The sequence below is a fragment of the Typopeltis vanoorti genome, chromosome 11 (assembly GCF_054136105.1).
Source record: "Typopeltis vanoorti isolate ZY-2024b chromosome 11, IOZ_Tvanoo_1.0, whole genome shotgun sequence".
In the NCBI taxonomy this organism is placed as follows: domain Eukaryota; kingdom Metazoa; phylum Arthropoda; class Arachnida; order Uropygi; family Thelyphonidae; genus Typopeltis; species Typopeltis vanoorti.
The window spans coordinates 95,204,240-95,348,418 of NC_143559.1; the positions used below are offsets into that span (position 1 = coordinate 95,204,240).

Here is a 144,179-nt window from a genome sequence, read left to right on the forward strand (position 1 = left end):
TTCAGTTCGCCTTCACTCGTCTAAGCACTATCACTCGTCTTGTTACTGGTCTATTTTCGTATTATTGTCTGAACTATTGTTATCACTCGCTTCAAAAACTAAGTCGTCTTCAATACCATCCATTGCATTACTTATGCCGCATTTTTTTAATAATCGGTTCGTCCGTTCAAACCGCATAAGCGCGCCCATTGACTACTATTGACGCCGGTAAAGTTTCACATGTAAATCAGGGATTCCCACATAAGCAGAGAGACACGTGTTTGGCTCGCATCGAAAACGTGAGAATCTAAGACTTATCCGGTATCACCTACTTTCGGACGGTAAAACACACCGCAATTCTAAATCGATTTCTATAAGTAAAAACCTGCGTCTTATGGTACGAAAAATAGGGTAACAAGAAATATCTATTGCAAATGATTTGTACAAGATTTATTTTATTTTGTTGAAAATTGATGCGATATATTTCTGTATTTGTTTTTATGCTTAAGGAGGTTAAGAAAATTCTAGACATTTAGTTTATTTGAACAAAAAAAATTATTATTAATTTAATTATTATTAAATTATTAAACAAAACAAGAGATTTCACCATACAATAATAAGTGTTATAAAACCTCTTGAGAAGAATGGAAAACGCCCAGGCAGAAAGTCATTAGTTAAGAATATGGGAACGAATTCGTAGCCACTCTAATGCTCCAACTTCGACAACATACTTGAGATTATCGCAAAGGAATTATCCTCGGCGGCGTGAGAACACATAAGGTTTTGAATACAATATCCTTCACTTTAAATTTAGCGAGAAGTGAAATTACTAAAAGATGATTCAGTTTGGAAAAGTCTAGGGCTGCCTGATTAGTTCGCTAAAGAAATATATTTGGTTGTTAATGGTGTCCTGAAATTCCTTCAGTGTTACAGGGATCACTTTTATTTCCCCTTTCGCATATCGTTTCAGAAACGCTCGTTAAGAATATGAAGTTAAATTCTCAAGCGCCACTTTTTCATTAGTTTTGTTCTACTGCACGAGAGGACTTGGTGAAGAATTCCTTCATAATTACCTTTGTAGTAAAACTCAAGCCTCTTGTTCACACTGGGAGACTGCAGGCTCCACGATGAAGTTCGGGAATTGTTGCCACGATAATTGTGTGGTTAATGGGGATGGTTGGGCTTATGCATCATTAAATTCGGTCTCGTAGTTTGTTTAGTGACAGAAAACACACACACACACACACACACACACACACACACACACACACACACACACACACACACACACACACACACACACACACACACACACACACACACACACACACAGTTTGTTCTCACTTTGTCGATGTAAAAGACTTTGTGAACTAATGGAATTTTCGCTGGCATCTCTCTCTCTCTCTCTCTCTCTCTCTCTGTTAGCAGTATATCAAAGTCTGAATGCAATGCTCTGAAATTGCGACGCTCTGAAACAATTATGCTATATAATAGGATTAACAAACTTTTTGCAAGACTTCCAATCCGATATATTATTTTTAGAACTTCATGCTCTTCGCTAGATTTTAAGTAGCCATTATTGTGGGTAGTTAAGCAAACAACAGGAATGACAACGCACAACTGTATAGAAAAATTATTGATATTGCTATCATAAAACAATAGAGCATAATTTTGAAAACGTTCAATGTACTGATTCACCAACTAGTATCATCTTTTTATAATCATTCTTTCTTTCTTCTATTGGCTAGGAATCGAAAAAACACCTTAGGATTTATTTTAGTGTCGGGAGCTTGCTCGAAATGTCCTCTTGCCATCCTCACCAAGCGAGTCACTTCTCTCACTTCCCTTTTATACATCTTATGCAACTGATTATTACCACTCATGCTGCTTCCTTAATACCTTCTTCTTCCGGATTGCAAGTCGAACTTCTTGATTCATCCATTTCCTATCTGCTCTATTCAGCCTCATAACCTTTGGCATATTTATGATATTGCTTCCACTAGATAGTTTTTGAGTAGGGTTTAAGCAGCATTAACATTCTTTTCCATCGAGTTCTTTATTCCATAATATTGCTGCTAACTGTCTCCTAAGCTTTTTATAATCACCAACCTTATAACTCCACATGTATCCCTTTCTAACAGAAGTTTAATTTTCATACAATTAGCTACCAGAGAAGTGATCACGTCAAGTTCACTCTCACCAACTAGTGGAAGATTTGACACCCCGTTTATAATAACACATCTGATGAGATGATCAGATCTAAGACCCTTGATCCCCGTTCACCCTCTTTTATATACTGCCTAAGGTCTTCAAATTTTCAAAATTCATTTTCTTTGCTGCACCAAGCTGCTATCTCTTCATCTCATTCTATATTATGATATCAGATATCCATAATGATGATTCTTTTCTTATTTACCAGGCTAATTTGTATAAATATTTTGTTTTCGCTGCTTTCCACGTCTATAGAAACACACATCTAAATATTTCATCCTGATCACTCTACCTCACACCATACTGCATCAAAACTACTATCGCAATTTGCCCCTTGTATCTTCACTTTAAATGTCCATACTCCTCTGCTATCATTTACAATACTCCTCCTCTTTTCCTGTCCGTGTTCATGAAAACTATCATATAATCCTTCATTTCTACTCCTGTCTGGATACCATCCTCATTCAACCAAGTTTCACTTACTACGACGATTTTGAGGGTAATAGTCCGATGGATGCAATAATTTTACTCCCCTTATTTCAAACTGAACTAAGATGAACGCCTTCCCTGCTATATGTGGTTATTCGAATTCCATCTCATTGGTAGACAAAAATAACTGATTATTTCTGGCTTTATAACATTTCCTACGTACACCACTTCGAAGCTCTTATCTCCTCAATACCCTACTCAGTTTCTTCTTCTCTTCTACACTCTTCCAAAACTCAAACGCTTCCCTCCCATCCCAGGCTATCTCTATCCTTTCTTGCCCACTCACCATTTACTTTTGAATCCAGCATCCACATTTTTCATGCACTAACTAGTTCAATCTGACTTTCCCGGTGTTACATTCGCTCAGTGTTACATCTTTGTCTTCTCATCTTCTTTGAACATGCTACTTCACAAGCTCTCCTACCCTTTCCTCTTTCACATCACCTTGAACACTACGCCAGATCTTCTATTCACTAAATTCATTATTCTTATTTCCTGCAACAATCTCTCCAACTGACTGACAACAAAACAATTTAAATGCAATCCGTCTTCCTTATACAGTTCCATTGGTCTCTGAAATTCATCCTATAGATTCACAAAGTGAACGCCTTTTTCCACCCATAGCATTCATGGTCTCAACTCATCACTCTCATATCTGGGAAACACAATGAGTACCTTTCGTGCCGCAGTCGCATTCTTTACTCTCCTCAACAACTTCTTTATATCCAGTCTGACATTCTCTTTCTCCCCTCTCAAATCATTTGTCTCTACTACTACCACCAACTATTTTCCTCTCTTATTCCTCATATCAGGCGCCTCAGTCAGTCTTCACATTCTGCTTTCGGGAAAACAAACCTTATGCGCCTTTTCATTCGCCATACTTCTAACAATGGAATCTTCATATATAGCTTCTCTTCCTTATTACGAACCACTATTATACCTATCTTTACTTCCATTCTTCACCTGTTCTTCGGATCTCTGTAAATTTCTTTATTTCAATACGCCCACGCTTCATCTCTCGCCTCATCTTCACCATTCCCGCTTTTATGTTCAAATTCACAGAAAGAATATTCCTAGAAGACGGCTTAGAAATGTTTGACCTAGTGATAGTAGGAATCTCAGGTGTATCTTCATATATCACAGAAAAAGTAGTATTATCATATTCTACCCTATATGAATCGTATCTTGGGATAAAAGAAGTTATTTCCCAAATCCGATTTCGATATTTTTTTTTGAGCCGACAATTATATTTCCGTTTCGTTTTCTTTCTTGAAACTGAAGTAAATTGAAACTACTTTTGATTAAGTCAATGTAATAACTGCAACGCCTTTCCTGCTATATGTCGGTGTTCAAATTCAGTCTCATTGGATCCCTAAAGACGGCATATATCTTGCATAGACACCACTTTTCAAGATCACGTCAGGAGAAAGGCGCCAACGTAGCCTTTCTCCTGACGTTAATTATTAATAACTTAATAATTAACGACTAAATATTATACCGGATTATTATATATAATACGTTGTTATTAAAATACACTAGTGTGCTGTGAATACTTCCAGAATGATAATAATGTTTTGTGAATGCCTTGAGAATTACTGACATCAAAACGTTTAATATTCATTTGTGGACATTTTGTTAACTTCGGAATTAATTCATTCATTAATTCATTTTTCTTTCTTTCATTTCTGTTTGCCAATAAAATAATTGAAGTTTATTATAAAACACATTTGAAATGTACATATATTCTATTTAGATAAATTGCAGAACCAACTTGGATTAAATATTAAATAGCATTCCCAAAAAGCGGCGTTTAAACATTATCTTTCCAGTGGAGACAAAACAAAAAAAAAAAATCGGTGAAACTTTACTTAGACTATAACAAAAACTTTTCTTCACGTTGAGGGCGAAATGGAATGAGACACTTTGTAGCTAAGGTCTAATTTTTCCCAGTGGTGCACTAGAAGGATTATCTTGCCAAAGGTGTGCAATAATGCAATGTACTTCTAGACGAGATGTCCATTAGGCAATTGCCAAAGTGTGAGGCCAAACTACATTGCTTTCTTGGACTTCCAAAGCATTCACTCAAGATAACAAGCACCAAATAGCACACATACATATGTGAAAAAAAAAAAAAAAAGCAACCAAGTACCTCTTACCATGTTTATTCCCTAGTGGTAAGTTTTTGTTTATCACTCGAGTGCCATCTGGTGTTAGAGATTATAGTTATTCGCAATCAATTAAACTGAATGGTACGTTGTTCCTTCACAAATGTGAAATAATTTTATCGAAAAGTATTGGTCCTTTTTAACTTAAGTAAAAGTCAAGTTAGTCTTTGGTGAATTACACAAAAGAATTTTTCCGCGATTTCTGAAAGTTATCAGACTAAATTTTACACTAGAACCGATTTAGTATTACAGTTCCTCCTGTCTATTGTGATTTCTTTCATCATTACATAAAAAGTTTTGTTTGCTGTTAACTAAGACGAATATGAAGCTTTGCTATGTTATATATCGTAATGATATAATAGGTGAGCCATCTGGTAGATTTAGAACTAACTCTTAAATACGTCACAGCCAATCGCTATTTTAAAATAGGCCTACATTTCAAATCATCATGGACATACTAAATAAATACTTTTTAACCATTAATATTCTTTTCATCTACGACAAATCGCTTAGGAAAATATTCAAAAATACCTCTGAAAGTTTAGTTTAGTCGAATGGAATATTTCAGTCTTTCGCTGACGTGCAGATTCTTATCATTACCCGCATTTGTAAAAGAATCACTCCGTCCTGAATGTACTTAAAACTACTTGTTTTGCTCTCTTGGCATCCAAAAACTATTTTTATTTCAGTTGACAAAGCAGTAAAGCTCTCTTAACAATTTTGAACATTACACAAAAGATCGCAAAACGCAAGTCTAAGTGGAGTGACTAGAAAGAATGATTCTTCCACGAACATTATTGTGAAATATTGAATAAAATGCAACAGAAGGAGAAAATCCATAACAAAACGAATTAAGAGTTAATTTTTTATCCAACGTATGGAAATTTAATAAATAGAGCTATTGTTTAGAACAAAAATTGGCATTATAATCCGAGAGAAAGTTCGCAAACTAATAAGGAAAAAAATGTATAACTATTGTATAATAATTGAACGGAGGAACCTCGAATAAATAAACGTATCGTTTCAGGTTTTCATGTTGCACGAGTGTGCTTTCTCAACTGAAAGTTGGTTTGCGAAGTATGATGAAATGTCTTCTTGTTTCTGACGTGACGTTTATGGCACTGAGTTATTCATCACGAGTAGCGATCACTGTGATGTGAGAGCAACAGTAGGACGTAATAAGTGAAAGGTTGTAAAAAAAAAAGTGCGTTGCTTTATGAAATGAATTGATTTTAATAGCTTCAGCAGCATTTTGTAAATTGCTTGTTGATATTATATCATTCCTTCACACCAGATGTCGCTCTTTGACTTGTTTAGAAAAATAAAATGAATTGAAATGAAAATTAAAATTATTTTTTGCTTTAAATGTTGCAGGCCTTGGACTATAATCGTTTGTTAATTACATGAAAGCGCCGATTAATATTTAGAAATCTGATTATATTTTCAGAAAAATCCGAACTTTAGTGATTTTCATGTCAACTAGAAGAACAGCGTGCATATGAAGGAGTAGGAGAAAAGGATTGCGACTTAGAAACTAACTGTAACAGAACTTGAGCTAGTTTTCAATCACAATGAGCATGTTAAAGAAATTTTGTATGATGTTGATTGATATAGAACGAGGCTTCGAAGTGCGCCGAAATCTTGGTAAAGCGGTCGCCAGCTATCGCAAATTGCATGACAAGATGAAAAAGTCGTGCACTATTCAAACATCTTTACTTTTTTTTTTTTTTTGTAAAAAAGTAGCTTAATCAAATGTTTAGACATTAAATAAAATTTAAGCAAATGATTTCTTTAACGTTGATGATTTTATCCTCCAATATAGCTTATACTGTATTTTTTTTTTTTTTCAAATTTACACTAAATGATAGATGAGTTATAATTTATTGTGCTCACTTAACGCGATTTCGCTTAGTGCGCATTAACTGATGGATTAAATAATCGCGTTAAGAGAAGTTTTCCTGTATATTCTATTAGTTGGCAAATAAAAAAAGAATATTTATAAATTTTAGCAGAATTATTTTTTAAAAAATAATTAATTTTAAAAGAAATTTGTAGCTATACTCTAAATTGTTTTTATACACCTTTTATTTTTTATTATATACTTACATATTAAACAAAGTACAGTATTAAGGAGATCGACCAGGAAGAAGTATCCAATACCCTTGGAGGGTAATGGATGGCAATGCTGTAGCTAATGAAGCTCTAACTGAGGCTCGGCTATTGCTGTTACCCTCCTGCCATGATCAGAGCTTTAATTGCTAAATAACACCTTATCCCCACACTGTCCTCTACAGATAACGGGGAAGATTAAAGGAATTTTTGCTTCGCCCCTTTAAGCCAGTCCTTATAAGGACTTATAAAGGAGATCGACCGTCAGATGCGGTGATTAATACTCTTGGAGGGTAATGGATGGCAATGCTGTACCAATGAAGTTTAACTGAGGTTCGGCTGTTGCTGTTACCCCCCAGGGGCGCTGAGATTCGAGAGTTTTTTAGTACGCTCTCTTAAGGTTTTTGCCTTAAGGGAGCAATTTGAGTCTCCGGGGAAAGTGTTCTCCGCCACGGCCCGCTGAGGGGCTTTGTCGGTGAATGATTTTCTTCGGAATTTGAGCGGATCTGCTCAGTGGTGGCGTGTGGGTGGAAGGCCATCACTGAGCGGAGCCAACGCTGAGATGGACGGTCCTTCGCCCACGATTGAGTGGCCTAAGGATCGTCCGAATTTTTAGAGACGGCTTTACCTTTACATATGGCAATGGTGTAGCCAATGAAGTTCTAACTGAGGCTTTGCTGTTACCTTCCTGCCATGATCAGAGCCTTAATAGCTCAATAACACCTTATCTCTACACTGTCCTCTACAGATAACGGAGAAGATGAAAAGCATTATTGTTTCGCCCCTTTAAGCCAGTCCTTATAAGGATAAGGACGCATATTCGAAAGATTCACTTCGTTGCCATAAATAATTTTCTTATTTCTTTTACATTTGCGCAAAATTCCACATCATTCAGACATAATTTCTACTACACAAATATTAAAAGCTAATATAATTTACATGAAAGAAATATCAACAGGAATAAATAGAATATCTATAAATTATAAAACAAAATAGTAAATTAAAACTAAAAGAGTATGCCTAAGTTTGGAATAACTTCAGAACTAGAAGTTATGCCAAACTAGAGGAAATTTTAAATTACAGTAATGAATTTTATTTAAATATCGTGCGCTACTTAGATGCAAAAACAGCTGAAAAAAATAATAGTTTAAATTCAGAAGCATAGTTTGGAATTGGCAAGAAGGATAGAAAGACTGTTGGAATTTACTGAAAAGAACAGACACTTTATTATGATCTCATTCTTTAGTAAGAAGAAAAATCGTAAATGGACATGGAGAAGTGCAAACAGTCAAATGTTTATTAAAATAAATTTCGTAAAAACAAATGGAAGCCATCCTGTGAATGCGGTAAGAGTGTTAAACAATTTTAATGCAAGTAGTGATCACAGAATGGTAAAATCTAAAATTATAATTAATAAAATAGAGATAAAAATCAACTAATCAAGGAGAAGTTCAATTCAATAAACCTCGAAAATTTAAAACTTGGAAAAAGAAAATATGAAGATGTTTTAAAAGGAAATCTTCAAATAAAATCAGATGCAAAGATTGCGAAGAAGATAACCGAAATGAGATTAATCAAAAACTAAGCAAGACTATAATTAACATCTTCCATGAAAGGTGGAATTATTTCCCTTTCAGAAGAAAATCTAGATTTTTTTAGAAACTGCAGATAATTTAAAGGAAATGCTAGCACAAGAAATTAAATAGAATATTTAGAAATATGCAAAAAAAATCACTGAAAGAATCATACATGATATCCAATCCTTTAATACCAGAGAAATAAATAAAAATAAAAAAAAATTGAAAATTATAAAAATACGAAAGTTTTGAGAAAAGTTTTGGCAATAACTAGGCAAAATTGTCACTCTAGTGGGAAAGGAAGACAAAATAATCAGAGATGGGAATAGAATAATAAATACAATTAAATAATATTATGAAGAACTTTGCGTTGACTACGAGCTGATATCTTCAGACCATGATTCCATCCTTCTAAGTATTTGCATTCCTGGAAACACCGGACAAAGGAGGATCATATTGGATCTTTAATAACAGCCTACTACAAAAGACACAGAATGTCTCAGAACTTCCAAATGCTATATCGCAACTCTCATCAGAGGCATACGTAATTCCCAAGAAATTTCCGAGTGGCGGTCACTCTTTAAGGCCAAAGTCAGGGTATTTACTCAAATGTATAGTCACCAGAGCAATTTGAATAAATATTCAGTCCTAAACAATCTGCAACAACAGCAATTATTACATCATCCAGAATCTGAGGAATACCAGTCCCTAGAAGTAACCGTACGCTCACATCTAGAGCACTCTGCAAGAGGAGCACTAATTGGAGCACGACGCAGACATATTATCTTCACAGATACACCCACAAAGTATTTCGTCTCACTGGAAAAACGCCAACAAGAGTGCACTATTATATCTGCTATAACAACAGATAGTGGAAACATCATAGAAAATCATGACAAAATCCTCTTATATACCTTGCAGTACTACAAATATTTATACCAAGCAAACTCAACATCTATGGATGCCACGAATATAATTCTCTCCGATGGGAAAAGACTTACACCAGCAACTAGGCGTAACAAAGAACTCCCCATCACCCTACACGATTTGACAACTGCATGCACCTCCTTATCTAAAGATAAATCTCCTGGCATAGACGGGCTTACCACTGAATATTACCAGTCCTTCTGGGAACAACTTGAACCTATCCTCTACAGAGTATATGTCGACGCCATTACCAATGGTTTCCCATTCAATATGACAATACCTCTTATTAAGCGTATCCCCCCCAGAAAAGAGACGCGATAAAATTATGAAACTGGCAACCCCTCTCCATCATAAACACCGACTGTAAAATGATATCAAAAGCGATTGCCAACAAACTTAAACCCGCTGTGAACGATTTCGTGGATTGATCGTCCAGAGCTATTCCATCCCTGGACGATTTATCCACGAAACCTACACCTCATAAGGGATCTCATAAGCATAACCAACAACAACAGTGAAACAATGGGTCTTGTAACACTAGACCAAGAAAACACTTTCAAGCACATTGAACACCCTACCTATTCAACTGCTTGAAAGACTTCGGCTTTGGCTCAGGTATCATTCAATCCATTACGATGTTACACATAAAAGCACTCTTTTGCATGAAAACAAACAACAGGCTTACCATATCTCTACCATACAGCATAGGGTATTAAACAAGGCTGTTCACTTTCTGGTCCCTTTTAAACAGTTGCCATAGAACCCATTTTGAGAAAAGTAAGCATGCCACTTAGGGCATGCCGTCCTAAACTTTCTTACCAAGCCATAACCCTGACAGCATATGCTGATGATGATTTAGATATACAGCTTGCAAAGAAGAGGATTTCCATAACATATACAAACAACAAAACCAAGCGACCTCAGGAGCCAAACTAAATGCACATAAACTCCCAGAGCTGGTCTAGCAAATGAAAAAACCGAATAGATTCCCAATGTATAGTTATTGGTCCGCAGAGGGAAACGAATCCCTGGAATGTACCTAGGAAACACGCCATCTTACGTGGATAGAACTGGGAAACACTAATTAAACAGTTCAAGCAAGTATTGGGAAGGTGTACAGCAATACGAGCCTCTGTCTCCACAAGAGAGAGAGAGAGAGAGAGAGAGAGAGAGAGAGAGAGAGAGAGAGAGAGAGAGAGCAATAATTGTTAACCAAATAGTTATCAGTATCCTTTTGCATGCACTAAAGATTTTCACGCCACCAATGCAATTTATAAAACAAATGCAGTCAACATCTATCGATTCATATGGAACAAAAAAAATTGGTTTTCCTACTCCAAGCTAAGTACTTCTCTCAAAGAAGGAGGACAAAACTTGATCTCCATTGACAACAGGATAACAATGTTCCCCACTCTCTTTCTCCTTAATACCTTACAACAAGCAATGACACACAAACGGACCACCGAATATATTTTCCGTTCTGCCACTAGTGGTCTCGTTTTCTCCACAATCTTAAGAATGAAAACAGCGCAAGTGCCAGTGAATGTAACAAATTTCTACAAAGATGCCGTTCGAAGATGAAAGAAGTTAAACCTCCAGCACAGAGTAAAGACAGCATCCCTTCCTGAAATACTCATGGAACCCATCCTCCACAACACGATGGTAAGGCACTCCATTACTCAGAAAGAGATTTTATTTCCTCCATAGAGCTGGCGTGGCGTGAGGTTCTTGGGTTACCTTCTTTCCCCGAGCCTCACCTGGCGCTTTCCAAATTCACTCGCAAACGTGGAATACGGGAATCAGGCTGAGCAGATACAAACTGTGAAATCTGCTTTTCAACTTGCTATGCCTGACAGCATGATGGAAGAGCCGGCTGAGTTTTCCTGGAGCAGAAGATCCGGTGCCTATCTTTTTGACATAAACCAACAATGCATAGGAGGAATTTATACCCTGCAATATAAACAAAATATACAGCACTCTAATACAACATTCGAACCAAAGCACTTCATTGGAAAGTCCTGCATCATCCCACCAAACACCCGCCATATTGCACAAGAGCCACCAAACCCGACGCAGATATTCGGTAGAGAATGTTACACAATGCACTACCCCACTCCAACTATATTAGGGAAATTTAACCCGGATGCTTCAGATAACTGCCTGTTCTGCTATTGATCAGGAACAGTCCGGCATAGCTATTTAGAATGCCCTACAAAATCGATTAATCCGTTTGTCTCAGGAAACGGCAACCATAACCTGCGGTTGTCTCCATACAGAATATCTCAATATCTCAATCTTGTCCATGCAGATTCAAATAATCATTCGATTTGCAACTACCTCTTCATCACTGGGAAAGCGGTAATATACAATTCAATCTCAGACATACAAGCCTAGACAGAACAACAACTTCACAGAGAGAGAGGCAGCTGACCTACTCCTTGCAGCCTTCAAACAGAAGTTGAGAAGTCGGATCCTACATGAGCATCATCACCACAGGCAGAACAACACCTTAGACCTTTTCCATCAAGTACCTTGCATGTGATGCAGTCGTCCTTATGAGAAGGACGACTGAATCACAGTCCAGGTTCTAACATAGAAGTGACATCATTCGTCCCCTCCGAAATAAAAGGGGAAAAAAGATATTTTTTCTGAATAATGATCATCTGTTACTTTCATAATGGAAATATGTAATATTGTCTTGTAGCAACTGCTATATATATATATATATATTTTTTTTTTTTTTTTTTCTAAATTAACTGACTTAAAACCCGAGAATTCTAACACAATGACATTTATTTGTAAAAACGCAACATGTTTCGTCAAGAATGACTTCATCAGGCGATAAGAACATAGAAAGATATTAATACGTGGATGATATATTCCTCATATGGGAGCATGGTACTGAGAATCTTCACAAGTTTCTCGACCACTTAAACAACCGCCATCAAGATATAAAATTGACTATGGAGATTGAAGAAAATAGTTCCATCTGTTTCCTAGATGTTAAACTCACTAAGACGCCTGAATCAATTAAAGTCTCTATATTTAGAAAGCCAACTCATACAGACAGATATTTGCATGCGTCATCCCATCACCATCCAGCGCAAAAGTTGGGTATTATATCAACTCTAGCGAATCGTGCAAGATCTGTACTCTCAGATGAAGAAGAACTGAAAAAGGAACTACAACATCTTAAATGGACCTTTAAAAAACAATGGCTACTCTCTAAAAAATATTAACAATCAATTATCTCACAACCTTCTACAATTCCCAGGTGTATACAAGGTCACTTGTGAATGCGGAAAGCCTTACTATGGGCAGACAGAGAAATCTATCTTACAACGTCTCGAAGAGCACCAGCGTGACTTGCTTATAAGAGAACCAGAGCAACTGCTCTGTCAAGCCATGTCCTGTTTTCAATAAACACGAACAACGAAAGCCACCAACATGAAATAAACTGGCCATCAACTTCAAACCTACACATCTCCCATGATGAAGTAGAGCGCCGCATTGTCGAGTCAAAAGAAATCATCTTGGACCCTTTTCACATGAATAACAATCTTAGCTATAATTTGGCTGACTCTTTCAACTCTACTATTAGATACTGGAGATCGCGTGATTCCACACACGCACAGGTGTACAACAATAGAACTTTAACTCGGACTGTAGTTCAAGCTCATAATAACTGTAATTTACAGTCGAATATTATGGCTTTATAATTGTATAGCTTTAGAGTGTATCAATGTTAATTTCGTGTCTTTTAATATCTTTCTATGTTCTTATCGCCTGATGAAGTCATTCTTGACGAAACATGTTGCGTTTTTACAAATAAATGTCACTGTGTTATAATTCTCGGGTTTTAAGTCAGTTAATTTAGAAAAATGAACATATCCCAACCCCGAGTTAATAGTACTAATCATATATATATATACCCTCGCTCGGTAGTACCACCGAAATAGATCTCACTGTTTGTTTATGACCACCATCTATATTCCAACAGCAGTTTTTCCAAGAATCCAATAAAAAAAAAAAAAAACAGTAACATCGATGATAACCTCGTAAAGCTAAAACCTAACAACGGCATCTATCAATCACTCCAAGAAAGAAAGAAATGTTTGCCAAATAAGCAAAAGTAAAGGAACATATGAATTTCAGATGTATCAGTTGTCTTCGGGATATTACGGAAGTTTAACAAGCTTCATAGAAACACACCCCGCTAACAACAAAGGGGAAGTTCCCCATTTGGCAGGCGTAGGGAACGAATATCAATATCCTTGTCTTGCGTCATGAACGTCAGCTTATACAATAGTCTCTACTCTATGCCTTCTGACAGTTGAAGATAAACGCAAGCTGAATTCTTCTCATAATACGGGGCAATTACAACTTTAATGAGAAAGATTCGAACAGCGAAACACTAATTACAATGCGCCATGAGATCCTTCGGTTTTATCAGCTAAACACGTTTCACTATCTCTGGAGGGCACATTCTACTAAAGTAATTTCTGTTATTTCTCAGAGGAGAATACCTGACTCTTCCTTGTGTGTTCGTCCTTATATCAACGCTTATAAGCCAATAATTGTAAAGCCAAATTAATTGTTGATAACGAAATTCTAAGTGGTAGGAAAAATAATTATTTATATTTACTTCTGGTGAGGGTGACCACTCAGCCAAAATATTTAGTACCAACTTATGCAGGAAAAAGGTACTAGATCTCAAAAAAAAAAAAAAAAAAAAAGTATTACATTTTTATTTGCTTTCGCTTCATTTTCACGGCATTTTACGGTATTACTACACTATTATCATAGCTGAACGCAATGTAAAACAGCTAAATTAACACATGTACGACAAATATGAAAATAAAATAAAATAAAATAAAATAAAATAAAATAAAGCCAAAACTCACCTCACTGTAGTCATCTATGAATCCAACAGCTGCAGTTTACAATCATCATAACAGAAGTCCAAATTATAATTCTAGTATTTAACATGTGCATTAATTTACTATATAATTTTTGTCTCATTTTAGTGTTTAAATAATGTAACATTAAATTTTCAGTTATTTAATATGCTATATATATATATATATACGGGGGTTCCCACTCATTAATTTTACTCTTCAGAAATAGTAAAATCTGTAGCTGATGAAAGTTTCAATTTTGCTTTTGTCAAAAGGAGTCCATTCATCAAGGGAGATTTTAGTTGATTTCTAATTTTATTCTTATTTATTTTCCCTGCTGAAAATATTCTTTCAGCTGCTTCTGATGAATGAGGGAGGCAGTACAGCTTTAACTAATGTTGTTAAATTAGGAAAATTTGTTCTCCTACAATATTTTTCATTTAAAAAATTTTATTCCAAAAAAAAACATGAATTCTTGACCTTTTTTCAATTCTTTTACAGTCTTCAAAGTTGCCATTCTTTATATACATTTTCTATGTCTGAAAACTGACCATTGTCGGCTGGATTTCTCTTTTCAATGGAGTCCAAATTACGCTGTGCATCAATAAAAAGTGGTTATTTATATTAAAATAGAGTAGCCCCCCCCCGTATCGGCGGGGTTTGGTTCCATCGTCTTCCGCGGATACCTGAAACTTCGGATAGTAGCGAACCCTATATATATTATGTTTTTTTCTATACAAGAATACCTATGACAAAGTTTAATTTATAAATTACGCACGGAAAGAGATTAACAACAATAACTAATAATAAAACAAAACAGTTATAACAACCTACTGTAATAAAGTTATCTGAATGTGAATGGAATCTTAGCAACCAGAGATGTGTGTAGCTTTCTGCACCTTTGCAACGAGTTGCCCTGGTGTTGGACAATCTCTGCGATCATCCGAACTGTCTATTACTAAAAGAAAGAGCCATGCGGCTTCATTTCAGTGATGTAAAATACATAACCAAAGTGGATATTAAATCCAGCATTATTTCAAAGCCGAATGTTTGTAGAGATTATGAAAGTTTCGTAAATTGACCTTTCGTATGTTAATATCTTCGGACCGGGGTTAACCGCGTATACCGGGGTCCAACTGTATTTAATTTTTCCACTTTTTTTCATTGTTGTAATGCTATTATAACCGAGAAGTGTTTGAATAGCCAAGAATATATTTTTATTCGCTAATAAGTCGGATTGCGTGAGTATGGGATCGGGGGGGGGTGAAAGAGAGAAGGTTTGCGAACAGTGAGAAAGGGGAGGAAAAAAAAGAGAAATCATATTTGTTTCACTGAATGTGACATATGGGGAGGTGGGAGAAGAGAAAAATATTAAACTCATATGTCTAACTTTCATATTGTTATTTTACTTATTATTATTGTTATTATTCGGAAGGAAGAAAGTACTAAATTTGTTGGTGAACGTACTAGAACGTTCACCAACAAAAAGTACTAGATCTGGTACAAAGTACTAGTTGCTTCTAGTGGTTGAAGCAGCATTTATTGCCTTCCTTCTTCTTTATCAACGAAGTCAATAATTGCAAAACAATTTATGAGCACGCCATGTGGTGGTGTTAAAAAAACAAAGCCTCTTAAACTATTTAATGAATTATGATGCAATTCATTAAATGGTTTAAGAGGAATTCTTATAAAAAATTAATGAATAACTGTCTAATTTAAATTTTCGTTCAAATTTTGAAATTGCATTTTACCTTGCATAATAACAAGTGTTATTACCATCTTCTTACCTCAAGAATTGAGGTCTTCCTACAGTTATCCGTATCATCATCCATATACTTCAAGCATTCTATTGAACTGGTATGTCTAAAAGATAATGTTAAAACAGAAAGACGTTCGATGCTTGCAAATGAATTCCCACATCGTGCAAACGAGGAATATATACAGAAAGTCAATAAAGCAACCGAATACCAGTTACAACCTTATGAACTATTACGAATCCTATCTCACACGGAAAATTCCATTCCAGTCAGGCGTGTGAGTCTACCTGTGCTATTCGTAAATAGTCAAACATGGGTTGTTTTTAAAATATCTTACGATCACTCTGTTTGCTTTTTACCTAACATTAATTTCTTAAAAGTCGACAAAACTGTTATGTTGATATCTCCACAATCGAAGTGTTGATCACATGGAAAGAGCGAATATGAGAAACTCAGATATTTTCGTAGTCGAAATACCGATTATAATTCTGGATTATATCAAAATCATACTAAAGTGGCTTTTATTTATATTTAATATTAATATTTATGAAATTGGTGTATTCATATTATTACAAAATCTGCAAGAAAAATTTAAGAGTTTTCAAAACTATTAAAGTTTTTAAATTACTTTACTCTTTTTTATATTATATTTAGATAAATAAATTATTTTTCCTAAAAAAATTCCCATTTCCCTTGTTCATAACATTTCAATAAAACTACATATACATTATTGTACTGTACTAAGTGTTCTTTTCACGAAAACCGTAAACATCATTTATATTTCATATTTGTGTCACATATTTAGCTAGATTTTGATGAAGTTACAAGTAAAGAAGTAAACATCAGCTGCAATCGAACGTCGATTTAATCGCTCTTGACTTACGATACAATTAATTCGGTGGCTTGAAAACAATCACCAACAACAATTTCAATTCTAGTATTTCTTTCGGATGAGAAATACAATTAAATATCTATCCATGTGGCATGCAATCAAATTCTACTGCAACAGAAAATAATTTCACACTTCTTTAATATTCGCATAGATAAACTTTGTTGTTGCTAAGAAACCATTAGTTTGTTAGAATGGACATTGTTGTCTAAGAAATTGAATATAATTCAATTTGAATTATATTCAAATTGAATATAAAGAATTGAATATAAAGATAATTGGGGTTTATTGACATCGGCTGAAAGAAATACTGTCATTTTTTTTTTTTTAAAAGATAAAATAATATTCGATATAAGAAGAGAGAATGAGTAGAGAGTTCTATTGAAGTAAGCAGCTTAGTAACTATTATAAAATATTACGAGTATAATTTTATGATTCTTATATTGTAAAAAAGCGAAATGTCTAATTATCTGGAACTTTATTATTTTTGCTAGTTATGTAAATTATAAACTGATTACGTTTCAATGTTTTCTGGTATTTTAAAACGTGAGCATATTATAATAATATTTAGAAATGTTTCCAAAAATGTCAGGTCAGAGTTACATTTAACCATTTTAATAATAAATTACAGACAGTGGTGTAGACTGTGGTGATCTGCAGATTACAAATTTTCACCCTCCCTTGGTCACATAGATATGCCACTATTTCATACCCAGAAACTGTATTACCATCGCATATCTAGAAGATGAATTTAATCAGACATTTCGACTGATGCATATATCCTGAGTATAATATCAAACACCTACACTTAATATTGAATGGGGGTTCCTGGAAAGTGCACTATTACTTCGTTGGCACTGGAAATGACAGGACATTTGCCAGAATAACAAGATCAGGACAAATATATTAGAAGTTCTTAACGTAGTTTTCTCTTTGTAAGATCGGATGGAAATATCATTGAATATTAATTGAATTCCCAAATAAGTCTTCTTGTTACTCTGACCCAAGGAGCACTATGAAAGGTTATAAATGTATAAGTATGAAATTTGACGTTTTTTTTTTTTTTTAAATAAAAGAATGTGTCAATTTCAAATTAGAACGTTTCATTTAAAATAAAAATTGCTCATTTTCCTTTTAAAACTGAGCGATTTATCAACAAGTGATGAAGATAGAGAAATTGTTTGATTTTATCCTAAACGTTTCGGGGAACGAACAAATGCTAAAGAATATTTCAATGTAATGGATCAATTTATCCAATCCCTGAAACAGTTCATTTCGGAATGCGTTCCTTGTAACACAGAGATGATTTTATTCCCAAGTAGGGAAAATATGTTTTTTTTTTTGTTTTTTTTTTTGCAACAGAACTCGAACATAGCGATCTATTATGCATGAAATTCATTCTCAAATTTCTTTCGTTATTCGAATTACTTTATTTCGGTACTGAAAAAAATAGTTGTATTTGGGATATTTACTACGAGAGCTGGTAAAAAAATACTTCCCAATTAAGGAGTAGTTAGTAGCTGTAAATTGCAGTTCACTCTAAAACAGTGTTTCTCAACATTTTTTGGATCATGCCCCACCTCAACGTCTCAAAGATTTTGATGTCCCCCACCTCTAGCATAATAGTCAGCCAAGTTCTGAAAAAGTATAATATAAATATGTATATGTACATTTTCTAATTGTTCCCCAAAAATTATTCAAATTGCCCTCCTATGGTGCGTACTCCCTATGACAAATACTGCTCTAAAATTAAAAAAAATATTTTTTTTTTCCAAAAACTCAGGCGATTCTTATGATCTGAGCGTGACCCGAAGTCAAATCCCGACCCGGGATATGTATCAAACTTAAAAGAATGTATATATATATATATAAGGATAACGACTGGCTTAAAGGGGCGAAGCAAGAATGCTTTTCATCTTCCCAGTTATCTGTAGACGACAGTGTAGATGTTATTGAGCTATTAAAGCTCTGATCATGGCAGGAGGGTAACAGCAATAGCCGAGCCTAAGATAGAACTTCATTGGCTACAGCATTGCCATCCATTATCCTCCCAGGGTATTAATCACCGCATCTCACGACCAATTTATTCCCCTCCCGTCATATATATAGTCCTTATAAGGACTGGCTTAAAGGGGCCAAGGAAGAATGCTTTTCATATTCCCCGTTGTCTGTAGAGGACAGTGTAGGGATAAAGTGTTATTGAGCTATTAAAGCTCTGATCATGGCAGGAGGGTAACAGCAATAGCCGAGCCTCAGTTAGAACTTCATTGGCTACAGCATTGCTATCTATTACTCTCCCTGGGTACCCATTTTAGTCGCCTCGTACGACATGCATGAGCTACATTGGTACTATTCTTATCCCGGCAACCACACGGAATCACATATATATATATATATAATAATAATTTGTGAGTTCAACAAAATTCATCATCGGCCTGTAGAGTAAGATAGGCTGAGATTCAGCAGATAGTAGGAGAGGAAATAAAGATAGAGTGCATTAGTAGTACAGTAAGTAAAAGAGGCCTCAGCTGACCTGTTTTAGCTGTTTACCCCCAGGGGTGTTTCTAAAACGGTCGTTGATTTTTCACTTTAGAAAAAAGCAAAAATCCTAAAAAGGAAACATGTAACAAAACCATGAAGTACAGAGAAAACAAAACTATAGATAGGTCTGGAAAACGAATTAAAATGGTGGACTTACACATGGGGGAAGAGTCTGGCCCGAGTGATGCAGCTCTCAAGGAGCTGCACCGACTCGCTGTAAGCCTTCGCCGTTCGGGTTCACAGATCCTCCCCCACCTGTGGGAACTAAAGAACACTGAAGCTATGCACGGAAACCCACGAGATGGTTAGTGTGCCTTTCGTTTGTTATGGACCGTCATTATTCTTTTAGCCACCTCACTTCCCTTGGCCATGTCTAGTTTGGAGAGTGCTAGGTATAACGCCTATGCCGCCTCCTCGTCTATGTCCAGAGCTACCTGTACTTGCTCAGGGGTGATTTTACTGATGTCTTCACCCCATTTTGCACCGACTATGTTAGGACCATATGTCCCTGTGAGTTCAGGTTCCCCTATTTTCACCATCGCTTCTTTAAATTTTTCCGCCACTCCGGGGATACCTTTAATTAGATGCTTTAGAGTCTCCCCTGCTTTTGCATGAGGAGTGGTCTCAATTCTTCTGTTTCTGCTGGTTTTGGTTTTTTCGTCTCCTTTTCCTCTGGACTGATTGGTCTTTTGAAAGGGGTGTTGTTTGTCTCCATATTTTCTGTTTCATTTACTTTCTCTTACTTCTTCTGCAGTGGTTTCATAATTTGTGGCAGCTTGTTTTTTGGCTGTTTCTTTTTCGTGTGTGCCTCGCATTTTCTCTTTCTTTGGTTTAGATGCTGAAGTTTCTGTGGAGGCTGCCTTCTCTTCAACGGCAGTTGTTTCGCCGTATGCCTCTTTTAGAGTTGGAGAGTCTGGGTTTCCTGACTCTTGTTCTGACGTAACTGTTGTCGGCCTTATTATACCTCCCATCCTTTCTGCGTGGGTTCTGGATGGGCAGGTGTCCACTTTATGGTCTAAGGTATCACATTTGAGGGAAGATGCTTTGCATTTATCTAGTGTATGGCCCGTTTTTAGACAATTTTTACATTTTATTCGAGGGCAGTCTGAGTAGCTCATTTCTGGTTCTATGTTCTTGCAAACTACTTGGTATCTTCCACTTCCGTAGGGGGTAAACCCAAATATGTTTTCAGCTCCCTGTACTTAGATATCTCGTGCCTCTATGGGACCCGTATCTGATATCTCATATCAAATAGAAAGAACAGACGCTACACTTTCACTTAGCGCGAAAACTTTATAAGAAGTGATAGGATAACAAGTAGTATTATAAACTTGGTTTTTTTAATTCCTCCTTTTTTAATTTTTTCATATATATATTTATATATTCCTTATAAGGACTGGTTTAAAGGGGCGAAACAAGAATGCTTTTCATCTTCCCCGTTATCTGTAGAGGTCAGTAGTGTAGTGATAAGGTGTTATTCAGCTATTAAAGCTCTGATCATGGCAGGAGGGTAACAGCAATAGCCGAGCCTCAGTTAGAACTTCATTGGCTACAGCATTGCCATCCATTACCCTCCAAGGGTATTGGCTTGAATGAATCAATCACCGCATCTCTCACGGTCGATTGATTTTTTTCCCTTCCCTTCATACAATATATATATATATAGCTAAAAGGTGCTAGAACTTATTAATTAAACTCTCTGAAAAATAGAAAGATGTTGAAAGATTACTACCTTATTTCTATTATACATTAAAAATACCAAGAAATTCTATACCAAGTTTTATACATTTAACCATTTTAATTAAGAAATGATGAACGTTCTAGACATAGCTATGGAAGTCGTCATGAAATCGACTTCCATACATCATTTTACGTTTTTGATTCCAGATCTAATTCTTTTACTTCCTTTTTGCCTACTAACGCATAGCATTTTATGTTTTAGTAGGCATAATTAGGATTTATAATTTTACAGATTGCCATTAAGAATTTTTATTTTTATTTATTATTGTAATTTATTATAGCGCTCGCGTTTACTTCTGTCAGCATTAAACGCCATCTAAATGAATCTAAGGCAGTTTTTCCAAACTTGCCTTCCTTCTTGAAGCAACGTTCTAAATGATTAATTGATCCATCTGCTATTGAGAAAGACATAACTGCCAAACCTACATGTACTATGCAAGGCAATTTAACTTCCCCCTCTTGAAACACACGTGATTTTGTATAATATTTCACTTCCCAATTATTATGACCAAGAGAGCATATTTTAATTCTGGAATGCAAACAGTGATATTGAAGTCACGTCAAACGCAATTACGTATTGAATAACTAATTAACAATTTCTATAATAATATAAATAATAAAATTTCATGTATAAAATTGAACGCCGAACGAGCCTAGAAACTTCATTAAAGAAATATCTGTGTTCTGAATTATACTGTCTGACACCTGTAAGCAGAAAGATTAATGCTATTCAAGGAGATAATTTCGTGCCTTTGTCTTAACGAGTATTCATAATTAATGTCTTGTTTTTACTGCACTCGTTTAGTTGTTAGCTTTATTGGATTTCAAAGGAAACAATGACTCTTTTTTTGACTGAATTAGGTGAAGTTAATTCAGTTACTTTCACAGGAAGTTACTGTCACCATCAAAATAAGTGAACAGCGGATAATAATTTAGAAAAAAATTAACATCCGATCTTTAATGTAGCGACCACATAATTAAAGCTACGGGCTCACCATCTTACGGAGAATCAAAATTAAAAACAAATGAGAAGACAAAATTTAAAGAGTAAGAGGAATAATTAACGTCATAATTAAAGGAATTTTTTGTTTTTTCTTCTGACTAAAGAAAAGAGAACTCTTCAATCGTGACTAAAATCTTCGTATACGTATTACTGTAAAACACAAAAAAAGCATTTTTACTACCTGTATTGTTTTAATCACTTCAGCGTGATCACGAAGTCACTTTTTGAAATATTAATTACAAAAGTGCCGAAGAATTAAATAAGCAAACGTCGAAGTCATGGGTTTTGCAAACGAGCCATTTAATGGTGCCTTTCATTTACTACATGTTTGAACGTGCCGCTTTTATGCGGCAACACCTTATGATAATTTTTAATCAGTGCTATTTTTGTTTCTGATTGATTAGAACTATTTTGGTAAGTAAAATGCGAAATGCGAAGCATATAAATTTGGTGTACCTAGCTAGTAACAGACTAATTAAAACTAAAACTAACTATTCATAGCTTCTTTCAACAGTAAATCTTAACAGAGAGAGAGAGAGAGAAAATACCAAGTACTAAATATCATCCAGTTTTGTCCAGCTGGGCGGTATTGTTAATGTCAATAATAATTTGGATTATTTTGGAGTAGCGTAGAATATTACAGGCAGCTGTTTTGAGGAATCTACAAAAGCCAGGAATTTCTGGTCGAATACGAAGAGTGTTACACACTAATCATTTGTTCACTCTGGCTAGGTCAAATTATCAGACAAGAGATTTATTTATTTATTTATTTATTTATTTAATGGAAGATGGAAGCGAAGATAACCGATAGCTGAGATCACAGTGTTTGTAACATTCTTTAAGAAGGAAGTTGTTGAGTAGTTCTAAAATGTCGGTAACATCTTATAGCTAATTATTTGGGTTAGAAGAGACATGTATTCAAGAATACGAAGGGTATTATGATTAAAAAACAAAAAACAAAAAAAACTTCTAAACTTCATATTATAGTACAGAAGTTTGGATAATGACATGTGTAACTTTAAGAGCAACAGCACGTCCAGTTTACAATATGCATATTGTAAGCTGGACATATAGTTACAGCAACAGACGTATGACGCTGTGTATTAATTGCTAATGCACAGCGATTAATTTAGCAATTAATTGCTAATGCATTAATTGCTGAAAGAGACAATAGTCAGTTCCGTAGAAACGCCACAAAGAATTGCATTGTCCAGAATGTTTAGATGCCTCTCGTAGTTCAGTCTTCATGGCGCCACAAACAGAGATCCGAGGGCAAACAAGAAAAAGCAATACCATACCATCGCACTGCCACCTCCGAATTTCATAGTTTGGGATACACACTCTGTTAAGAGACGTTCGCTGGGGGATCCACCAGACCAACACTCTTCCATTTTCTCGATAGAGGGAAAAGAGTGACTCATTTCTCCATAATAAAACTTTTCAAGCTTCCACGTTCCATTGTGCACTCTCTTTGCACCACTGACACCTTTTGGCAACTGATATATGGAAATATAACTTCTCCATTAGTTCCACCTTATTATCACCACTTCTGGGTCTGGCTTCCACTGATGAGACCTAAATAAAGGTCGAAACCAGTCTGGGTAGTGACCCTTTCCTTAATGCATAGCATTATACATGTCCGCAAGGATATGTGCTTTGCATTATTGGATACTGAGGCAACTGATGAGAAGTTATACCACCTTTGCCACGAGTTGCCCCAGTCCTGAAAGATACTTTAGGCACAAACGTTGTTTGCTTGCACTTGGATAATGTTTTAAACCAACTATATAATTCTTGATATCTTGAATTTATAATAAAACCAAGTGAAAAACTTTCACTAACTATGCCTATTATAAGTACTCATCTTCTTCATGTTATGCTATTATTATTATTGTTGTTAACGTTTATTATTATTATTATTTAAAACAGCTTTTTTCTTTATATATTTTTGCCATTATTTTTAAATCGATCTTCTTCGAACAATCAAAAAAAAATTATCTAACGCCTTTTTATTCCCGTACATAGGGAGTAGGCGAGGCCGTTTAGCCTGTCTAATGTTTGGAGACTGACTGGGCAGTTCAATTTCCACTGGTACCCAATCAGAGATAGCTGGCTCAAGGCTATCAGTAATTAAGCGGCACGCAGCGAAGAGAGACGGCTGGCTCAAGGCTATCAGTAATTAAGCGGCACGCAGCGAAGAGAGACGGCTCAACAAGTATCGCCATCTAGTGGTCCCTAACCCTAACACTCGTATTTAATGTCTGAAATAATGTGGGTTCTAAGGTCGATTTTCTTTAGTTTACGGGACGAAAAACCCGAGTTTCCGGGAGAAAAAACCCGCTTGCGCCAGAGATCGACTAACTCGGGAGCCGGTATAAAAAGGCTTAGAAAAATTTCTTCTAGTCGCCGACTAGATTAGAAACCAAGAAGGCTTCCTTCGTGAGGTCAAGTGCCGTGGTGTGCAAACGCCACATCCACTGAGTTTGAACAATCTCTCAAGTAAAGTACTGATCCAGGTAATTTCAGAGGAGTATGTGCAAATTAATATGTATGAATCTGGCAAATTGTAACTAAGGTTGTTTATTCATGTGAGTAGAATCAAGGGTAATTTCTTTTGATTTTGGATTTCTTTTCACCCTTGATTCTACCCACATGAATAAAAACCTTAGCTACATTTTGCCAGTTTCACATAGCTCTGCTGTTCAATGTTGGTGTTCTCGCGAGATCACACGCACGCGTATAAATGTAGCTAGAACTGAAGCGCCTACTCCAATTTGAACTTAACTGTAGTTTTTGATAGCTATGTTGTTGTTGTTAGTGTGTAATGTTTCTGTTAGTCTTTTTTGTATATATCTTTGTACTTTGACACCTGACGAAGTTAGCTTACCAACGAAACTAGATATGTCCGTATTAAACCTTTATTCGTAATTATCTAGGGTTTTAAATCATTAAAATTATTGAACATGTCCATAAACCGAATCTGGGCACCGTAGGCGCCAAACCTGAGTTCCAGCCTGAGTTCCGGCCTGGTAAGCTGGTTCTCCATTGTTTTGAAACGTCCAACAAATTGTTGTCTCAACAACACATTGTTTTACAACAGTAGTGTAAACAACCTCCGATTGGATATAAGTTGAGTGAGAAACTAGGTTGGTTTGACAAGTCGCGGTCTCCTCTGCACCTTGTGAAAAGACAGCTATGATTATAATGCATACAAAATAAGTCAATGAATTATGGATCTTTCATGCATGGTTCTCACTGTCTAAGCAGAGTTGGTATCCTGATAGTAAGTTTTGTTGGTCGGAATTAAAACACCTGTTGAGTATTTACCAATGAATGACTGTTGTGGCTTACAAGCAATTTGTAGCAGTTGGCCCCGTGTTCGATCTATCGATACGCTCATGACGTATGGAATTGATTCGAGAAAAAATAAAAAAAATGTAAGGACATCCGCTATTTTGAGTGGCCGGAAATTCACAAAATGTATATTTAAGTACCAGTGTAGTATGACCTGGAAGGTGTGTTAAATTTCTAGATATCGCACACTCACTTTCACTGAGGATGTTTGAGATGCATTACAGACGTTCAGGCCACAGATCCATCTACTTTGATATCAGTAGTCATCTAGCCGAATCAGTCCCACAAAGGAGACAATGCAGGTATCATTACTGCGCAAAAAGCTGCTAAGACGATATTAAGCAGATGGGTTTATTCAATATTTTGTATGTAAGAGCTTTCTTGTCAAGTTGAAACTGAATTTAAAAAAAGCTTTACATTTTCGTTTGAAAATGTAGGAAGGAAACTTCAAGTACAATAACTGCTAATATACAAGATGGTAATGTGTCCTATAATCACGTATGCCTCCCCAGCGTGGAGCCACACCTCACCATCTAATATCCTAAAAACTCCAGAGGATCCAAAATAAGTGCCTACGGATGATTTCTGACATGGTATATCAGAAACACCCAGATCCATCGAGAGACCAAAATCTGTTACATCTCCCCCTTACTACATGATCTAGCAGAGAAAAGTTTTACCAGAGCAATCACCCATCCTAATCCACTGATCAAACAAGCCTCAGAGTACGATGAGATAATCCACAACAAACACAAACGACCAAAAGCAATCCAGCTCCCAGCTGAAATCAACTAATCACATTGCCCACAAAGGGAGAGCATAAAGCTCAAAACTGTCCCATACAACAGTTCACCTACCCAGACAAAGGGGAATATAAAAGCATATTTGCTTTGCCCATCCAGTCAGTAACGTTGAACGTTATTAGTCGAATTGATTTCTTAAGTGGTCATGCCATAGAAGCGATGTCGTAATATTGTTTCCAATACATTTGTGTTTTACCGATGGTTTTATAATCAAAATAAAAATACATTAAAACATGAATAAGCAAAAAGACACAGTAGATGATCGAATGAATGGACTTAATGAAGCCAACATATACGTCGGGTTCGTGATGAATTTCGGTATGCACATCGGTTGAATCACAACGGTGATTCATCAGTATAATGTTCATCTCCTTTTTTTTTACCTTTCTTTTTTTTCAGCATTCAGATATCTATCATAGACTGGAGATGCGGGATGCGTTTTACTGTGGTTGCTCATATAGTGTACTTTTCTTCATATATAATTATGGTATATCAATTTTTTCTTAAGATTTCTTCCCAGCTAGGACGAGAAGACCTTTCGTAAGAGCTTTTCAAATGAAGGTTTTCCTCCTGGAAAATTGGTTTTTTCATCCCGCAAAGCAGGCAAATTACTAAAAAATAAACAAACGAGCAGAATGCAGACTTTACTATCTTTATAGCTTTAGCTGCTTCGACCACGATTCAAAATAACCTGGCTATATAAAGCAAACAGATCGGGTGTGTGTGTGTGCGTGCGCTTGCACGAAAACAGAATAAAGCGATTTACTTGCATATATCACGCAGACTGTCACTTTAACAAGATAGTGACATGGAGCAGTGTCTATAATCAAACAACATTGTCAGCGCGGCAACCTGTGACAGATATAGCTTGTTTTTGCGAGAGACTTACAAACACGGTACAATTTAGCAGATGGCAACAGTCGATCCACTGGCAGCATTAATACACTGGTAGAATGCAAACATACTCCACATCCTACACGGATAAATAGCAGCACACGATCACACAAAGTTCCATGCCATTCAGCTAAATATAATCAATTCCAAGTCACGACATTGAGAAACCACATTATTAACACTTGACAAGTTGAAGATGTTCTCCTTTTCCAATTTCAAAGCGAATTTCTGTTTACTTATGTTGAACAGTAATACACGAAGCCATATAGACGGATCACCAAGCGATTTCTGAACTAATGAATTGGACAATGCCATTCTAAATTAAATTTCAAATTCCTCGTAATTTTGGCAAAGAAAAAAATCTCTTTAGGACTTTAGTATTCAGAGCACTTCACAAGTTATGACCAGTTTCTTAATTCAGTCATGAAAAATTTTGATCAAGAATGGGGACTGTGGTATTAGCTGACATTATGTCCTCAGTATCCTAGAGGAAAAATCCCTCTATCTGAGAAGGAAAAGACCCAGAGAAAGACCAAAATGTAAATGTATCGATGAAATTAGCTATGCTTCAAAAAACAGCATATAGATGACGAATCAGGCCTATAGCTGGGTTGTAATTATTCATGGTTGTAAATTTGTGAGTGTTCCCAGGGCCGGTTTGCCTGTTTTGGGGAACTAAAACCCCGAGTTTCCCGTGTGGAAAACCGCCTATCTCCGTATGAGAGGGGCTAACTCACCTTTAGTCGAAAGAGACCAGATAAAAGTTCCGCAAATAATGGTCGGGAATCGAACGTAGGCCTTTCCGACCTTTGTTAATACCTACTGAGCTACGGAGGCCCTTCTTATAACATTTCTCATTACACTTCCAAATTTGTAAATAGTTCATTGTGAGCACGTTACATCTTGGATTAGTAGTCGAATTACAATAAAACAATGAGGTCACAGTTGTATATTGTGTGCTCTGCTAAGTGAGAGAGTGACTGAAATTATGAACGAAGCGAGCGGATACAGTAGGGGTGGAATGTACAAATACCTAAGCTATATACCAAACAAATAAACACTTTTTATTAATATACGTACGTTAATGTTTCTCAAACAATCTCATAACGAAGACATTTGAAAGAATATTTATTTATAAGCAACATCATTCTGGTAATTTTCATAATTTTATTTTCATGTAAGGAAGAAAAACTTAATTAAGACTGAATGAAGTAACGTTTATTGACATCAATGTAAAGGAAAGAAGCAGATTACAATGAATTTTTGCAATTGGAAGTTGCAAAAATTCATTGCTGTCACACAGAAATCTTCTTGTTTATTTATATATTGTCTCACGACTTTAAAAGAAATCAGGCATACAATAAGAACAGCGAGAAAATTAATTGAGACACATCATTATTTTCTACAGCTATGATGTCTGAAAATTACAGTGTTTTTTAATTAAGCTAGAATGACGTGTTAGGGGGGAAAAACAATTAAGCAGATTTAATCTTGACGTGGACAGATTTTTTTCTCTTTCATTTCACTCAATGGAAATGCCTAAATTATCGAATCTTCCGACATTAAATGCATTCAACGTTTTTATCATTTGTTTTCAAAATAATGCTTTTTTTTATTTCTTCAACGTTTTTATAAAAACAGTTCCTCTACACACAAGTTCAGGTGATTAGAATCTGTGTAGACTCTGTTTTCTTTGTTTGCTGTCTGCATATAAAACGTGGAAATATCTCCAATGGTACTCCCATGTGAAGAATGGAATTTTATTTCAGCAGAAAATCCTTGATAGACTCAGGGTTCAACTCTCTTACTTGAGCTTCAAAAAAAAAAAAATGCTGATGTCACTAATTACAAATGTCGGTCTTTTTATTTTCCACACAAAAGTCCTTTATCCCACCTTAGACATCATTCAAATCTCTATAAAAATTGAGATTTCTCTTGTTGAAATAATTCTCTCCATCAGTCTCATTTTGGATAACGTGTATGAGTATTGTCTCCTCAGCATAGACAAAATAGATGTGCTCTTTCGTTCAAAGTGTTGCTTCTTTCTTAAAGAATACTTTTCAGTGCTGTCTCATATTTGGGATGTTAACGCTAAGAGTATCCTAAAATGACTTGATTCACTGATGAAGAAAGCAGTCAGGTTGATTAACGACCCATTTTGCACTACTCGACTGCGCTTTCACAGACGTTTGTCTCAACTGCTGATGTTTTTCACAGATATTTCCAACATATCCTTCAATGTTGGCATCGCTTATTCCTCTATTCTCCTGTACAATTTTTTTAAATGAATTTCTTTATAAAAATGATGTGGCTAGATTTTAACTAAAATAGGATGTGGGATTATGTCATAAGCAAATTTTATCAGTGCAGTGGCCACTGTGATTACAGAAACTACGTTAATTAATAATTATGTAGTATGATATGGTAATAACTGATTAAAACATGCAATATTTTTTATTCTTTTATTTAACAATATTTTTTTTTATTAAAATTGAGATCTAAATTACGGGTTCAGATATTTTCATACAGAAATTCTCAACACTATCTGAAAAATCTCAATTAATTTCTGTGAAAGAAATTATTCTTAGATACTCATTCCATTTACTACAAATGCAACAAAATCTTTGTTATTTTTCTTTTTGTTTTTTCTCTAATTAAATGAAAAACTTATTTTATAGATAATACCTTGAAGGTATCCAGCTACTGAGCGACCATCAGTACGGATTCCGTCGATGCCGATCAACAGGTGATCTGCTCTCATATGTCACCCATTTCTGGACAAATGCCATGAAGAAATTTGGCGAATCCAAAGTTGTCGCACTTGATATCTCTAAAGCCTTTTGACTATCTCAGGACTTTTGCAGATGGATTGCCAGCTTTCTGTCTGGACAAACGCTATATGTGATGGTAGACTGCTCCCTTTCCTCCCACCTAATGCTGGGGTCCCACAAGGGTCACTTCTCTCACAGACCCTCTTCCTTCTGTATATCAATGACCTACTTCAGTTGTGATCCAACCCAATACACAGTTTTGCAGATGACCGCACATTTCACTCCTCCCTTTCATTTAATAAACCTTTCCCTACACAACTTACTTCAACCCATAGAACATCAACCACAACTTCCCTTAATTCTGACCTCAAAGCCATCATCCAATGGGGATTAAATAATCTCGTCAACTTCAATGCTAGTAAAACCCAGTTCTGTCTTATTTCCCACAAAAAAGAACCATTTCCCCAAGTATTATTTTTTAACACTCAAATTCTCAGACAAGATGAAATTTTTCTCCTCGGAATTACTTTGACATCAGGACTCTCCTAGCATAAATACATCACAACCATTGCATCATCAGCTTCCAAAACATTAGCATTTCTCTTTCGCTCAAGACGTTACTTCACCTCTATACAGCTATTAACCATATACAAATCCGCCCAGCTATTGAATACTGTTCTCTGCGGTATCTGCAATTTGTATATTCTATAAATATTTCCATGAAAATGTTCTTTTGAAACAGCATCAATAATTGCCCCACTCTGTACTACGTCCATTGGAACACGTACAGCTGCCACCCAACATCCTTTCAGAGTGCACCTTGAAACCCACAGAACAAGTTTAGTTTCCTCCTCCTTCATCCCTGCTACTGCTGTACTGTGGAACAGTCTTCCCCATGATGTATTTCCCAAGGAATACAATATCCAGACTTTTAAATCAAATGTAAACAAGTTTCTCCTTTCCCAACCCACTACCGATATACGGTACTAAAGTACTATAGGTTGATCATCCAACCTCTCGTATATGGACCCAATATAAAGCCTTTGGTTGGAAAAACCCAGAGTTGAATACTGTAAACGATAAAGAATGTTTATAAGGGTTTTTGAACTGTAGATGATTTAGCTGATCTGATATGATGATGATGAGATGGATATTTTCTTTAATTACCTCTGAATTGCCTCGATTACCTCATGGCAAACAACCAAAAGAAAACACCCAACCTACCTCTACACAATTACCAGGAATCATAGCCTTAGTTGTGTTATCCGAATTTCGTGCAAAAACAGCAAAAAAAAACAAAGTGGAATAGTTAGAATGTTATGCCGGAGATGGAACGCCGCTTCCATCCGAGAATAATTTCTGACGAATAGGCTCATAAAAACATATAGTTGCATCCTTTATTAGTCTCATACTTGGTTACAATGTTTCGCTCAAAAAATAATAAATTTTGAGTTCCAACAATATCTCGATATATATGAACGTTTGTTTTTTACCCATAAATCTCATATTAATGTGGCGTTCTAACTTCTGTTTTTAAATGCAAAATAAACATTGATAATGTCTTCCTTTGACTTGAAAAGAAATGCTATATTTGCATATTGCTTTTCCTATAAAATCAACCTCGCCTGTCCCTCTTCCTGTCAAAGTAGATTAACGACTGAATGTGTGGTGGAAAAACGGCTCTTTAATTTCCTTTTTAAATGCCGGTTTGCCTTTTTTTATCGGAAGTCATTTGCATCACACTCAATCTCAATGTTTCTGAATGCCAATAAGTGGAAACAATTCCAGAGAAAGCATATTACTATTCCGGCATCAATTCACACCGAACCACTGAAACATTCTAAGAAACTTTTCCATCAATAGTGTTATTTTAATTCGAAGAAAACCTATTGGAATGAACGTAAGAATTTAGATGGAGATTTAGAGAAGAATATACGATTCCCATTACGTGAAACAAATTTAGTAGTGTAACCAGATTGAGTTTATTCTATCACTCGTGTTACAGGGCGGTTTTTTTTTTTCCCAACAAAAAGAGCTTCAATTAGTGTTCTGTTTTCCATTTTAGTTTCATGCTCTCGAACAAGTGAAAGAAAACCGTTTGCTTTCTTTGAATCAAATCATTCAACCATATAATACGAGAGTTTGATATGGATAGGCGTATAGATGAAACTGTGAAAAAGTTAATGAGTTTTTAATGTTTTTGTGTTAATTGTGATTAATTCTAAATTGTATTAATTATTGTATTGTATATTATATTGTTAATTTTATTTATTTTATTATTTTTATTAATTACTGTATTGTATATTGTTAATACTATATTTTATTAATGTTAATTAATTGTGCGTGTGTATATATATATATATTAGGGTTACTAAGTAATTTTATAAACTTAGTTATTTTACTCCTAATCCCAAGTAAGCAAACAGTTAAGTTTGTGCCTGAACGTAGTTCAAGTCTAAAGGTGGTGCAACTCACAGTAAAGGTGGAAAAAGCTCTGATCACTATTCTTAGCATTTTCCATAATATATATATATATATATATATATATATATATATATATATATATATATATATATATATATATATATTTATATATATTATATATTATATATTATATATTATATATTATATATTATATATATATATATATATATATATATATATATATATATATATATATATATATATATATATATATATATATATAATATATATATATACAGGGTGTTCGGGATAAATTTGACAGTTTCGTAAGGAAAAAGAAAATCTTCTTTGTATCTATTAAATTTAATGAATTGACAAAAAAACATTACAGGCAGAGTTAATTACAATACTATCAACAAGATTTACTCAAAATAACCACCATTAGCATCGATCACAGCTTCAATTCTGCTTCGGAACCTCGAACAAGCTGATGCTACAGTCTCCCTGGGAAGGGCCGCAAAAACTGTTTTAATTTTATCCATTAACTGGGCTTTTGTATTACTGGAAGTGCGATTGGTGTCTTTTTCAACTGCGCCCCATACAAAATAATCCATGGGGTTAAGGTATGGGGAGTTTGGAGGCCAAACATTTGGACTGGTGAAGTCGTAGAAATTTTCAGACAACCATTTTTGACTTTTCCCAGAGGTGTGGCAAGGGGCCGAATCCTGCTGCCATACATACGGCCTACCATTGGCTACCCTTGTTATCCAGGGCTTGACTACAGTTAGTAACTCCACGAACAAAGCCCGAATTCCAATGCCAGGGTTCTTCAACACCTGTTCCTGCAGATTTGCGAGGAATTCTGCTGTACGAACGCAATCAGATCGTCTGCTAGGGATCTTTCTTCTTGCTACATCCTCGTAGTCACCATTGCAAGTCTCTAGTTCATGCCTGATTGTTTTTACTGTATTCAGGGAGCATTGGGCAGCAGTCGTAATATCCTTATTTTGATGGCGGGCACGAATCATCATGATACAAGTTATTCTCTTCCATGATTCAGGTGGGTTCCAGCTATCCATCCTTTCTGACATCTTGTATATGAATGAAGAAGGGTCCAAACTTTTAAATGAAGAGAAGTGTGTGTTAATACATGTAACTTACGGAAAAATATAATTAATTATAAATATGTCAAATTTATCCCGAACACCCTGTATATACATAAAATATATATATATATATATATATATATATATATATATATATATATAAACTTTTTCTTTTAGAATCTATGCCACTGAACGTTTAATAACCAATTTATTTTCCAATACTACAATAATTTGCAAATGCTCTCGCTTATAACAATAAGGACGGATTTCCAATATTATTATTCTGAATGGTTAAGTGGATACTGTTCGATTAACGTAACAGTATATCTCGTATCCAGTGGAGTGATTAATTAATTAGATTAATCTAATCTCTTACACTGAGATCACCTTTTGTTCACATTTGGAGTGTGGTCATGCTTGTTAATGGCGGAGACTTCATTCAGTGGTCTATATACCTCTAACTGTATTAGATAGCTGATATTAACCTTATGATAAACCATAATTATGAAGCGTAGACAATTTGAGAGTTACAAAACTATTTGTAGATGGAAGCAGAGAACACCTGCGTCGTATTGAAGATGGAGTCAGTAGTGAGAATAACTTATCAATTAATTATGTAGCAATTTTTGGTCATAGCGAATATAACACATCGTGTTTATAATATCAGTAACTTTCACGCATGCGCAACATTAAATTGTTAACCCTGATCTCCCGAGTTTGAAATGCATCTGCATTTGTCAGCTTGCCAACATTAATTCCAATATTTTTATACCATCAGTTAAACATCTCGATTTCCAATAATATTCATTTTAGTAAATTAAAAACACAACGTAAAAAGAGCTTCCGTAGCTCAGTCAGACGAAAGGTGAGTTATCCGGTCTCATACGTAGATGGAGGGTTTTTCTCCGGAACTTTTCGTCCCTCAGTTCAGGAAAATCGGCCCCGAAACATATTTCTACAGACAAAAATACCTTCTCCCCACAAAGTCAGGATCTGTGGCAAATCGGTTGGGATTGACTCGTGAGGTCGCATCATTGAAAAGGCAGACTACAAATAAAATTGGGAAAAGGCACAAGAAGAAGAAAGACACAACATAATATAAATTTTCCTTTTTTCAATTGAATAATACTTTCATTTAACTTGATGCTTTAAAAAAATTAATCGTGAGTGAAATATTAAAGTTCGTTCTTTCTATCCAAGGGTTTTAAATGACCGTAAGATAATTGAAGGGAGCCTTTACTTTTAACAGCTTATTATATTTTGCTATCCGATAATCTTGAAGATAGTCACAAACTTTTCAAGAAATCATGAATAAAAAATTAAATGCTTGATAATTTTAATTTTTTTTATATATTTTTTACAGGTACACGGTTGTATAAGAACTGTTCGGAAAACTGATGAGGATTCAATACGGGGTTTTAAAAGCGATCTTGGTTAACCATGCAATTTATTATGGAAAGAAGAAAATACGTTTTATCTGATCTGAAAGAGCTAGGTAAAACTTTAATTAATTGTGTCGGAAATTATGGTATTCTCTCCTACAACAATGTGGGAGGTCGTGTTGCCTTAATTAAATTAACAGGAGAAAGGGATTTCAGATATTAGGTCTTGCAGTTACATTGATAGAAAAATAATGTCCAAAGCTAACTAGGTCTCATATTTATTTTGAAAAACATTTCATGAAGTAAAGTTGGTTATGATAAAAGTGCAAGAAATCAATTAAAAAAGAAAGAATTATTCAGTTCTTTAAACAATAACGAACGTATGGCGAAATTATTTAGATTCACATATTTCAAAGATAAAGGTGCATACATCAAGAGTTAAAGTTCAGCGATTATATAATTTGGTCTGTGTGTGTGTGTGTGTGTGTGTGTGTGTGTGTGTGTGTGTGTGTGTGTGTGTGTGTTGTAACAAAAATAAAATATTGTACACTAAAATAAATACTAAATAAAAACATACATCAAAACGTAAATAAAATAAAAGAAATATTTTTTCTAACTTATTTGTACATAATATGATTAAAAGAAAACTAAACTATGAATAACCTGCTAATATAAAATATAACACAAATAAGCTAGTAAGATAAAAATATTTAATATTGAAATGGAGGACATTTTGAATTTCATCCGTCGTTTACAATTTACATATAGCCAAAGATAAAAATAACTTAAAAGTTTCTAAACTAACATCGGCACAGATATTGACCAATATGTGAACCTTTTATTAGTGAATAAAATGAAAGATCGCTTATGATGAATTTGACTTTTTGAAATAGGATTGCTATGGATCGAAAGTAGGATTTTGGGCCTCTTAGATTTTCTGCTTGTCTCTAGTTAGACTCAATATTTACAAATATGCGTCAGACTAGTGAAACCTCATTTTAAGCACTTAAAAAAAGGCGAACGTATGGGGTACTAACAAAGTTTGTGCCTTGTTTAGTAGTGCAAATATGGCAACTCCGATGCCTAAAAGTATATTCTTTTAGGCTCTCTGGTTACATTTCCTAACTTTTAAGCTTTATTCTATATTTGTCTATAAAATGTGGATGAATTCATCATATCCTGCCTTTAAGTGATGCCAAATTGAATTTGAGTTATGAACTTTAGTATTAGAATAAAAGTTTTCATTATTAACTTTCTAATTTACTTGCATATGACAATCAAATTCTAACTGATGGATTTTTTTTTCGGACGAGATTAAAATAAAGGTTAAACACGTTCTCACAAAAAAAATTAAGAAAGCTTTTCAATTTACATATATTCTGAAAAAGAATGATTAATTCTAACACTTTCTCTGCTACTCGGAATGAACCCTCCTCACTGTCTGAAGAAAGTTAAAATGACTCAAAGCTGCCTACTATCAAAAAGCCTTTACTGTCACCTATATTCGTATATATTTATATATTTCCTGCTTACGTTTCGCTAAGGGATTGTCAATGTTCTCTTGCAATAAACTGACATAGAATTTTGGTCATACTTTATAGGAAGTTGATAAGCAAAAATCAGTTACGAGTGTAAGAAAAGATAAATGAGAAATCATTGATAAAGAGAGAGTGCTGGCAGGTTATTGCTAACTCTGACAGTTTTATGGGAATAAAATGTCCGCAGAGATGAAAAGCATATCTGATAACTGATAATACCAAACTGTGTAACCTTAATCACAAAATTCCTGGATTATCATCAAATACTTTCTGCACATATTTCCAGCAGATGTATCAGCGATTAAGGAAAGATAAATTCATTCATGCTTTATTCGCATCTTGTGTAATTGAAAGTAAAGATATCAACCTTCATTACAATCATTACGACAGTGGTTTAATTTGTGAAATCATGACGGATGGCATGGAAATGTAGCATACACATGCAATCGAGAGATGTTCTGTAGATTCTTTGCTTCTAATGGCGAATGTATCTTCAATTAATCACAGTATAAAGTTGGAAGCAGACATACATAAAAGGTCCATGAAGTAAAGCAGTGTTTCCCAAACTTTCAGTACTAGCGTACCTCTTTGAAACTTTGAGCAACCTCCCCCCCCCACACACTCACACATCCTCTCGAGAAAACGCAGTTTGGGGAAGAGTTATAATAATATTTCACTCAATCACAAATACTTATAAAGGCATTTAATTTTTTAAGACCTCCGTTATAAAAAATTAACGACTCACTCATTAATTTCAATTAAAATATTTGATCGTGGTCCATTACCGTGTTATGTTACTTCTCACAGTTACCATATCATAATTTTCGTTTTCTTCACGATTTTTCCTTATACATTTCAAACAACCCGTTTTGATCCAGTGGTTCATAGTAAAAGGCTTACGAAAAGCTAAGAGAGAGAGAAAGAGAGAGAGAGAGAGAGAGAGAGAGAGAGAGAGAGAGCAAGAAAGAGATTAATATAAAATAAATATCAATTATTATTAGACGGTACTTTAAGGTTTGTTAATAACGAATTACAACTACTGCCAAAAACAGTAGGAATATTGGTGCGTGCATATAACGAGTACATCCGTCACATTTGTGAGAGAGTGTGTGTGTGGGGGGGTGGAACTATTACTGAGGACCGTTGCAGTTTAAGATAAAAATGATTTTCCGAAAATTAGCTGAGAGTTCCAACCGCGAGGCTCCAATTATTTAAATTTAAGCTTCTAATACAAACAGTTCGGCTCATGCGGTAGGAACACAGTCATGCCACAACAAGATACGGGCTTAATGGAGGTCAGTCGAGACATGCAAAGAGACACATTTTTTAAACAAAACTTTCTTGAGATGGTTTAATAATTGGATAATTAATTATACAATTATACACCTGTACATATCTGAGACAACAGGAAAACAAACAAAGAAAAAAAATGACAATCAAATTTTGTTTTTTATTTAGAGCCTAGTACCTCGAAATACCTATAGCGCACCCTGGCTGTAAGCGCACCACCACACTTTGGGAAACACTAAAGTAATGAAAGCTACCGGATTCGTTTAGATTAAAAATCGATAGAGAATATAAAACCGGTTTGATGAGCTTGTAGCCACAGGAATTGCGTATTAAAGGAACACTGCGCTACGAGCTTATTAGACTGTTATCCAGCGGTTCTCAAAGTAACAAAAGTGACCAAGTTAACAAAGAAATATGAGTGAAAATGTACTGTGATTCAAGACTATAATAAATGAGAGTTTCGTAAACTCTGCTAAGCCCCTCTGTGAAAATTAAGCTAGCACCCTCATTAATCATGGGCCTTTGATCGTACTTGTAATTTGTTTGCGAAGTGTGGCAAACATTTTCCAAACCCGCCACTAAGTGTTAACTGTTCTGTACTGTTCTAAAAATATGTTATTCGATATTCTGAGATATATATATATATATAGAAAAAAGTTAGCTAAGGCTAGTATAAAAATATGTTTTTATTCACTAAAATAAAGAACCAAAAGGCTTCACTTCGGCGATGCAAAATTTATAAAAATCAAGTGGATATTAAATCCAGCATTATGTCAAAGCCGAATAGGAAGTGAATATATGGACGCTGTCATAGAGTGCATGTCTCCTATAAGATCAGGTTAGGGCAACTCGTAAATACCGCGAGTGTATTCCCGTAAGCTCTCTGGTCAAATTTTATACGAAACTTTTGTAGTTTCTGTATTCGGCTTAGATACAATACTGGATTTAATATCCACTGGATTTTTATGTTTTTATTCTATTTCTTTACAAATTTTAAAAAATAAAAATAAAAATAAAAATCAGCTTTCTGGATATCCTTTTTAGGACTTCCAGGGTAACAAATCGCAATGCTGTAACCAATGAAGTTTTAACTGAGGCTCGGCTATTGCCGTTACCCAGCCATGACTAGAGCTTTTAGCTCAATAACATCCCATCCACACAGATTTTCTTCATTCAGATGAAGGGATAAAGAGTCAAGGACTCAGTCCATCGCCCAGTTCTTTTAAGAACTTAAGAACTTACAGTGTTCGTGTATTCACCGACTGGAGGAACGTTTCTAAGTCTATCTTCGACCAGTTCTCCAGTTAGTCGATTTCTGGTACGGCAAAGCGGGTTTTTCTTCCCGTAAACTCAAGAAACTCGACCGTAGAACCCACATTATTTCAGACAAAAAATTCCTGTTAAGGTTAGGTACCAAGAGATGGCAGCATTTGTTTGCCTGTCTCTTTATCGGTGGTCGCTTTTAATTAGCGATAGCCTTAACTATGTATCTCTGATTGGCTACCGGTGGAGGTTGAACTGGCCACTCAAAATCCAAAAATCTAGATAGGGTGTAAAAGCCTTGCAATCCAACATTTAATTCCAAAAGCGCAAAAAGAAACAATATACATGCTATCAGCTAAGACCTTTTATCATACGTATTGTTTCTTTTTGCGCTTTTGGAATTAAATATTTTAGCCGGCTTTTCTGCAGAGTAACTTTCTAACGCTTAAGTACTGATTATGTGATTTTATTAAAAGTAATATCCTCTAAATATATAATTGTCTAAGTGGTGAGATATTTAATAGTGTATATTTGGCGTTCACTGTAATCTCGGTACCTACTGTTAGTTAAAATACGTATTAATTTATTTTGCAAAGAGATTAGTGGTGTCAGTGTGATGTGATATGTTTCTCCCCAACATATTATACCGTACTGTATTATAACTCTATATCCAGGCGAACTATAACCTTCTTAATATTGTCACAGTTAAGAACTTTTTGCTCCTATCTCCTTGAAATACGACAGCTGCAGGTTGTATTTCAGTATTTAATATGTTAATGAACTTGCAGTAAGCATCATCATCATTGGTTTCAGACTTTATCTGCTTCCATTATATAGTACTTAATTTATGTTTTAGCACGTTGTAATTTATCCTGGGATACTAGATGCTGACATCATTTGTGTCTGTAGATGGATTTTAATGGCTATCGTAAAGTGATCTGTGATTGGCTGTTTTAACACTGCTGTCTGGATTTTACTTGCATTTTGTGTTCTTACAAACGTATAATCAGAAATCCGTACCGTTAACTTAGTGGCTATGCGCTTCGCAACCATATGCCTGGGGAAGGAGTGTCCTAGGTTCGATTCCGTCGACGACGTGAATAGCTTAAGGATCTTTCTCAGCCATAACAAAGTTAGCGGGTCTTGCGTGTGGACGGCAGGGTTTTCCCCCTAGTTTATCTGGTAGTTTTTCATCCCGCAAACCGGCCCCGTGAACACACGCTGCTACAGTCAAAAATACATTTTTCCCTCATCTGCAGGGTCGGCGACAGACTGGGTGGGGGTTGTACTAACAAAAGTCGTACCTAAACACGCGAACCCTGCGATGGAAGCGGGAAAAACGCGCAGAGGATGACAAACGCATGATCAGTCATGATGCACAGTCTTTTGAAATTGTAACATTTACGTATTGCTCAAAGCTAATAAATTAACGTAATCAAGAGTATGACGGCTGTCAATATTTATATCATCACTTATCATATATTGATCCACGGATACTTATAATGCTTGTCTGGTTATATATATATGTAGAAAGTATTTTATCTTGGGTATAATAAATGTTAAAGATACCAAGCTATTTTAAACCCGGTTTTACTCCATTTCCCAAGTAAGCAAAAAGACAAACAAATCAAGTTTGCGCCTGCACGTATTGGAAGTCTAGCTGATCCTCAAAGCAGTGCAGGTCAAGGCAATTCATAGTAAAAGTAGAATAAGCTCTGATCACTATTCTTGATATTTACCCTTAATGCACAGCCTATCTCCTTGAGGAGATGTATGATTCTATGTATTAAAGGCAAGGGGCCACTACCCAGACCGGTTTCGACCTTTAATGAGGTCTCATCAGTGGGAGCCAGGCTAGAAATACAAAGTTAGAAATACCAAGTTGGTAAATATCAAGAATAGTGATCAGAGCTTAATCTACTTTTACCAAAGTTGCCTTGACTTACACTACTTTGAGGGTCAGCTAGACTTCCAATACGTGCAGTCGCAAACTTGACTTGTTTGTCTGTTTGCTTACTTGGGAAATGGAGTAAAACCAGGTTAAAAATAGCTTGGTATCTTTAACACACACACACACACACACACACACACACACACACACACACACACACACACACACACACACACACACACACACACACACACACACACACACACACACACATATATATATATATATAACGTGCAGGCTCTCGGCTCAAGAGCAGACACCACTCAGCCAACGAAGCTGGCAGATGTTTCATATTCGCACTCAAATGTTCATTCAAGTATATTTTGCCATATCTAAAATGGCCACTTATATCTCTAGAACCTCTAGAAATTATAAAAGAATTAAACCAGGAATCAGTAATAAAAAAAATTTAAAAAATTATAAACATTAATGGATGGAACACGTTAAAAGAATGAAAACAGAAATATTACCAAAACAAGCCTTAAATTACAAATCAGTAGGAAAACGTAATCCAGGACGTCTACTAAAGAGATTCAATGATGACTTCTAAGGTTGGAACAGGCCACTCTATGCCTAAATCCTTACAAGCATGATGATGATAATGATGATGATCTCTAAAACTTATTTTGTATTTAAGGCACTTGTGTACTTTTAGCCGTGTATCCTTTGTCTACTCAGACCTGATATCCACTTGATTTTTTGTAAAAGATTTTGTATATCTCATACCCGCTTTCTGGAGAGACACCTACTGTGTCCAAATTTCTGTTTATGGCTTGTTGATTGAGATCATCAATTGTTTGAGTAATTAATTTAAGTTCACGCGTAACTGTAAATTGAAATTTTCCAGTTCTGTATTTTTAGATTCAAGTTTTTTGATTTCTTCTGCTAATCCGACTTTAGTCCTGTTTGAAGATATAAAGTTCTCTCTCTCTTCCGTCATTTAGTGTCTTAAGCACCTATAAACAACAGTATTATTAATATTTATGATGTAACAGTTTAAATATGGTAATTTAATTAATGTAAAATAATAATATTTTTATAATATTTATTGATTTTTAAATACAAATATTGAGTTTTTATATTTTTATTTAAAAAATATCTTAAAAATTTAATTTTATTTAATAGCAATATTTTATTTTAGACTTTGATAATACACTTTTTATATATAAAAATCTAATCATTATATGAAATTAATAAATAATTAAAAATTATAATAAATAATTAAAAATTACGATGGCTCTTGGTTCCGAGATAGGATTTTCAATCCAATACCCTTGGAGGGTAATGGATAGCAATGCTGTAGCCAATGAAGTTCTAACTGAGGCTCGGCTATTGTTGTTACCCTCCTGCCATGATCAGAGCTTTAATTAATAGCTCAATAACACCTTATCCCTACACTGTCCTCTACAGATAACGGGGAATATGAAAAGCATTCTTGCTTCGCCCCTTTAAGCCAGTCCTTATAAGGACTATAAGGATAAAAATTACGATGGTGCGTGATGGCGGTTACTAAGTGTTTATATATATGATCAGTGATTTTAATAGTTGTTATGAGTGAAATATTTGCTACCGATAGTTGTTATGAGTGAAATATTTGCTACCGATGCTGGTAGATCGATTTGATCTACGGGATATTTATATATAGAGGTAAGCGTTCTTCATTTTGTGAAATATTTGTTAACTATGCTGGTAGATCGATTTGATCTACGGGATATTTACATTGGGCTCTAGAACCCATTTCTCAAACTTTATTCTAATAGAGTTGTTGCCTTCTATCACAAATGACAAAACCTCTCAATGAAAGCATATTCGAAGAGGTTTACAGAGAATTCCTAAGATTAGGAAAACTATTGAGCGACAACTGGCCAGGGAAAGTAAAGCTGTTAGATACATTCCCCCCTACAGCAGTCACAGAAGATAGGATGAATGATTCTAATGAAGGAAGTATGTTGACTGAACCAGAATTAAGTCACTCCGCGAATATAGAGGATGCTGCATCTCTGGGTAATACTCCGCAGTTTTTGGAAACTAACACAGAATTCCAAACGGTCAAAAAGAAAAGGATAATCTCCTCTACTGCAGATACACCCAAAACAGCGGAGATAGAACCAGATAATGTAATTAAAGAAAGGGTACCCCCAGTCGTCCTAAGGGCCAAGGAGCACTGGACGTCCGTTACATCCACACTGAAATCTTCAGATATCACCTTCATTAAAGCCACAAACACAGAAGAAGGGATTCGCATACAACCTAAAACATCATCACACTACAGAAAAATGACCAAACTTCTAGACAACAACAATTTGCCATACCACACTTTTGTACTCAACAGTGAGAAAAATTTAAAAGTAGTGTTAAGGGGAGTAACTGAAACATTACAAATAGAAGACCTCACTTCAGACCCCCAACTTAAGGGATTTAGCCCAATTAAAGTCAGCCGAATGCGGAGAGCTGATAAAACCCTATCCCCTAATTCTGGTGGATTAATTTCCGTGAAATGTGGTGGCAAACATGCATCAAATGAATGCCATAAACCTCGTACCCTTCCAGCAAAGTGCGCAAACTGCGGAGGACCACACCCTGCAAACTATAGGGGCTGTATAGCATTTCCCCAAAACCAAAAGATACAACTCAAAACCAGTAAACCTCTTCAAGAACAAGCGTCCCCCCATCAAACCATAGTCTACACAACGGATGGAAGTTCGTATGCTGAAGTTACAAGATCAACCTTCCAAAAAGACTCAAAACCAAAGCAGTCACAGCAAACTAACTAACCTCTTCTACTGAACATAACAAGCCACTTAGGTGAAATGCTTGCTGAACTCCAACAAACCAACCTAACTCAAGAAGCCAAGGATATCATCTTAAGGGATACGCAATCACTCTTTATGGAAATTCTTAATGGATAAGTCTAAAAGAAAACCGAAATAGTTACAAATTGTTTCATGGAACGCAAATGGTTTATCTATCAAATTACAGGAGCTGCAGGAGTTTGCAGCAGAAACCCAAGCAGACCTCATCCTCATAAATGAAACACATCTTCGTCCAAGTGACAAAATCAGAATCAACGGTTATAGCACTTACCGTACAGACAGATGCTTTGCTAGAGGTGGAGGCACTGCCATCTTTGTGAAAAGAAACATAAAACATAATTCAATAGCAGAACACCGAACAGAACACATGGAAACTACAGGAATAGAAATATATATGGAAAACACAAGCAGCATTATGATATATGCAGCCTACAATCCCCCAAATAAAAAACTCCTTGAATCTGACTTAGATGTGATACTAAATACAGGCAGAGCAGTGATTATAGCCGGAGATTTTAATGCCAAACATTCAGTCTGGAACAGCGGAAACTCAAATATTAACGGAAGATTACTGAACTCACACCACTTGAAGAAATATAACAGTAATAGGACCCACTGAACCGACACATTACGGAGCTACCGGACGTCCTGATGTACTAGATATAGCTATATTAAAAAACATAGCGCACAGCTATCAGATACAAGCAATCAACGACTTAAGTTCTGATCATAACACCATCATATTACAACTAGGCACCATACAAGATTTAACAAAAAACACCACCACATTTATAAATTGGAAACAACTTCCCTCGGCCTTCCAGGAAAACCTTGGTCCAATACCGCATATAACATCTGCCGAAGATGTAGAAAAAGCAGTGAAGACTCTTGAAAAACAACTGCTGACAGCTATAACACAGGTAACAAATATAACCAAATGTACACCATCAAATAAACTTCCAGAGGATATAAAACGTCTTATCCAAGAGAAAAACAGATAAAGAAGACAATATCAGAGAACAATGGACCCAGCGGATAAACAAGCAGTGAATAGAGCAACAAACTAGGTTCGATATGCCCTAAAGGACCACCATAACCAACTCTGGAATAACAAAATTCTCCAATTAAACACAGAGGATCAATCAATATGGAAAATGATGAAATCACTCCGTTCAAAGCGTTTTACATTTCCTCCAATCCAAGGTGAATCTAATGTTGTCTACAACGACGAGGAAAAAGCTGAAGCATTTGCTGACAGTTTAGAAAACCAATGCAGCCCCAATTATATCAATACCGATATAAATTTCATATGTAACATTCACACCCAAATGCGTAAAATAACTCAAAATGCCTCAATCCAATCCAATAACAAATCGGTGTCACCAACAGACGTATTTGAGATTTTAAGAAAACAAAATAACAAAAAGGCTCCGGGTCCAGATGGAATAATAACAAACAAGGTACTCAAGTTACTTCCCCGCAAAGGGGTTATTCATCTAGAAGCCATCATTAATGCCATCCTCCGGCTAAACTATTTCCCACAGCGATGGAAAATTGCCGACGTTTTCCTAATTCCCAAACCTGGAAAAAATACACAGTTTCCTGAAAATTACAGACTAATCAGCCTTCTTTCATGCAGAGGTAAGATAGCCGAACGCGCTATCCTCACACGGATTCAAGAGGCAACAGATATCAGCCATATAATTCAAGATGAACAATTCGGCTTTAGGAAATATCACTCCACAACGCTACAAATTTACAGAGTTATCGAACATATAACCCAAGGATATGAAAGGCACCAACACTCTGGCGCAGTTTTCTTAGACATCACTCAGGCATTTGATAGAGTGTGGCATCATGGACTAATTTTTAAACTACACGAAGTTGGTATTCCATTGCCACTAGTTCTACTTATCAAATCATATCTAAATAACAGAAAATTTAAAATAAAACTCAACGGTATCAGATCCACAGAAAGGAGAATCACGGCCGGAGTCCCTCAAGGCTCTCTGCTATCTCCCCTACTCTTCTCCATATACATGGCAGATTTACCCAAACTGTCTCCAGCTATTACCGCTCTGTATGCCTACGACACAATCATTATAGCCAGATCCCTCCGTCCACACCTGGCCACAATCAAGCTGCAGAGAGAAGTCAATGAATTGGAGGATTGGTACACCAAGTGACGTATCGCAATTAATCCAAACAAAAGCTCTGCAGTACTTTTCACCAGACGTAAAGCAGAACCGAATACAAGCATACAAATGTTTAGTAAAATCATCCCTTGGAGCAATTCTACCAAATATCTGTGAATTCATCTTGATAGACGTCTAAACTTCAAGTCACACATGGATAGTGTTGCCACTAAGGCAAGTCAGACCATAGCACAGCTATATCCACTTTTGAATAGGAACAGCTTTCTAAGCATAAGCAACAAAATCCTCCTTTTCAAATCGGTAATCAGACCGCAACTAACTTACGCCTCTCCAACCTGGGGTCACACGACTAAAAGCAACATCAACAGACTTCAGATAATACAGAATAAATGCCTAAGAATGGCATTTAATGCCCCATGGTTCATCAGAAACATCCAGTTACATCAAGAAGCCAATCTTCCAGATATTAAGACCTACATGACAAGCACTGCGGAGAAATTCTTCACAATCACGGATAATCACCCAAATCAGCTAGTTCTACACGCAGCGTACTATAAGCCCTCAGATCGTTTCAAACATAAAAAACAGAAATCCTCCATCGCAAGAGAAAGCTGATACAGCCTCAATGCCCACAATGAGCGGGTAAATTACCCACAATAATCTCATCACCCACAATCTAAAATCCAGATGAAGGGATAAAGAGTCAAGGACTCAGTCCATCAACCAATTAAGTTCAAAGTTCAAAAATTAAGATTTCAATTCTACTGTATTAATACTGTAGAGTAGAAAACAAAATGTCATATATAAGTAACGTTTTCGATTGTAACAAATATACTTTTTTTAACAAACAAAACAAAAATAGATTTGATCTTAGTAGTATCAGTTTGGCTTTGGAAAGTGGTATGTAAAAATATTTTGTATAAAACGATTCGAAAATCAGAATTTGGTAGTTTTTTGAAACAAAACACATAATTTATAATAAATTCATCGGATCATTTCTGAACATTTGACAATGCTACTTTTGCTATTTCGTATCGAAATTCTAATCCCCAAATAGTTAATCTATTCACGAGATATTTTCCATTCTGATCCCCAGCTTGCTACCTTTCCTTTTCACTCCCAAAATGACTTCTCATTTCAAGGGCCAAAGACTTGTGAAAGATGTCGGATCATCTGACAAAGGGATATTATTTCAGGTTGCAAAAATGTAGGTTCCACAATTGTTTCCTGATCGTTAAGGCCTACGTCAAGACTCTGAGGTTTTGGGTTGATAAGTGTTACTAATGAAAACAAAATATTCACCATGCAAACTTTTTAATATTCTTCATATGTTGTTACGTTTTCTTTGTGAACTTTTCATTGTAATGTTACTTATTGACCGAGTAGAGACTGACCGTAATATTCCTGGCAGAAGAATGCTACAAAATTTATAGAGAACTCTCCCGTGCCTCCCTCCCCTTTGTCTACCACGGTGAGAGTCGTCATCCGTATGGAAATAGAGGGCAATCCGACTACTAAAAGATGTAAAAGAAGTCCAAACTCTAAATGGAAGAGATAGTCATAAATCAAAATTCGTTGTACGATTTCATTGACGGCAAAATTATGGATGCCCATCCTGTTATTTATTTTAATCTCGTGTTTTTTTTTTTTTCATGACTGCAAATGAAAGTTTGTATGTCAACTGGGAAATTCGTTTATTAACGGAAACTAGATATTTTCCCAAGAAATATTTATCTGAGATAGAACAAGGTTATACCATCTCATGTTCCAATCTCATGTTCTACCAATAAAGTTAATATAAAAATTTTCGCAGTAGACAGCTGATACATGTGCAAATATGTTTATATTATAATTAGTAGAATAGTTCTCAAATATAATCTAGACATAAAAATCATGTAAGTTCTTTACCCCTGGCGGAGACTACTGACAATATGTATGAGGCTGAAGTGTCATTACTTAGATTAGAGTCTTTAAAATATAATTTGTTTGTACAAATTTGTATATGCAGTTTTAGTTTTCGATAAACACAAATTTTTTCGACAATTGAAGTTCTTGATAAAATTTTATGAAATTTTCAATGAAATTTGTTTCCATATAGATGCTCATTCATCTATATGGAATATGCCACAATGTAATGATTAAGAATCACTCTACCTATAGATAGTCACATGCCATATACGTCATTTCTTCTTTTGTTATTTACTTTTTTACCTTGCCTCTCCACCAGTATCTATCATTTGTGCATCATTTTATTCCTTCGTTTATTGAATGCGAAAAACCCACATCAGCGGTAATGACTAAATTAGTTAACTCCCATAGAAAATCGGCATTTTAAACAGAGGACTGTTATGAAGCGGAGAAGTTGAATACCATTTTGCCAGTAACAAATATCATACACCTAAATTAATTTTATAAAAATATCATAGTACTTGTGTTTCTTAAATGATACAAATCATGTAAAAAATGAAGAATTTCGTATCGTTTCAGAATAAGTTGTGAACAAAGTGCGAAGAATCACTAAATATTTCCAGAAGACAACATTCCGCAATTTCTTCAACAAATGCCTTTCCAAAAAACTCTCAAATCAAATCGAGTCAAAAAGTAGGATGTAGATGTTCTACTTGGGACAGATAAAAGTGATCGCACGATTCATGAAAGGACAAAAAAACATTGGAAATCTAAAATGCTGGTATTCGAGCAGCAGAATTTTTTTTTCCAACCACTTTATTCCTCTAGTAAGTGGAGCAATTGTCTCACGCTAAAGATATTCACAATCATTCATATCTACCGTAAATTTGAATCAACACATCAAATAACGGTTGTAGAGCGAGTAAGCACTCCTTTCGTTCAAGCTAGACGGCATATTCTGAATGCGTGCTTAACTCTAGTGACGGATGCTTACGGTTTACAAGAACCAATCCTATAGTGATTATGATTATTGATTATATTAATTCATAATAAAATAATCAACGACGCTCACAACATTACAAAATCAATCTAATTTCTCTCTTTTTATTTTCGTAAATTAGCCATTACCAACTCATTGCCTATTTCTTCTATAAATTATTTGGGATTGAGAAGTATAATAATAAATGAGTTATTTATTAGCACTCTACTAACTGGTTAATGAACTGCAATTTGTCCGAGAACCTCTAAATAAAAAGAATGCTCACGTTTAGTTTGAAGAATTAAAATCTTGTAAGTATAATAATTAATATTAATATTTTAAATTATTAAATAATCTTTTTCTATTTTTTCTATTTTCAGGGTGCATGTACTTAATAAATTTTAATACGCAGTGAACCTTGCATCATATTCCAAAACGAATGCAAACAGACAAGTCCCTGTTTGTCAGCTAATTACTAAGAAATGTCTTTAAAGAGAAGAATCTTTCCTTTAATGACCAATCAGTCTTCATTCAAATGTCTTAACTGTATTCCCTAGGGGTTAAACACTGTTCCCTTTCTCAGTGACTTAACGTGAATGACTTTTCTACTGCGATAAGGAAGACTTCGCTAATAATATTAGATAAGTACTGAGACGAAACAAAACTAATGAGGATTTGTACGCTAGGATTTGTTGCTCAAGCTTATAAATGTATCGGTAATTCTTCTCTCAAAGAGTCAATTAGCAAGAGAGACATTATCATAGAAGAATAGATACGCTTCTCCATCTCACCCTCATACATATTATCGAGATTCTGTAGATCTAGATAAGGCAGACATCTTAAGGGGGACATCACAGAAACAAAATGATTTCTACAAATCGGAAATGAGTCATTATAATAACCAAAGACGGACTACAGAGATAAGAGTCATTACGTAGAAAGATAAGATATGCAAATAAACAAATTATTACTCTTTACCTCTTATCTTAGCTACACATATTGGGAAGTTAGTTTAATTTGTTTTTCTTGACGTGTTATAGTTTACATATCTGAGAGAGAGAGAGAGAGAATATGCTTTCAATTAAGATAAAATATGAATATAATGTAATATTTTTATTTAAACTTTAAAACAATTAAAGCACTTGTAGTCATGCTTTATTTTGAATAAAAATTTTCTGATTGTTTCAACTTCTTTTAATATGAGAATGAAAATCATGAAAGATGTTTATTTATATTCCTGCCATGATTAGAGATTTAATTGCCCAATAACACCTTATCCCTACACTGTCCTCTAAAGATAATGGGGAAGATGAAAAGCATTCTTGGTTCGCCCCTTTAAGCCAGTCCTTATAAGGACTATAAGAAAAAAGAATGGATGACTGGATCAATCGACCGTGAGATGCGGGGATTGATTCATTCAATCCAATACCCTTGGAGGGTAATGGATGGCAATGCGGTAGCCAATGAAGTTCTAACTGAGGCTCGGCTATTGCTGTTACCTCCTGCCATGATCAGAGCTTTAACTGCTCAATAACACCTTATCCCTACACTGTCCTCTACAGATAACGGGGAAGATGAAAAGCATTCTTGCTTCACCCCTTTAAGCCAGTCCTTATAAGGACTATAAGGAAAAAGGAGGTTGGTGAGAATTGACCTTGAGATGCGGGGATTAATACCCTTGCATGGTAATGGATGGCAATGCTGTAGTCAATGAAGTCCTAACTGAGGCTCGGCTATTGCTGTTACCCTCCTGCCATGATCAGAGCTTTAATAGCTCAATGACACCTTATCCCTACACTGTCCTCTACAGATAACGGGGAAGATAAAAAGCATTCTTGCTTCGCCCCTTTAAGCCAGTCCTTATAAGAATAAGGACTGGAAAAAGGAGTGATGAATACCCTTGGAGGGTATTGAATGGCAATGCTGTAGCCAATGAAGTTCTAACTGAGGCTCGTCTATTGCTGTTACCCTCCTGCCATGATCAGAGCTTTAATAGCTCAATAACACCTTATGCCTACACTGTTCTCTACAGATAACGGGGAAGATGAAAATATTCTTGCTTCGCCCCTTTAAGCCAGTCCTTATAAGGACTAATTGGAATTATGGCTCAACTGATCGAAACTAACACAACTGCCCTCAGAGGGCGAGCTTAATTGTTCACAAATCTCCCATTTCCAAACAATTCTCATTACAGATAAAGGGGAATATGAAAAGCACTAGTGCTTCACCCATCCTGTCAGTAATGTCAGTAATGTTAATGGTTAAATTGCAATTATGCTAGTGGTTGTGGGTGAGAATTCTGAAGATGGAGGATCAGCTTGTCAATTTTGGAATTGTGGTGCGTTATTATACTGTTTCTTGAACATCATGCAATTTTTGAATCAGTGCTCTTACCAAATCAGTTCAGAGTCCTGCAGCAGTGCTGGTAAGACTACAACTGCACGGTAAGCGTTTTATTATTTTTTTTAATATAAACTTTAGATACATCACATTGATAGTCATGCAAAAACAGCTAAATGAGACAACATTTGAGGAAGTATATAGAGAATTTATAAGACTAGGTGAACTACTTAACACTTGCCCTGGAAAAGTGAAACTTTACGACACATTTCCCCCGGAAAGTGTCACAGACGTTGTTGCAGAAGATCAGTCAGAATCGGTGCCTTCTACTCCTTTAGACTTTGTAGAAGTGCTTGCACGCAAAACGCGAAGAACAACAGAAGACCCGCACAATGACAACGAAATGGAACAGGATTCTCAGAGTTCGGACACCGCTAATTCTGCTAAAGAAAAGGTGCATCCGATCATCCTTAGAGAAAAGCAGAAATGGGCAGCTTTAAAATCCACAATGTCCAATCTGCACATTGGCTTCATTAAGGTCAAAAACATGGATGAAGGCATAAAGATCCAGCCAGCAACAGTGATAGACTATAGAAGGTTGACCAAAGAACTGGACGACAAAGGCATCCAGTATCATACCTTTGCGCTCAGCTCGGAAAAAACTTAAAAGTGGTCCTTCGCGGTATCTGTGAAAACATTGACACAGTAGAAAGAGCTGCTGACCTTAATTCTCAGGATCTGCTTCCAGTCAAGGTAAGCAGAATGTACAAAGCAGACAAGACTCCCATGCCATTAGTCCTAGTAGAGATTCATAAAATTTACAAAAATATCTACAACCTAAAAACAGTCTGTGGACTCATCGTCACACTAGAACCACTCCGGAAAAGATCATTTTCTGGGCAGTGTTACATGTGCCAAAAGTTTGGCCATGCCCAGAATCTGTGTAGAGCAGAATATAGATGTTTGAAATGTGGGGACAGCCACCCAACCAATACCTGAACAAAGTCGAGGACCACCTCGGCCAAATGTGCCAACTGCGGTGTGCCCTCATCCTGCGAACAACAAAGGATGTACTCAGCACCCAAAGAACAGACGGATGGAGACAGTCAATCAGCCCTCCTCCTACAGTATAAGAACTCCAGAAACCCAGACATCAAAACCGGAGACTCAGCGGCCTCAGTCGGAAACCTCCAAAAATAGAGACAGCCAAAAGCAAACAAGAAGTTTTGCCGATGTGTCCCGTACAAATAGACCAATACCAGAACAAAATCAACCAATACCACCTAAAAACCTAACAGCTGTTATTACAGCCTGACTAGCAAACATGCTACAAGATTTCAGCCTGTCAAACCCTACTGCAACCTCCACTACAAGATTTCATCGTGAAACTCAGGTCATCCTCACAGCTCTCATAAATGAATAATAACAAACTCATTCCAGCATCACTTCAGATAGTTGCTTGGAACGCAAATAGCCTCAAAAACAAAATTCTGGAACTCCGAAATTTCGCATATAGGTATCAACCAGATATTATATTAATCAGTGAAACTCATTTAAGACCCTCAGACAATCCTACAATAATATCACCTATACAGAAATGACAGACTGCTCTACAGAGGCGGCGGCACTGCCATCTTCATTAAAAACTACATTAAGCACCACTCCGTGAGCAATCCTTCAACCGCTAACCTTGAGATCACAGGCGTGGAAGTAGTCACCAGCTCCACTGGCAAACTGAAAATCAACTCAGCTTACAACCCTCCCCAAAAATCTCTACTTCACTCTGACCTAAATCCCATCTTATTGGTCAGAGAGCCCGCCATTATAGCTGGGGTTCCGAATTCCAAGCACCCTGCGTGGAATTGCACAACCACCAACAAGAATGGTTGCATCCTTTCCAATTACTTAGGATCAAGCAACGCTGTTGTGGCAGGGCCCACCGAACCAACTCATCTCAGTACGTTTGGCACTACTGACATCCTGGATATAGCTATCCTGCAGGATATCAAACTTCAATACAGCATCATATCTATGGATGAATTATCATCTGATCACAATCCAATTCTACTACAGCTGGGAAATTAAGAATATCTGTGTCCTCCTTCTCACTCCTACATTGCATAGGAAAGACTGTCAACAGCACTCAAGGATTATATTGGACCTGTTCCTCATATACGCACAAAAGAAGTAGAAACTGCAGTTACAAATCTCACGCAACAAATTATTTCTGCTATAACGGTAGCTACCTCCTACAAATCTGCCCGCAAGCCAGATCATTTGCCTGATGACATCATGAACTTGATCAGAGACAAAAACAGAGCTAGGAAAAGATTCCGTAACATGCGTGCACCACAAGATAAAACACTTTTTTCTCAGGGTTACTGAGAAACATCAGAAATAAAAACAGTTCCCCCCTCCATAATCCCAAACCAGGGCTTAGTTCACACAGATGTAGATAAGGCAGAAGCCATACTAAAGAATCTAGAGGAGCAGTGCAAACCCTCTTATGACAACTTAGATTTCAATCACTTGTACAAAATCCACAGACAGGTCAGACACGCTTTAAATCTCCCAGATACCAGCGCTGACCATATTGCACCCACATCACCTGTTGAATTATATGGTATTATTAAAAAACATAAGAACAATAAAGCTGCTGGACCAGACGGCATCTCAAACAGGGTGATCAAGCTGCTGCATCGGAAAGCTGTAGTGCAGCTGACCAGTATAATAAATGCAATCTTAAGATTTCACTATTTTCCTTCCACTTGGAAACTGGCTGATGTAATTTCTATACATAAGCCAGACAAAGACCCACACCTACCGCAGAATTTTCGTCCAATCAGTCTTATCTCTAATCTGGGTAAGGTTGTAGAGAAGATCATCCTCTCACGACTCCAAACCTCAGTAAATGACCTAAACATCCTCCTTAAAGAACAATTTGGTGTTTCAGCAACACCATAGTACTACCCAGCAAATCCACAAAATTGTCGAATACATCACCCGCCATCTATAACTAGCGCCAGTACACAGGAGCTATTTTCCTAGACATCCAAAGCATTTGACAAATCTGGCATATTGGACTCCTACAGAAACTTATCTCAGCCGGTAACTCACTAAAAATGGTTCATCTAATCCATTCATGTCTTCAGAATAGATCAATTCAAGTACAAATCAAATTCTACATCGTCCCAGCGCCATATCTTTGCTGGAGTGCCGCAGGGACCCCTACTGGCTCCATTGCTGTTTTCTGTATATATGTCGCACATCCCGCACAATCCGATGTCTTCCATTTTGGCCTTGTATGCGGACGATACAGTAAAACTAACCTGATCTCTCCGACCCCATTTCGTTACCAGGAAGCTTCAAGAAAGTCCGCGCGGTTAGTCTAGTGGCTTTGCGCTTCGCAACCATATGCCTAGGGAAGGAGTGTCCTAGGTTCGATTTCCGTCGGAGACGTGAGGAGCTGAAGGATCTTCCTCAGCCATAGCCAAGTTAGCCGGTCTTGGACGCGGACAACAGGGTTTTTTCCCGCCAGTTTATCTGGTGTTTTTCATCCGGCAAGCAGGCAAACCGGCCCCGTGAACACACACGGATACAGCCAAGAATTCCTTGAGGCATAGGAGTGCCCATTCTATCCTCGTATTTCGGTTACGAAATCCAAGCATGCTTGGAAGGTTGTGGGCCTTAAAGGCCTGTTAAAGCCATTGGGATAGATAGAAGCTGCAAGAAAACCTTCTAAAGCTGGAGGGCTGGTTCTCCAAATGGAGATTGCAAGTCAACCCCCAGAAAAGCTCAGCCGTTCTTTTCTCAAAAAGGCCAATGTCTCTTGCAGGAGATGTGTTACTATTCAATACTAAAATTCCCTGGCAGACAGAAACAAATTACCTGGGTGTAATTCTCGACAAAAAGCTATCTTTCAACCAACACATCATGTCTACGTGCACAAAGGCATCTAAAGCCATAGCTCAGATCTATCCGCTAATTAATAGAAATAGCAAGCTCAGCAACAGAATCAAATTGCCGCTATAGCAGATGACGATTCGTCCTATAATCACCTATCCCTCTCCAGCCTTGAGCCAGACCTCTAATACTAACATTATCAATATGCAACGAGTGCAGAACAAGTGCTTGAGAATTATTCTGAACGCCCCGTGGTATGTTAGAAACAATCAACTTCATAGAGATACAAATATTCCTTATATTTTCTCTTTTCTACAATCCTTAGCATCCAGGTTTTTCCTAAAGACGACCACACACCCCAACGATTTGGTTCAGCAAGCTGCAGCATATGAGGCAACGGACATATTCAAACATAGAAGAGACCAAAAGGTATTTTAACCTCTTATAGCGATGTATAATCTCCATGCCCATTCAGGACGAGCAAACTGCTCATATATTTTACCCTTACTGTAACCACAACAGATAGTGGAGAATATGAAACGCATCTTGCTTCACTCCTAAAGACATAAATGTCAATTGTCAATTGCAATTATGAGGTGGTAGAGAGAATCGACAGTGAGATGCGATGATGAGTACCGTTGGAGGCTAATGGATGGTAATGCTGTAGCCAATGAAGTTCTAAATGAGTCTTGACTATCGTTGTTACCCTGCTGCCATGATCAGAGCTTTAATAGCTCAATAACACCATATCCCTACACTGTCCTCTACAGATAACGGGAAAGATGAAAAGCATTTTTGCTTCGCCCCTTTAAGCCAGTCCTTATATAAGACCTATAAGGAAATTGCAATTATTCTTTATGTAGGCATTAATAAAAATGCGTATAATTAATAAATCCAATTAATGCAAATACAGTACTAAATTTACAGTTGCCTACAAATACAGTATATCAAAATATGGAGTCATGGAAAAGATAATTTTCTCCATGTACTTCATCGCGTAACTAATACTACAACGTTAATTTTCTAGTCATTTTTAGTGGGTAAGGAAAGTCGTGAAATTTTATGTCTAGTCTTTCCCAGCACAAGCAAGCATATCCGTGCACTACTTTCTCAGCCTTAACAAATTCTCACCTGCGAAACTTCTGACACTGTATAAATCTCAGCTATTACCATCTTTGAAGTGCTGTTCTTCTTCTCTCTTCTTCGCGTTATTCCCGCTTCCTATGCAGGGTCCGCGTGTTACTTAGATGCGACTACTTGTTAGTACTACTTCCAACCGACCCGTCGCATGGTCTACCGCTGGAGGGATATATTTTTGACTGTAGAGGTGTATGTTCACGGGGCCGGTTGCCTGTTTGCGGGATGAAAAACGCCAGATAAACTGGCGGAAAAAACCCTACTGACCGCGCCCAAAACCGGCTAACTTGGCTATGCCTGAGGAAGATCCTCAAATTCCTCACGTCTACAACGGGAATCGAACCTGGGACACTCCTTCCCCAGGCATATGGTTGCGAAACGCAAAGCCACTAGGCTAACCGCGCGGTTTTGAAGTGCTGTTCTTATAATATCAAAAACACACCTAAAATTCTTGTGCTGTCTGGAAGTGGACAATCAATTAATTGATGACTCTCTCTCTCTCTCTCTCTCTCTCTTACAGATTCATTCAATGGGTTCTGTAAGAGTTCTGTTTCTACCTTATATCTCATGTATAGGTATGTTCATGGAAAATATTCTGCTAAACCAGCTATCATCGATAAATCACTTTTGTCTAATATTGTAATAATCCACCATGCCCGTAAACAACCCTTTACCATCGAACTGCAAAGTTGCTGAACCAACTTTTCTTTTTCCTGCTTGTTCCACCTATCGGTATTCTTGGGAACAGCCTTTCACATGCCCAGAGAGGGGGAGGGGGAGGAGATCTAGAAAACTCGGGTACTTCATCCTGTAAAGAAGAACACATCGTTCGGAGAAACGCAGGCGAAGTTGCGTTCGTATTCCTAACCAACTGACCCAAATCAGAAATGAGGGATATATATATATATATATATAGAGAGAGAGAGAGAGAGAGAGAAAGAGAGAGAGAGAGAGAGAGAGAGAGAGAGAGAGAGAGAGAGAGAGAGAGTGAAAAGATACTACATGAAAAATTCATATCATTACTAACGTTCTATCTACAATTTTCCTCCAGATCAGTCTATTACTTGTCAAGACTCCAACATTATCAGATCTAAAGCACTTCTATCATCTAAAGAACTTTTTACCCTATCAACTCACCTATATATTGGTCGTCCTCTGGGTTATTTTCCTGCCAACCTGGCAAACAACACTTGTTTTACTAATCTTTCCTCGCCCATTCTATTTAAGTGACCATACTACCTGAGATTAGCACTGCTAACGCATTCCTGGATGCTGACAATGTCAAGTTCTTTCCTAATATCCTCGTTTTTAATATGATATTGCCATTTACGCCATCTGTTCACGCCCGTAATCTTTCTCAGGACTCTCATATCTGCAGTCTCTAGTCTTTGATCAAGGGTTTTACTTCTGACCCAGCTCTCAAATTTATGGAAGTAGAATATTTTTAGTTTATTTCATTGTAATTTATTCATTCGCACATAAGAATTCATTAAGTATGCAACGACTTATTATTATTATTATTATTATTATTATTATTATTATTATTATTATTATTATTATTATTATTATTATTATTATTATTATTATTATTATTATTTTGGCTAGATGGGTGAAGGAATAATGCTTTTCCTAATCCCCGTTATCTGTAGAAGAAAATGTATGGATGGGATAATATGGAGCTATAAGCTCTGATCATGGCAGGAGGGTAACAGCAATAGCCGAGCCTCAGTTAAAACTTCATTGGCTACAGCATTGCCATCCATTACCTCCCTGTTTATCCATTTTACTCGCCTCGTACGACACGCATGGGCTACATTGGGAATATTCTTATCCCGGCCACGCACAGGGTAATGACTTAGTAGGTAATGTATGAAATTCAAATATTTAAATATATTAGAATAATTATGGGGTGTATATTCGCATTTTTAAATAAATATATATATATTACAATGCTAAGTTCTATTTAATCATTTGGTTGATTACAGTTATATTTAATTATATTAGTTATGTATATTGTATTGTGTAACTTTTCTTAAAATTATTCATTCACATAGTGAATTAGTTGTAATTAAAATGCGCTGATAGAATAAAATTATCATAATTGCCTTTATCAACTTTTAAGTTGATCTCTAGAGAGAGAGATCAACTGTATGGTTCAACTAGAGTTGATTAGGGATCAATGTGGTCACTCTACTTGGAACATATATCATCTTCACAGATTTCTGCATTAATTAATTACCTTAGCTTACTAATTAATTAATTAACGAATTAAGGAAGGTGACCATAATTTTACATCACGGATTTCACCAAGACGAACTTTAATGTCTTCTAATATATTTATTCTGTAGAACAATTGAGTTCAGACAGATAACTGCACTCTGAACATGAATAGAATATGAAAAATAGTTCTCGAGTGGGGATTAATTGCATGAAGAATTATTAATGTTCAAATAAGTGTTTGTCCAATAGGGAATAAATCATTAAATGGGAAGATCATTAATGAAGCTGACCTCTCTGTTAAACTAACTCAAAAGATTTTAACTGATTTATGGAAATTCCTTTTAATTACCTTTTCAAGAATAATAGTGAAATCAGGTAATTGTCTATTTCCGTTCTATGTAAAAGTTCACGCAACAGCACCATTTCAAAGATCGGGAATTTCAAAGAATTTAAAAGATGAATTGTTGTTCAGAAATTTGTGTTCAGGACTTAAAAGGAAAGCGCTTTATTGCACGCTAAGATATGTACATAATTTGTTTGTGTTATGAGTAAAACATTATAGTTATGATAAGCTGGTGTAGGATCCAGATAATATCAACAGTAAGATCAGGTGAAGTGTTATTATTTTTGTTATTATTATTTTAAATTTGATATTTTATTTGTACATTGTAAGAGTTCTCAAATGAGATATGAAGATGTATCGTCGTTGATAAATCTGACATCTCTTATGTGCCTAAAGGGATAAAAAATTTAAAATTGAAATAAAAGAAAAAAACAACCTTTAAAGAATACATAACCGCCTTCATTAATATTGAGGCAAACAAAAAATTGACCACTCCGATGCAACTCGAATAATAAATTCTATACAAAGTTTACAACTTTATCAATAATCATCTCTCCCTTGCGTCTCATTGGTTTAACTGGAACTGGAAGTGGAAGACAGAATCCATGTCCCTGATTGATAATTAGAATACTCCCAGGTAACACAGAAATTGACACCTAATGGAATTCTTCATTACTCTAAAAATGACGTGAACATGACATATAATAACTGGTTTTTATATCGTCATACACTGTAAAAAAACAGGGGTTCCAGTGCGTAATATGTCGGTACCACTACATAAATGCATTCATACATAAATATATATATGGTCTTGGAAGGTAAATGTTTCTTGATTTTTTTTTAATATTATTAAATAGTTTAAGAGCACAAATAATATCAGTTTATATATGTGAAGTGTTTTATGATATGATGAAAATTCTATTTAGGATGGAAAGATATCGACTACCAAAAGAAGTGGATAAGTATAGAATAAAACAAGAGAGAGAGAGAGAGAGAGAGAGAGAGAGAAGAAGAAGAAGAAGACCAGCTGCAAGAAGGGAAAGACGAGTGAAGCTGTAACACAAATGTATAATTTTTGTGACATCATCTCTCTCTCTCTCGATCTTTTACTACGCCCTGAAATGTTAAAAAATACATAAGGAAAATATTTAGAAGTCCTTAAAAATAGTTGAATTCCTATTTCTTAAAGTAGCGTCATTTTAGTTTATTAAAAATCTTTTAGACTCAAACAAAATAAATAATCGCCAACAACAATAACAATAAAATAGCTAAACTTTAAATTGAAGACAACCAGTCGTATAATGGGTCTTATATGAGTATTAATCCTTCTTTCAATATGAAGGAGGGAAAACATATGTATCTTGCGATGCGTTCCCCCCCCCCCACACACACAGTTAAGAGTTCATAAAGTATTGAATTGAATTAATCTTGCCCCTGCGGCATCCTTTTTGGAAAATTTTGAGTTAGGAAAAAGGCTCTGTGGGCTCTTCAGGATTAATTACTTTTCAATTATTTTGTAAAAAACGTACATGGAGAAAAACATTTGCAAGCAATAGTTGTTGGTAATATCATCTAGTGATTTTTCCAGCAAGCAATAGTAGGATGCACTTGGGAAATTTAGTTCGCGAATTCAGACACTACTTTCCTTCCCTACACGTATAACCTCGTTAAACATTTCTACAATACAGTATTCATTATTCTTTCAATATTATTTTCAGGCTCAATTGTTTTTGATATATTTCATTTTTTCCAAAAAAAAAGTTGTATTTTGATATCCGATTTTGAAGTCATTGCTTTCACGCTCTGTTTGTATTCGGTTTTAATCTCGTTTAAGAGTACCAGAATGCAGTACCCGAATACCATGCTGTTATAAATCAGAATTCCCCAAGTAACAGCGTCTCTCCGGTTTTACAGTTTGACACTTAACACTATTTCAGTGCGAAGGTGAAATGGACCCTTCTTATCTTCGGCTATTCGACACTGCAAAGACGTCGATTAAGAGAGAGTTTAATTTCCTGTGTACAATGTTAGGATTACATCCCTGAACCCAAACGGCTCCTGTGTCGCTGTCGGACCATTCTTTACGGCCTCATGCTGTAGTAATGACTAGTGGTAACGCTGCCGGACAGAAATAATCGACTGAAGTATTGCAGGTTTGCCATCCCAGTTAACAGAAAGGTAGGTAGTTATGATTTTAGGAGCACTAATCCATAAAGCTTATCTTTCAGTGGCTCTTATAATATGCCTGAAATATAGCATTGTGTGTGTGTGTGTGCCCGCGCCCGTGTGAGTAGACCGTCTTCCTTGAACCGTTCGAAATCTTTGTTCAAAAAAAGAGAGTCTATATAAGTTGAATGATTGTTTATATATTAGCAAGAATTCAATATAATTCCAATATTTCCATCCCTTTACTTAATTAAATATAAAATCCTTCTAGTGATGCTTATACTGCTTTTTTATTTCGTATGATGATGCAATGGCCATGAGCCCCTTTTACGGTACCATCTCAATTCCTCCTATTTTATCCGAACTCGGGACTGGCATAGCTGATGAATCAGACCTATCGCTGGGAGGGACCGTTTCTTAAGTATTCCTGACTGAAATCTGTGTGTGTTCATGGGGCCGGTTTGCCTGTTCTGGGGGGAAGAAAAACCCAAGTTTCCAGTTGAGACCCCCCACCCCTGTATGAGACCGACCGACCTTTTGTCGAAAGACACCAGATAAAGGTTCCTGGGTTCGATTCACTGATGGGAATTGAACCCAGGTTTTTCTGACAAAAGGACTTTATCTATACCAACTGAGCCCGAAGGCTCGCTAATACAGATATTTTAGAAGCTGTAAAATAGGTATCTACCTTCTTTCCAAGATGCAGGTAAAAAGGAAGTATTAAGATGGAATGAAAATGAATAGTGGATTATCGTAACTTAAATAACTTTTAGACTGGGAAAGAATTAAAAAATTTTTTCATAGAAAATTAGACCATTAGGGACTATTGAAATATTGCTACCCACTTAGAAAACATTTATGAAGGAGAATTAAAACACAAGGGCACACCACTACTTCAGAATTAAAATAAAAGTTCTTAATCTTCTATTATTTTTATACACAAAAGTCAGAATGGTTTAATTATCATAATTTAAATAATTTTTGGATTCAGAAAATTTTAAATATTTTTCTTATAAATTCATAGTTATATTGCAGTTTACAAACAATGGAATTCTTGTTTTATCATTGAAATACTCAAATGATCATCCATATATTGATTTCTTAATATTTCTTTAATTTTGTATTTTAAAATTTCATAGTTAATTGACGACCATGCTTTTTTGGTATCATCTTCTGCCGCAAAGGGGAGCTAACTGAAAATATTCTCTTTGGAAAACGAAATCATCGTAGAATCTCGATGATTATAATTGGTTCGTTCAACATAACCACCTTAACTAGCCCTCGGAAAAGAATTTGCAGCTTTCTTTTTTTCTCTTTCATTTCCTAATTAAACTTCTATTCTTTTTCTTGTTTTTTCCAAAATGACAGGCAAAACTAACATAAATGGTTTTTGAGGATAATGATAATAATAATAATAATAATAATAATAATAATAATAATAATAATAATAATAATAATAATAATAATAATAATTACAATGTTGTTATTTTTAAAACAAACGAAGTATAATTTATCCAATATATACAATTATAAACGTTAGTCTCAAAGAAGTTAACAATCATTTACAGCCCACAAAACCACACGAATGAAACCCAGCTTTAAGCTTCATCACTTTTGAATAATCAAAACGGGTTTATACCCTTGGAGGGTAATGGATGGCAATGCTGTAGCTAATGAAGTTCTAACTGAGGCTCGGCTATTGCTGTTACCCTCCTGCCATGATCAGAGCTTTAATTGCTCAATACCACCTTATCCTACACTGTCCTCTACAGATAACGGGGAATATGAAAGGCATTCTTGCTTCGCCCCTTTAAGCCAGTCCTTATAAGGACTATAAGGACTACTTACATAATCAAAACACCTCTTTCAAACTCCGTCAGTTCTCTTCTCTTCTCGCAGCCATTTCACTTGACCTGGAAGCATCATATTCCTCCAATGTATACTGGCTGTAAACACGTGACTCTTTATATAGCACGATGCACTTTTCGCATGGGGGTATCCGTGGACTTTTTCCAAGCAGTGTATATTTGCTCCAGATCCTTAATTGTTCCGGTCAAGTACCACACCAACTTTTTACATTGCTCCTTCCTATAATAAATCACTCTGAAATTATTATTTTTTTAATCCGATCTAGACCTGCAGAAAAAAAAATTCTTGATAGCAATAACTTGTACATACACGAGTGGGAGAATTGCTTAGATATTCGTTTTCACCAACTGGGACATTATTGATCAGCCTACATGATCAGTCTCTTGACTTTCCATTTCATTAATATTTTTTTCAAAGCTTTTAAGTTCATATCTTACACAGTCCTTATCAGCCTCATTTAGCATTTATCATCATCAGTTAATGCTCTGTGTAATTCATGTTTTTCATGTTTCTTCTTGGATGATTCTTGTTATTTCCCTGTTGTCACAGTGCTCTAAAAGAAATCATTCTGACTGGCATGAGTACAATTAGATCTTATTCTATTTTGAATTGTCTCAATTATCTAAGTCTTTCTTCAATAAATGTGCCAAGGCAGTCTACAAATGAAACATGTTATTATTAAACTTTCCGAAATGGTTAGCGGAATGCATTTTTTTTTCTAATTTGCAACTACAAAATTTAAGAGTGGAATCCATGCGCAGTCGATGGATGTATGGGAAGATATTTAGGTGGTAGATAATTTTCATCGCCTGCTATAAGAACTCCATTCTGCTTACTGGAGTTTTGAAGTGAAGTATTTACTATATTGGATCTCTAAAGATGTTTTTTTCTTGATTTTGTTACTTAAAGGTAAGAGATTCACCGTACTGAATGCCCGATAGCTATACAAGCGTTTCTTGATGCGGTTTTCATTAAAATTCTTTGCAATTTACTGAAATCAGTTGCCAGCTTAAACTCTTTATTCTGTGCATTGTGCTTGTAATCAACGCTATAAATATCTCAAAGATCATTTTGTAATGCAGGAAATACCTAGTTGATTTCAATCTTTCTAAATCCCAGCTTTGTCTTATTTCATGCAAAAAAGAATCGTCTCACATGATCCCTGCTCTCATACACAATCCCAACTAAGACCTCAGTTGTTTGCAACTTTCTTCTGAAATTAACATACCATCAATAGTTGCCTCAGTGTCCAAGAAAAAAAAAAAAAAAGAAGACTTTCTCTCCAAACAGTATTCCTCTTTCTCCGCTGATGAGCCGCTTATCCTCTACCGGGGTCCCAAATCTATTTGTAGATGCTCTATTTTGTTTTAAAATTGTTGAAATATCTGTTTTAAAACAGATGTTCAACAGATAAAGCACAGACTGATTAGAAACCACACTCTTTATCTATAATTTCCCTATTATCAAGCGGTAGATTCTGAATTTGTTTATTTTATTTTTTCCTCTCCTGTCACCGGCATCTCAGTGGCCGAGTGGTTAGCGTATCCGCTCTAAATTCTGAAAGCCACAGGTTCCAGTCTCGTCATGGTGAGCATAATACTCTACACCTCTGCTGTTTTCAAAATTGATGCTCCTGCCGGACAGGCATCCACAATAAACCCTTTGTCGAACTCCGAAAGATATTTTCATATTGTGATCAGCGCTGTTGACGATTACTGACCAGCAGCATTTTAAATAGTTGCCTAGAACTCACATAACCAAATATTTTGTATATATTGAAAAGATTGCGCAAGTTTATATAATTAAGGGGTCAGAATTATAGTAAAAAGTCGCAATGGTAACATTTTTAAGATACATAATTACCAGGGGCAGCTCGTGCATAGGCACTACGGAACCGTAGCACCTCCAATGTTTATCGATACATAAATATGTTTATTAATTTATTTATATTTGCTTGTAATATTTAATTTTATCGTCAGCAATCCTGTACAATTCTCGTATTTTGTAAAAAAAAAAAAATAATAATAATAAAAGCCATCCTGTAGCACTTAGGAGGGTGAAGGTCGCTAGCAGCACTGTGTTTACCACAGTGTCATATCGCTACGCCCGCAAGCATATGCACGTCATAGTGAGATGCGAGCTATTAGCGTAACGCGGCACTGTCCGTCGCGCAGTTCCACTGTTGTTTGTATGCAGTTTACGCCAGTAGTAGAGTGTTCATAGTGCTTATCTTTTTTCTCCGTCTCTTTAAATATTTAGATATTTCAATTAAAGACATAACATTTGTTATAGTTTTTATTTTAGAACATTATTGGGGATATGATAATTGATTTTATTTTTGAAATTAAATTAAATTAAATGTGTAACTTCATAACTGCATTTAAATAGATTGAGAGACTTCATCATGTGACTAAATAATGTTGATTTGCATTCTAAATATATATTAATGATGTTACTGGAATCTTATACGTTCCGTATTGCGCAACCTGTTACGGTACAGTCTTGTAAATACGATCACAAATAATCATATGAACTCATAGTGACTGTATTTTTATTTATATTTATATTTTTTTACATTCATTTATACATACACACATTACATCCATTCATTTATATTTTTCTGCTAACTAGTAGAGCTATGGTGATTGGCCGCGCGGTTAGCCTAGTGGCTTTTCGCTTCGCTACCATATGTCTGGGGAAGGAGTGTCCCAGGTTCGATTCCCGTTGTAGACGTGAGGAATTTGAGGATCTTCCTCAGGCATAGCCAAGTTAGCCGGTCTTGGGCGCGGTCAGTAGGGTTTTTTCCGCCAGTTTATCTGGCGTTTTTCATCCCGCAAACAGGCAAACCGGCCCCCTGAACATACGCCTCTACAGTCAAAAATATATCCCCCCCCCCCAGCGGCAGAGCAGGCGACGGGTCGGTTGGGAGTAGTACTAACAAGAAGTCGCATCTAAAGTAACACGCGGACCCTGCATAGGAAGCGGGAATAACGCGTAGAAGAAGAAGAAGTAGAGCTATGGTGATTGGTTATGCACATTGTACAGGGTGGCCCATAAGGCATTTAAAATAAGATTCTAATAAAATTCTCTCTAATAAAAAATAAAAAAATTCTCTTTTTGATGTAATTTCATTACATCAAAATAGAATAAAAATAATTAAGTAATTTTAAAAAATTAAATGTTTAACCCTCTTCTTTCGTTATTTTTACATTTCTTTATATTATTAGGCTTTATATTATCGCTTTATAGCACTTATATTATATTTGCATTATTACTCGCATTCTTACAGATTACTGTAATAGTGGTACATCCCTATTTGTATTACATTTGTATTTTTCCTTCAGTATCTTAGTAAACATCAATTTTAGAAAAGCAATATGCAAAATGTAATTATTTATAAAGATAAATAAAATACGGTTTCAATTTAATATTTTAGCATTTAATTCATTAAATTATTGCTTATTTGAATAACTTAAATTGAAAAATATAAACATGAAAATATAAACATGCGTAAACATAGTTTGACTATTCGTTTGGGGGTGAGTGGGTAACTTTTTTTTTCTGCTTACATTTTCTTTAGTAGTTGATCTATTAATACTGGCATCGTAGCGAATTTCGTTTAACATTTAAAATAATTTTTAATTCATTACTTTATCTCGGACTGAATGAAAATGGCGTTTATGTTCAGTTTTAAAAGGCAATTTTATGGATGTTGAATCTTGCTTATTATATTTATATTAATATTTATTAATTTTGAAGTGAATGCGGAGTCTTGGAACATTTTGAGGAAAACTCGTTCGTTGAAGTAACTTCTAGAATTTTGTTTTTCTATTTTTTTTTAAATTGAAGTCTTTCTGATGTCTCTTTTTTATCAGGAAATTATTGCCTAAAATTAAAAACAATAAAGAAATTTTTAAACTAAAGAAACATTGGAAGTTGCTATGAAATAAAAAAAAATGCGATGTTCATATTATAGACATTAAAAGAAAAATAATTATAATAATTCTAAAAAAGAAACAAAATTTAATATTTTTCAAATTCTAATTTCTGTGAATATATTCTTATGAGCACATTAAACTATTAATCTCGATCGCAGTGTGAGCGCCCCCTTTCAGGAAATATAGTTACTTCGCATAACAGATATCTTTTTGCTACCGTTTAGAATCCATCAACAACTAAGAAGTGCTAAAGAGAATTATCGGTGGTTTTCCTCGATAGTAGAAAAAGACAGGTTTCAATCTGATGTGTGAAGAAAAACAAAGTTCTCTATCTCATCTCTGTTACTTTCGTAAACGCAACAGAACTCACTCCGAAACATAAGCATTCCTGACTTTTTAAAGCGACATCACACTTGATCGAATAAAGAAAGAGCACGCGTTTGTTGCGAGAAAACTTGATTATTGAACAGAAAAGGAGGTGCAGCCTTTAGGGAAGATAAGAAATGAGACTTTCAAAAGGTACAAAAAGATTTCTATCCGGCTTAAAAATCAGCTTTTTGCGGCAAGTTCACAAAGAATGGAAAAGTGAGCGGAGTTTGTAAAATTTCTTTGTGTCTGTTTGCCTAAAAACGAACACTTCCGGATGAGCTTCCGCCTGATTTGTTCCTCAGTGTGGTTGCTTCTTTCGCAATATTAAAGCACAGTCCCTGACGATGTAAAATGTGAGAAAGTCATTGTTTTCCCTTAACGGATGGAATAACAAAGATCTTCCGAGTCCCATAAAAATTCTACGAAAGTAAAAATATTCCCTCTAGCAAGGTAATTTTTTTCCTCACCTTTTCTGGAGAAGGATCACTTTATTCATTTTTTTATCGTGTTAAATTGCATCCGATTATTCCATAATTATTGATATTTAGAAAGCGCAAGGGTCTTGGCCTCTCAAAGACTTTAAACTCGAAAATTCTCTCACCATAACAAAATGTTTAAAATATTCCCAAATGATATGCTATTTTTAGGAATATTTCTCTACTGTGAACAAATATGGACATTATCAGTTCAGTGTGTATTATTAATATTCTTCCCATTGTATTAAAAATTATTAAAACTCATAATAAAAGGAAATAAATTTACCAAATATCAAACAAATTAAGTGATAAAAACAACCATCTTGTTTTTTTTAAAAAAAAAAAACGTAAAGACTTAAGTTACAAAATCTATTTCAGATTTTTAATTTTTGTAATTTATTTAGAGTGCTGAATATTATATCAAGCCATAGGATGGATTCATTATTCATTCTTTATTCTTCATTGTTCTTCATCATCCAATATTATAAACAGATTTCAAAATTTAGAATATCGACTAGCATTTATGTCATAATACACACGTTTTTATTAATTCTGAAAAACAAAAAAAAATAAAGAAAGAAAGAAACAATATTATTGGAAGCATGAAGTGGCTTAAAAAATTGCACGTCTGGTTTATAGAGTCTTTTCGAATTATCGCTTTCATATAGGTTAATAGTCATATGGAGAACTTAATTTAAGCATTCATTTATTTAATAATATTTTCTAATTGACTAGTAGCCTTCACTAGCGAAACGCATTCCAATTGGTAAAAGCAAAGTAAAATTATTGGAAATTATCAATGTTTCTATTATAAAATATTTAGCAACATAAATTATTCTAATAAAAATAATATAAAAATGCCTAATTTTTGAAGATCGTTTTAAAAATATGGTATTTATTTCATAGCCTAAACAATATATTATATATGTTGTGTATATAAGAAATAAATAGTACATCATTTTACGGATTTGGTGAAGCTGAAAACGAATGGTTCCATTAATATATTTCAGGAAAGAATGAGATATATTCTCATTGAAAAAAACAACAACAACAAAAAAAAAATATATATATATATATGCTGTAAATATGTAAATAAACAGGATTCTCATTCAAAAAAAAAAAATATATATATGCTGCATATATGTAAATATATATACTGTATATATGTAAATTATATATATGTAAATAAATTTTTAACTTGGGAATAATGTATAGTAGTGGTATATTATTGGATATACCACTTATACCATTCTTATATACCACTGGATATACAGTGGTATATATATATATATATATATATATATAACCAAGCTTATATATATATATATATATATATATATATATATATATGTAGAAAGTATTTCACCTTGGATATAATAAATGTTAAAGATACCAAGCTATTTTAAACCTGGTTTTACTCCATTTCCCAATATATACATATATTATTATTATTACGATTAATATATATATATATATATATATATATATATATATGTCGCAACAAAAAATACACATAAATAACTCTGTTACAGCCAGTTGCATATGGGCGAGATACTCAGACCTGAAACTTAGCGAAATATCTGTCAAACCTGATATCATCCCACGGGAAAAAAACATAATCATTCGTAAACAACAATTTACATTTCATCCAAAAGATAAAAGATACCTAATAATATACCACTATATATATTCCCAATATATATATATATATATTCTCATTCAAAAAAATATATATATAAATATATATATATATATATTCTCACTACCCAGACCGGTTTCAACCTTTTTTCCCGTCTCCTCAGTGAGCATCTAGACCCTAAATACCATTATTATATACCACTGTATATCCAATGGTATATAATAATGGTATATAATAAATTAGTGGTATATCCAATACTATACCACTAATATACATTATTCCCAAGTTAAAAATTTTGAATGTCCCGTAAAGTTTTAATTATGCCTATTTTTGCAATGGATGTTGGTGCGAAGTGGCATTTAAAAATCTTACCGTTGTGGTAGGTTTTTTGTATACGTAAAATGATAGCCTTTTTTACTCATCGTTTACTTTGACAAGGATATCAAGTAATGGGAATTTTTTGTGTTGTTCTAATTCAAGAGTGAATTTTATATTGGGATGCAAGTTGTTCAGATAGTATCCTTGAAAGAAATCAACTCATCCACCGTTCCAGACCAAATGACGAAAATATCATCAACGTAACGTAACCAAAATTTTGATTTCTTCTCATAGGTTTTTAATGCATTCGTTTCGAAAATTTCCTTAGACAGGTTGGCTAAGGCTGGAGAAAGGGAGAAACCCATGGTAAGTCCTTTTTTTGTTCCCAATATTTGTCTTGAAATATGAAAAAAGTGTTTTCTATGCAGTATTTGAATAGTCCTGCAGCCCGGTGGCAAAAGATTTACAAGAGATCCACTGTGTCATTCGTGGGCACACTGGTGAAGAGACTGACTATCTCGAAACTTTCTAAGATGTCTGTAGGTTCTATATTTATATCTTTACCTTTTGGATGAAATGTAAATTGTTGTTTACAAATGATTATGTTTTTATCCCGTGGGAAGTTTCAGGTCTGAGTATCTCTCCCATCTACAACTGGCCGTAACAGAGTATCCGTTTTGTGTATTTTGTGTTGCGACATAAATTCTTGTGACCAATGGATGTTTTGATGATAAATATTTTTTTAAACTTCTGCTGCCCAATTATGTAACTTTTTTGATCAAGTAATTGGTTCTATGATGTGTACGCCATGTGGGATCCCTGTCTAAGGATTAATTTATATTGGAATCTTCCGTTCATTTTTCTTGCATATTCTGAATTCATAACTGCTGTTGTATTTCCGTTATCTGTCTTCACTATTACTATGCTTTATGTCGTCTTAATTCTTTAAAGGCTATAAATTCCGGTTTAGGTAAGTTTCTACGCTGTAATTTACGTTACAAAATGTAAATTACCTGCCTTAAAATGACTCGTTAAAATCTTACTGATATCCAGAGGAACGCAATTCAAAACAATTCAAAGATGATCCTTCCCTCACTGGACTATTTCAACGTCTATCTCACAGATGCAGTGTTTCAGCTCTGTGTCGCTTATAAAAGTAAGTCCATGGTCATTGCACTGAACTGGCACACATCATTCCTTCACTCGCTGTTTGGCCTATTAAAACAAGAGAAGCTGCTGTCCAACATCCCATTATAGTACAACTGCAAACTCATCGAACTTGATTCTCCTCTTCCTCATTTATTCCATCTAGCTTTTTCCTCTTGAAATTCTTCTGTATGACATATTTCTCAACAATTTCAACTTACTGTTCTTTAAGAAGAATGTCAATTGGTATCTTCATTCTCAACCTTCATCTACTCTTCACAAACGGGTCTGATGTACTACATGATCTGATACACCTCGTGTGTAGAATATACATAAAAAAAAGAGGATAACACCTCCCCACACCCATCAAAAAAATAACTTCAAGACTTGTTTGAATTTTTGTATGACACAGATTTAGTTGGAAGATAATTTTATTCCCTGGTGCAAACCAATCGTTCTGCTTATTATAGGCCTGAAGCAACTAAGCCTTAGTCGATAATACTTGAATGGTATAGGTTTCAATCATTTCAGGGTGGGTTTATACATGACTATGAGAAGTGAATCAAAAGCTATAGCCAAGATTGGCGGAAACTCGATATACCCTTGTTATTTTTCGATATAGTCCAGTCGTAATCGACATTTTTCAAGCAATACGTTAGTGTTGTAGTCGAATCGCCAAAGTAAGCGGCATCTGTCATGTCAAGAAAGATATAGTTGTCATTATCATCTCAGGTATAATGCGCATTAGCGAGATATTTTATTTGTTTTGAGAAACGATGGTAGCCTCCCGGACCCAGATCAGATGAATGTGATTGATATTCGATGATTTCGAGTACCACATGACTGCCATTAGCAGCAGATATCACCAGCACACAGAGTAGAATATGATGTGCGAGAAGATGGTTTGATTTTAATTCTGATATAAGATAAGGTTGTCCACTGTCTTTAGAGCTATGTATAATCTACATTGTTAATGAAACCGATATTACACTGATCAATTAAACTCTAGATACAGGTAATGAATACAAAAAATAATGCAAATATTTTACTATCGATTCACGTTATCGGAGCTGCAATGAAGCGTCTACGATGCACGAAATATAAGCAGTTGATATGCAAATGCACCCCACATTCCTAGAGAAAGGCAAACTAAAGGTAGCCTAGTTGTCGTTTATTGCATGAGAATGGAATCCAGAGAGGACCTCAGGGACTGTATGGTTCCGGGAGACAGACTGGCAGATGCATCTGTAGCCAGAACACCGGAAATTGCACAAGTTCATCGAGGAACAGTCTCTAAGATAATATCAGCATGGCAATAGACAGGACAAACATCATCAGCGAAATGCAATAGTGGACGAAAGCGCTTACTACAAGAGAGAGAGAGAGAGAGAGAGACGTTCCAGCATTAGTGCGCTGTACCACGAAAAATAGACGGGCTACTACTGAACAATTGTGCGAAAAATTCAACACCGGTGGTGAAAAACTCATTTCAACAAAAACTCTGAGCCGGAAACTACACAGAGCTAGTCGGTGTAGTTTCCGGAAACTACACAGAGCTACGGGTCGCCTTACACAAGCCTTTGATCACTCCTGCCAAAGCACGTCGTCGCGTCCAATGGTGCAAACATCACAGGCATTGGACTAAACAACAGTGGAGCGATGTCATGTGGTCCGACGAATCCACGTTCATACTTTTTGCTGCAAAACGGAAGAATACGTATGTGGCGTTAGCTGAAGGAAGCTTACCAACCAGAATGCTTGTTTGCAACTGTGAATAGTTTTGGTGGTTCTGTAATGTTCTAGAGCACAATCTCATGGTACGGTCCACTTATTGTACTACAGGGCAAAGTGAATACTGGGTGTTATATTTTAATTATAAGTGATCATCTTCATCTCCTGTTGACACACCCTTCTCGTATGCAGTCAGCCACGTTTCAACAGGATAATGCTTCCATTCATTGAATAAATGTAGTCACTCAATGGTCTCCGGAACATAATGGTAAGGTTTTCTGCTGCAATTGGCATCCAATCAGCAGACTTCAATGCTTTAGAACATTTATGGGACATTTTGGAGTGAGCTCTCAAGCAACGTTTACCGCCTCCAAAGAACAAAGGCGAATTGATCTAGTTTCTGTCGGACGAATGGTGTACAATTCCTCCTGTTGAGTTCCAAGCTCTGACAGAGTCTCTCTCGAAGAATACAGACTGTACTATTCGCCCACAGTGTATCAATGCCCTATTAATCGATACGTGTCACTGTTTCCATTTTCTGTTCATTACCTGTACATCTTAGATGATATATGTCACTAGGAAGATATTAATCTATTGCAGGTTATTTATGAACTTCAAAAAGTCAACTGCAAGTCTTCCAATATCTATGGAAAGACAATTGGCACGAAAAAGAGAGCACTATTCCAAGGGAGCAATATATAAATGATGGGAAGATTTTGCATTTGGTATAGAATTAGTTATGACCAGGAAAGGTAAAAAGTAACGTCTTGAACGAAAAACAGTTCAAAGTGTTTTAAAATCCTTTAATTAAATTTCTAAATATCTAACTAAAGGAAAAGAAGAAGATGAATATTTTTAACATAAATACATGACGTATCCTAGTTCAAGCGGAAGATTCTGCAGAACTAGCGTTGTTTGTAGAAGCAGATCAAGTGTTCTATAAGAGAATTCGGAATATTGTTTCTTGTAATAGCACAACAAAATTTTTCTGAATTATTTTCTGATCAAAAATAAAGCGAAACCAAAGTTAATAAGCAATTTAATATGGCTAACGCGTCATTAACATCTGTAAGGTTTTCGTTAAGGTTTAGTATAACTTAGGAAGATAGTTATACAAATCTTTAAGACGATGAACAAAAACTAATCTTAACTTGTTCGAATCGATTGTCAGCAAGTAACTTGGGGAAAAATTGGGGGAGGGGTGGATTGTTCAGAATCATCACCGAATTATTTAGTCTTTAATATGGCCGCAAATCGGTTAGTTTTGCAGAAAACGAATGGAAGAATTAGGGTTCCCTCCTACATGGCAGAAAGAAAAGAGAGAGAGAGAGGGAGAGAGAGAGATCCTATCACTAGTTAAAAGTAGCATTCTCAGTCTTGGTCTATAAAATAATTATTTGTAGGAAATATTCAGACGTATGCAGAATACATCCAGATTCGTAATGATATTAACATAATGCCCGTAAAACACATTCTGAACACTCAAAGAAATAATTTGAGACTAATACCAAACCTCAATTCCTTCTTTTTTTTTTATTTTCTTTCAGTCAAAACGTCTTGTTGCCATCTCATTAAATATTCCCTCCCACCATCAAACAGCTGGTGGGAGAGAATATATAATGAGATGGCAACATATTTAATGTTATAAATATTAAATATATATAACGCTGTTTTTATAGAAAATATTTCCGATATTAAACTATAATCGAGGAACAAACCCAGCGCAGTTCGTCCTTGAATCTCTCAGTAGGAGTAATATTAAAAAGGTCGTTAACTCTTTCGCGCTGTATTAATACAATCACTCATTGTTAATGAAACCATATTTCAGAGGAAGTGACATTTTACTGACGTCATCCAAACTTCTTGCCTTCAATAGGTTTAGAATGAAAAAAAAAAAAAAAATCGTCTCTTCTTTTTAAAATTGTATACCCTATTAAAGGATGAGTCATTAACTTTATTCAGCGTGTTGTTGTTAAACGGCATTGTTGTTCTTCTTAAATCTGTATTTTTATTTCATTTTTCCCGTCTTGGAAAGCACTGTCTCCACTACTGCTTTGAAGTTTTGATTCAGCTGGGAATATTAATACAGTGTCATGATCCTTTAATAATTTTACAAGTGAGAGCCGTGCATCGGGTTACACTTTTGATTTTCAGATATGTCGTGATAAGATTTATAAACGTAAAGGTAACTGATAGTCTTCTCGCGATTACCCACTCTCTTTTCAATAGCTTTATGCTTCTATTCATTGACCGCACTCTCTCTCATGGTGAAATTTGATTAATGCAAAAGATGTAATCTTAATAGTATTCAAAAATACAGAATCCTCAGTGTGTTTAGCTCATTTTGCTACTGCCGGTTGTGTTAAATAAAGCTGCAGTTTATAAATAATATACAGTTTAAACTTTATTTAAAATAAGTGAAATACTTAATTTCAAATAATACTGCACAGTGAGGATGTTAAATATCCCTCATCATTACATATCGAAATAAATAAATTGTAAAAGTCTTCAATTTCACCAGAGTGTATAAGAATAAACTTCGTCATAGATTCTCTGTTTATCTTAAATCTGCATTTTTATTTCATTATTCCCGTCTTGCAAACCACCGCTTTCAAGTAGTTATATAAGTGGACTGGTTTATCTGGGCTGAAAACCGTTTTGAACTGTTTGAAGTTGGTTCCACACAGGAACATTGTAAATTCATAAAATATTTAGTAAAATTCAAAATGTTATTATTTATTTATATTTAATAATAATAAAAATTTAATATCTTCTTTACATTTTAATAATTATGTAAATTATTTTCATTTGGATTCTATATTTTCATATTATAAAGATATACACCAATTAAAAATTTACTTATAGATATATACACCAAGGCCTCCTCTAAAAAACTCATCATCGCTAACCTTGCAATAAACATGATACACCTGATCAACTCATACCTCTCCAACAGGAGGATGTAAGTCAAAATCAGTGAAACAGTCTCAACCCAACGGAAAATCCTCGCTGGAGTTAAGGATCACTGCTAGCCCAGATCCTGTTCAACATCTATATGGCACACATCCCTCAAAATCCTCTCAGATCCACCATCGCCATTTATGCTGATGACACGGCTATTCTAGCCAGATCTCGCCAACCATATCTCGTTACCGAAAAAGTACAAGATACCATCCTGAATCTAGAAAAATGGTTTAAAGACTGGCGACTACAATTAAACCCGCAGAAAAGCAAAACGATACTCTTCACAAGAAGACGAGCATCACCCAAAGGAGACATCACCCTGTTTAACTCCAAAATTCGCTGGAAAACTGAAACAAAATACCTCGGAATACTTCTCGACAAGACGATCAACAGCCACATCAAGAGCACATGCACCAAAGCTTCAAAAGTTATTGCCCAGCTATACCCCTTGATAAACAGACACAGAAAACTAAGCTCAAGAAACAAAATTCTATTGTACAAGATAGTGATCCGTCCCACAGTTATATACGCTTCCCCAGCCTGCAGCCATACCTCCAAGACAAACATCCTCTAGCTACGAAGACTACAGCGAATGATTCTGGACGCCCCGTGGTTCATTAGGAACGCCCAGTTCCACCGGGACATAATTATTCCCTACATCTCTCTCTCCACTACTACGTCCCCTAGCAGAGAAATTCTTTATGAAGACATCTACGCATCCAAACCAACTAATACAGCAAGCCGGAAACTATGAATGTAATGACTACTGGAAACATAAAAGACCGAAAACCATCCTAACATTCAAGAACGAGTAACCACTTCTGCCCACTCAGGGAGAGCTGAAATAGCTCACAAATCTCTCCCATCACTGCTCCCGAAACAGACAACAGGGAATATGAAAAGCGTCAAGCTTCACCCTCTGCGCCATATAGGTCCTGCGTGCTACTTATAGATATACATAAGGCGCGGGGGTGACTTCAAGGAATCAATCGATCGTGAGATGCCGTGATTGATTCATTCAATCCAATACCTTTGGAGGGTAATGGATGGCAATGCTGTAGCTAATGAAGTTCTACCTGACTCGGCTATTGCTGTTACCCTCCTGCCATGATCAGAGCTTTAATAGCTCAAACACACCTTATCCCTACACTGTCCTCTACAGATAACGGGGAAGATGAAAAGCATTCTTGCTTCGCCCCTTTAAGCCAGTCCTTATAAGGATAAGGACTTATAGATAATATAACTAGCTGATATATATAATTAAAAGCTGATATATATAATTAAAAGCTGATATATATAATTAAAAGCTGATATATATATTTATATATATAATAACTAGCTGATATATATATATGAATAATAAAAAATTAATATCCTCTTTATATTTTAATAATTATGTGAATTATTTTCATTTGGATTCTATATTTTCATATTATAAAGATATACACCAATTATGGGAAGAATCTTAAATCAGGTGAGACCAAATGAAGATCTTTAAATCGCACCCACTGAGGCAGAGCACTTAGCTCATAAACCTTTCCCTACACAGCAACTTATCAGATAGCAGGGATTATAAAAACATTTTGATTCACCCTTATAATCAGCAATGTCTTGCGTCTTAAATCAGGGTGTATTTTATTTTACCACTCTTGCAACACTTGAAGTTTTCAAGATCTACATAGTTATAATTTAGTATTTTTGTAATAACATCAAATGCTCGCACTGACTAACGCTCACCCTCCCTTAGGATCAAAAAAAATAATCGGATGTTTTTAAGTTAAAGGCGATGTATGCCTACATTTTAAGAAGTGAAAAGGTATCTTGTAGCATTTTCTCTGGAAATAGCTCCGGTTTCCACAGAAAGAATAGCATTTTCCAAGATGCGTAACGCCAACAGATTTTTACTTCATAGTCATCAGCTAGTCATTGAAATCGACTGTGTTTTCTCTCTTCTCCGGAGACACGGAATCACCTGGTAAATGATATATGAGATTAATGTTTGCATTACGGCTCATTCAGTTGTGACGTTTGACTGCTTTCGATCTCCTGATGCTTCGGGATAGCAGTTAATGTCACCTCATCTAACTGGACGATAAACGATGCATTGACCTCCCTGTATGCGTATTTGCTTCCTTATAGAAAGATTTGATAAGCTCACTCTGTATGGCATACCAAGCTAGAACAGAGAAAAGCTATGTGTGAAGTTCGTTAATTTTTTACAGGAAAATAATATACAAAAGTAGTCATCTAGGAAGAAGAGGACGTATTTCCTACTGCAAATGTAAGGTCAAGGCTACCGTAAAGATTATTAAAAATCGTTTGTTATTATTAAGAATATTATGTTCGTGTCATTAACGAATATGAAAAACATAATTTTTATGCTATATTTGTATTAATTAATATTAATATAAAGACAATCATAATTTACTGAATTCGTTCTGTTTTATATATAAAATTACTTTTAAAAACAGTAATTTTCCGTTGCTTCCTAGCCGAATAGTTTTTTTTTTAGCAAAAGCATTATATTCGAAAATGCTCATCAAAACGTTTACTGTTTCTACATTATTTTGTATTTTTATTCATCCTATGCTGAGTTGCAAGCTAAAAGAGTAATCAACACGGTAAAATATAAGTAGTTTCTGAGTCACCTTGTAAATATTTCTCAGACTCTTCCGTCTCAATTCTTTCTGACACTTGCTAGCATGTTCTTATCGGTTAAAATTGACCCATAATTTTTCCCTGGCAATACCAAACAACTCTTCAATCTACCCTGACGCATCTTATTCACCCGCTGACAGAATCTTTTGGAGGTTGATGCATTTCAATGAAGCAATAATAAATAATGTAAATGACATTGCTTTTAATTCACTAGAGGGTGTAAATTGTAAATTGCGTTTTTTTGTAAATTGCCAGATCTTTCTAGTGCTGTCTCAGAAAAAAAAAATAATAAAGACAATTTTAGATATTCATAAAATTGCACAGCTTTCTTTCTTTATTTTGTTTTCAGTCATCAATCAAAACCCCTACAATTTTCTGTTTTAATTGCGGTATACAATGACTGTGGGTACAGTTAAGATATACTAATTATTTTTTTATTTATTTCGACAAAAAGCCAAAGCCGACACAAATGCATTCTGGTATAAGCGCTGGCAATATGGACATGAAACCAACTGTCCTTGGACTTGAAAAGATTCGCTTATCAAATTGCATGTCACATAACAGAAGTTGTAAGAAGAAAATAAACTGAAATCATTAAAATAAAACTAGTCGAGGTCTTTCATTTAATATCATTACTAAGCTAATAAAACATTCTGATTGTTTGGGGACCAATTATATTAATTCACGTCGTCTAGCATCACAAAACAAATCCACTCCGTCGATCATCTTTCATTCAATAAACAACAAATTAAAAAAAATAATTTTACTCATTATCAAAGGAGAAAGACATACTACTCTGTTTGGTGTTGCACTTATGTGGATCTGAATATTTGATAGAATAGCGATCGGAGAATTTGCAAAAGAAGTAAAAAGAAATAACGCTGAACAATAGTGTAACGACGAAGATAGAAAGAAAGGAGAGAAAATATATATATTTAAACAAAAAAAGAGGACGAAAATGAGCAAAATAATTCTCATTAGGTGTAGACAGAAAAACAGACATTTTTAGCACGTAAACATAAAGTTCTAACAAAGAACGATAAATGAATATGTGAGTTCATTCCGGAGAGTATTCGGGATAAAGAAGAAGACAGAGAGGAAGAAGATAACTTCTTCTTCCTCTCTGTATCATCTTATGATCACAACGAGCATTTATTAAAAAGTACAACCGCGGTAATCAGATGTTTCATGAAACATCGCTAAAAGCGATTTTCATAAGAATCTTCTTTTTGTGATTATGAATTACAGTTTTTTTTCTCAGGCCCTGAACGTGTTAGTCGTTTAAAAAATTTGAATTCTGTCATTTCTAAAGTGCATCTGAAGTTTTTTTTTCCTTCTCAACAAAATAATTTAAGATGGCAGAATAGTTTAAAATAATTTGTTCTCACTAAACTAATTATTATATTAAACAGAGTTTATATTTACAAAAAAAAAAAAAAATACGCATGGATCGCCAAAATTTAAAATACTTATTGAACATGATGTAACATTCTCTACTCATTTCTTAATTGTTTTGTTAACTTCATAACATAGCATTCTGTTATGGATTTTGGTATGTAACATGCAAAAATATTGAATTATTGACAAAAAAATAAGTAGAATTTTTTCGGAATTTTCACTGTTATGAATTTTGCTATTTTATAAAATCCTTTCTGATATAAATTGAATCAAAACAATTGGCTGTTTTTGTTTTTCTTTACAAACCATGAAATCAAAAATGAAGCATTTATATATTACCATAAATTTCAGTACTAAATATAATACAATATAATATAGATATTATAAATCCCTTATGAAGATTCCTCTCCTGCCCACAATAGATTATGTTTTTTCAAACGCAGGTGCAAATTGAGCATGCAGTTATTTAACACTTCCATATTGAATTTATATAAATAATAATTTATATAAATAATAAATAAATAAATATTCTTTTAAACATAGATTAGATTGATAGTGTTATTATATGATAAATAAATAACAAACAAAAATTCACTCATACTTTGATATGCAGTTTATCGAATATTAACTTTAATATTAACACAAGATTCGATTTTCAGTTTATAAGTGTAAAAATCCTTAAATGATGAAAGGGTATTATTTCATATTAATTTTTAGAGAAGATTCAAGTATATTTTAATTATTCTTTATTAAAAAGTCATACATAATTAGAACAATACTTGAAAATAGTTAATCATCATTGTCCTTTTCGGTATTAGGACTAACGGAATGTTGGGCTTAACTATATATAAACCCAATCGTAGTATATTATTTCTAACTCCTTTGTGAACTAGTTTGCATGTTTATTTTCAAAACTTCAGTCATTAAGTCGAAATACTGATTGAATGAGTTACTACAAATGACGATTCTATCAAAATAATACCGGTTTTAAATATTTACTTTAGAAAGAAAATTAAACCAACTACATATCATTGGTTACTCTAAAGATCGGCAGTTCAAAACTACTTCAAAATTGAGAAAAATAGAAATGAATAAGAATATGAAATGAATATATCTATTAATTAACATTAATATATATATATATATATTGCCAATATAGATGCAGCGAGTGGGTTACAAGGAAAAAATTGCATGAGCATCTTTCAAAATTGCATAACATGCAATATTAAAACAGAAGAAAAAGCAATGAAATCACACATTGTGGATGTGGATAGAATTCCATTAAAAGGCTGATAAATGTTAAACCATTTAAATTTCAACAGGAACAGAAGTTTTCTTGTTTCTAAATGAATTTAAAGAGTTTTAATAAAGTATCAGTATTATAAACCTTTCCTAAAGTTCATACTAATATTTGTCTTTAGCCTGCTTTTCTGCGCTGCACTCACTCCGTCCATCAGAATGTGTTTGCTCGAATTAAACAGACTAATGGATCCCATCGGTAAAGAAAATTGCTGCTCTTACTGCAACGTTTTAATAATTGCCAAACCACAGGAACGATCTTATAGCAGCAGAACATGTCAGATTAATTAGTCACAAGCAAATTGGATCATAATTGATGTAAATGGACTTTATAAAAAATAATACAACGTTTAAAAGTCACCAAAATTAAAAATGAGCAAATAGTTTACTACTGCCAGCTGCATGTTACAAAATGTAGTCTACATAGAAGCTTTGACAGAGTATTATTTTATTTCAATGACTTTAAACTTCGCATTCTAGCGAACACTTCCATGCAAGGTAGCATCCAAACATTTTATTCTCAAAATTACTGAATTCCTTTAATTCTTTTGGGTTTTCAAATTACTCGATATTTAATTAGAATACTTTAATCAATAAGCAGGTTCAAAATTCATCATCAAAATGCATTCAAATAACGGATTAAGTGACTTATGTTGAATGGAAAACAAAAGCTAGAAAAATAATACATAATGTAAGATTAAACGAGTGCTGTTTATAAGTGGAAGAAGCGAAAACTGTATCTACCATCAGTAATAGCACACATCGGAAGTTCTAAAACCAGTAAAAAAATTTCAAAAAAATTCCTGATTGTTTAAGGAGTCCGAAGGTGTGTCAAACTTTGCGTATTGAAACAGCATATCGAGTTGAGAATATGCACATTCAGTGCATATTCTCAACTCTAATATATTTTAACAAGTCTACTGTATGCCCACAGATGCGAGACCCTTCTTCACTTCTGCGCATGTCAGAAGAAGGCGAGTGTCCATTCCGATAATAGGGTAATTAATCCACCTTGTGGGATGAATTGCTTATTATTACACGTCGAAAAATGAACTTTTATTTTATGAACATTGAAGTTTTTAAAGTGGCAACTATTTTGCTTGTGTAACAGTTGGAAAATTTTACGTTTGTGCACTTGATTTCGCGTGTTGGTAACGAAGTCGCGTAAATGTAGTAAGCGGTTACAATACAGAGAGGTAGTTACAGAAACTATAAACAATAAAAGGTGTATTGATAAAATTCATATTTTGAAAATATTTTCTAAATTTTTTTTAATTATAAAGATATTTATAATTTTATTTATTAATGAAATATATTTTTATTATTTTATTTTATTAAAAATTTAAGATTATGCTAAACGATCTCACTTTTTGAGCTATTATTTTCACTTTAAATCGTACACTAGACTGAAATGAGAAGGTTTTTCATAGAAATGGTTTTCGAAACTATTGCAATATTAGGTATAAAGAAGTCATTTCAACTGTACACTTTACAGAAAAGATGTAGGGTAATTTAGGATATACAGGATAAGAAAATAAAGCAGTCGAAATTATTAGAAAGAAATCATATCTTCAAGCAGTACACTTAAATTCGGTAGTCTTCATCATCAGTGGCGCATGGGAGGTCATCCGGAAAGTTTGAAAACAGCTAAATGCGTTAAATTCCTTGGTAGAGTTTAATGAAATATTCATTGATTCATTATTAATAACAATATTTATACTAAATTTTATACTGAGTCTTAGTCTTTTTAAAATACTAAAGTTTATACTAAATCTTTACCATCCTGTCGTTAAATATTGATAATTTTTCACACCTCTTTTATTTGTTTTTATATCTACCCGAATGTCGGTAGTTCTGAGGAGGAGGGGGAACTTCCTCATGTTTTCGAACTTCTACTTTACATTTATAATTCACATTTTAAATACTTTTCTAAAATTATCCACGAGTAGCATATTTTCTTAATCTTCTATATAATAAAATATATATACAGTATATAACTGTTATATCTATTATTATTAGTATCCGTGATGATCGGACGCCCTGCAGAGTCCACGGACTGATAATGACAAGATCCCAATTGTTTACTTATACTTTACCTCATTTTAGAATTGTTCACCTTGAACTCATCTCTTCATCAAGCAAAACACGTATATTCACTCACAGCTCTCGATGAGAACAAAATATTTGCCACGCACTCCAATGCTAATAACACGTTACACTTGCAGAGAATTCTCTTCGAGGGAACGTACGAAATTCTGTAAAATCTGGTTTGTTTTAAGTATTATACGACTTGACTTCCTCAAATGTAAGTCAAAAGCAATCGGACTTTTATATTTGACTTGAGCGATCATAATTGTTAGTTTTATGGAAAACAATTTTTTTTTTTCAATAGCCATTTTGAAGAATTGCGGGAACAACAGATGACATCCTTAATGCAATTAATTCTATTTTTTTTAGGTTTTGTTGAGAATAATGAAATAAATTGGCATAGAAGTATCTCCCTATATGAGATGGACTCGTATAGAATCTTGGTATATGTTTGTTTAGATGTTCCCCAATAAACTATGCAGTCTGGTTGATAACAGATCGTCAGCTGATCTGGTCGTCATAATGTTTTGCCTAATAAGTTTGTTAACGTCGCATTCAAAAAAAAGGAAAATAAAAATATGGTTGGAACTCAGATACTGAACAGTTTTATAATGTTATTGATTGTCTACTTGTGCAAGTTTTTATACTATTAGATGCCTTTTGGACTCAAATGTGCATATTAATTCTTATATTATATTGGCGAATAATTTTTTAGTGAGTTAGAGCATAACATGATCATGCCTTTTCGTTTAAAGCATGTCATAGAGAATATTTATTTTATTTGTCTTTTATGTATTGCATTTCCAACTGCTGTGATCAGATTTCTAATTCCATCGGTTTTCTTGATATATATCAAATAAATGTTTGAAATCGATCAGAAACTGCATAAATGGAACAAATCCCGGATGAAAACTAACAGCAATGTAATAAACATCTTGACTGTTGCTTGTATTACTTCTATTTCTTTCCTTTTGTAACTTGGTTATTCATCCCTTAAAATATTTATGAACATCAAATATTTATCCAGTCCTTGTAGATCGGTAACATATCATTTAGCTATTATTGTGTATTGGGGAGCCTTGAAATATAAATTAATGAAATATCTATACGATGGTTTGGATGTGTATACGAACCAATATTTAAATGTTCCTGTTTGTTCACATTAATAAAATAGGCTACAATAATGCGTACCTTCTCTGAACCTTTGAATTACACTAATCCAAAGATAAAAATAAATAAATAAAACAATAAAACAAAAATTGAGAATTGGCGATCGCATAATATCAGAGAATTATCTGAATAAGCAACAATCAGAGTTGACATAAAACAACCCATAATATAAATATACTGTGAACAGCAAGGGAGGCACAACAGATATCTGTTAAAACCTGCATTTCCAGTGTGTGTGTGTGTGTGTGTGTGTATCTCAAAAGGTAGAAATGCTTTTAAATATTCATGTTAGTGAAATGACAGTTTAAGCTGTTTCTTGCTGGAAATGATAAAGGTGGGTATAAAATGCGTTAACAGCAAAAATCAATCCAGCCGAATTTAGCAATACTTGTTTTTATTTGAGTTTTAAGTCAGCAGTTAGAATTGAAAAAAGTAGAGGAAGATGGTTTAATGTTAAATCTGTTGTCAGACAAGGATGTGCATTATCTATATGGATCACATTTTGAATGAAAGTGGTATTAAAAACCTAATATCAAAACTGAAGATGTTAATCTCAGCTCTTTACTTTATGCTGGGAATGTTATACATCTAAATAAATCTGTCAGAAGTGTGCAAGATTCCCTGACTAAATTGAATTACTGTTTCTAATAAATGTAGTATGAAAATCAGTAATAACAAGACAAATACAATGAAAATATGCAGAAGCATTGAAAATATCAACTGCATTGTGAATGGAGAACTTATAGAATAGGCAAAACATTTCAGCTACTTAGACACGATTTTTACTGAAGATTGTAAATTAAATATGGAAATAGATAACAGAATCAACAAAGCTAGTAGGAAGTCAATTGAATAAATTTATATGGAATAAGACAGAAATTAGCCAAATCACTAAATTAGCTGTATATAACACAATCTTTAAGCCAAGTCAATTTCAACTTATGTATCAGTGAGCTGGGTTAGAAATAAAACATTCGACTAAAGACCGTGGAATGAGAGTCCTGAGAAAGATTAGGGGCGTGAACAGATGGCATCAATGCTAATATCATATTAAAAATGAGGATATTAGGAAAGAACTTGACATTATTAGCATCCAGGAATGTGTTAGCAGAGCTAATCTCAGGTGGTATGGTCACTTAAACAGAATGGGTGAGGAAAGATTAGCAAAATAAGTATTCTCTGCCAGGTTGGCAGGAAAAAAGACACAGAGGAAGACTAAGAAAATAAGAAAAGAAAGAAACACTAATAATGTTTCAGTCTTGCCAGGTAACAGATTGATTTGTAGGAAAATTGTAGATAGGCAGTTAGTAATGATGTAAATTTTTCATGTAGTACTATCATATCCGGTACACCCCCCTTGAAAGTACATGTCAGGAATTTGATGATGATGATAATGGTGATAGTAATTTTTTTTATAATAAATACTGTTTCGTTTATATGCTTAAAACTCTTATTTATTATTATTGACATGTATAGAAAGTACTGTAGTGAAGTAAACATGTGATATATTTAAAATTAAGGTACAATAATTATAATATAATTATAATATATACTGCTACTTCTTCGCTGAACGAAGAGACTCAAGTGTACCAGGAGGACTATTGGAGCTGTTGCACAAACTGAATAAGATTTCAGGAACTGGTTCCGATTGAATATCAGCACGTGTGCTAAAATAGTGTTCAGCTGAACTAGCGCTATTCTTTTTAGCAGGCTGTTTAATATGAGTCTCAGAACAGGGAAGATTCCGCAGGAATGGAAGGAATGTAGGGTAATTCCATTGCACAAGGGCGGTGCAAAGACCAATGTATCCAACTATCGACCAATTAGTATCTCAGTAATGATGGTGAAGATTTTGGAAAAATTGGTTAGGGCCCACATTCAGAAACAAGTTGACAGTGAATCTCTACTTTGCAATAAACAGCACGGATTTACTAAGGGAAGGTAATGTTTTAGCAACTTGCTCACATTCTATACTAATGTTGCCATTGAACTAGAGAGGAGAAAATGGACACCCCATGACACGTTTGTATTTTGCTAAGGCTTTTGACAGAATACAACATCAAAGACTTGTATAAATTGGATAATATGGGTTTGGATCATAAAATATCAGCGTAGTTAAGAGGATAGCTGACTGACAGATATCAAAAAGTGGTATACGGGAGATATGAGTCTGCAGGATCAGTGCTTGTTCCACTGTTATTCAATCTGTACATTAATGATATTGGAAAGGAATTGACAGGCGACATACAGGTATTTGCTGAAGATGATGATGCAGAGATAGATAGGATAATCAGGAATGCTGCTGATATGCAGTACTTGCAGAATGATTTGAATAGAATGGAATTGTGGGAATGGGAAAATGGATATAGTTAAATGTCAGTTAATGCAAAGTCATGCATTTGGGCGTGATAAGATATCGAATGTCGTATTATATTGGTGGGATTATTCCAGAAGAGGTACCTCCGTAGCTTAGTCAGCAGAGACGAACTCCTTTGGTCGGAATGACCTGGGGTTCGATTCCTGTCCAAGACGTGAGGAACCGTCATCTGATCTCTTTGGTAAAGGCGAATTAACCAGTCTCATACGGAAGCGGAAGGTTTTTATACGGCTGACTGACAGATATCAAAAAGTGGGATGAGAAATACGGCAACTCGGATTTCTAATCCCTCAAAATAGGCAAACCGGTCCCGTGAAAACACACGGTTACACTCATAAAAAATATACTACAGCAAGGAATGCAACGGGAAACCACTTTGCTCATAATCATCTCCCTAGCATGGTAGCATATAGCTACCCCCACCTGCCGTGTGGCCGAGGGAATAGGATAGTATGTTAGAAGAAAATGATTTTAACACTTTCATTGCCAAGCTGAAAATTGGAATTTCGTGTGGTGGCCAAATTTTTTTTATTTTTTTATTTAGTTAGCGACGTGAACGCGATAACGCGTGATCGGCCGTTTGGTGAAAACTCGCATCGCGCGATATCGCGTGATTGGCAATGAACGTGTTAACGGACGAAAAACCGAGCTACCGGGAGAAAAACCCTCCACACCCGCATGAGACCGGTTAACTCACCTTTTCGAAAGAGACCAGGTGAAGGTTCCTCACGTCTTGAACGGCAATCGATCCAGGTCTTCCGACTAAAGGACTTGAAGAAAATGATCAGGCTTTGGATCTCGGAGTGTTAGTAAGTTGAAGTTCAGGGTAGCAAAGATTGCAAATACAACTGAAAAGATTTATTGCAATGCTAAAACGAACGTTCACATGTAAAGGATGTCTCTCTTTATAAGGCGTTGATAAGACATCACTTGGACTATAGTGCGCAGGTCTGGTCTCCTGGTTTCCTTTGTAATTCTGATATATTGGAAAGAGTGCAAAGGAGAGTGTTACAATGATGTCATGATTGTGGAATACTGATTTTGAAGACAAATTGAGAATGTGTAGACCGCAGACACTAGAAAACAGGAAAAAGAGGGATGATACCATTCAGACGTACAAAGTTCTGAAAAGTTCATACAGGATTTCAGTTGATGGAATTTTTCATTTTAGAGAGGATGGGGAAAGGACAAGAGACCATCCTTGGAAGCGGAGAATGAATGCCGCTAAGAAAGGGGTGAGGACTAGATTTTTCTTTCATCGGGTGGTGTGCGTGATTGGAATGGATAGCCATTGGATGTTGTGAGTGCAAAAAGTGTGAATGAATTTAAGAATAAGTATGATAGCTGGTGCGTGCAGTATGTGACCTCCATCAATGAGTTCCTGACTCTTTGGAGATCTCTCTTAATAATAATAATAATAATAATAATAATAATAATAATAAAAGTTTTGTTCATATCTTTCGAAGTCAATGTTTGTTCTATGTGCCATTGGATTTTATAATTAAATTACTAATATGTTTATTAGAGTACAAACACTATATAAAATGTAATTTATCCAGTCTAATAAAATGACTTATTTTTGTGGCATGTACTTACTTCAATATCAAGCACTGCTATTACAATGTCTGATATTATATCGGATATCGAGTATAAGGACGAAAGCTCTTTTTATAGCAACATATCAGATTAGGTTCTTTATATAGTACAGAAGTTTATTTAATAGGTATCGTAAAATTAACTTGCTTTTACATATTCATTTTCATATATATTATTATATTTCACACACACACACATATATATATACGAGTCACTGAATTAGAAAACCATTATGCAGATACACGTATATGTCACTTAAACATGCAAAATGTTTGATCACGTGCACATGCGTCAACGCGTATTGTAGGCAACTATTTAAGAATGCTGTTAATTATTGATGTTAATATGTCAGTAATCGTCTCTAGCGTTGACCACAGTGGAAAAGCAAAGGATTTAATCTGTTGGAGTTCGATAAAGGATTTATTGTGGACACCCTTCTGGCTGAAGCGATTTTTAAAACTATTTTGAAAATAGCAGAGCTGAACTGACTAGCTTCTCAAAGGGTGATATATTCCGGGTGTTTAATCAATGCAAAAATAATCTGTAGTTGACCGAAATATTTAATGAAGGTTATTCCCGACCCATGTCTCACCGGACTAGGTGCGAGGAATCGATCGAAGAGGATCGGTGCTGGCCTATACGGAAATCACTGTATTGAATAAGCGTTTCTAATTCAGTGGCTTTTATGTGTAATATATTGCAGGTAATATAGAAAAATGGAATAATACAAATAAAAATATAAACAAGAATGAAATACAAGAAGATGCATTTAAAAAAATTACAAATATAGTAAAGGATATAGCATAGTATAGTATAGTAAATTTCTATGAAATGTTTCAATATATACGATTCAACCAAGCTGGCAGATATAAAATATTTAGTCTATGTGTACATATATGTAAACACAGGTCTCGATAAACTAAAAAGTCCTACTCGCCACGTAAAAAAATATACTCGCCCAAGACCGCACCCCTCCCCCTTTTTTTTTTAATAATATGTCTCAAAATAATCAATAAATCTTCCATAAATTGATCAGTTGTGCTCGATCTGTGATTTTAACGTCAAAAGATTTTGTTTTAAAAAGTCATTTTTTATTAAAATATTCTATTTTTCCGGTCAGCAACCACTCGCCATTTGGTAAAATCAACTGGACACGGGCGAGCGTATTTGTTGAACTCTGCGTATATATATACGTATTAGTTTGTATTAATAATTAATGTTCTAGGATGCTAGTATATATTTGTTTTAAATTAATTTAATGCAGCAAAAATATCTGAACAAAGTTAGTGCTAATGATAAAGTGGGTCTAGTGGCTAACTTAACTGCTTTCTTACTAATAGTCCGCGAGATCAAATATCGCATGGATGTCTGAGAATTTATTCAGAATTTTATTTCCCGCTATAGGCCACCACTGCCTCTTTATTACGGCCTGAAGTAGTTTGGAAAAAAATTGTTAGTGTCTTTAGAACATTTCCAGATTATGTAAAAAAATTAAATAAAAATAAAAAGAAATAGTCACTTCGGCTCGTTCATGATAGTAATTTACTGTCTGTTTACAACCTTTTGAGCGGGCAACATAAAAAATATATCTAAATGTGTCAATGCAGCTAGCAATATTTGAACAAGATAATGCTTTCAGCAAACCATAAAATAACGATTTAGCAACACACCGTTGTTGTTATTTCTTTGATTTCCAATTTTCAACTAACCTATGTATCCCTTACTATACAATGTTTTCCTTGCCTGTGACCTCTCTTAATGTAGATAAAGAGAACGAAAAATATCGATTGTTAGATAATGTTAGCACTTTTCTCTACTGAGGACTAAAGTTTTGTGGCTTTACCAAACTAGCAGTGAAACAGTGCATGAAAATTCCCATTGATCAGCGAATGCAGTGAGTGCGCAGCACTTCGACTGAAATTTCCAATTCAAATGCAGAAAAAAAGCAGGTCAGTATTGTAGCCATGCAATGTTGACTATGGACGAGAGCTCCTTACACAGAAGATCTCCATTTCTACTTCATTTACTTTCTTCTTTATCGTTCCATTTGTTTATATTCCTTTCAACTTTCTTTCATTTGCTTACTTTTAAAATCATTAAAATGGATGAAGAATGTTCTGACTTTTTTGTACAACTAATTATTAATATTAACCATTAGGAAATCTTAATGTATCGGCTTAAATAAGCACCGATGCTAAGTGTTTTTAAATGACCATTATTGTACATGGCTGAAGTATATTGACGTCAATAGATTTTTTTTTTAAATTCCAGTAATCACTAGAAATATACTGTTAAATCACATTATTGACGTTAAACCGACTGACAACGTAATATCGTTTGTTGCATACATTTTAACCATCACATTATGTTTGTATTATCGCATAATTAGGAAAAATTAAATATTTAACAAATTATTGCACGTAGTATAAGATTTTCTGTCTTCTTTTCTCTTCTCAAACAGTCAAAGAAGATTAACGAAAATCGTACTGTGCGCCCTCTAGTGGTGATAAATTTAAACTCATAAAGTGCGACATTTGAATATTTACTGAATGTGAATTTGCGATTCTAAATAGACAATTAAAGTGGCATGTTGAGATGTCATTAATGCAAATGTATACGTCAATATATTGGAAACATTACTTGTAACAATGATCACCGTACTGATAATGCTGACAACGCGGACAGCATACAAGTCGAATGGCATTCTGAGAATAATTAAATAAAATGCACCTGCATATCAAATTGCAGATCAGAGTAATGGATATATAAATAGCCGTTTTCAAACACAGACGGTCGAACCTAAAACACATCCCGGTAGCGCATTAATAATGCCATATCAGTAAAAGAGCTGTATAGTAGTACAAGCACGTTAAATTAAATGATTATTCTAAAAATACTTGAAATTGGACGTTACGAGAGGTACAGTGCAAAAATAAATAAATAAATTTCGACGCGCGTCTTGAGTTGTATTGTGCAAATCTAGATCTTTATGGATCATCAGTCAAAAATGACAAAATATTCACAGAGACGTCACACAAGAGTAGAATTAACACTTTTCCAGGCACGTTGTGGCTTGAAAAAGTTCCATTTGGTCTCTGCCGCAGGTGAGTCCTTAGTCATAACCATTCTCAGGTACTAAATGTTCCATTTACTATCGCAACCTTGTGCGGGTGTAATCCAAAGCCGTTTTCATTATATCCAGTGAATAGACTTAATTTCCTTGGCACTTATTTTATGTAATTCATGTATATATTGATCACGAATGTGTTGATTACAGGTATAAACTGGTCATAACACGTTATGTTCCAAATTACAGTTTATAGCGCATCTCATCGTATTGCGAGTCAGTGTTTTTATTTATTTATTCAGTGTTTTTATTTATTTATTCATTTTATTTATTTTTTATTTTCGCTTATAGATGAGGCAATAGTTTAAAAATGTTTTAGGCAGTCATATATGCGCTTAAAGAACGTAAATAAAGCATTTAGAAACGTCATGTACACAAACGAAAAATATAGAATAAGTGTTGTATACAATAAAGTATTTTTAATAGCTTAGCTTAAGGAAATAAACCAACCAGATTTGTCATCAGTCTGAACCAATAAAAGTTTTTAAATTTCGGCAAGAAGATTTCCCCGTTTACGTATAACTCTACTATTAACTAGTTTGTCACTTTGCACTTCTTAGAACTTTAATTTCTTTTAAATAACTGTAACAAAAGTTATTTAAAACAGAACGCATTCGATGACAAATCTCAGTATGCATAATGTGGGAATATATTACGCAGCTTTCTAAATACAACTCAATATTCAATAAACTATGATGGAGTTGGTGGTTTAAATCTGTCTACACTACCAGTTCAATTTGCAATATGACACATTTAAAAATCTGCATACAAACGATGAGCATAATATTTTTAAGCAGACGTGCTAGATAATACATTCTGAGATTTGTCATCTGTTTTTGAGATCTCTGATGTTAGCCGAACATTGAGTATTGAAACACACACACACATATTGACATAGACTGTTATAATAAAATTAACATCAAGCTGTAGATTATATTATTGCACCCAGTGAACATTGCAATGCTGTATAAGGAATCTTTCCAATTTGAGTTTTACCAAACTCTTTAATCACATCTCGGATATTAGAATCCATTTACATATAATAATAGCTACAATTAGAAGTTTTTTTCCTCAGTTATTAGCATTACGACAGTGATAAAGTATAAAATAATAAACAAGGAATTAATACGAATAGAATATCCAATTCTTTCGCTTGGGGATGGATTAAATGCACCGTAGAGTGGTTCAGGATTTGGCATTAAACTAAACTAACATACCTAGTCGAAAGTGATATCGGCAACCATGCCCATTTATTGACTCGAACAGACCAGGGCAGAGCATTTATGAACTAAGTGCTCTGCCCAGGTGTGTTCGAGTTAAAGATCATCATTAGGAATTAGGATGGCCTTAGATCTCCTATATTTGGAGAAATCTGATTCATCATAATTTGCTGCTTGTTGCACTAGTTCATTTGGATGTGAAGACGATATTGAGAAGAACTTTACTGATGAAGATTGCAGGAAGAGAAGATGTAGGGGATATTTATATCCCGGTGAAGTTGGACATTTCTGATATACCATGATGCATTTAAAATCATGCGTAGGCATTTGTTTTGGATTCTCTGCAGTTTAAGGATATTTGTGCTTGAGATGTGACTCCAACTGATAAAGGAGTAATTTGATTTTGGTATCCAGCTTACTATTTATATTGATAAGAGGGTAAAGCTGTACAATGATTTTTGATGCCTTTGTACATGACGCTTTTGTGTGTAGATTGAAGGTTAGTTTTCTGTCCAGCAGTACACCGAGATATTTGGCTTCTGCTCTCCAGGGAATCTTTGTAATCAATAGGAGGATATCACCTTTGGGAGATATTGAATTTTTAGTGAAAAGCATGGCGACACTCTTCTGAGGGTTTTCTTGCAATCTCCAATTTGAGAACCAGTGCTCTAGTTTCAGCAAGTTTCCTTGCAGTTTCTTGGTGACAAGATGTGGTTTAATAGATCTGGCTAGTATCGCTGTGTCGTCAGCGTAGAGGGCAAAAGCAATGATAGATGACATTGGATTGTGCGGTATGTCAGCCATATAAATCGAGAAAAGTATCGGTGCAAGAAGGGACCCCTGAGGCACTCCTGCCAAGATTCGTCGCTGGGTAGATAATACATCATTTAGTTTAACTTGCATTCGTCTTCCACTTAGAAATGACTTTGTGAGGTGGACTAGATCCAATGGAATGCTGGCTATAATCAACTTGTAAAGTAGTCCGAAGTGCCATAGCTTATCAAAAGCCTTTTCTAGGTCGAGAAAAACTGCTCCGGTGTATATTGTTTTCATAAGCAGGACGCAGGACATATATGGCGAAGAGGGTGAAGCTTGACGCTTTTTATGTTTCCTGTTGGCTGTTTCGGGAGCAGTGATGGGAGAGATTTGCGAGCTATTTTAGCTCGCCCTGAGTAGGCAGAAGTGGTTATTCGTAGTGGAGTGTTAGGATGGTTTTCGGTCTTTTTCCAGTGGTCATTACCGTCATAGTTTCCGGCTTGTTGTATTAGTTGATTTGGATGCGTAGATGTCTTCATAAAGAATTTTTCTGCTAGAGAGCGTAGTAGTGGAGAGATGTGGGGGATATTTGTGTCCCGGTGGATCTGGGCGTTCCTGATGAACCACGGGGCATCCAGTATCATTCGCAGGCACTTGTTCTGTAGTCTTTGTAGCTTGAGGATGTTTGTCTTGGAGGTATGGCTCCAGGCTGGGGAGGCATATATAATTGTGGGACGGATCACTGTCTTGTAGAGTAGAATTTTGTTCCTTGTGCTTAGTTTGCTGTGTCTGTTGATCAAGGGGTACAGCTGGGCGATAACTTTTGAAGCTTTGGTGCATGTGCTCTTGATGTGGCTGTTGAAGCATAATCGTTTGTCGAGAAGTATTCCGAGGTATTTTGTTTCCGTTTTCTAGGGAATTTTAGAGTTGAACAGGGTGATGTTTCCTTTGGGGAATGCTCGTCTTCTTGTGAAGAGTATCGTTGTGCTTTTCTGGGGGTTTAATTGTAGTCGCTAGTCTGTAAACCATTTTTCTAGATTCAGGATGGTGTCTTGTAGTTTTTTGGTTACGAGATGTGGTTGGTGGGATCTGGCTAGTATAGCCGTGTCATTTGCATAAAGGGCGATGGTGGATGTGAGAGGATTTTAAAGGATGTATGCCATATAGATGTTGAACAGGATCGGGGATAGCAGTGATCCTTGAGGAACTCCAGCGAGGATTTTACGTTGAGTTGAGACTGTTTCATCAATTTTGACTTACATCCACCTGTTTGAGAGGTATGATTTAATCAGGTGTATCATGTTTAGTGAAAGGTTTGCGATGATAAGTTTGTAGGGGAGGCCTTGGTGCGAGATCTTATCAAAGGCCTTTGAGATATCTAGGAAGACGGCTGGAGTGTGCTGATTCCAATTAAATCCTGTAGTGATGTATTCTACCAATCTATGGATCTGTTGGGTGGTGCTGTGATTTTGACGGAAGTCAAATTGTTCTTGTGGAATGATATTTAGTTGGTTGACATGATCTTGGAGTCTGATGAGGATGATTTTCTGTGCTATTTTCCTAAGTTGGATAGCAACTTAGGAAAGATAGCGGAAGGGACTGTAATTTTCAGGTAGGTGTGGGTCTTTGGCTGGTTTGTGAATTGGGATGATGTCAGCTATTTTCCGTGATTGGGGGAAGTGCTGCCATTTGATAATGGAGTTTATTATGTTTGCCAGATGTGCTATGGCTTTGCGTGGTAGTGCCTTCATGACTTTGTTAGTGATGCCATCGGGACCTGGGGCTTTTTTTTTATCTTGAGGTGGTTAATGATGCCGATTATTTCGATAGGTGAGGTAGGCATTATAGAGCTTGGATTGTCATCTTGGAACGTAAATTCCAAGATGATTCCATCATCTTGGAATTTACGTTCTTTTGTTGAGTGTCAAGCAACTGGGGATCCGTCTACTCTGGTGCCTGTGGGCAGGGTTGAGAGATCTGTTTCCTTTTGTTGTCTGTTTTGTTCTTAGGGTCGTGACTGCAGCCTCTGTAGTTTGCCGTGTGGAGGACTCCCGTATTTCGCGCATTTGGCTGGTGAGGTCCTGGGTTTTGAGCAGGTGACTGTGGGGTGGTTTTGTCCACATTTGAGGCATTTGTAGTTTGCCCTGCAGAGTTTCTGTTCGTATCCGTATTTCTGACATCTGTGACATTGGCCCGACGAGGCTCTTTTCCTTAGTGGTTCAGTTGTGATTTTCAGATCAAAAATCGTTGCTATGTTGTATATGTTCTTGCGTGTGTGTTTGTTTTCATACTTATAAGGACTGGCTTAAAGGGGCGAAGCAAGAATGCTTTTCATCCTCCCCGTTATCTGTAGAGGACAGCGTAGGGATAAGGTGTTATTAAGCTATTAAAGCTCTGATCATGGCAGGAAGGTAACAGCAATAGCCGAACCTCAGTTAGAACTTCATTGGCTACAACATTGCAATCCATTACCCTCCAAGGGAATTAATCACCGATGTTTAAGTAAAGGCGAACTCTAAAAATTCGGACGATCTCTAGACCACTCCATAGTGGCCGAAAGACCGTCCATATCTCAGCGTTGGTTCCACTCAGTGACGGGCTTCCGCACCACCGCTCATATTCCGAAGAAAAGCATTCACCCACAAAGCCCCTCACCGAGCCGTGCCGGAAAACACTACCCCCGGAGACTCGAATTGCTCCCTTAAGAGAGCGAACTCAAGCTCTCGAATTTCTTCATCCCAGGGTGGGTAACAGCAACAGCCGAGCCTCAGTTAAACTTTATTGGTACAACATTGCCATCCAAGGGAATTAATCATCTAATCTCACGGTCGGTCAAGGTCATCTCTTGTTTTCATAAGTCCTTTCCTTATAAGGACTGGCTTAAAGGGGCGAAGCAAGAATGCTTTTCATCTTCCCCGTTATCTGTAGAGGACAGTGTGGGGATAAGGTGTTATTGAGTTATTAAAGCTCTGATCATGGCAGGAGGATAACAGCAATAGCCGTGCCTCAGTTAGAACTTCATTGGCTACAGCATTGACATCCAGTACCCTCTAAGGGTATTGGAATCAATGAATCAATCACCGCATTTCCGGTCGTTATTGTCTTAAGAAATTTATTATATAATAAATTTACATAAATGTCTTAAGAAATTTATTAATAAATCTTCTATATTAAGAAATTAAAGGTTTATTAGTATATAACAAAATTCTTTTAGAAATTAAATTTTTTTTGAGGAAATTTCTTACTTTTTGAGGTAACATATCAAATAACATATTATTATATATTACACATTATTATATATTAAGAAATAAATTTTATTAGTAAAACAGATTATCAATGGAAATTAAGGAAATTTTAGAATTTATGTTAAAATACAACCACGCAAACACTAAGAGTATAGAGATTTAAACTAGTATATGTTTACGGCACAAACACCGACAAAATCAAGTATAAGAAACTTTAGGTGGCCAGGCAGAGACTCCAATTGATCATCGTTGGGTCTCTTAGAGATTTATACGTTCTTGTTGGGATACGTAAATCGAATACAAATGCATGCGAACACCATTTCCTGTGTTTCATTTTCTACACGAATTATTCAAATTCGAAACTACAAAATATCAAATTTCACACTGCAAACAGTGTGAAATTTGATATTTTGTAGTTTCTCGATGCTAATGTTTGACTTTAATAATATATATTCAGGTCTGGAACTTTGGTGGAAGCAAATGTAACAATATTATACAACAAAATAGAAGGTGGATTGTATGTATTAGAGTGCACAAAAATTAAGCCTGCGCCACGAGAAAGAATTACTATCATATTTCTAAGATTATTATCACCTAAAATTCTAACTAGTACTTGCGTTTTTCATTATTTTGTTAAGTTAAATATTTTGAAACAGTCAATGAAACACAAAGTTCACGTACCTTCATATACTCCTCGTTATGAACATCTTTTCAGAAGAAAATAATCAAGACGGTATCATAAGAGTACTCCCGAAAATCCAAATGTTGCATATTTCTAATGAATGTGCTAAATTTTTAATGTATATTGTAGTAAAAATGTTTCTTATGGATATATGTTACTCGATCATTGTTCTGAACGATGACTACCCCGAAATAGTGGTGGGGTAGAAAATTTAGAGAAATTTCTAATGACGTACTTTAAGGCATTTTATATAAAATTCTCCAGTTAAAATTAATTTTTCAAGAAACAATCTTTACAATTATATTAAAATGAAATATTTTTGTGACTCATATTTATATTGTTTTATATTACTGCTTCTATAATTCTTACCCTAAGTGCCCATAACGGTTGAAGACATCCTAGAAGTTCAAGATATACTTGAATATCCTTGAAAACCTTATCTTTGAACCCTGGAGTTCAAATAAATAAAAAAGAAATAAAAAAGCTTAAATTTCTGGGAGAAAAAAAATCTTCGGCTTCAAATGAGACCGTCAAACCCATTTTCGCTTGGAAGGCCCTGACAAATGTTCGCGTCCAACACAAGATTCACACCCAGGTCATTCTAACCGAAGAGCATAGTCGAAACCGACTGACGTACGATAATTCATAGTACAGTTCACAGCTATTATAATCATTCAGGAACATTTTATATTCAGTAATAAAGTTATTTGTCAAATTTGAATTTAAACATCCGTATTCCTACCTAGTATCCTGTAGGCTTAAGAGTATCCTGCTAAAGTTAAGAGCATTTATATTCTACACAACTATTAAATTCACTAGCTAATCGCTTAAGATCGACTAGCTCGTGATATTATTAGTTGTGTAATTAATAGTTTGTTTTTTCATGCGAGAGAGTTGAATTTCTAAACAGCCCCTACACCTCTCGTGAAAAGTGAAAACTCAGTAAAACTTACACTGTTTCAGAGAACAATACTGACATAAGGATTTAGGATCACGAGATGGTAGTTGCCTACTGCATACTATTCGTCTAGGTGCCTCTAATATCATCGACAGAGTTCATTGGAGGTTTGACGGCGATTAAAAATGATGAATGTGTTCTTCTTCTGATTTTTGTTTTTTTTTAAAAAAAAGCTCGTTACATATAAAAGAGCTCCATAGGCACTTCACTGGATATACGTAAGAGTGACTATTCGATGCCATCTTTATCTGTGTGGTCAAATTATACACCGGAAGAGAAGTTTGTAAACTGAACATTATATGAATCTTATTCTGAAAATGCAGAGCAGTGAATTCTGTTGCAGGAAATATTTAAGAACATTTCTGCTCAGTGTAACAGAGGATGAATGCAAAAATATCCGCTAAATAAGCAAATAAGGCAGTGTCCTGTGGAATTTACGAAGTTTTATATTTTCAGAAAAGGCCTAACAAAGAACCGACTGTAATGATCATTTAGCGTTTCTAGGAATTTTGTTGAGGAAACGAAATGTTCGTTGAACAGACATGGTTAAAACAAACCAACAATAGAATGAGTTAATGAGAGAATGATTTTTATCGTTTAAAGAAAGGGCATATCTAATGTATAGTTTTAATTTCGAAGGCTTTGAATCCAAGTAGTTTTATAATTTTTATAGACATTAATTTGATTATATTAATCATGTGTATAGTTTTTAGTTTCATTAAATGTATATTTTTTATTTGTTCTTGAGTCGATCATTTCCTGGATTCTAATAGAAATTAAGGTAAAATCATTGCACCAATCGGATTCAACTCTTGTAAAGTTGATTAACACTCGGTGATATAAAAAGCAGTTTCTTCAAGGAGATAAACAAACTGGCACAGTTTCTTTATAGAAACAACACATAAATAGCGCAACTGACATGAAAGTTAACAGGTGCCATAATAAAAATTCGTTAATAAAAAGATGAGAGAAGTACATCTGGACAAATATCAAATTGAAAATATTCAATGAAATTATATTTAAAAAATACTAACATTTTCGACCCAAACTAGAAAAAGAAGGACATCATCTCACACTGTACATTATCTCTAAGGTTTATCCCTGTATCATGAAATATTCATTACGTTGACCTGTTTAGCTTTCCTTCCAAAATTCAAATATAATTTTATCAAAAGCCGATTACTTCAAGCTTAAATCACGGATTGAAAATGATAAGAATAAAGGATGAAATCTTCTACGAACTTTTAAACTTTCAGAATGTGAATGCTTTCATATTTTCAAGAACCATTAAAGATTTCTGCATTTCTATGCAGTGATTTATGGACTTATTTAAAAATGTCTATTAATTTTTGAAGTTTAAATGCGCGCAAAGATTTTCCCACAAAGGAAACAACATGATTGATATATATCCAATATAAATGAAAAATATCGCACGTTGTGGCTGCTGATATTGTGCAATTGAAATGGCGAAATATTTCACAAAATAACACGATCACGATAAAAAAAAATCGAATTAAAGAAACGTTCAGAGAATTTCTGATCATATATTATATGTTGCAAAGATAAATACAACTAATTTGAATCATATTTGAAATCGTGATAAGATTTAAATTGAATGGAAAGGCAATATAATTCTTCGATGTTTATTATTAAATTTATAATGAACACATTTTGATATATTTTCAAAGTATATTTTATGCATTATGTAAATATATTTTAAGAAACTAATTCTTATTTTAGTATGATGTATTTTAGCATAATGTAACTGAGGGATTTTTAACGGAAGGTGTGTTAACCGTTCTCACAAGGCACTGTGACAGGGTTTTTTTTTCATCTCGGAAACTTGTTTTATAATCCCGGAAATAGGCTTACCATAAGGAGCATACAGGAATATATGTTCAGGCAAAAGACTAACAACCGTAATTTAAAATTATGGAATAATGGTTTACGGAAACCAAACTGTTCAGGTTGTGGCTCTTAGTAATTGTCATTATATCTTATGATTTCCGTTAAATATAATAAATCTTTATTAAAAAAATGAAACAGAGAGAGAGAGAGAGAGAGAGAGAGAGAGAGAGAGTGATTCTTAATAGCGATTTATAGGCAAATCTGTTTAGAGGCAATAGACCAAGTCTTCAATAATAATACATTTACACATCCTTGCAAGTTTTCTTTAGCTGATTTTGCGATTTTCACGTGAAAAGCAGTCTCTTACGAATCTTCCTCACGGGGCAGAAAATAGTTGAAAGCAAACGAAACCTTCTGTAAAAACAACGCTCCAGCAATTTAGTCAGCTTCTATTATCTCTGTCATTAACATGTTCGTTCTACTCTCTCTCTCTCTAAGTCGCAAAACTGAAAGCAAGCAGGGTTGGTTCGTCCATAAGGGCTGTAGGGCTGCAGCCCCTACAGCATAAAATGAAAGTTTCTGTTTTATTATCCCCGTTCTTAAATTTTTATATATTTCTTTAAAAACAGTTATTTTCTTGTTTGTAATACAATACCGCTTGATAGCATTTTATATAATTGTAGCAACAGTTGTATTTTGCAATAGTCAATGTGCTGTGCTGTGCTGGCTAGTATCAGTACTAGATAGTATACTGAAAGCTGGAGCGGCATTCAATGCAGATCGCGCCACACCGCTACCTAGTTGGGATCAAGCAGTGGGGCAACGCGTGATTTATATGCAGTTTGGGCTAGGAATATTCCATACCCATCACGAACCGCCACTGAAGGGAAGTGTACTCGGGTGAGCCGCTTAAATAGCACTAAATATGCCTATTTGTCAGTGGCTTATGTAATATATTTCATTCTTTGATACAATGCCCTATTTATGTAAATATCTAATAATCTACAAAATATCTACCTGTGTGTCTCATTTATAAATAATATTATAATGTTTATTAACTCTTATATTACCATTTCAAAAATATATAATCAATTGTGAGCGACTAGCTCATCTTTCCAGAGAAATTAGGAACCTCTCGTAAATAGTATGGCAGTTAGGAGCCTGTCCAAATACAGACACGTGATCGCGAATGGTAGATTCTTTTAATTGTTAAGTAATCTAACAGTGACATTTTATTAAATTAATACAGTTAATTAATCTAAGAAAAATAATTACTAATAAAATTACTACTAATAAAAGATTAATTAGTAGACCACCTACATTACAGTAAAAAGAATAAGTAATAAGAATATATGGAAATATCAACACATTACACTTATAAAGATATTCACAGTTTGATGTTTAAATATTCTTCCACGTAATTGTACAATTATAACTGAATTATGTGTTTTGAAAAAAGTTTAATCTTAAACCAATCTTATTCCATAATGAGTTTGTTTATTGATATTTTTAGTTTGGAACTCAGGAAGTCACGCTGACTTAGATCACATTTGAAAATTTGGAAAACTTGAATTTAAAGACAAGTGTGAAGTTAAGGAAATGTAACAGATCGTTGATGTATAAAGTAAAAGAAGAATAATCACATCTTGATATTTCTTACAGTGAGTATTTAGACTGTCGTATTGGTTATATTTGTTACCGTCGAAGTTTTAATAGCTTATTACAGAACATATAATTTGAACAGGTAGATTAGCAAATGGTCTGAACAACTGTAGTAATTTTAAAGTTCATGATTAAAATTGTTCTATGTTTTATTGTTGCTATTCTTTAATTGTTCTATCGATTTAACATAATACACAACAAACAATGAAATGCTCTTGTAGAGGTAATAAAATGTCAATTTAGTTGTGTAATATTAGAATATTTTGTCTTATTACGTGTAATAATAGAATACTTATGTATCATTACCCGTGTTGTGTAATTACTTCGGATTCGATGCTCATGATAATTAACATTCTAGGAAAAATAGGAAGAAAATTAAAGAAAAAGTCTTTCTGATCGACAATTTTTGTCAACCGGAAAAATTTTTTTTCTTCCTTTCTGTAGTTTTTTCATTCCATAGAGAGATACCGTTATAGTTTTTGAGTGCAATTTATGCGAACTAACTGAGGCCAGCGGAAGTTTTCTGAATAGCGAAGCAGAAAGAAAGCCATAATGATGCTTTTACTTCATTAGCATATTTCACTTTTTTATGCAAAACATGACGAAACTGTTCTCTGAAATTGGTAATTTGTAACGCGAGAGACGCATAACCTAAGTAGAGTATTTGGTTTCATGTAAGATAAAAAAATTAATTGATGTTCCTTTCGGAAACAATTTCCCAGTGGGATAAAGATTACAATTAATTAAAAAAAACACGTTTAGAATATAACAGGTATATTCAAAATAGCTATATTTTGAATATATTTTGCGAGTACTAGGAAAAGGGTAATGCTAGCTTCATTAGAAGTTTACTTTGTTTTAAACTGCATATTATTGGCTGATAAGACCAGTGTTTCGAGAATTACAATTGTATCTAAAGTGGATTCCTAGAACATTGAGATAGTTCGTTTTGGGGATTAAAGCCATAGGGATTAAAGCCATTGAGAGGGTTTTGGGGATTAAGGCCATAGGCGAGTGGTCACTATCTCAATTCCCAGTAATAAGCAGATCCGTTCTTTAACTGGACAGTCTCGACGCCATGGACCACTTCGTACTGGTGCAAGATTGAAAGAAAGTAGGGATGGAGTTCTTATACTTTAAGGTGCATATTATTGGTTGCATACAGTAATTATCTTACTTTCCTTTGATCTTGTTCACGAGGGAATTCCTCTTGTCATCGTTCTGTTATTTATCTCATTTTAAAAGTGGCTTCAGTATCATTGCGTAGAGGAGTAGACTCAACGGGCAGCCTTGTCATACCCCTCCATCTTAGGAAATGGAATCAAATATATGACCTTTGATCAGAAAACTTGTATCTGCAGTTTTGATGATTGTACTGTCTTGACAACACTAGCTAGTTCCAGAATATAATGTAGGTATTTGTATTGGGTCCTGTTAATGTGCCTTTTCCGTATATATAGTATATTGTGAGAATTTCCAGAGGATAATCCTTGATGGGAGTCAAAGATTATCCCGTAATATGAAGTCTGAGAGCTCCTATCACATGCGGAGAAGCCATAAATCTGTGGACTAGTTGTTATATGATGTATACGTATTGTTATTCTTTTATTCATTGCTTTAGTCAGCAGTTTATATTGTATGTTAGTAAGGTAAATAACTTCTCAATTCAGGGGGAAATTAACTAAATCCGAAAAAACATGAATAGGACTAATACAATTGCAGAAATAAAGGCCAATATTAACTTTTATGGTTCTATAAGGAGACCATTTGTTCCTAGCATTTTGTTGTTTGCATTGTTTGAAAATGATTCGGAAAAACTCTTTTAAATATCTATTGCTTAATTGGTTTCTGTAGAAAACTTAGGGTATTGAGACCGTACGTTTTTAGATACATAAACGAGTTTAAAAAAACTAAACAAATATAAACCAATATAAATATCCTATCCTATCCTAATTTACGCTCACTCGTAGAACCACACTTTACCGTATAGCATTCAAAACCGGAATCCTACGGAATAGGTTGGTTATTATTTATTCCAGGAGTGTCTTATGACTGTAGAAGTGTGTGTGGTCACGGGCCGGTTTGTTTGTGCTGAGGGACGAAATCCGAGTTTCCAGGTGGGAAAAACCCTCTACCATTGTATGACACCGTCTAACTCACCTTTAGTGGAAAGAGACCACATAAAGGTTCCTCACATCGTGGACGTGAATTGAATCCAGGTCCAGGTCTTTCCGACCAAATGGCTTCGTCAATACCGACTGAGCTACGGAGGATCAATATAAATATAAACACATACAAACAAAACAAATATCAACTTGTAAGTTTCGAAAGTCGTCAGACGTATATCGTTAGTGGTATTAGCAAAAGTTGTACAGACTAAGAAACAATTAATTACACATGTTAGATGTTATTAGACCTTCATAACAATTGTTTACTTCATTCTTACCTTCGACAACAAATTTATTGCAAGTTCTTTGTTTTGTAGCTATTCATTGGCATGTTTTATGGAAAAACAACTCTCGACGGATAAATATATTTTTATTGCAGAATTATCTGTCCCAGTGTATGTTCTAAACTTCTCTTGCAACGTTGACATGCTTTAGCAAGACCACCTTTTCCCACTGCAGTCCATTACTGGTTGTTCTTTACAAAGTTGTTTTCGCTTGTTTCGAGGTTCAGATTTAGGCTTTAATATGCTTTCCTAACATTTGCACCATCTGTTAGACTTAATTTAAGGAGTAACACCAATCCGTTGTCGGATAGTAGCCAGCGCGAAACACACACACACACACACACACACACACACACACACACACACACACACACACACACACACACACAGACTATAGGCATTTCAAAAGAACGTGTAGGATATATTTTGCTTGAAGAATTGCAAATGAAAAGGCTTTGCGCAAGAAGGGTGCCGCGCTTGCTCACAGCAGATTAAAAACCCACTCGCATGAAATTCTCTGAACAGTGTTTAGAATGTTTTAACAAGAATAATTCTGATGTTGTGCATGGAGTTATTAATATGGATAAGACTTAGATTCACCATTACACACTACAATCCACATAGCAGTCAAAACAATGGACAGAAGCCGGATATTCGGCTCCAAAGAAAACAAAGTCGATTGCATCAACAAGAAAGGTCATGTGAAAGGCATTTTGTTTATTAATTATCTTGAAAAGGGTAAAACAATAACCGGTGAATATTATTCCGATCTTTTAACCAGACTAGATCAAAAAATTCGTGAGAAAAGTCACAGCATACAGAAGAAAAAAATCATCCTTCTTCAGGACAATGCATTTTCCCACAAAGGTGTTTTGGCAATGGAAAAATTAAGGGATTTGCACTATGAATTGTTGGAAAAGCCACCCTATTCCCGAGATTTGTCTCCCTCTGACTTCTGTCTCTTCCCCAAACTAAAACTCTTCCTCGATGTTCAGCGTTTTTCTTCGGATCAACATGTGATTGCAACTGTAGAGGAGTATTTTACAGATCTTACTGAGAACCACTACAGGGACGGGATAATGGAGGTCGGGTATCGTTGGAATAAATGTATTAGTCTTAAGGGAGATTATGTTGAAAAATTAAAATAACTTTGAAATTATAAATTCGTTTATTCATTGTTAGTTCGAGAACTTTTCAGTCCACCCTCGTACATTGGCGATCTTCTCAATCAGATGCAGAACAGAGATAGCTCACTAAACATAAGTCGATATCGGAGCACTTGATACGCAAAACACGAAAATGAATAACATTTAAATCATGCACGAATGCAAGGAATTCGTGCAGTGATTTAAATAGATTTTACCTAACCATTAAAAAATGGAAGACGTGGAGTTTTATAGTCAAGCAACAGTAGAAAAAGAAAAAGGAGCTGAATGACAACATTAAGATTAGCTCAGAAAAATAGATGTAATTTAAACGCACAGAGAAAAAAAAATTCTGAACGACCGTTGGGAAAATAAAGAGCTTTAGAATAAATAACTGAATGGAAAAGATACTGAATAGAAAGCTGGCAGTCGCATGACCTGTCAATAACTTCAGCATGGCACCATGAAGAATGCGATACTCCTTATATATCCTGCTTAAGAAATTACATTGTAAACGATAGTAATTAAGGCGAAAATTAAAAAGATAAGACGACAAGAAATGCCGACTGTAAGTGATAAAGAAAAAGTGTATTACTTGGTCAGTTTTCTTGCAGTACGGCTCTTGCAAACTGTAAATAAATGCATGATTGAATTGCTAAAACTACACACTGCAACGTATGTAGGAAATAGTTTCCCAATTTAAAATAAAAATGCAAAGATATTAGGGAATTATTTAATTTTCGCCCTACTCCTTGAAAAAGTGTAAGGCGCTCATGCATGGGACAGAGCCTGTGCAGCTCTGTAGAAGTGGCGTATGCCTCTATGACGCTTAACCGCACCACGAAAGGCTTGAGTTCGAACCTAGTTGCCGACTAGAGGAACATTTTTAGCCGTTTTTCGACCGGTTCCCGAGTTAGTTGATCTCTGGAAAGGGAAAGTGGATTTTTTCATTTCCCGGAAACTCGGGTTTTTCGTCCCACAAACTCAAGAAAATTGATTGTCGAACCCACACTATTTTCAGACATTAAAAATATTGTGTTACGGTTAAGGCCCATGAGATGGCGGCACTTGCTAGCCGCATTCTTCACTGCGTACCGATTAAATAGTGATAGCTTTGGGCCAGTTATCTCTGATTGGCTACCAATGGAGACTGAACTGCCCACTCAGTCACCGAAAAGTTAGGGTTAAAACAGCCTCACCAACTCCCTATGCGGGAACAAAAAGGCGTTAGCTGATTTTTAAAAAAAATTTATTATGGGACTTTAAAATTCTTACTGATATAAATCAATAATAACAACATGTACAGTATATTGACATGGCAATAACAGGGGGAAGTAGAGTAGAAGAAAAAAGTGCAGGAAAACTTAACATACATCTTGGAGCTGAAATGCAACAAATTGAGAATAAAACTTACAATAAGGCCAACAGAATTTATGAAATCCGAGGAAACGTTGAACCATCTAGATGTAAACCATCTCAACAGAATATTAGGGATATCTTACATCTTATGGCAATTTCAAGTGGATTCCTGGGAATTGGATAAGTTGAATTTGGACACATCTGCATCAAATATGTAATTATTTTATAACAATCTTTTGCTTTCTTTTGCTGCGATCTTTCAGTCAGAAGAATTTCGATTGAAAGAGAATAGTAGTAGTAATAGTTTTTTTTTTTTTGAAGTGTCAAACATCTAATCGTCTGTTTATTATTCATTGTCAAGCACACTAACAAAAGCTTGATAAGCTGTAGAATAATAATAATAATAATAATAATAATAATAATAATAATAATAATAATAATAATAATAATAATAATAATGATATCAGAATAGCTTCCATATTCAAAAGTGACTGTCATAGATCTATTCAAGAATCAATTTGTGTCATTATGAAAATACGACCATATTTAGAAAATAGTCCTTTCTCTCATTCTAATATTTTTCTTAAAAAGTATTTTATTTTACTTTGCAATTTTACAAATTTTATAAAGAGAGCTTTTAAATTTCACTACGATATTTAGAAGGAGTAGTTATATCAGTGAGATTTTTCAATGAGCGTCAAAATCACGTACATTTTCGAAGAGTTATATATATATATATATATAGAGAGAGAGAGAGAGAGAGCTTTTTTTACCTTGGGTATAATATATGTTAAATATATCAAGCTATTTTAAATATAAACCTGGTTTTTTACTCCATTTCCCAAGTAAGCAAACAGACAAACAAGTCGAGTTTGCGCCTGCAAGTGTTGCAAGTCTAGCTGACCCTGTGGTAAAGGTAGGATAAGCTCTGATCACTATTCTTAATATTTACCCTTAATGCAAAGCACATCACCTGGAGGAAATGTATGATGCTATGTATAAAAGGCAAGAGGCCACTACCTAGACCGGTTCTGACCTTTATTATATATATTATTATTTTTAATAATAATATATTTAAATAAAAATCAGCTAACGCCTTTTTGTTCCCGCATAGGGAATTGGCGAGGGCGTTTTAACCCTAACTTTTCGATTACTGAGTGGGCAGTTCAGTCTCCATTGGTAGCCAATCAGAGATAACTGGTTCAAGGCTATCACTAATTAATCGGTATGCAGTCAAGAAGGCGGCTAGCAAGTGTCGCCATCTCGTGGGCCGTAACACTAACACTATATTTTTAATGTCTGAAAATAGTGTGGGTTCGACCATCAATTTTCTTGAGTTTGCGGGACGAAAAACCCCTAGTTTCCAGAAGAAGGAAAAAACCCACTTTCCCTTTCCAGAGATCAACTAACTCGGGAACCGGTCGAAAAATGGCTAAAAATGTTCCTCTAGTCGGCGACTAGGTTCGAACTCAAGCATTTCGTCATGTGGTTAAGCGCCATGGAGGCATACGCCACTTCTACAGAGCTACACAGGCTCCGTCCCATCCATGAACGCCTTACACTTTTGCAAGGGGTAGGGCGAAAATGAAATAAACCCATAATATCTTTGCATTTTTATTTTAAATTGGGAAACTATATTTCCTACATACGTTGCAGTGTGTAGTTTTAGCAACCGAATCATGCATTTATTTACAGTTTGCAAGAGCCGTGCTGCAAAAAAACTGACCAAGTACTCTACTTTTTCTTTATCACTTACAGTCAGCATTTCTTATCGGTACTAATCTTTTTAATCTTCGGCAAAATTACTATCGTTTACAAAGTAAGTTCTTAAGCAGGATATATAAGGAGTATCGCATTCTTCATGGTGCAATGCTGAAGTTATTGACAAGTCATGCGACTGCCAGCTTTCCATTCAGTATCTTTTCCATTCAGTTATTTATTCTAAAGCTCTTTATTTTCCCAACAGTTGTTCAGAATTTTTTTTCTCTGTAAGTTTAAATTACATCTATTTTTCTCAGCTAATCTTGATGCACTCATTCATCTCCTTTTTCTTTTTCTACTGTTGCTTGACTATAAAACTCCACGTCTTCCATTTTTTAATGGTTAGGTAAAATCTATTTAGATCACTGCACGAATGCAAGGCATGATTTACTGTCATTCATTTTCGTGTTTTGCGTATCAAGTGCTCCGATATCGACTTATGTTTAGTGAGCTATCTCTGTTCTGCATCTGATTGAGAAGATCGCCAATGTACGAGGGTGGACTGAAAAGTTCCTAACAATGAATAAACGAATTTATAATTTCAAAATTATTTTAATTTTTCAACATAATCTCCTTTAAGACTAATACATTTATTCCAACGATATTTGAGCGCCATAACCTAGTCCCTGTAGTGGTTCCCAGTACGATCTGCAAAATACCCCTCTACTGCGACAATCACATCTTGATTCGAAGAAAAACGCTGACCAGCGAGGAAGAGTTTTAGTTTTGGGAAGAGATGGAAGTCAGAGGGAGACAAATCTCGGGAATAGGGTGGATTTTCCAACAGTTTATAGTGCAGATCCCTTAATTTTTCCATTGTCAAACACCTTTGTGGGCAGATGCATTGTCGTGATGAAAGATGATTTGTTTCTTCTGCATACCCGGACTTTTCTCACGAATTTTTCTATCTAGTCTGGTTAAAAGATCGGAATAATATTCACTGATTATTGATTTACCCTGTTCAAGATAATTAATAAACCAAATGCCTTTGACATCCCAAACACCAATGCCATGACCTTCCTGGTTGATGCAACCGACTTTATCTTCTTTGGAGCTTAATATCAGGCTTCTGTCCATTATTTCGACTGCTGTGTGGATTGTGGTGTGTAATGGTGAATCCAATTCTCATCCATAGCAATAAATCGATGCACAAAATCAGTTTTATTCTTGTAAAAACGCTCTAAGCACTGTTCAGAGAATTTCATGCGAGTTTGTTTTTAATCTGCTGTGAGCAAGCGCGGCACCCATCTTGCGTAAAGCTTTTTCATTTGCAATTCTTCATGCCAAATATATCCTACACGTTCTTTTGAAATGCCTATAGTCTCAACAATTTCACGCACTTTCACCCGCTGGTCATCCAATACTATATTGTGCATTTGAACAATGATTTCTGGTGTTGTTACACTTTCTGGAAGTCTATCACGTGGATCATCTTGAAGGCTGGTACGGCCACGTTTAAAAAACGAAGGAGAAGATAAACTTTTATGAACTGCTAATGAATTTCGTTTGGCGTTAAATCTTCTTTTAGAAAGAACCGCACGATACTCAATTTTATCCATTTCAAGGGATACAGACAACACTTTTGTTTCAGACAGCTGTCTAAAACAAACTACGTGATAGAACTGCTTGCAATTTCACATGTTATGACAAATGTACCAACTTCAGAAAAAAAAAATTGTGCCGATAGTGTTGCCTTGTATGGTCGAGTACTTTGCAGACAACCCTCGTATTAATTGTTAATAGGTTGCTGACTTAGTTGAATTTTGACTTTAGAACTTTTTTAGCTATTTTTAGATATTCTGAGCATGATTTCTGCATTTAAAATGACTGCCTCAGGAATATGTCTGATTAATTATGGGTTATTATTCCCCATTTACCCAAATCTGATTCCTTTGCTGCCTGTTATTTCGCATCGAACTATGTTCATACATCGTTGCATATTAATCATCCAAAATTCATGCAAATATCTCCATTGAGGATTTGGATTGTAATGAGTCCTAGACTCAATTCCTGTGGATGATTTTTCATACAGTTTGAGTTCACTCATATACGAAAAATATGACATTTTACCAGTTTATTTTGATGTTTCATATCCCATGAGAGGTTTCTTTTCAATTAACGTTGCAAGGATTAGTGCTCTAGGACGAACAGTACAGATGATAGTAAAGTAAAAATCACATATTCACATATATTTCATATAGAAATAACTTAGTGGTATAGCCACTTATTATTAAAATATTCTTGATAAAATCAGTTATAGATAGCTTTTTCCACTTAATGATAAACTAAACTAAACGAATAAACAAAAATATAATTAGAAATTATATTCTTGTTTATTTCTTTATAGAAGTGTACGTGTGGTTTCTATTCATCTAGGCTACTTGTATATAAAGGCCATTGGGGTCAGTTTCATTTCTTTAAGACACACCCGACTCTATGTGTGCTTCGCATTTATGTGATACTAAGGCAATTAATGTGAAAAAACCATTATCCTCTACATATAAATAGTCCAGTCGTCAAGATAATTCATTCGAAAAATTTGTTTGTTTGCATTCAGATAAAAGATTAATCAAAAATATAATTTATTGGCATTTTTAATTTAATTTTTAACCAAGTGAAAACTTTTTCTACCGGATGATGTTATGATAAATGCAGAGAAATCAAATTGGCTAGAATTCTAGTGAATAACTTAAAAATGTTGCTGATCAGCAACTCATTGGATAATAATTATTAGGCATAGCACCTTCTGTCATTCAAAATCATGTATCTTCGGTTGTCATTACTCTGCGATGAAGCATACTTGCAGTAGGTTATTACTGCTGACTAAGGCGATGAATAAAAGAATAACAACAGGTATACATCATATAACAACTAGTACACAGACTTATGGCTTCCTCGCATGTGATAGAAGCTCTCAGACTTCATATTACAGGATAATCATTGACTCCCATCGAGGATTATCCTCTGGAAATTCTCACGATATACTATATATACGGAAATGGCACATTAACAGGACCCAATACAAATACCTACATCATATTCTGGAACTAGCTGGTGTTGTCAAGACAGTACAATCATCAAAACTGCAGATACAAGTTTTCTGATCAAAGGTCATATATTTGATTCCATTTCCTAAGAAGGAGGGGTATGAAAAGGCTGCCCGTTGAGTCCACTGCTCTACGCAATGATACTGAAGCCACTTTTAAATTGAGATAAATAACAGAACGATGACAAGAGGAATTCCCTCGTGAACAAGATCAAAGGAAAGTAAGATAATTGGTGTATGCAGCCAATAATATGCACCTTAAAGTATAAGAACTCCGTCCCTACATTCTTTGAATCTTGCACCAGTACCAAGTGGTCCATGGCGTCGAGGCTGCTTTTTACTTGGAATTGAGACAGTGACCACTCGCCTATGGCTTTAATCCCCAAAATGAACCCTCTCAATGTTCTAGGAATCCACTTTAGATACAATTGTAATTCTCGAAACACTGGTCTTATCAGCCAATAATATGCAGTTTAAAACAAAGTAAACTTCTAATGAAGCTAGCATTACCCTTTTCCTAGTACTAGCAAAATATATTCAAAATATAGCTATTTTGAATATACCTGTTATATTCTAAACCTGTTTTTTTTAATTAATTATAATCTCTATCCCACTGGGAAATTGTTTCCGAAAGGAACATCAATTCATTTTTTATCTTACATGAAACCAAATACTCTACTTAGGTTATGCGTCTCTCGCGTTACAAATTACCAACTTCAGAGAACAGTTTCGTCATGTTTTGCATAATTTGCATATGAAATATGCTAATGAAGTAAAAAACATTATTATGGTCTTCTTTCTGCTTCGCTATTCAGAAAACTTCCGCTGGCCTCAGTTAGTTTGCATAAATTCCACTCAAAAATTATAACGGTATCTCTCTCTCTATGGAATGAAAAAAACTAAAGTAAGAAAGAAAAATGGTTTTCCGGTTGACACAAATTGTCAATCAGAAAGACTTTTTCTTTATTTTTCCCATAATTTTAATTATCATGAGCATCGAATCCGAAGTAATTACACAACACATGTAATGATACATAAGATATTCTATTACTACACACGTAATGAGACAAGATATTGTAATATTACACACCTAAAATGACATTTTATTACATCTACAAGAGCATTTCATTGTATTTTGTGTGTGGTGTTAAATCGCTAGAACAATAAGAGAATAGCAACAATAAAACAGAACACTTTTAATCATGAACTTTAAAATTACTACATTTGTTGAGATATTTTGCTATTCTACCTGTTCTGTAATAAGCCATTAAAACTTCGACATAATAAATATAACCAAGACGTCAGTCTAAATACTCACTGTAAGAAATATCAAGATGTGTTTATTCTTCTTTTACTTTATACATCGACGATCTGTTACATTTCCTTAACTTCACACTTGTCTTTAAATTCAAGTTTTCCAAATTTTCAAATGTGAGATTTTGAACTCAGGAAGTGAGCGTGACTTCTTGAGTTCAAAACTAAAAATGTCAATAAACAAACTCATTATGGAAGAAGATTGGTTTAAAATTAAACATTTTTTAAAACATATAATTCAGTTATAATTGTACAATTACGTGGAAGAATATTTAAACATCAAACTGTGAATATCTTTATAAGTGTAATGTGTTGATATTTCCATATATTCTTATTACTTATTCTTTTTACTGTAATGTAGGTGGTCTACTAATTAATCTTTTATTAGTAGTAATTTTATTAGTAATTATTTTTCTTAGATTAATTAACTGTATTAATTTAATAAAATGTCACTGTTAGATTACTTAACAATTAAAAGAATCTACCATTCGCGATCACGTGTCTGTATTTGGACAGGCTCCTAACTGCCATACTATTTACGAGAGGTTCCTAATTTCTCTGGAAAGATGAGCTAGTCGCTCACAATTGATTACATATTTTTGAAATGGTAATATAAGAGTTAATAAGCATTATAAGATTATTTATAAATGAGACACACAGGTAGATATTTTGTAGATTATTAGATATTTACATAAATAGGGCATTGTATCAAAGAATGAAATATTCTACATAAGCCACTGACAAATAGGCATATTTAGTACTATTTAAGCGGCTCACCCGAGTACACTTACCTTCAGTGGAGGTTCGTGGTGGGTATGGAATGTTACTAGCCCAAACTGCATGTAAATCACGCATTGCCCCCACTGCCTGATCCCGACCAGGTCGATGGTTGGTGCGATCTGCATTGAATCCCGTTCCAGCCTTTGTATACTATCCAGTACTGATACTAGCCAGCACAGCACAGGACATTGACTATTGCAAAATACAACTGTTGCTACAAAATGAATTATATAAAATACTATCGAGCGGTATTGTATTACAAACAAGAAAATAACTGTTTTTAAAGAAATATATAAAAATTTTAGAACGGGTATAATAAAACAGAAACTTTCACTTTATGCTGTAGGAGCTGCAGCCCTTCAACACTTATGGACGAACAACCCTGCTTGCCTTCATTTTTGCGACTGAGAGAGGGAGTAGAACGAACATGTTAATGACGCAGAGATAAAATGAGCTGCCTAAATTGCTGGAGCGTTGTTTTTTCAAAAGGTTTCGTTTCTTTCCAGCTATTGTCTTCCCTGTGAAGAAGATTCTTAAGAGACTGCTTTTCACGTGAAAATCGCAAAATCAGCTAAAAAAAACTTGCAAGGATGTGTAAATGTATTATTATTGAAGACTTGGTCTATTGCCTCTAAACAGTTTTGCCTATAAATTGCTATCAAGAATCTCTCTGTCTCTCTCTCTCTCTCTCTCTCTGTTTCATTTTTTTAATAAAGATTTATTATATTTAACGGAAATCATAAGATATAATGACAATTACTAAGAGCCACAACCTGAACAGTTTGGTTTCCGTAAATCATTATTCCATAATTTTAAAATACGGTTGTTAGTCTTTTGCCTGAACATATATTCCTGTATGCTCCTTGTGGTAAGCCTATTTCCGATTATAAAACGAGTTTCCGAGATGAAAAAAAAAAAAAAAACAGTCACTGTGCCTTGTGAGAACGGTTAACACACCTTCCGTTAAAAATCCCTCAGTTACATTATGCTAAAATACATCATACTAAAATAAGAATTAGTTTCTTAAAATATATTTACATAATGCATAAAATATATTTTGAAAATATATCAAAATGTGGTCATTATAAATTTATTAATAAACATCGAAAAATTATATTGCCTTTCCATTCAATTTAAATCTTATCAGAATTTCAAATATGATTCAAATTAGTTGTATTTATCTTTGCAACATATAATATATGATCGGAAATTCTCTGAACGTTTCTTTAATTCGATTTTTTTTAAAAATCCTGATCGTGTTATTTTGTGAAATGTTTGGCCATTTCAGTTCCACAATATCAGCAGCCACAACGTGCGATATTTCTTATTTATATTGAATATATATCAATCATGTTGTTTCCTTTGTGGGAAAATCTTTGCGCGCATTTAAACTTCAAAAATTAATAGACCTTTTTAAAGAAGTCCATAAATCACTGCATGGAAATGCAGAAATCTGGAATGGTTCTTGAAAATATGAAAGCATTCACATTCTGAAAGTTTAAAAGTTCGTAGAAGATTTCATCCTTTATTCGTATCCTTTTCAATCTCTGATTTAAGCTTGAAGTAATCGAATTTTGATAAAATTATATTTGAATTCTGAAAGGAAAGCTAAACAGGTCAACGTAATGAATATTTCATGATACAGGGATAAACCTTAGAGATAATGCACAATGTGAGATGATGTCCTTCTTTTTCTAGTTTGGCTCGAAAATGTAAGTATTTTTTAAATATAATTTCATTGAATATTTTCAATTTGATATTTGTCCAGATGTACTTCTCTCATCTTTTTATTAACGAATTTTTATTATGGCACCTGTTAACTTTCATGTCAGTTGCGCTATTTATGTTTTGTTTCTATAAAGAAACTGTGCCAGTTTGTTTATATCCTTTAAGAAACTGCTTTTTACATTACCGAGTGTTAATCAACTTTACAAGAGTTCAATCCGATTTTTGCAATGACTTTTACCTTAATTTCTATTAGAATCCAGGAAATGATCGACTCAAGAACAAATAAAAAATATACATTTAACGAAACTAAAAACTATACACATGGATAATATAATCAAATTAATGTCTATAAAAATTATAAAACTACTTGGTTGCAAGACCTGCGAATTTAAAACTATACATTAGAGTTGTCCTTTCTTTAAACGATAAAAATCATTCTCTCATTAACTCCTTCTATTGCTGGTTTGTTTTAACCATGTCTGTTCAATGAACATTTTGTTGTCCTCAACAAAAATCCTATAAACACTAAATGTTCATTAGAGTCAGTTCTTTATTAGGCCTCTTCTGAAAATATAAAACTTCGTAAATTCCACAGTTCACTGCCTTATTTGCTTATTTAGCAGATATTTTTGCATTCATCCTCTGTTACACTGAGCAGAAATGTTCTTAAATATTTCCTGCAACAGAATTCACTGCTCTGCATTTTCAGAATAAGATTCATATAATGTTCAGTTTACATAATTTTCTTCCGGTGTATAATTTGACCACACAGATAAAGATGGCATCGAAAAGTCACTCTTACTTATATCCAGGGAAGTGCCCATGGATCTCTTTTATATGAAACGATCTTTTTTTTTAAAAAAACAAAAATCAGAAGAAGAACACATTCATCATTTTTAGCCGCCGTCAAAACCGCGAATGAACTCTGTCAATGATATTAGAGGCACCTAGACGAATAGTATGCAGTAGGCAACTACCATCTCGTGATCCTAAATCCTTATGTCAGTATTGTTCTCTGAAACAGTGTGAGTTTTACTGAGTTTTCACTTTTCAAGAGAGGTGTAGGGTCTGTTTAGAAATTCAACTCTCTGGCATGAAAAAACAAACTATTAATTACACAACTAATAATTTCACGAGCTAGTCGATCTTAATCGATTAGCTAGTGAATTTAATAGTTGTGTAGAATATAAATGCTCTTAACTTTAGCACAAGCCTACAGGATACTAGGTAGGAATACGGATGTTTAAATTCAAATTTGACAAATGGCTTTATTACTGAATATAAAACGTTCGTGAATGCTTATAATACCTGTGAACTGTACTATGAATTTGGAAGTCGTCGTACGTCAGTCTGTTTCGACCATGCTCTTCGGTTAGAATGACCTGGGTGTGAATCCTGTCTTGGACGCGAACATTTGTCAGGGCCTTCCAAGCGAAAATGGGTTTGACGGTTTCATCTGAAGCCGAAGATTTTTTTTCTCCCTGAAATTTAAGCTTTTTCATTTCTCAAACAGGGATGGAAAACCCGGGTTTTCAACCCATGTTTGATGGAAGTTCAAGTATATCTTGAACTTCTAGGATGCCTTCAACCGTTATTGGCACTTAAGGTAAGAATTATAGAAGCAGTAATATGAAACAATATAAATATGAGTCACAAAAATATTTCATTTTAATATAATTGTAAAGTTTGTTTCTTGAAAAATTAACTTTAATTGGAGAATTTCATATAAAATGCCTTAAAGTACGTCATTAGAAATTTCTCTAAAATTCTACCACACCACTATTTCGGGATAGTCATCATTCAGAACAGTGATCGAATAACATAAATTCATAAGAAACATTTTTTGAGTACAATATACATTAAAATATTAGCACATTCATTAGAAATATGCAACATTTGGATTTTCGGCCCCTTGCCGAAAATCCAAATGTTGCATATGCAAATGTATGCAGATTGTTTAATATATAGCACCATACATCTCCTCCAGGAGATGTGCTTTGCATTAAAGGTAAATATTAAGAATAGTGATCAGAGCTTATTCACCTTTACCACGAGTTGCCTTGACTTGCAGTAATACTTGCAATACTTGAAGGCGCAAACTTGACTTAGTAGTCGCTTTGCTTACTTGGGAAATGGATTAAAACCAGGTTTTAATCCATATATATATGTTCATTATATATATAAATATGTATTTGTTTATTATATATGTTTATTATATATATAAATATATATAATAAACAAATTAATATGCCCATAATTGCTGAAACTTGATTTCTTTCTTCTTATTTGTTTGTTAAATAAAGAAAAATAAAATATTTTTTATCGATTTAGTTTCTGCTTCTCAGCTGGTGATTTGCAAACACTGCAATGTGTTCCTTCATGTGATTCACTACATCTTTATTTAAGAAACGAGACATCTTCCACATTTAAATTTCCTTTCGTCAATTTTAATCTTCCCGTAAGATTTTAGTAACTTTCTTTCATGTTGTTGTCACTTGATTATAGTAAACATCTTCGTTAGTTAAAGTGGCTGTCAATTAATTTCTGAATTCGAAGATGTTTATTTGTAACGTAGTTCTGATAAAGCCTCGTTCAACATGACAGCCCTTTTGTAGTAACATTTTCAGAAAGTTTTCTCTGCCTTTAAGTTACAGTAGAAACGAAGTTTCTTCGAATAATGAAATATCTACTGCTCATCACAAGGAAAAGAAACTCCATGCTCAGAACCGAACGATTTCTTGGAAGATATTTGTACTCTAGTTATTATATTTTCTATCAGTAAACAAAAAAAGCAATAAATAAAGTATTAATGTAGTTTGAATATCCATAGAAACTTTTAAAAATATATTCTGTTTAATGTTTAAGCAGATCCGACGGAATAGGTTGGCTAATATCTTTATTGTATATGTTCTTCTGACCGGTTTGGTTAATGATAAAGGTTCTTCGCGTCGTAGACACGTTTCAAATCCGTGACCTTCCACCCGAAGGGTATAGTTTAAACCTAGCTCTGGAGTCTCTTAAAATGCATAATTGAGACATTTTCTGTATAATACGATATCGTTTTCTATTGAAAACTGTCTCCATTTCATTAAAATCCAGCTGTTTGCTTGCCAAAACTATACATTGATAAATAATACGTAATACAAAGAGTAAAACAGAGAAAGACTCACAGGGCAAAATAAACTTTAGGCAACCTTTCCGTAACCGTTTTATCAAATCTTCAATTTGTTCCATCCCAAATAATTTCCAATACTTTGGATGCAATATTTTTTCAAAACTCTTCATTTCACCTCCGGAGATTACTCAAATCATTCTTCGCTAAGAACTTTGGGAATAACAAAAAATCACGATCATGAATGCGAATATGTATGTCTCCATCCCGAAGACATCAATTGCTTTTTCAGTAGTATCTAATCCACGACCTCTCCCCCCCCCTCTCCCCTTGAGTGAAGAATAAATCGAAGTCATTTCTACAAATGTTACTGTTTTGGTTGATCCAAGAACTAATCAATGCATTTGTTGTTAAAACATTTTCTCCACGCTGTTTTATTTGAGAGCGTTAAGTGGCATCCTTAATTCTGTGAACAAATAAAATTCTTTGAAACATTTCAGTTAATTGCCACCCTTTGTGTCTCCAGAGATGAAAGCAACGCATTATTTCTGAATGCCTACGTAATTTGCAGCTATTTCAAAACATCTAATTGAGTGGACAGAAGCCGAGGGACGAATTGATTGTGAAATCACTGCATACACAATTCATAATTCATCACCGTGCATTTTATAGAAGCACACAAGGAATTTATTAACCTTATTTCTAAATAAAAAAACGATCTTTCTATTATAATGGACTCTTAAAGAGAGAGTAGAAATTTCTTTTAAAGAATAAGTCATGTTTTAAAGATCGTTTCTTATTATGTGGTCTAATCAGTGTTGGTAATTAGAAGTATGATTTATCATAATAAATCATATGTATATATATATTATTATATATATAATAATAAATCATAATAAATCAAAATTAGTAGGACTGTTGTTGGCGTGAGTTGAAAGTGACTAAGGTCATTGAAAAACTGTTTATAGATCAAAGCTGTGTTTAAGTCTCTGTTGTAGAAATAATTTTTAGAATTAAAAATCTTTTAAACTGATTAATACTTTAAATCGCACTGCACTCCGTTCAATTTCCGGTGCCATTTTCACAGAATGTTTTTGTTGTTCATAATTTCGATAAGACAACAAACGTCGTATTATGTGTTTTAAGCAAATTAATTGAGATTATATAATCGAATTTTTATCTTGTCGCAAGAACAATTTTAAAGGCAAATGTGTATAGGTTAAATTTCTCCCTGTTATTCTTACACCTCTAGTGGTCTAACTGTTAAATCGTTTCTAAGATTATCCCACGAAAGTCAGAATATTGGACCAAAGTGTAGGTCCATTGTAATGAGGTATGTTTGTAGTGACATATCATTTTTTAACGTGAAGTGTTTACTTTCTAAAGGACAAAAAGTGATAAAAGTACTGAAGAACGAGGTTGCCACTCCCGAAGCGCCTTATTGGCTGACATTATTGTTGAATTGTTGAGAATGTAAATTCTCTCCTAAATTCCAGCAACACAATGATCGATTGTTCATCCATGTTTTTTTCAAAAATGGAATAATACATCATAGGCGTCACTTAAAGCTTAGAAACACTTCTAAATCGGTGAGTACTATTCCAAAATATCACGCTTTTGAATAATAATAATTATTATTATTAATAATCGTATATCAATAAAACTAAACGGTTGAAATTACTAAATATAGATTATTTTAATGACCTTGTTGGCATTACACAAAAGAACTTAGAGTTTTATTATATCCGTGCAGTAACAGATCTCGTTAAATAACAGATTTACAGAGAAACAAGTGGGCATTTAGGATTCAATTAGAATGCCTAATTAGAACCTCCCAATCAATTAAACATTTGAAAATCATAATGAGAACATAATAATCAAAAAATGAAGTCTCTATGCCCTATAAGCCCACCTATTTGTCCTAACCTATTTCCTTCTATTAACTGGACTTGCCTTGCTACCAAGAATGTTCCCTTAATAGGAACTGCATGGGGCGTATAAAACGTATTAAATGCACACACACATACACACAAAACAAACAAAAAAAAAACTAAAAGAACTTTAATATTAATGTTACCTTATTTCTTTCGGAAATAAATATATAAAATATCTTAAATTTAAAACAATTTATAGAATTACCAATGAAGAAAATCTGTGTATATGTCGCAGGGAAATGATGAAAATAGGGATTTGATCAAATCCCTAAGGGATATGATCAATTCACGGAACATGTTAAAATAACAACTCTGTGGGGTGATTTCCCTGAAGAAAGTAAGTGATTTGATCAAATCCCTTAACTGTTTTAGTGAAAAGATGAAATAATTATTAAATGTAGAATAGTTAATACCACAATAGTCATTGAAACAGAAATTATTTATTCGAAACTAATTAACAAAAGAAATAGGTACTTAAGCTGATATTTTTAAAAACAAAAAGGATATTTTTAGTGAAATTTTAAACATTTTTCGTGAATGTAATTAATAAATAATAATGTTTATTCATTTTTATTAAAACACGTTGTTGATTTGTGGCATCTCGAGTTACAAAGTGCGTTACTTTTTTTACAGGCACATCTTTTTGTTTTACATTGTAATTTGGATTGCTCACAGGAACACTTCTTAAATCCTTCACCTCCAAATACGGATAATTTTCCTGCAATCTCACGCAGACTTAGGTTAATCTGTGGAACTGTTTCGGTAAATGTTGTAGTAGCTATTTGAAGAGCGTTTCTAGGTAGCCAATCTTAAGCAATAAATCGGTAAGCAATAAATTTTCAAAAATAGCTGAAAACGAATAATGTCTCCGAATCTTGTAATGTGTATTTATAAAAATCTTAACCAATGAAAAATGGATAACAAGAACACTTGATATCCTATAACCAAAGAACTCATTGCTCACATGAGGTCAAATTTCATACTCTCCAGGTTACACAAATGTAAACAAATACGCCATCTACTTAAAAACAATAAGTGATTCCAAAATCCGTAATCAGAAATGAATAAAGATTAGGATAGGTGTCACAATAAAGTGAATGCTAAAAACACTTAGTCACTCAAATCAGCAAGTGTGAGGAACACAACCGTGGTAAACGATAGCTTTGAACAACACTGCGAGAAATCTATGGTAGGATGCGATTAATTATTTAAAAATTGTCTAAACTAAAGTTCCCATAGTCAGAAAGAGGACTGAAAACCAAAAACGTCAACTACCTGGTTTTATATTAGTGTTGCTGATATTGTGAGCTGTGAAGTTTGGATTGTCATGTGGGAAGCATTATCAAAACAGTCAAGTAAGAGCAGGAGAATTCCAAACCCACTCAGAGAATGTCACAAGTAAGCAGAATAAAATTGCGAGCAGAAATGAGACAGCTTAATGTAACACAAATGAATAATCAACAGTGGGGGAAACTAAATTCACACAAACAATTTATTTATTTATTTATTTTGCTCAGTTATTCTGATAGAATACGTAGTTAACTGAATTTTAAAATTAAAATAGAGAAATTACAACCAAGCAGATTGGGAAAAAAATAATAAAAATAAAAAAACTTACGAGTCCAAATACTATGTCTTAGTACAAAATGCCGCACTACCTTGTGAAATTAACAGAAAAGGCAAGTGGTGAGTTTACTTTTCTTCCCATGATGTCGGTAAGTAGAGAAGGTCTAGAAGCGTGGGAAAAAAACATAGCCATGAGCAAAGGAAATAAATGAAACTAACTGTAGCCTATAAAGAAAAAAGAGTCAACTGCATTTTCAAACCTTGTGTTTGTGCATTGAATATATGGTTAAAAATCAACAATTTGGAATATCTATTGTTTTCAGAACCTCGCAAGTTCCAAGATGCCCCATTCTGGAAAGAAAGTAAGTTAATATTTTTTGTTTAACTTCAACAGAGCAAGTGATATTTGCAATTTTAATGACCAGTGCTCGTAAGTTTTGGTAATTGCAATTCTAATTCTAATACTGTTTAGTTTTTCATAAGAATAATCATAGGGTACATACCTTAGAGAGTATCACCATGGGAACATTAGTGACTTTTCATGTCCATGTTACTAATATATGGTTAAAAGGTGCTTGGGAAACGGGGGGAAAAGTGTGTGGTTGAGGGGACACCAGTTATAGCCTATATTAATTACTCAGAAAATGTCTAAATGTTGATGGCATCTCTTGATTCTAAACTAAGAATTCCGATACTCATCTATGACAAGAAAAGCATGTGTGTGTGTGTGTGTGTGTGTGTATGTGTGTTTGAGGGACACCAATCATAATTTGTAATTAATTATTCAGAAAAGGTCTTATACACTAATATATCTTCCTTTTCCATTCAAAACAGTAATGTCACTTATTTACAACTAACAATTCACGTCGCTTATCTACATCTGATAACAACACACATCCAGAACACTGACGTCACTTTCCCAATTCACCTTACCCCTATTTTGTTCATAGTGTCCCAACAATCACGCCACGAATCCTTATCCACTAATATATCTTTCTTTTCCATTCAAAACAACAACGTCAATTATTTACAACTGACAAATTATGTCACTTATCTACATCTCATAACAATACACACATCTAGGACACTGGCATTGCTTCCCCCATTTACCCTACCCCTATTTTGTTCAGTGTTCCACCAATCACAACACGAATCCTTATCTCTAAACATCACCCACCATCCTATACGCGAACAAAACAAACAACGTGACGTCACTTACACATATGTTCCCCAGAAAAATTCCAAACGTTCCAAACTCATGACGTCACGCACACAATACGCACACTCATGACGTCATCATATGAATAATCTTGATCTTATCATTAGTGCCCGGTATACTACTAAACTTTCCTTATCTTGTGCGTTCATCTTCCTCTTCCTTACTTCAAAATATTGGGCTATTCATTGTACCAAGTAATCCGTGCACAGACATATGAATTATCTAGTCTATATTCTTATACATATTCTCAGATTAGTTCAGGGAAAAAAAAGAAACTTCGTAAATGGACATCCAAATTTCGATAAGTTGAAAGTGAGAAAAAGTACTGGTAAGATGATACTTAAATTATTCATCTGTATATATATATATCGACAGAAAAGAAAGAACAATTCCATTGGAAGGCTAGCAAATTATCGAGATGTTTAAATTCAAGAAAGGTGAGCACCCACAAATCTACAGTCCAACCAACATTAACATTTATGAACACGATACAAGAATAGAAATCATCCATGTTCAAAAGATATACGAGGTGGGGGTAGGGTCTTCAAAGTTCTGATAAACACATAGAACAAAAATTAATTAATTTTATGTCTTCTTATATATTCTAAAAGAAAATATATTTTCTAAAAAAAAAAAAACTTTTATTCTATCAAAAACATTTCTGAAAAAAATTTATACGAAAAACATTTTTGTTTAGGCGTCAAAATTTATGAAGAATTTATGAAGACTACAACCCATAAGCGAATGCTCTTGGTACAAATGGTATAATGTTCCTATTACAGAAATCACTGAAGCCCACGAATATGCATAAACAAGCTAATAATATGAATTTGTTTCTCTCTCTCTCTCTCTCAGAGTGTGTGTGTGTGATACATAATCGGCTGTTGTCCCTATAAAATATTTTTTGTTTCATTACAAAATACTAGGAAGAATAGGATTATATTGTATTCATCTACGAAATAAGATTGAATGTGCCCATTGTCTGATCACTTCAGATGATCTTCCTTATAAAGATTTACATGTAAATATTTGGAGAAGGCTCATGAGTGACGAAGTTTTCAGATCAATTTTGTTCGCGAAAAAAATCTGTCTGTAATAGGTTACTGAAATATGCTTTAACTATTTGTCATCACAACTAAACAACTATTAGCCAATTTACCCTCATATTCCATAGGATAATGGACTATGAGGAAAATAGAATATGAAATCTCTGATTTCTCATATTCCATAGGATAATGGTACATCATCATCACTTTTTGATGCCATCGTGTCAGACCACTGAATATGAAAAGGCGAAGCCAAAAATTTTCCACTTACATCAGAAGATGTAAGTGGAAAATGAACCACTCACTTACATTTCCGTTACCCAAATTCATTTGAAAAGCTGTAATAAAGGTTATTCACGTCTGAAACAGGATATGCAAAAATGGAGAACACTGAGGAACAATTTGCATAATTTAATGGGTAATTCGATCTACAAGATTTTATAAATGGACGACACAGTCGCGTTGTCTTCGGGAATGCGTTGCGTAGTGGGTCATATGAAAACCACAATGTTTTTTTGAAGAATTCATACAAAGAAAATGTATGGCAGTTGATTTATCAAATGCAAAGTGAACTCCAAAGAATAATGGGAAGATGCTCTGATTAACTGTAAATCGACATTACACTGTACTTTGAATAGCATTATTTCAAGTATTATATATACTAAACTTAAAGAATAATAAATGGAATAAATTCTTTGGAGCGACTCCATTATTGATAGCTACCCGCACAATGGCACTCTTACACTGTAGATTTTGTTTGTGACATTTCATATTGGCTGTGAGATGAAAAATTCGCAATTTACATGATTTTCCTCGAGTGTCTTTGCTTATGTCCACAGTCTCGATTCAGTGAGCATATGACAAACACGTGGCTTTATTTATTTATTTGCTTCAAGTTTTCTGGGTGCAAATTTCTATACTGGGAAGATCAGGCTATCTTGTTGGTATAATTAGCAATCTACATAGCTGTAGACTGCCATATAGCTTCATTTCTGATAATATGTCATGCCTAACTGCATGTATTCTTTAGGTGGTTTGTCTCTGGAGAGCAAAACCGAGTACAGAATGCATAGCCTGCTGCTCAGATGTAGACCACAGAGTGAACTTTAAAAAAAAAAAAAAAAATCATCACACCATTCCTGAGGTGAATGACGCATATGAATACGGGGATTTTCAACTAAGTAGCATTTATATCTATACGCACTTAAGCTACTTGTGGAGTACTTTATTATGGATAAGATTATTTAATGTCTCAGTTAAAAAAAATAAAAAAATATGAGAAAAATATTGCTGTTGGTTATAACATGTAACAAAACACTGCAATGTTTCCGCTTAAAAGAATTGTTTTACTCTCATGAAGTGAATGGTAATTTTCTGATTTCAAACGGACGAAGCCCTGCTTTTTTCCCAGAATGTCAGTTTTTCATTCCGCTAAATAGACAAATCCACCGAAACAAAACAAAACAAAACAATTGTTATCCTCTCTAATAAAATGTAAATCACAGAAACAAGATATCCATTTAATACTACCGTGCTGTTTCTTATTAACATTTCCATTGATAAAATGCAAATCACCGAAACTTTATCTCCATTTAAGACAACCGTTCTGCTCTTAGTAACACACACAGACACAAAAAATAAAAACGTTTCTTTGACATTAAAAGCATTCGAATATTCCTCTATTGGACACATAACCAAATTAATTCCATCAGATTTCTGTTAGTTTTTCGCAAATTTCATCTTATGTGCTACTTTCTCTTCAGAACTTAATATTGCTCTATTCTCTTGTGCTGCTCGTATGTATTTTCTTAGTTTTCCAATTTTATTTTATATTTTTAAAATCATCATGAAATTACTTGAAATAATATTTCTCTATTTTTAATTTCAAAAGTTGAATGTTAACATAAGTAAATAAATGAAATCTACAGAAATACAAATATATCGTGTGCCTTATTTTTTTTTACCTAATTTAATAATTTATGATTTAATTAAGTAAATTAAATAATAAATTATTTAAATTCCTTTCCATGAAAATATCATTTGAAAATAAGGGGTTTTAGCTCAGCTCTTGAAACGCTGAGGATTCCATACGATCCCATCAGCTCGAGATTATTTTCATAATCCGATTATTCTAATCTTCGAATCAATTGACTTTGATTAAATCAAAGTAAACACCAGAAATCAATTACTCCTTTCAACTAATATTTTTCATTTATTTATTTTATGTGTTATTAATGAGAAACGATGGAAATGAACGATAAAAAAAACTTCTGCACAATTTTCATGATTACCGTTGAAAGTAGAGTAAATGAATAAAAAATAAATGGAGATGCCGGGGATCGAACCCGGGGCCTTTCACATGCAAAGCGAACGCTCTACCACTGAGCTACATCCCCAACGTATACTTTGAAAAATAGCATTAATAAATACCATATGTAATAGACTAGATTATTTCAAAATACGTTATTGTGTTATTACTTATATAAGATTCAAGTTTTTTATTAATGTAACCAAGTATTTAAACACTACTTGATCAAGGCAGGACTCTATTAATACAATCGACTAGTAAGACATACGTGAAAATTACGTTGTCTGGTACTCTAACAATAAATAAATTATGACCTTATATTAATTATGGACGCGTAACAGCCTTACTCATAACAGGTGTAAAAAGCACACATTTTGCATTTCCAAATCTCTAGCCAATCCAATAATGAAATTTAACAGAAGGGCTTTCAGGTGACAGTTCATCCCATGACACCCACATTGATAAATGATTATGGTGGTTTACCATTAGCGAACGCTATAATTTCTAACCTCCACTAATCCAAAGCTCTTATCGATTCTTACGCCAGAATGCCTTAGTTATATATCCTTTCTTTAATATTTGTATTTGCATTTGTCAACACATCTCATCGTTCTAATATACTTATCTTAATTAAACTCTATTCAATCTTCCATATGGAAAAAACAGCGTACTCCATAAAATTTCAAAGCGGTGTTGCTTTCAAAGCTGTATTGACTTGTGCAAAGTCCTTATTTAACCCCAATTATTAAGATTACAAACGACACTCATCTCATTCTTCTAGTAAGTATATAAGATGAACTAAGTGAATCATGAGAACTGTTTCTTATATAGCTCTGCACCAACAGAGCATGCGCATCCCAAACAAAAGAAGCGATATTGCATACACGTATATGTAGATCATTGCAATAAAGAGCCTCTGCTACTAATGGCTCACGCAAAAAGTTAAACAAGTTTGAGCGCGTAATTGGAAGGGATCAATCGTTCGATGCTATTGGCACACACTTCGCTCGATGAGTCTTTGGACTCCCTGAAGGTGTCACAATTTTTTTTTTTAATGTCAAATAATACTTTATTATCTGTCTAATAAATTACATACATATTCATACAATTTAATTATACATACAATTTATGTAATACATATAATACACATATTTATATAATACATACAATTTAATATAATTACGGATTGATCGACCGTGAGATGCGGTGATTAATACCCTTGGACGGTAATGGATGGCAATGCTGTAGCCAGTGAATTTTTAACTCAGGCTCAGCTATTGCTGTTATCCTCCTGCCATGATCAGAGCTTTAATAGCTCAATAACACCTTATCCCTATACTGTCCTCTACAGATAACGGGGAAGATGAAAAGCATTCTTGCTTCGCCCCTTTAAGCCAGTCCTTATAAGGAGTATAATATAATTACATACAATTTAACAGATAATACTACAATTTTTCCGACGTGATTCAGTTCGGATTCCAATTTATTGCATACTTTGTACCGTGTGCAAATCATATGACACAACAATTTGTGTGTTATTAGTAGTAATAACGATTTTTGTAATAGTTTACAATCAGTTATAGTTCAGTTATACAGGATAGATTACACGATTATCTGTCTATTTATCTATATATATTTTTTCTATACAGAATGCTAGGAAAATAACTTATTTAAATTGCATAGGTAATGATCCATTTAAATTTACAATAATTAAGTTTTTATTACATCGATTATAATATTTACTTCTTTTTTTTTGGATGGCATTTCCGATTTCTTTCTCGAAGCTTTGCAAAGCTTATCTGAGTAAAATAATAGATGGTGGTGGTTTCGTGATTTTGTTTCTATACCCGTCGCAAGCCAGGTGTTGATTTTACTGTTTCTAGGTAGGTACTTAGAAGACTACTACTGCTTGTACACGGTTTAACTTTTTTGCAAGTGAGGTTGGATTTGGATATGGTATGTTTGCGTCCTTGTAATGGTGTTTTTTGGGAGGGGTTTGTTATATTTTTGTGCGTGCGTGCACACGCACATTCGCATTCGATGGATGCAATTCGATTAATTGCATTCATCGAATTCCTTAATTAGTTATGCCCCTCATATGAATAAGAAACCTAAACAATTATCGATTAATTGACATTTCTGTGGTTAATAAAAATCTTTATTATTTCATTAATTAAGCTTTACAATAATTCACAAGACACCTCACTAATAATTCATTATTGGTCTGAGAAAGACTCGTATAATAGTATCACCACTTCTTTTCTCCCTACAAGTGAAGTTTCATTTAATGAATATTAAATATTCACACCCAAATATTTTATTGTGTTTATTAACTTTTTCTCATTTTATTTCCATTCAAGTTACATGTGTGTCGAATGTTATCTTCTTACCAAATCGGATATACTTGCAATTATTGACATTGATTTCAAAGCTTCCGTTACTTTCCAGTGTTTCAATATTTAAGTTCAGTCAGTTATTAAAGTGATTGAAGTTTGGCAAAGATAAATATATTAAACAAAAGGAAAACATGAAAGGTGTGGAGGCTGGTTCGTGCTCGACACGAGTTCTTGTTCAAAAGAACATAGAACAGCTGCAGTATGTGACTTCATTATAATCAGAATTTGTTTTAGAAATATAATTAATACTTATCAAATTATGTTATTATGTTAGAGAATTAAAATGGTATAAAGTTAAAGTGGTATAAAGAGAATTAAAATTATATTATTCTAACAAGTGAAAGATAAATAAAACTGTACTAAAAAAGATATTAAACAGTGCTGCTTATATTATCAACGATACGTTTTTGGTTAGAAAGACCTGGGCTCAAATTCCGTCTAGGATGCAAGAAATGTTTATAAGAGAGCTTTAACAGAACGTGAGTTGTCAAATAATACTCTATTCACATAGCCTAATTACAAATAACAACAATAACAATATCCTCAGTACATACGGTTTAGAAATTATCTTCGAAACAGATACGAAAACAAATGATACGTATCTGATCAATCGGCAGTAGAGAACTACCAGTAAACCATGGTATCCAACAAGGTATAGGTCTCTTGTATCTTCTTTAGCGTCTACATGCGTGATATCCTTTAGTGGTAAGATCTTTCGTGGACATAAGCGTTTTCAAAACAAACATGTAATATGATATCGATCTGGTCATTTAGTGGATTAGCATAACTTCCATCTAACTAATCTCTGAGAAGACAATTTCAATGATATCTATTAACCCACTTAGCCAGCCAGCTGACAACAAACACATAATAATTCGACATCCACGCACCTGAGTACAAAGCATATGCATCAATAAAATTACCACCATTACTTAGGTGAAACTATGAGAGATCGAAAGTTGCTTCATTCAGATATAGGTTTATATTCTCTACAAATGAAGCTGCTATATACATAAAAGCAATAATACAATGCATTTAGCTACCATATGAGATATATCGTGCTAACATACGAATGTAAGTCAGTATAGATGATAACGTAAACTAAGATCACTGATGTGTGAAAGAAGAAGTCCAATCTTTTGAGAGCAAAGAGACGACGCCAAAGATATTAGCACTTTAATTAGACGACAAACACCACGCATTTATTCTAAGACAGTCAACTATGTATCGGACAACAATACTTCAGACAACTAACTACATCACATATGCATTCAGCAGTTACTATGGAAAGCCATAGAGCTTCTGTATTCTGGATTTGTTGAAGCAACCAGCATGAAATATATTAAGGAGCTGCTAATGAAATCAAATATACAGGCTCAGGATACTGATCTTGTATATTTCACCACTAAACAATAAGTAACCAATGACATCCTTAAATAAGCTTAATTCAAAATCTAGGACCATGTAATACATTATGCGTCATTATAGTAAAAATGGATTGTGCATACTGGTCGGATAGAATTAGAGAAATGACAGCTTGAAACACATTAATTACCGAATGACTGAATAGAGAAAGAAGACATATTTGATATGTTAAATCACTTGGGAATTCATAAAGTTGTAATTTGAGATGATGTCAATTCTTTTGTAGTAAACACTTGTACGTGGATTAATCAAGGTTAATTAATCCACTTTTTTCATATTTAACGAATTGATGAGATTAGACATTGTTCCTTCTGATTGGATATTTGCAAGTATTATTCCATATCATAAGAATGGGTATTCACATAAAGTGGAGAATTATAGATCGACCAGTAAGTCTTATTAACGTTACTCACAAAATAATGGAAAAAAGAATTAGCACTCGTATACAAAATATTCTTCATAGGAATCAGTTGTTGAATGCTGCACAGTATGGTTTCTTTAAAAGGAGATTGGTTATGATAAATCGGCTTTCGTTTTATTAAAGACCAACAGCATAAAAAATAGACAGAAGTAATGACTACGATGTGATTTATTTCGATTTTAACAAAGTAGAGTGTGTTAGTGTTCCACATAAGAGCTTCTGATTAAAATATATTAAACTGTATTGATAATTATCTCATGAGTTAAGACAGAAGAAGATTGGTTGGGGAAGTGAGGTTAAAAATTAAATGAATAAAAATGAATGAATTATCTTTTTAATAAGACAATATTATATGGCATAGGTTGTATGCATGGTATTTAAAAATAACGAATACAAAGATTTATGTATTTTGATTGATAGGATATTTAAGGAGAATCATATTGCTAACACAACTAGCATTGCTCAGAAAATTGATTAAAAGGATTAGGAAAGAATGATACCGTTATACAAATCTTTAGTCCGGTCAATATTGACTTAAGCTTCCTAGTTTTACTCAACCAAGTTTTTATTTGATGTCAAGAAAATCGAGGGTATTCAGGGAAGATTTACTCAGTGTGTGTACAGGAATTGTATCACAATCATTATGAAAGACAGTTGGCTAGTTGCATGGTGTCATGGTGGATAGCGTTCTCTCTCTCTCTCTCTCTCTCTCTCTCTCTCTCTCTGTTTCTTCTAACTTTGCCAGTGGAGTTCCCGAGGTTCTGTTCTATCCCATGCCATCTTTAGTAAATTTCCTTCGTCCTACTTATTCGACAAACCATGCAGTGCATAAATATCACAAGCTTCAAAACCATCAGTAACGACTGCCTTAAACATTGATCGGCATACTATTCTTCATTGTAGCAAGGTTAATCTGATCATCTGCTTCGCCATTAAAATGAAAAAAAAAATCATTTTTTTCTCACAAAGGATATATTAGCTTTACTGTCACTGTCCTCAGTAATACAATCACTAGAGTGGGTGAGCAGTCGTGCTGCTTTCAACGGCATTTACCTATACCCTTCCCTGACATAAATACATCGCATTAATAACATCTTCAGCCTCTACAATTTACACATTCTTTTCCTCTCAAGATGCTGTTTTTTACCCATTCAATTGTTAACTTTGGACAATAATTCCAGCTACCCTTAGAACACTGTTCTAAGATGTTATGGTTATGGGTAACCTAAGTCATCCCAAAAATTCTTAATGACGTCGAGAATTCGGTTGATAGATGATCCCCTCCCTTACAGACGCATTTCGACCTCTATCTCACAGGACACAATGTTTTAGCATTGTGCCTGTTCTACGGATGCTCTGTGTATGTGAAAGTTGGATTATTAACAAGAAAGACAGAACGCTAATTGATTCATTTGAATTATTGGTTTGGAGGAGACTATTAAGAATCCCGTGGACTTCAAAAATGACCAAAAAAAGAACGTTTTAGATAAAATAAAGACAGAAAGCTTTTTGGAGGCAATGATCGCTAAACAGAAGTTGGTGTACTTTGCACATATTATGCAAGCTGATGAATCATTGGAAAAGGCAATTATGTTGGGAACATTGAGGAAATGAGAAGAAGAAGAAGAAGAAGGGGACAAAAGCGTTGGATAGACAACATAAAAACTTATCAATTGCTTACAATTACTGAAAAAATAAAGACAACAGGCAGGGTGGGATGAAGAGTCTTTGTTCACAGGATCACCAAGAGTCGAAAACAACTAGATAGCACATAGCAACAACTGTTCTACGGGTACTTCCACGGTCACTGCTCTAACGAACTGGCAATGATAACTGCCAGTTCGTTAGAGCAGTTGAAACAAGAGCGACAGCTCTCAACTTAACAATTACCTTCCACATAACTGCAAAACCTGTTTCTCTTATTCACAGTTTATTCAATTTGCCGATGTCCTCTTTAACAACCTTGTTCATAAAATGTCTCCCAACAGTTACAACCCTCTAACACTATTGATATGACATTGATATTTTAAGAAAAAAAATATTATCATATAATTATAATAAGTTTAATATTATCATAGATTTTGTAATGAATGAAAGAAAATGCGTATTTCAAATGTTTTAGATTGTGGCTTGTTAATTTTTTTTGAAAGATATTCAATTGTTGTTCAAAATATTATTTAAATATTAGGTTTAATTAACATTAGATATGAAATGAAACTTTGATGTAAAGATGAAGAGTCAATGATTAAATTTTGGTGCCTTGCTAGTTGAATTTACGTATGACGATAATATTAGTAACTTAATACGGCATAAAGTATTGGGTAAAGCAGCCTATTACAAACTGTTGAAAACAGTAATTTTGGTGCTTGCGTATACAGCCAATGCACTTGAGCGTTATCTTTAAACACATTTCTTGAGTGCTCATTACTTACAAATTCGTCACGCTGATCACTAATGACCAGGATATGACCGTGTTACTAAAGTCACGTGCTTTAAAACTTTGCCCAGTAAATTCTTTAAAATTAAATTATACTGCTACTCGCGTGTGTACACACACACACACACACACACACACACACACACACACACACACACACACACACACACACACACACACACACACACACACACACACACACACACACACACACAATCGAAGCTAACTCATGTAGTCTTAGAGAACGTGCTCCGGATTTTATTCGAAAGTAGGTCCCCTGGGGAATATATCACATGTCGAAGATCTTGAGAGTTTCATGGGAAAGGAATTACCAAGACTCACATTTCTTCATTTTTTTTAATTTTATTTTCACTAGAAGAAAACCCTATAAATTGCATTTCTAGTTTGCCTCGGAACCCCCCCCCCCTTTACTTGATTCTTTTCTTGTGATACCACACTTATAAAATAAACATTTTCGTATGACACAACGAAACAAAAAAATCACATGATACTGAAGCGAGTAACATTGCCGACCGAAATAATACCTCGTGCTTAAAGTGAAACCCAACAAGGCAGTCGAAAACTTCTTACAAAAATCAATATCGAAATATTTAAACGAATACAAAAAAAAAAAAAGCAATGTTGGTTCGTATTCTAACATAAGACACTTCTACAGTTTTTTTCGAAATGCAATTCATACTTACTAACTTTCTTATTATATAATATAAATTACTATTTTAACTATTATAATAAGTAAAATATAATTACATTATGGTAAAGAAATATGGAAGTTTGCTTTCATTTTAAGAATTTATTGTTAATAAACTTATTACACCATTTTTTTTTAATTTTAAACATAAATATATGAAACACAGAAGCCATTCATTATATATATATATATATATATATATATAAGGACATGATTGTCCCTCCTCCCAAAGTCCTTTTTCTGCAGAAAAACACATAATAACAGAACACAAATAAAAACATAATAACAGAGCACAAAGAAAAACACGGAAACGAAGAATAACACAGCACACTTGATAGGCATTATACATGTTAGGCTAATAGCATTAGTTGTCCAGACATTAATCGACGCTGTAATCATCTATTTCTTCTAACAACACTAAACTAAAGAATGGTTGTAGAAGCTTTACATAGATGAATGAGATTTTTGTTTGAAAATTTTCGAACCTTCATTGGTACTTCAGAGAGCTCTAATGAAGCTGTTTGAAGAAAGATAGCAAAGTGTTTAGAGTGAAAGAGTTGTACGCTGATAAACAGGAAACTCATAAAATGCTAATCTAAAGTCTAATAAAATCGTATTCCTTGTACAGATGATCTTCTGATTCTCAGTCCCTATTCCTGTATATCATGATGTTTTCCTGTTTTTGCACTGTTTTGAAACTTTCAGAAGTTATAGCTTTTAGAATATAACTTTTAGAATAGAAAATTATAGAAGTCGATCCAATGGTGAGGACCAAATTGCTGATAACCGGTGTTTAAATGCTGTGGAGAATTTGCCATTGTACAAACTACGTAAGCGTTCTGAGGTTCTTTAACTGCGATAAATTCCACAATCATACACGAGACTGCAAGAGATTAGCACCTGTCCATTCTGCTCTAAAGAACATAAGTTCAACGAGTGGCCACTAAATAAGCCCTAGATGAAATGCATAAATTATCAAAACCGCAGCACTCATGCCAAAACCAAAAACGACTGCAAAGACAGGACTCTAAGCAAAGTCTGCCCGATAAGCAACTACTAAAAACAGCTCAAAATTCGAAACATATATTATGGAAAGCAACAATATAGCTAGCAGAAGCAGCACTATTTCCCTGGCATGCTTTCAAATAAATCCTCAACGCTCTATCAAGGCTGTAAATAACTTAGCAGAACTCATAAATAGAAAAACAAATAGGAATATCATTAATATCAGAATCCAACAACATCAACAACAAAATATGCGGCTTCGAACAATAATTATAAAATATTTTCCAAAGAATCACAATACTGGTAGTCAACCATAAAATCGAGGCAATATTCATTTCTCAGTGCAGCAACGAGGACTTAGAACTTATGGAAATTATACTGCTGGATTAAAATTTTAGCTGCAAGTACATGCATATGTCTAAACTATCACACTGACATAAAATACGACTTGGAAACATAGTGGGCAACATAGTGGATTTTATCATCAACCAGCCTAATTCTTGGAAAAGATAGCAATGCCCACACAGATTATGGTTTAACGAGAGCACAAACAATAGAGGTAAAATTTTTGAAGAGTTCTTAGCATCGAATTCCGTACACATACTAAACGACGACTGTAATACTCCATCATTTGAAAATAGCAGAGGAGGAAACAGCTTCATTGATCTGACAACAGCAAACAAAACTACGTGTATTTTATCCGAGTTTCTGAATGGAGATGCGGAGAAGAGGATAGGTGTTCTTATTATCGCATATTAAGTTTCATTATCAGTAACAAAAATTTAAACGGAACACACAACACAAACCCTCGCATTAACATCAAGTACTTCACCAATAAAACCAATCTTGAGATATTTGTAAAAGCATTAAAAAGGGAATTTTCGTGCCTAATCTCAGAACATCAGTTTATCCGTATCAGCGAAAGACAGCTCAGATTAGACAAGAAACTAACTATCTATCTATCTATCTATCTAAATTATCAGATTCATGTTATCAAGATACGGTTCTGTCACAGAAAAAATCCGCACATCAAAGACCCCTACGACTTCGGATCCGAAAGGAAGAGCAAAGTTCACCGCAGCAATGTACATGGAAAACAGGTCAGTCAATTCAAAATCTTACGCTAATGTTGTATCTAATGGAAATATCCTATCGTCTCCCAAAACACTGATCTCACACACGAATACCACATCAGTCAGCAATAAACCGATTAACGCAAAAATAAATGCCACTGTTACGAACCGTCATTTCCCGAGATAATGGGATTGTTATTTTCACCACCAAAGAAAACATCCCATTAGAAGATTATCTAACGGCGATCGCCCAAATTGTGCCCGCAAAAAATATTACTGACGCTTCCCGCGTAGCTGGAACTGTGCAGGTATATTTTAGCCATATCTCATGGGCACGAACGGTACTGCAAAAAGGCGTCGATATCGGCGATTATCACTTCGAAGCAGCCCCAATAGCACTGGCCCCGACAAAAGTAACAGTATCAAATGTTCCCCCTGAAATTCCTCATCAACTCATCAGATCCATGTTATCAAGATACGGTTCTGTCACAGGAAAAACACGCACATTGTCAGCAGCCACGAAGAAGCCCGAATTTTCCCATGTCAAAAGCTTTCGAAGGCAGGCATTAATGCACTTTTCAAACAACGACGCACTACACGACCTCCCAAAATTAATCAACACGGAAATAAATGCAATAACCTACACTTTCTACTTATCTTCCTCATCGCAGTGCTTCTTCTGTCACGAAGACGGTCACATTAGGAAACAATGTCCCTATATTACCAACAGTTCATCAACAAACATCCCAGCCCAGAATAGTAAACCAGCTGAACAGAATAACATCGTACATGAAGAAAATCAAAGCATAGGAAAAAGTAAACCAAAAATTCTTTCCTCATCACGTACTTCAGAGGAAAGAAAATCCCGAACTGAAAAAGACAACGCTCACGTCGCTCTTGAACGACTGCCAAGTAATGAGATCCAAGGCTCAGATAACGAAGTCTCACAACACGAAAACACGGATCCTCCCAACAGAGATGACAAGAACGAACTAATTAAAAGAAACCCCAGACCCAGCAACCAGAATCACCAACTCAGCCTCCCACTAATTCAAAACCTCACCTTATAGAAGAAACTACTCAAAATGGCCTTTCACCAGCTGCAGCCAGCCAAGGAGAAACAGAGTTCCCAGACGATGAAGAAACTGTACTTCCACATGACGACCTAGAAGAAGAGGAAGCTGAGGGCGAACTTCCCCACACTGAGGGTCCCCTAACCATGAAGCAGCTGTCATCCCTCATATAGAAAGTGCGAGGTTCTCCTCACAAACTAACTATAGCCCTCAAATACACCACAAGAATCCCGGAACTAATATCTGAACTTCAGGACCTACACTCGAAACTGAAATGTAAAAAGAGCAGAGCTGAGGTTAACAGGAGTAAGCGAATATACTACTTAATTAATGGGCTACAAACACAGTACCAGGACCAATACTAGATTAAACTTACAATCAAACTTTCATAACTCATAATGTCTATAAGCCTTTTCTCTCTCAATGCAAGAGGATGTGCCTCTGCTCTACGCAACAGAATAGTCCTTGTCCAGGTACAAAAATATCATATAGACCTAATACTTCTGCAAGAAACAAACATCAACCCCTCATCCAATTTATCCAGAAGATGGGCAGAGTGGCCTTATGACTTACAGCACTCTGCAACCCAACAACATCATGGAGCAGGAGTTAGCTTAGGTGTACATCATATATCTCCCTACAAACTAAAAGTGATTGCTGTTATACCAAGATATGCCTTGTATGTTCACATAATAGCACCTAACCATAACACCCTACATGTGTTCAACATCTATATACCACAGCAGGATGCTCTGGCATCACAAATCCTCGATTTCGTCCAAAACCATCTTTCCAGTATAGACCAAGAACATGTCATAATAGCGGGAGACTTTAATTGCACTCTTGACCAAGAAAAAGACAGATTTCAGTGTGCTGAACATCGTAGCCAATTAATAAACAAACTTCAAACACTGGTAAACGACAATGAACTCATCGACGTCTTTCGGCATCAACATCCTGATAAGAAATCCTACACACGGAAGTCAGCAATCACAGCGACAAATAGGCCACTCTACCAAGCACGACTCGACAGATACTACATTTCCAGACACACCTTGCCTCTAGTTAGAAACATCTCACACATCCCTTCCTACATTTCAGATCATTGCTTCGTCAAGCTGCAACTTTCATTATCTTTTGAAGCATCCAAATCAGCAAGCGCCTATTGGATCTTCAACAATACTCTCCTGAAAGATCCAGCTTATATAATGACCACTCAGGCTTTAATAACCAACCTCACTCACTCGAAAGTGGATACAGAACCAATGAAAACATGGTGCCCCCACTTAAAATCACGAATCAAATCCTTTACGCAGATCTACAGTCACCAGAAAAATCAACAGAAGAACATTAGAATCCGACAACTTGAAGAACAGCTCAAGTATCTCCCAGAATAAAGCCCTGAACACCATTCTGCCTTCCAAGCCATGCAAAGACAGGCAGAATTATCGGCAAAAGGTGCCCTACTTAGATCGCGGCATACACAAATAAATCTTTCAGACGTCCACACAAATTATTTTTTCTCTTTGGAAAAAAAAATGCCACAGCAAATTCCATCTCTGCTATCAGACTCCAAGATGACAGCATCACAGAAGACTCAAGTAAAATCACCTCTGAAATCCTACAATACTACAAGAATGCATACAGCACTGCAGGAACATCCCATAATGCCATTCACGAAATACTGAAAGATACAAAAAAATCTCTGCAACAGATTGGAACCACTTAGAAAAGAAAATCTCGCTAGATGAACTGAAAACCGCATGCACATCTTTGCCAAAGAACAAATTTCCTGACCTTGATGGTCTCATGTCAGAGTTTTTCCAAGTCTTCTGGAATCAACTCGGACCACTTCTCCTCAAAACACTGCAAGAAGCCTACATCAATGGCCTCTCACAATCCGTCATGACCTCAGTAGCACGATTGATACCAAAGAAGGGAGACCACACGGATATCCGGAACTGGCGTCCAATCTCCCTAATTAATACCGATTGCAAAATAATTTCCAAAGTTATAGCAAACTGAATAAAGCCAACACTGTCCGAAGTTATTGGCCAACATCAAACGTACTCTGTCCCAGGAAGATCAATACATGATAACCGCCATTTAATAAGAGATCTCATCCACATCACAAACAGCCAACATGAAGATCTAGCTCTCGTCAGCCTTGATCAGGAAAAGGCTTTCGACAAGGTAGAGCACGAGTACCTTTATGAGTTCTAAAGGCATTTGGCTATGGTCCTCTCATCATTGAAACAGTGCAATTGCTTTACAGAGATGCACACTTCTGTTTAAAAATCAACCAGGCTCACTCGCACTTTGTCACACTCTCAAGGGATCAAGCAAGGATGTTCCCTCTCCGGTCAGTTATACACACTGGCCATAGAACCCTTCTTAAAAGGAGTACACGACACCAACATCTCCAAACGAACCAGAATAACAGATCCACATCAAAAAATTACCTTATCAGCATATGCCGATGACGTCACTGTCATAGTACGAAATGAAGAAGAAATGACAGTAACCGAGGAAGCACACAGACTATATGCACAAGCCTCAGGGGCCAAATTAAATTATGCCAAAATCACGGGCTTGTGGTCAGGCAGATGGAAGTCTAGAAATGATTCTCCGATCGAATGTACCTGGTCAAGCGAAGGACAAAGATACTTAGGTGTGCACCTTGGCAACATCAATATATATAACACACTGAACTGGACACAGCTGCACAATCGTTTTAAACAGGCGCTAGTTAAATGGAACAGTGTTCGTTCCATGTCTTCACTTAGAGGAAGAATACCAATAGTTAACCAGATGGCTGCGAGTGTCTTATGGCATACCCTCAAAGTACTCACACCTCCTGAAGAATTTCTCTACCACATTCAAAAGGAAATCAAACGTTTCCTCTGGAACAAAACTCACTGGACAACATACCTTCAACTCTGCAAGCCACTCAGCAAGGGTGGTCAAGACCTGATTTAAAATTTCCCTTAAAAACAAGATTGGATCCTTCAGGATAGACACTTCAATGCAATCACACTTATGTAACCACCTTCGATTACATCACGAAATCATCCACCAGAGGGCTTACACTTTCCACAATCCTCGGAATGGCCAGTCCTGCACTATCTCCTCCTAAACTACCTCATTTTTACAAAGACGCTCGACAGCAATGGAAAAACACAGGACCTCACCACACACTCACAGGATCAACAGAGTCAGCTGTACTTACAGAACCACTATTCGCGAACAGAAACATCACAAGTCTCACAACGGGCCAGCCTTTTCTTTTCCCTACATGGAACTGGGCAGGAATAAGAGTCATAGGAGACCTCCTAACCCACACCCTAAAGTGAAAAGTATTCACAAGCCTACCAATGAGGAACCCAAAAACTGAAAAGCAACATCAGCAGCTGCAAGGCTCCATTGTAAAAGCCTATCCAGATATCGCTACACCTCAGGAAATCCGTATTCCTTCTAGAAACTGCTCGGGGACAATATTTCATCTTGTACAATCTGAAATCTCACTTCCAATTCTTCCCTCCAACTACAAGAAAATATACCACTTGCTCATGTCAGTGTCCCCATCCTCGCCCTTCTTATATTCAGCCTTAACACTCTCACCTACAAAGCTGCATATACCACACAGTTTTCAGTGGGATCTGCCATATAAATCAAAATGTGCCAAACCAGATTCCGACATACAGTGGAGACTATGGCATAACATCTTGCCAACTCCTTCTAAGCTCTACAAATTTCAGCTAAGAGAAACGGATCTGTGTCTATTCTGTGACGTTTCAGGTACCTTGGAACATACCTATCTGACCTGTCCCGCAAACAAAATGATAATCACCTATGCCCTGAATACTGCCTCGAGCACCTGTAACTACGCACACAGCCAAGAAGACTACTGGAATTTAGTCCACACAGAAGAAAACAGACACAGAACATCCAATTTCATCTTCATCTGCGCTAAGGCCGTCATCTACAGCTTCTACCTAAAACAGACAAGAAGTAACCAGCACCCATCCATCACTGAAACTGCACGAAACCTCATGTATATCCTCCGTCGGAAACTAAAAAGCAGGCTTAAATTGGAACTTGAGCAATTCAAAGAAACTAGAACTGTCGCGAAATTCATAGAGGCGTGGAATCCGACTGGTACCCTCTTCTGGATTAACGACGACAATGTGCTTCATCTGAAAGATAATTCAGACTGAAACTGAACTGTAAATGTTTAATTAATTTGTTGCATTCTCTATTGTACACCCGAAAGGAAAATATTTCTTTCACTGAAATATATATACTTATATACTTATAATATATAATATGTAAATAATCCTTGTTACCTATCGTGTAATGTTTATTTTAACAAGTTAAATAAATAAATAAATAATCAGGGGCCAAATTAAATTCTGCCATAACCACAGGCTTGTGGTCAGGCAGATGGAAGTCTAGAAATGATTCTCCGATCGAATGTACCTGGTCAAGCGAAGGACAAAGATACTTAGGTGTGCACCTTGGCAACACCAAAATATATAACACACTGAACTCGACACAGCTGCACAATCGTTTTAAACAGGTGCTAGTAAATGGAACAGCGTTCGTTCCATGTCTTCACTTAGAGGAAGAGTACTAATAGTTAACCAGATGGCTGCGAGTGTCTTATGGCATACCCTCAAAGTACTCACACCTCCTGAAGAATTTCTCTACCACATTCAAAAGGAAATCAAACGTTTCTTCTGGAACAAAACTCACTGGACAACATACCCTCAACTCTGCAAGCCACTCAGCAAGGGAGGTCAAGGCCTGATTTCCCTTGAAAACAAGATTCGATCCTTCAGGATAATCCTCCTCCTAAAGACACTTCAATGCAATCACACCTATGTAACCACCTTCGATTACATCACGAAAGCATCCACCAGAGGATTTACACTTTCCACAATCCTCCGAATGGCCAGTCCTGCACTATCTCCTCCTAAACTACCTCATTTTTACAAAGATGCTCTACAGCGATGGAAAAACACAGGACTCCATCACACACTCACAGGATCAACAGAGTCAGCTGTACTTACAGAACCACTATTTTAAAACAAAAACATCACAAGTCTCACAACTGGCCAGCCTTTTCTTTTCCCTACATGGAACTGGGCAGGAATAAGAGTCATAGGAGACCTCCTAACCCACACCCTAAAGTGGAAAGCATTCACAAGCCTACCAATGAAGAACCCAAAAACTGAAAAGCAATATCAACAGCTGCAAGGCTCCATTATAAAAGTCTATCCAGATATCGCTACACCTCAGGAAATCCGTATTCCTTCTAGAAACTGCTCGGGGCCAATATTTCATCTTGTACAATCTGAAGCCTCACTTCCAATTCTTCCCTCAAACTACAAGAAAATATACCACTTCCTCATGTCAGTGTCCCCATCCTCACCATTTTTATATTCAGCCTTAACACTCTCATCTACAAGGCTGCATATACCACACAGTTTTCAGTGGGATCTGCCATATAAATCAAAATGTGCCAAACCAGATTCCGAAATACAGTGGAGACTATGGCATAACATCTTGCCAACTCCTTCTAAGCTCTACAAATTTAAGCTAAGAGAAACGGATCTGTGTCCATTCTGTGACGTTTCAGGCACCTTGGAACACATATCTGACCTGCCCTGCAAACAAAGTGATAATCACCTATGCCCTGAATACCGCCTATAGCACCTGTAACTACACACACAGCCAAGAAGACTACTGGAATTTAGTCCACACAGAAGAAAACAGACACAGAACATCCAATTTCATCTTTATCTGCGCTAAGGCCGTCATCTACAGCTTTTACCTAAAACAGACAAGAAGTAACCAGCACCCATCCATCACTGAAACTGCACAAACCCTCATGCACATCCTCCGTCGGAAACTAAAAAGCAGGCTTCTATTGGAACTTGAGCACTTCAAAGAAACAAGAACTGTCGCGAAATTCCTAGAGGCATGGAATCCGACTGGTACCCTCTTCTGGATTGACGACGACAATGTGCTTCATCTGAATGATAACTCAGACTGAAACTGAACTGTTAATTTTGAATATTCATTTATTGCATTCTCATTTGTACACCCGAAAGGAAAATGTTTTCTTTCTCTGTAAATATATATTTATAATATGTAAATAGTCATTGTTGCCTATCGTGTAATGTTTAATTTAACAAGTTAAAAAAAAAAAAAAAATCTATCTATCGCTGACATTCTATTCTAATGTAGTCGCGACTCTGAAGTGTGCAGACGTGTCCAAGGTCGCGCTTGCCTAAAGTTGTATTTTGTGCGGTCGAATACGTCAATCAACTTCAAGATTTATACCTACATAATCGTAAGCACCTAATCTATCGCGTTAAAAAATTAGTTTTCTAAATTTGTGAAGCTAGGAAAAGTTATATTAAATTTTAAATTTTAAAATCTTTGTTCGTGTGCTTACTGTTACAACGGTATGCCTTCGAGTACCGGGAATTTGTGATAGCTTGCGTTTCCCCTTATTCGCCCGAAGCAATGGCCAGTATAAACCACAGCATATCACCACCACCAGCAGCCGGTCCATGCCCGAGCTCAGCAGGAATCGGTCAAAGGTCGCAGAATTCCGATCAAGGAAAAGACGCCAGCCACAGCCCCAGAGAAGGATAAGACATCAGTTTCAGCCCCCCCGGACAACAACGGACAAAGGTCAGTACTCTCTGTCTCCTATGCTAACATTGTAGCTAATACTTCCGCGCGAATTAATACTACTGCAACAACGACCACCGCGGGTACAAACGTTTACCCAGCCAACCGCTTTTCCCGAGATAACGGAATTGTAATTTTCGCAATCTAAAATACCCCACTGGAAAAGTATCTAAACGCAGTAGCTCAACATGTTCCCCCAAAAAATATAACTCACATTTCAAGAGTTGCCGGAACCATACAAATGTACTTTAACAACGCATCTTGGTCTGAGACATTAATTGAAAAGGGAATAGACATCGGAGCATGCCACGTGAATGTCTCACCAATCGCAATTGCTCCCAGAAAATTAACAGTGTCAAATGTCCCACCGGAAATAAGCCATCAAATGCTTTGCGGATTACTATCAAAATACGGCGCAGTGACAGGTAAAATCCGAACGCTACGCGCCTCTACAACTAGGCCTGAATTCGCTCACATCAAGAGCTTTAGAAGACAGGCTCTAATGCACTTTGGCGACAATACAATCGGCTCCATACCCAAAATAATCAACACAGAAATAGACGGAGTACCCTACACCTTTTATATTACTGTTGCTGCTCAGCGCT

At 35.0% G+C, this 144,179-nt stretch overlaps 1 non-coding gene across 1 annotated transcript; it reads right to left on the bottom strand.

Moving 5' to 3' along the window:
• Positions 1–126,346: 126,346 nt before the first annotated feature.
• Positions 126,347–126,418, bottom strand: TRNAA-UGC (transfer RNA alanine (anticodon UGC)). The gene has a single exon. It is a non-coding gene; the product is annotated as a tRNA-Ala (tRNA).
• Positions 126,419–144,179: the final 17,761 nt, after the last annotated feature.